The 144,179-nt window shown below is 42.6% G+C and overlaps 1 long non-coding RNA gene across 4 annotated transcripts; it reads left to right on the forward strand.

Annotated features, from left to right (window-relative positions):
• Window positions 1–5,422: 5,422 nt before the first annotated feature.
• LOC109285679 (uncharacterized) lies at window positions 5,423–74,948 on the forward strand. 4 transcript variants are annotated; one of them, XR_002093493.2, is made up of 7 exons: window positions 5,440–5,486; window positions 46,726–46,817; window positions 58,543–58,669; window positions 58,750–58,941; window positions 64,871–64,925; window positions 69,684–69,722; window positions 74,255–74,948. It is a non-coding gene; the product is annotated as an uncharacterized LOC109285679 (long non-coding RNA). The 4 variants fall into 4 exon arrangements; XR_009455253.1 differs by lacking the exons at window positions 69,684–69,722; window positions 74,255–74,948 and adding an exon at window positions 65,789–68,054; XR_009455252.1 differs by lacking the exons at window positions 69,684–69,722; window positions 74,255–74,948 and adding an exon at window positions 65,803–68,054.
• The last annotated feature ends 69,231 nt before the right edge of the window (window positions 74,949–144,179 follow it).

Below are 144,179 nucleotides of genomic sequence, written 5' to 3' on the forward strand. Positions count from 1 at the left end.
CACTGCCACAACAAGGATCAGGACTCTTGCAGCTCCCTCACCATCTGCCCCGGCACACCAACATATTGCAAGTCGAGGTTGAGTGTGTTTGTGGCACTCTGCCCAAAAATGTTGCCGACTCCTGATTGTATGCAATAATTTTCTGAGGCAAGCAGCCTTCACAAGGCTGGTAAAGAATGATTCTCTTCAATCAAATATAGTATGACATCTGAGTAAATAATAGCAGTAAGATTGGTGTCCCTTGACTACTGTGATTAGGGAGGCTTGCAATAATATCAACCTAATTAAACATGTAGAATAGTTGAAGATCTTTTATATATATATTAAAGCAGAAATCTATAAATGTGCTAAATTAGTTCCCAGACTAAATATTTAACATCCTTCTCTGAATTTAAATATGTATTTTTTTCTCGGTTGTGTAACTGATTCTCAGTGCTCCATTCATTACTAAGTGCATGGTTAACCTTCACTTATGTACAGGCAAATTCAATTTTGCTGCAGTAATTAATATGCATTTTGAGTAAAGAAAGAAGCAACTTTCATAGCAAAGGTTTGCTATTATCACATATATTATGCATGCATTGCAAAGAAGAAATCACAGACGTAAAATAGACCCTTTAGCGATCTACCCTTTTATTGACTTTATCTCTCAAAGTTCTTTAACTGCTACAGTGAAAGGGTTTGAACAGGAAAGAAAAAATACAGTTTAAGGAAGTGCAGGGAAAACACCAGTAGATCAGACAATGACAAGGATAAAAAAAGAATGGAAATCTTTCCATTAATGTTTCTTTAAAAGGCATTTTCCCTAAAAGGTATTAGTGAAACTCATTGCCAGAAGATCTTATGAAAATCAAGTGCTTATTAGGATTCAATGGGCATTTATGCTGTTAAGAAATATAGCTAGCTAGAATATGGTTTTTCCTCCAGAAAAATTCTATAAATCTGGATTAGTTTTTATCAGTTTTTGGTTGCTTTTATGTTCAAGATCTGGACTCTTTCTTTTCAGTCAAAAATGCTTAGTTAAATATTTACTTCTCATTACTAGATGCTGGAGTGTCCCCCTCCCCCTCACAAGTTTCTGGTTTTACTGCTGAAAATTTTGAAGAAATAGAAAACTTTTGGTGAAATTTCCTTTCTAATCCAAAAGTTGTGTTAAACATAACAAGGAATATAAATAAGTTTAGGGTAACGATAATGGCCAGAGCTTATAATAGTTAAGATTAAAAAAATAATAATAGCTTAGAGTTTTAGGATTCATGTACTCCGAGATGTCATGTTTAGGACATCAGCCAAACCTTTATTAGTAAAGGTATATAATGAATTTTCTTTGTGTGAAAGTTATTTCATAACTGCCTTTGACTAGGTATTATCCACCTTCTTCTGAAGTATCTGGTCATGGCCCCATGTTAGAGATGTGCTACATGTGTGGTGGATCTGGCCCATTGTAACAACTTCTAGGCTGTTGTGAGGAATTTTGGTAGCTTTTTGGACTATAGCAGGGATACTTGAGAAGGCCCCATGAGGTACGCGTGGGCAGGTGGGGACAGAGCGCTGCCATGCACCATCCTGTGCTGCCACGCAGGTGCTGCCTGCCTGGCGGGACAAGGCTGGTGGGGGAAGCTCGCACACGGCTTGGCTGCCTCCTCTACATGTTTGACCACATGCCACTTCCTCCCTCTTCCCTCCCCTCCCCCCTGTTCTGCATCGGGCCGCTGTAGGTACACTGCTGCATGTACAGCCGCCAGGGGTACACTGAAAACCCCTGGACTATAGTGTCACTAGGAACATTACACTTTCGCTGGTTGCTTTTCAGTCCCATGAGACATTCTGTAACTAGAGTAAATCATGTGTTCTCTGAATACCTTGCAATTGTTGTTCATACTCAAAAGGCAAAGAGTTATTGAATGGTTATTTGTATCTTAATAACACTATGATTAAGTAACCCATTAAGAATCTCTTCAGTTTACATGGATGCTTGTGACCTAAGAGCCATATAAAAGAGCATTTGTGCTTTTTCTAAATTTACAAAGGCCATAGATAGTAGTCCATCTTTCTTTCTTTATTTTTCTTCTTTCAAGTATGAACATAGGACCTATTTTTTCTTTCCTCTTCTAAACCAAACTAGTCAGCACTGGTCTCTGCACTTCTTATGAGTTTAGCTTCAATAACTGTTACATATATTTTCAAAGAGTGACTAAGTATTCCTCTGTAGTTGGAACATTTATGTTAATTAGCTCGCTGTTTAAAGATGGGTGATATTATACCTTACCATCATTCATCTAGAATCCTTTCCTATATAATTTTTTGAATTAAATGGAGAGAGCCACTGGTCACCTTAATCTCCTAATGCTTTGAAAACTTCTACTGGCATGGCCTCTAGCCCTGTTGCTTTCCCAGTTTTCAATTTACTTAGTGCTTTTGTGATTCATCTGCACTAACTGCTAGAATTTCATCTTCATTTGTGGTGTCAATGGATGTTATGGATTTCCCCTAGAAATTATTCATTCAATAAATTCTCAAAATACATCTTCCAGGCATGCAAGGTATCTTTTGGATAAGATGTTAATCCACCTTTCCTATTGCTGACAGCATTGAGGACAACATTATCAAGGTTCTTGGTTTTCACATATCTGTTTTTAGCCTGCTTATAGATCTTTTTTTTTTTTCACCCTCACTACTGTTCAGTTTCTCATACAAACAATTCCTTACTTTTCTTGCTTTTGTTAATGTCCTTTTCACAGCTCTTTTCTTCTCTGCATAAGGTACTTGGTCTACAATCATATTTCATTTTTGCCATCTCTTGAATGCTTTTTTTTCTTTTGTATTATGGTTGTTTGTTGGACCTCACTGTTCCACCAACTGGCTTCCTACCTTGTTTTCCTCATATTTCCTTACATTTCCTTAGAAGATGTAAGGATAAGCTTGTTCTCTGTATGGCAAAGCATATTTTCATCAAGCACTTTGTCATTAGAAGACTGCAGATTGACTTTGTTACCATCGTAGTCCAAATTCTACCATTAAACTTTTCTTTTTTATTATATCTTTGGTTAATAACCCTCATTTACCAACTGGGACATGATGTCAGGCTGCTATACTCTTAGTAGATATTTCTTTACCGTCTTTACCTTTGCTTCAGATCCATATAGATAATTTCTGTGTACTTTATTTGGTTTCTGTAGTATTTACCAACACATATGCATTTATATTCACTCCTATTATGATCCTTTCATTGAATGGAATAGCTGCTATAGTTAGTTTTATTATTCTTAAAATTCAGCTTTAATGGCTTGGTTACTGGCACACTTCTTGTATGAATTACTTTCTCTTCTACAGACAAGGTTCCTTAGGTGAATCTGATATCTTTTATTAGACCAACCCAAATAGTTGGAGAATAGTTATTAAGGAAGCTTTTGGGTTCAAAAACCCTTCATCAGGCTAAGGAAGTTTCAACAGTTGGTGTGTGCTCTTCCTGGATGGAATGAAAAGTAAAGAAGCCAGCAGCTGGGTTGGGGAGTCAGATGTCAGGCAGATTATAATGTGTCAAAAATCCAATGTCTATATTTAGTCCATGATTTTTAGTATCCAGGAGGTTGATGTAGTGGAGTTCATAGACTCGTCTCTGGGACGTGTTGTGTAAGTTTCCTTTGAGGATTAGGACTGAGAGATTGCAGGTCTCATGTGCCCCCTGGCCAGAACACAAGCTGCCTCTGCCTGCTGCACTGCTTGCCCAGCCCTAATATTCACACCAGGGCTGCTGGCTGGCTGTCTCTGGCAGCAGGGCCAGCACCTGCTCCCTGCTGTTGCTCATGTCCAGGAGTGTCTTGTGTCTTTGCAGGCACTGTGGTAAAGTGCCTCTGCCATGCAGCTCCCAGTCCCTGGCTGTGCCCCTGTGCTGGATGCTGCCAGAAGACATCTGGGGCTGGCATTACATGGACAGCCACATCAAGGCCCAGAGAGCCACCACGGGACATCATGTCTTCACCATCCTCTCCCTGTCAACCCTGGCCCCACTTGCATGTGCACACCCGTGTTGACTGATGAGGCATCCCAACAGGACCCGGATGGAGATTGGCAACCTAATAGCACCCTGGGGTGGTGCCAATGTGCTGAGGCAGTTTGTGTGGGGCCGGCACTTGAACACCCACATTTGAGGCCCTTTTGGATGGCATGCGGGAGTGAGGGCAGTCCCGGTCAGCCCTACATATTTTCCAATCCAATGGGCACATCCAGTCACCCTTACTGATGGGGAGGCCTGCACTGAGCCACCAGCCTCACCAGCCCTGGACACATAGTAGGTCCCACACTGTGGGGAGAGTGCCTTCCCAGTCCTCATCCATTCCCCTGTCCCCGGCCCCTGGCCCTGCAACCTGCCTGGTCTGCCTGCACTCCCTTGGCCCTGGGTCCACCCCTCCCCCTTACAGCATGCAGAAAGGTGGGACATAGTTCAGAACTTTATTCAGTAGCCCATGTCTCCACAGCTGGGTGGGCATGGGCCCCTCACACCCCAAGGAAGGTGTCAATACCGGTGGTGATGTCCTCCTTGATAGTGGGGGGCAAGGACATGTAGCATTGCCATAAGTAGCCCTCCAGGTGGCAGCAGAGGTTGTACGGCAGCCCAGGCTTGCCCCCCCCCCCCCTTGGCAACTTTGTAGCTCAGGGTCCCAAAACAGGAATGCAGGGACACAAGGAGAATCATCAGCAGCAAGGCATAGTGGCTTAGGCACCCCTGATCCTGCACAAATAGCTCATTGTGCACTGCCCAGGGCACACACAGTAGGGGTACACTTGCTGCACAGTGGCACCATGGCAGTGGGGCAACCCCAGGGCATATACCTGGAGAAGCCTCCAGTGGGGTGGGTGGGGGTGCAGCCAGGCCCTTACCCCAGTTGTTTGGGAGCCCTGCACATCCAGAGCCCAGGTGCTGTGGGATGGAAGGCAGCACAGTAAAGCATGTGGCCTGCAGGGGCAGAGGTGGGGAGTGGGATCTGGAGCCATGGAAGCAGGTGTTGCCAGCAACCAGGGCTATCCCACCCTGGGAAGGGGACAGAAGAGGCAGAATGCCTGTGACCAGCACCCAACAAACCCCAGGGGAGCACATGGGGATGGGGGTTTTAGCTGGTGGGTGCCTAGGTCTGGGCTTGCCCAGCCTGATTTACTGTGGTCCCTGGGGACCAATACATGACCTACCCCTGAGTGCATGGCCCCGGTGAAGAGCATATTATTCCTTAATTGTTGCAAACTCTCACAAACGGTTTCTGTCTCTTGCCTCTGCATGGCCAACAGCTGGACACAGGGAACAGCCTACCAGCCTGTGGCAGAGCATTGTTTATGCCTGCCACTTTAAGGAACTGGAGCTGGCAGCTGCCAGGTGCCTGATTAGGGCAGCCATTTTGAATCAGGTGCTGCCCATATAAACAGGGCAGTTCTGCTGCTGGAGGTCAAGCAACAACATTGTCTGGCTGCAGAGCTCCTGGTGTCATCTGGAGGTAAGGGAGGAGCTGTAGGGGATGGTAAGAAGGCTCCTGGTCCTGGGTATGACCTAAAACTGCACCCTGCCAGGAGTGGGTGGCCTAGTGGGGCTCCTGGTGGGGCTCCCAGTGGCACAGGAGCCCCCAGGAAATGCCAGGCCAGTTACCACCCTGGTGAAAGGCGGGTTGGGGTGCCTTATCCCCTAGCCCCCACAACCAGGTGGGTTACCCCTTGCTTGGAGGGCCTGGAGGGTGGACCCTTGGAGAGAGAGAGGGTGTCTACTTAGGCCTGTCTGAACTTCCCCTGACTGGTCAATGCTAGGGCCAGGATTGGCAGGGTCAAAGGGCCAGGGACCCACCACGAGGAACACTCAAGAGCTGAGGGCCTGGGGTTCTGACTGGCTTGGAGGTGGGCCAGGGCTGGTGAGCTAAAGGTCCCTTGGGGGGAACCACACCCAGAAGGGGAAGCGGTTCAGAGAGCTATGCTGCCTAGTATGAAGGTGGATGAGACTGCCTGAGGAGAGGAATCCAGGTGGGGTTCAATTAGGAGGATTCTGGGACCCAGTGTGAGGGCTGGTGATGAGGATAACATCAAGATGCCATCTGCGAGGCTTGGGCTGTGGTGTAAGGGAGGAATGGAGCTGCAGATAGTGCCCCCTGGCATTGGGACAGGACTGCTTATTGACATCTATTAATTAATTCCAATAAGGCATGGTGGGCAAGAAGGTGGGCGGTTAGCCCAGAAACAGGTGGGTGGGCTGCAGGGAAAGCAGCCCTGAGTAGGCCCCCTGTTACACAGCCCTAGCAGGGATGTGGACTTTGGGTCACTGCCACCCAGCACTGGAACCATACGGATGTGTCTGCACCAGTGGCACACCCTGGATAGTACCATCTTGCTGTAGTGGCTGGTGGTGGTGACAGAGGAGCAGGAGGCACAGGAGCAGGCCTGGTGGGTAGAGGACATTGCCTGGGAGACCACCTGGGAGGAGACATGGAACCAGGTGCAGCAGCACCACTGGATGCAGATGGAGGCCCTGCAGTGAGAGTGCCTTGAGCTTCTCTGGCAGCAGGTGGCCCTCCAGATCTGGGTAGTGGAGGCCAAGGACACCTACTGCCAGAAATCCTCCTGGGCCTGGTGGTCACATCCATGCCCCTCCACTTCTCGGCCCCACAGCAGGCCCCTGCTTGGGCCTGGGAAAAGTCCCTCTGGTGCCTCCTGCCAGCTGGACACCCTGGTCTGGCCCCTGTCCTGGACCTGCTGCCACCTGCCTGGGCCCAACCATGCTGCTCTCCCCCACACCACGCACCTGACGACCTGGACATGCCTCACAGGGATGCTGGGGCTTCACTGGGGCAGCCAGAGAGGGAGTCACCCACCCTCAGGCAGTGTTGTCCCAGGTGGCCACAGCAAAAGGTTGCTGCCTGGTGGGGTTGCCATGGCCCCCAGACCTGCAGGGGAACAGCCCAAGACCGGGGTGCTGGGCACCTGTCCCTGGGCTCTGCCTCATAGGCCCCCACACCATGGTGTCCCACTTTGGGACCAGAAAACAGAGACATTGTAAATCATTTTGATGTTGTTAAGTGGGTTTTTTATTGTTGGTGGGGGGGCTGATGGAGCGGGACCTGTTTGTTGGGGAGGGGGCTATATTTGTCGAGGAGAGGGAAGGATGGGTGTGAGTGTTGTTAGGGAAATAAAGTTGTGGGGGGGTTTGTTGTTGTTGTTTTATTTCAACCATGTGTCTGTCCTGAGGGTGGTGCTGGACATAGACAGAAGAGGGGTGTGTGGTCAGTGGGGCAGGTAGGCTGGAGTGGGGAGTGCAGGAGGAGGGGATCAGCCAGGGCCTCCTGTAGCCATTGGTGGGTGTGTGGTTCTCCCTGCTGCCTTGGGGGGGGGGGGGAGCTTCAAGGACCAACAGTGGGGGAGGGGCCCTCCAGGGGCCACGATGGCCAATAGGAGCATGAGGCACTGGTCATCACCAGGGATCCTGGTTTTCTATGATAAAAAAATCCCCAATTGCCCAGTTAAAGAAGTAAAAAAAGTAACCCCAAATCCACATTTTTCCATGATCAAAATGAAACACCACTGTGTGTGTATTTGTGCGCATGTACAGATAAATGTGTGTGTATTAGGGCTGTTCAAAATTTCACCGGATCTTTCATTTTGAAGCTGTTTCAAGCTTGAAACAGAACAATTGAAATGAAACAAAAGCCTTTGAAACAGCTTTGAAACAAAACAAGGGCACTTGAAATGTTTCAAAGCATTTTGAGTTTCGAAGCCAGGTTTCCTTGGCTTCAGCGCTGGTCCCAGCCAGCAGCAACAGCCTGCTGTCGTCCAAGAGGAAAATTGGGGGTCTGCCCAAACCCCCAGGGGGACTGCAGGGGCTGTACCGGACTCTTCCCAGGGGTGCAGGCTCTTCATCTGCCTGCTGGATGATAGGAGGCTGGTTCTGCTGCCTGGGGCCAGTGGCAGCACAAGTCTTCCTGGTGCTGGGTGTGTTGTGCCCAGCACTGGTCCCAGGTGGCAGAAAAAGCCTTCTGTGATTGGGGGCCTGCACCCAGCATTAGGAATATTGGTGCTGCCGCTGGCCCCAGCTGGCAGCAGCAGCCTCCTGTCATCTGATAGGCAGATTGGGGGCCTGCCTGCACCCCCATGAGGGCTGTGGGGATCTGCTGGACTCCTCCTAGGGGTGCAGGCCCCTAATCTGCCTTCTAAATCAAAGGAGGCTACTCCTACTCCCCGGCTCCTGCTTGTCAACACCTTGAGGTGCAGTTTCCCAGAAACCTCTGCGCTCTTCATGAAACTTGGCAGACTTCATGCCCTCAGAAGGGGCTACCATCCCTGCAAGTTTCATCTGAATCAGGTAAGAAATGATAAAGTTATAGACAGTTTTGTGCTTCCCCCTTATAGCCCATGAGTGAAATGTCGAAACAATTTCAACAAAACAAATTGGAAAAGTGCTTTCAAAACAAAATGAAACTTAAAATGAAACACTGTTCTGTTGAAATGGAAGTTGAAGCAGAATGGTGCTGTTTCGCACAGCCCTAGTGAATATGTGTGTGTGTGTGTGTGTGTGTATGTGGTGCTTCATTGTAATCAGGGAAAAATGTGGATTTTTAGTTACTTTTTTTAACCCCAAAATTGGGTATTTATTTTATCAGAGAAGACCAGGATCCCTGGTCATCCCTGGCAGGGGCAGGGCTGGAGCAATGGGGTGCTGAGTGGTGTAGGCAGGTGTTGGACCACTCATAGTGGGGGAGGTCAGCTGGGCTAGAAGAGAGCTGTTGCATGCTGCCCCTGTGCTGGGCACATGGCTTCTGGGCAGGTAAGGCACTGGCCAGGGATCAGAGGGTGGGGCTGTGTTTCCAAGATGGCTGCCAAGTGCTGGCAGTGGGCTCTGGCTTCAACATGGCTGCCAAGTGCTGGCAGCCATGTGGCCAGAGGCAGGAGCTCTTCCCGGTTGCCACAGGGGCACATGGCAATGCTGAAAGGACTTGGCACTAGATTTAGTGCCAAGTCTCTGCACGTGTAGACACCTGCCAAAAATTGCTTACTTAGCTTAATCTGCAGTAAAATTGGTCACAACTAATTGCACTTTTAGATGCGCCCATTTTCTACAACCATTCTTCTATTTATCCAGCTACTGAGCGCCATCATCTACTGAAGGTTTCTGACACTTGTGCCTTTTCTTTGAATCTAAATATGTGTACATGGTTGTACCATGTGCCCTTGATACTGTTAAGATAATTTCAACTTTTGCAGATAAATTAATTGAAGCAGAAAAAAAATAATGCTGGATGCTTTATTCACTATGGACAGTGGATATGGCCTTTGGTCACTCAAGAACTTGTTGCAAGACAGTGAGGCCTAAAGTGTAAGTTGGTCCAAGGCAGCTTATTCTGTATTAAGTACAACCATCCTATTAGTCGCCCATGGAGCACTTTTTTGCATTGGGACTAACTGGCACTGAATACCGCTTAATATTGCTGTTATACTACTCCTAAGATACCTTTGTTATTCATTTTCACTCTCTTCTGTATGCTATGGTCGGTCATTCCCTTTGTGCTTTCTGTTTCCTTCTACCCCTGTATCACTCCTATTGCTGGTTGTAGCATCTTATTGAGCCTACACAGGCTTTCTCAGCTGCATTCTTCAAATAAATTTGTTAAAACTAACCAGTATGTACTACATCTCAATAACGATAACCCCTATGATTCTTTCTCAAAATTACATTGTGTATTTTTTGGCCTGTTTTATATCAGCTTCTTTTCTCTTAAGTGCTTTGTAGATGCTTCTCAAGCATGTCTCATTTTGAAGTGTCAGTCATTTTATTCTCTAAATGTAGAGACTAAATTTTAATTATTGTTGAAAATTATTGTTCAAAACATTGAAAAGGAGAATAGTGTGTGTGTGTGTGTGTGTGTGTGGTGGGGGCAGTGGAAGGATGAAATGAGTAAATTAGCAGCTCTCAAATGAATGGACACAGGTTTTTAAGTCTTCTCCTCCCCCATGAATAATTGAATCTCACATGTTACATACTGCATATGGGCTTTCACAGGTTGAGGGGTAATTACTGGAATAATAACCTAACGTTTAAGGTTCTAGCCTTGACAAATCCAAGTTCATTCCTCTGCTGTACTACAGACTACCTGCATGGCTTTAGGAAGGTTGTTTTGTCTTTGTAAATAAGAATATTAGTCCTTCTCTTCCTTGGAGGCATGCTAGGAGGATACATACTGGTATATTAACTGTGAGGAGCTTAGATATTATAATAATAGGGTAGGGATTGAAGACAAGCATGGCACTGCTCTCCTTTAACTTTACACAAATAATATGGGAATAAGAGTTTACCTTATTCATCTTATTAAAAAATATTTATGTATGCGTATCCTAGTTTTGACCATATCAGAATATAAGTGTTCTTCCTTTAAAAAAAACAACCTGTGCTTGTAAAACTTCCAGAGCAAATGAGTTCCTAAAAGCTTCTCACAGGTGGTAGGATTTTATTTGGATGCTCATATAAGCTGTACAGGTTCACTCATCATAGGTATCTTGGCTATAGTAATATACTGCAGCACAAACAAAATATAGAGAATAAAATCCCAGCCTCACTGAAATCAATGGAACTTCTGCCATTGCTTCTGTGAAACCAGGTACTCACTCTATGCACATGTAGATGAAACAGGGGTTTACTTCACCCTAAATTGAAGTGGTGGGTTTTTAAAAACACTGCTTCAATTTAGGATGAAGTAAACACCCATGTTGTGTACACCAGTGTTGTGTATACCCATTTCTTACCTGCCTCTCTGGCAGTGGGGAGGGGAGGATGAGCTGCTGGCAGGCAGAACGGTCCTTGGGGAGGGGGGAGGTGAGGGCTGGTGCTTCCCTCTATGGCAGTGGTGCCTCCCCCACTCCAGGTGGTACCCACCCACAGGCACCTGGCTTGGGCAGTCCTGGAGGGCACCGCAGCCATGGACAGAAGGACTGGGTCCCCACGCAGCTCTCAGGAAGACAGGCTCTGGAACAGGGATGGGAATGGGAGTGGAGAGATCAGGCTTGCTGCTTTTTTTTAAGTTTTTTTTTCAGTGGAGCCTGCCTTCCCGCACAGCCTCTGAGCTCCACGGAGCACGGTGCTTCGCTCCAAGGCTGTAGGGCAGCAAACTCAAACTCCTCTGAGGTGTTTTGGTTTGCTGTGCCCTAAAGTCATTTAAGGCACATTATGCTGTCAAATGTGCTACAGTGGCTAGAATTAATGCGCAATACACCACTGATGCATGCAAACACCAACTTCATTAAAGTGGCGCAAAAGCATTTAATCCACTTTAAAGTGTTGTGCACACTTGCCCCTTGTTTTGTCGACACATGCCCTATGTGACTCAAATTTCAGAATGAATGTTATTCTTAAAGCTAAGGTATTTGTTTCCTTCCGAAATAGCTTGGATTTCCCTCCCAAAAGATCAGGCTTAAGTATTTACACTTTTTAATTACATAATGATATTTTTCTTTTATGTTCTGTGAAAGAGATCAGTAAGTAGCAGAGACCTAGCAGGAGAAAACCATCATGTGGTTTTCGAGTCAATTTAATAAAATGAATTTAATCCCATCCTGTGAATAAGGAAGGATTAAGTTTTATCTGAAGTCTGCAATTTCTGAAACAAAGACTCCATAATTCCAAATGCTATCAGTGATGCAGATTGTTGTCCAGTTCAAACATCTGCCTGATAAAATTACCCAAAAGGATAAAAATGTGATTGTTTAAATACCTGGAAAAATATTAATTGTAGATAAAACATATAGGTAATACATAATCCCATAATTTTACCAAAAGTATTATGAAATAAATGGTCTAAGGTGTACTAGTTTGACTAATTCCAGGCAATTAGTCCTGTGAGAGATACTGATGTGATCTTAGAGATGATCCCCTGCTTGTGATCTGGAGTAAAGTTGTTCCTAGTTTTTCAAGTTAAAAAAAAAAAAATCCCCATGGAAAATTTTAAAACATTTCATTGGGGAAAAAATGTTTAATCATCATTCTTACCAACTCCACTCAGTTAAATTAATAAAAATAAAGAACTGTCCCAGTTTTAGCTTTGTCATGGTGAGTCACAGAAGCAGAGCTTGTCAAATGATGGAAAACAGATTCTTGAACCAATTTGCAGAAAAAGACTCAAATTTGATTCATTACTCATTGTGAAGTTCTATTATTATTTGCTGTGAATTTTTGTATGACTACTGCTATTCATCAAAATATTGTGAAACTTTAATAAAAAAATTGAAACAGAAGAGCGTTGTCCACATTATTCATTGTTATGTTCCATTTCTGTTTAAACAAAAGAGCTCAGCCATCCAATCAGAAAGCTAAACATATACCCAGTAATCAATCACACAGCATTACCAGTGAAGGTTGGAAATGAAGAGTTCAAAAATAATTCATCTGATGAATGCTTTTCATGCAAACTAGTCATCTAATACTTAGGAACAAAGCCTCTACAAAAATTAGGAGCTGTTCCTAAATGATTTGCAAAGCAAGAACGAGGAGAAGACAAAATAGTTTTACACTTTACAAACTAATCAAAGTATATATAGCATAAGCTTTTGTGAGCTAAAGCTCACTTCATCGGATGCTGCGAAAGGACATGCCCAAAGCAGTGTATAAGAAGGAGAGACAAATTAGAGTACAAAAGACAAGGGAGGGAAGAGAAAGTGGCAGGGGCAGTTTTGGGGGAGTCAAACAAAACATCAGTAAACCTGTAAGAACAAAGAAGTCAAAATAGCTAATCCAGGTAATGAGATAAGAATCCATAATCCCTGTTTAAACTATAATTAACACAATCCTGTCTGTGAATTATATCTTGTTCCACAAAATCCCATTCAAGTTGTGTTTTTTGTTTGGTTTTTTTAATTTGCTGTCTAAGAGTAGCTACCCTCAGATCAGTGATGAAGTATCTAGATGGTTAAAGTGTTCTGACACAGGCCTGTATGTCTTTCTGCAGCTGATGTCAGAGTGGCATTCATTAATTCTTTCATATAGGGATCTCCCTATCTGTCTGATGTAGACAGTAGAGAGGCACTGTAAGCAGGTGATGATGCATCTTCAGCAACCCCTTACAGTCAAGGATAATTGCCTTCTATGATTGTCTTATCCCTGTGTCTGAAGACAGCTGATTAGGCTTATCTGGGATCTACAAACTCTACTGCAGTTCAGATATGTTTCTGTGTAGGATGGGAGGCACTGGATTATTGATTTGGTCAATAACACTGTTTGGTCAACACACTGTTTCTGCCACTCCCACCTTTCTATCCTCTGTGGTTGTTGTGAGGTTTCAGAGTTCTGAAACAGACTCTTCCTCTTTTTGGGGTGGTCCTAGGTGATGGTCTCCCACAAGTTGACAACAACGTTACATTTTTTTTTTTAATTGGCCTTGAGGACATCCCTGAAGCACTTTCTCTATCCTCCTCTTGAGTGTACACCTTGGCTAAGCTGGAAGAATAAGACTTGCTTCAGGAGCCTGGAGTCAGACATCCAGATGACATGGCCAGCCCAACGAAGTTGATGTTGGATGATCATTGCCACAGTACTTGGGGTGGTTACTTTCAGGAGGATGCTAACATTGATGTGTCTCTTCCCACTGGATTTGGAGGATCTTCAACAGGCAGTGTGCATGGTACTTCTCCAGCAACATTTGATGTCTCATTATGTTGTTTATGTCTCAGCTCTGTACAGCAAGGTAGAGATCATGACTGCTTGATAAACCATAAGCTTGGTTTCAAATTTGATGTTGTGATCTTTGAACACTGATTTCTTCAGGTGTCCAAAGGCTGCACTTGCACATTTGATGTAATATTGGATTTCTTCATCAATGTCAGCCTTCTGCAAGAGATGTCTTCCAAGGTATGAAAAATACTCAACGTTCTCCAGAGTCTCACCATGGATCTGGATTACTAGAGGTGGGGACTGTTCATTAGGAGCTTGTTGGTTGAGGACTTTAGTCTTCTGACTGTTAAGCGTCACTCCCATTTTCACCCAGGCATAAAAAAAAAAAAAAAAAAAAAAAAAAATGTTGACTGTTGTCTGAAGGTCTGCTACCAAGGGAGCGCACACCACAGCATCATCAGTGTATTGGAGCTCAATGACTGAGGTTGAGGCAGTCTTGGCTTTGACTTGGGGTCAGCTGAGGTTAAACAGCTTACCCTCCATTCAGTACTTTAGCTCCACTCCATCTGAAAGCTTGTTGGTGGTCAGATGTAGCATCACAGCAAGGAATATTGAGAACTCATCAAGTGATGATGCAGTCTTGCTTAAATCTCATTTTAATCTCAAAGGGCTCTACAAAGATTCATTACTGAGAGCCACCACTCACATACCATCATGGAATTAGGGAGATAATGGTAACAAATGTTGGTGGCATTTGTACTTCAGAAGGATCCTCCACAATACTTCCCAGCTGACAGAGTTGAAAACTTTTGTGTGGTCAAAGATGGCCATATAAAGAGGCTTGTCTTCTTCCCAACATTTATCTTACAGCTGGTGAGCTGTGAAGAACATGTCAGTTGTGCTTCTTGATACCCTAAACCCACATGGAGATTCTGGGAGGAGCTCTTCAGCAAGTGGAAGTAGACAGTTCAGGAGGGGTCTCTCAATGATCTTTCCTGTGGTGGGCAGCAAGGCAATCCCTCTGTAGTTCCCAGTCAGATTTATCTCCTTTCTTGAAGATTGTCACAATCATAGTATCCCTGAAGTTGCTTTAGATTTCCTCATTATTCCATACCCTTAAGATGAGGGTATGGAGCTGTGATGTGAGCTCTTCCCCTCCCTATTTGAAGATTTTAGCAGGGATTCTATCCAGTCCAGATGCCTTGTTGTTCTTCATCTGCTTGATGGTTTTCCTGCCCTTGTAAAGCATTGGAGGGATTCTGAGATCATCTCTGGCTGAGTGTTGTGGGATGAAGTGGAGAACACTCTCATGAGAGTCTAGATTGAGAAGGTCTTCAAAATATTCCTTCCAATGGGCATTGATGGCTCCCCTTTCCTTGATCAGGTCTCCTACATCCATAGGTCTGAAGGGGGTTGGTCCCTGAGAGCTCAGACCATAGAAGTTTTAAAGAAACCATGAATATTGTGGATGTCAGCAAGATGTTGACTCTCCTTTGACTTGTCTTCCCACCATTTTTTCTTCATATTGTGGGTCTTCCTTTGGACCTCTGCCTTGGCTTCATAGAAGTAGGGTCGGAAGGGACCTTGTAGATCTTCAAGTCTGACCCCCTGCCTGGGCAGGAGGAAAACTGGGCTCAAATGACCCCAGCCAGGTAGGCATCAAGCCGCTTCTTAAAGACCCTCAGAGTAGAAGCCAGCACCACTTCCCTTGGAAGCTGGTTCCAGATCCTAGCCGCCCTAACTGTGAAGTATTGCCTTTGGATGTCTAATCTAAACCTACTATCCAACAACTTTTGGCATTTATTCCTTGTTATCCCGGGGGGTGCTGGGGGAAACAAGGTCTCCCCCAAACCCTTCTGGTCCCCCCTAGTGAGTTTATAGATAGTCACCAGGTCCCCCCTCAGCCTTCTCTTGTGAAGGCTAAACAGGTTCAGGTCCCGTAGCCTCTCATTGTAGGCTCTGCCCTGCTGTCCCCGGATCATGTGGGTGGTCCTCCTCTGGACCCTCTCAATGTTGTCCACATCCCTCTTGAAGTGGGATGCCTAGAACTGGACACAATACTCCAGCTGTGGCCTGACCAGGGTCGTGTAGAGGGGGAGGATCACCTCCTTGGCCCTACTTGAGAGGTACCTGTGGATTCACGATAAGGTCTGGTTAGCCCTGCCAACTGTGACCTCGCATTGTCGGCCCATGTTCATCTTGGAGTCAATAATGACTCCAGGATCCCTTTCTGCCTCTGTGCTCTCAAGAAGGGAGTTTCCCATCTTATAAGTGTGCTGATGGTTACTACTGCCAAGTGCAGCACCCTGCACTTGTCAGTATTGAAACGCATCCTGTTTTTGTTAGCCCACCCCTGCAACCTATCTAGGACTTGCTGCAGTCTTTCCCTCCCTACCAGTGTGCCCACCTCACCCCCAATTTTGGTATCATTAGCAAACTTGAACAGGTTGCTTTTCACCCCACCGTCCAAATCACTGATAAAGAAATTGAACAGTGCAGGTCCAAGGACTGAACCTTGGGGGACTCCACTGCCCACTTCCCCCCAGGTCAAATATGACACATCCACTACCACCCTCTGAGTACAACCCTTCAGCCAATTTGCAATCCATCTGACCGTGTAGGCATCATGCCACAATCGCCTAGTTTTTTAATGAGGATGGGGTGGTCAACAGTGTCAAAGGCCTTGCTGAAGTCCAGAAAGACTACATCCATGGCGACACCTGCATTTGTGATCTGATCATAAAAGGCAATCAGGTTGGTCTGACATGACCTGCTCCTAATGAAACTGTGCTGGTTGCCCTTCAGCATCATCCCCGATGCCGGCCCATCACAGATGTGCTCCTTGATGATCTTCTCAAAGAGTTTCCCCAGGATTGAGGTAAGACTGACGGGCCTATAGTTGCCCAGGTCCTCCCTCCTCCCTTTTTTAAAGATGGGGACCACATTGGCTATCTTCCAATCATCTGACACCTGGCCCGAGCACCATGAGCACTCATAAAGCCATGCCAAGGGCCCTGCAATAACCCCTGCTAGCTCCCTCAACACCCTGGGGTGGAGAGCATCTGGACCTGCTGATTTGAACATGTCCAGCCCCTCCAGAAACACTCTAACCTGGTTCTCCTCAACCTTAGGTCTGGAGGCATTCCCCTTGAGTCTGTCTTGAATCACATTGGGGGAGTTCCGGTCCCTGTACAAGAAAACAGAGGTGAAGAATTTGTTAAAGAGGTCTGTTTTCTCCTCTGGTGCAACCACCAGATTGCCCAGTGTATCTTGCAGGGGCCCCACGTTTCCCGGTGCCTTCTTCATCCTCCCTATATATTTGAAAAAGGACTTTTTATTATCTTTGATCCTGGACACTAGTCCTAGCTCTGTGTCCGCCTTAGCTTTCCTAACAGCCCCGCTACAGGCTCGAGCAGTGGAGGTATACTCCTCTTTCGAGAGAGCCCCACCGGGTGTACGCTGCCTTTTTGGCAACCAGGCATTCCCGGATGTCCTTGGTGAGCCAGGGGGGCTTTTGGGCACTCTTGCCCCCCTTGTTTCTTGTTGGGATCGTCACCCCTTAGGCCCTGAGTATTGTCTCCTTAAGGAACGACCACTCATCTTGGGCACTGAGTTCCCCTGCCCTCAAGAACCCCAGCGCCTCTCCCACCAATCCCCTCAACTCGTTGAAGTTGGCCCTCTTGAAGTCTAGGGCTACCGCCTTGCTGCAGGCCCTTGTCATCCTGCGTTGGATGATGAATTCCAGCAAGTGATGATCGATATCACCCAGGTGGTCAAGGACCTGGAGCCCCCTTACCAGATCATCGCCTGTGGCCAGGACCAGGTCCAACAGGGCATTTCCTCTGATGGGACTGTGCACTTCCTGGGTTAAGTGGCAGTCCTGTATCTCAGCCAGGAACCTCCTGGAACGGTCCAACCTGGCTGACTGCTCCTCCCAGCAAATGTCCGAGTAATTTAGATCACCCATGACAACTATATCCCTTGCCTTAAGTGCCTCTGCAAGCTGGCCCGAAAATTCCCAGTCCAGCTCCTCCCCTTGGTTGGGGGGGGGGGTCTGTAGTAGACCCCCACTGTTAAATCCCTCTCTCCATGACCCCCTTGTATCTTGACCCAGAGCACTTCAGCTTGCCCCTCCTCCAACCCCATTTTGCTGCCAGAGGATGTTTATTGCTCTTTGACATAGAGTGCCACACCCCCTCCCTTTCTTCCTTCTCTATCCTGCCTGTAGAGCCTATAGCCCCTAATGCTACCTGCCCAGTCGTGGGATGAATCCCACCATGTTTCTGTAAGCCCTACTATGTCTGGGTTTGAACTGGCTATTCTGAGGGTGAGTTCTTCCTGTTTGTTCCCCATATTACGAGCATTGGTATACAGGCATTTAAGGCCTTGCATAGCTGTGTGTGCCACCCCATGATTAGGAAGACTATCTGGACCCCTGTTTCTTACCTGGAGACTCCTTGCATGTGTCACCTGTCTTGCTCAGGTGGTGTCTCCATGTTTTCCTGTGGCCCCCTCCCCCAGCAAGGCTAGTTTAAAGCTCACTGTGTGAGATCAGCCTACCTGGAAGAGAAGACACGCTTGCCTTTAGGAGAGAGGTGAAGCCCATCCCACCCCAGCAAGTCGGTGATGGTTGGTGATGGTAAATCCATGTTCCATGCATTTAATCAAGAGAAGGATGCCATTGGAGATGACTTTTCTTACTCCTTCTTTTCCAGTGGTTCCATTCCAGAGGTTAGAGTCCCTTCAACTCTGGCACTGAAATCACCGAGAAGAATAAGTCTGTCTCCCTCTGGAATGTAAGAAAGGACTTGGTCAAGACTGGTGTAGAATTCCTCCTTAGTTTCATTGGCAGCATCAAGAGTCAGGGCATACATGCTGATGACAGTGGCATATTGGCTCCCTACCAGTTTAAGACAGAGCCATGAGATGCTAATTAATTCTCACTGAGTTGGTTTATGAGTTCATTCTTAATGGCAAAACTAACTCTGTGAAGTTGGCATTCTCCTTCCTGTTTACCCTTCCAGAAGATGATATGGCTGCCTCCATGTTCTTTGAGCTGCCCATATTGCTCACTGCTGCTACCTCAATGTTGTGTCACCTGAGTTCTTGGGCCATTATTGCAGTGTGGTGCTCTGGGCATTCACAATTAGGGTGGTCCACGAGGGTCCTGATGTTCCAGTCCTTGAAAATTATGGTGCATCTTCGCTGGTATTTTCAACCACAGTAAAGGTGATTCCATTTCCAGTCAGGAAATAATACAGAATCCTGTATTAGACAGGCTATGTTTAGGGCACCTTTTCTAGCTCCCTCCCCATGTGGGGTGAACAGGGCAGATCTTGAAGAGGGCTACTCAGTCACAGTTACAGCTGCTAAATCACACTCCTGTCTCATTCAAGTGCTAAACAACCTTATTGTAATTGCCACCTGCATGCCAGTTCATGACTAGGAACTTGCAGAGCTCGCAATCCTGCTCTTGTCACCATTAGCTGATTGCCAGACAGTTTGAAGAATGTGTTTGGAAAAGCTGTTTTCATGGAAGATGCCTGTGCATGCCATCTTTTATTGTGGATTGCACATCAGCTTCCACACAGCTCTTCAGAAAAGGACCTTAATCCAATGGCAAGGAGACCAAGAAAACTAGGGATCTCATTCAATTGCAGCCTTCATCTGCCCTTGCAGCCATTGAGATTCTGACATTTTCTTCCACTCGTTTTATCACTGAGGACTTGTAGACCCATGGCTGGGGGTTGGGCAGGAGTATAGTGGTGTACTCTCCATGTCACCACACTGTCAAAGGATATAGGTGGCTTTCCAGGAGGGAAATCATTGCCATCTGTTGTTGTCACCACATCCTGGTAGTACTGCCACTGCTTGGTTCATGACTGCTTATTTGTCAGTTACCCCTACTTATTTCACAGATAACCTAACCTGAAGGTCAATCCACTATCTGACAGCTGTGGACATGCTGGGTAGCAGTACAGCTCTGCCCCACTGGATGGCATATATGACACTGGTGGATTTGCAAGTGAGTGAACCTCAGATTTTGTAATAGGTGTTATTTGGTCCATTGATTATGTGGTCTGTATTGATGTTAGGGCACAGAAAGCATCTGGGTCCATTGCAAGACCTGTTGCCTTGGCAACACTGGGCACTAAGGAGTCTGTTGCTTGAGAGATGCTATTTGAGGTTGGAGGGGGCTGCCTGTAATGCAGGACAGGTTTCTCCTCTGTAACTACTTTGAGATAGTCATCCTTTTCCAGGAGGGGTTGAAAATCATCAATTATATGTCTAAGGCTGTTGTTCTCAACACTTTTGGACTTGAGACACACCTCTTTAGATATAAGGCATCCCTTCTGTGAATTGAGTGGCCCCCAATTTCAAAAACTAATTTTTAGATTTACTAATTTACTAACTTACAGTGCTTGTTTCCTTGCTGAAATACCTGGCAATGATGATGGAGGATCATCCAGGCAGGAACAAGGGTGAGCTTGTGCTTATCTGCTTATCTTCTAACACCTCACTTATCTTCTCACACTTCAAGATACCCTTCAAAAGATCTGGTAGCACCCTACTGAAATCACTGGCCTAAGCTGTTCAACCTGGGGGCTGTAGGTGATAACCAGAGGAACTGGGTTGTTCTTATCCCAGGGTTGGTACTGTAGCAGGTCATAGTGGGGTCCAAGTCTAGTTATGTTATTTTAAGTGGCTACAGTTCGGGGTTGTAATATAATTATAGGAATCCCTGCTCCACATTCTTATGGTGTGTATCCCAAAGATCTTGTGCAGATGTGCCCTGTGGTTTGCAGCTATGGTAGAACTAACATTCAGCCCTAGTAAAATGGAGACAACTAAAAACTAAAGATTGAAATGCTAGAAAACAAAATCAAAATATGTGTTGGAAAAACATGCTGAAGCTATAAAATGCTGCATCTCAGTACACAGATATGCCTCACTAGCATGTGAGGACCACCATCAGGAGGCATTCCAATGAGCACAGTACTCTGGCAACAACCAAACAGCATTCCTGTGGCTGTATTTAAATTCTCATTTCAGTGCCAAAAAGAAAAACAAATAAACTGCCAATAGAGAGCCACTCAGGGTACTTGATGTACCCACCCAACCCATGACACTCATAATCTCTCAATTATAAAGAGAATACCATTTAAGGTGTTCAAGATATAGTATTTTAACTTTAGATACTATTTCTAGTTTTGCAAAAAGCCAGCAGTATGTGGTTCAAGATTCTGTTTACTGTGGTTTCATGTATTTATGAATGGGGAAGGTGGAAAGAAATAAGTTAGTAACATTTGCAGGTGACATAAAGCTATTTAGATTCATCCGGACACGGAAGCACTAGTAGTAACTCCATATAGACCTCAGCAAGATACAAGAAGGAACATTATGGGCATCTTTTATATGTGGTCCAAGGGGGTGGAGGTGCTTTAATTGGAGCAGCTCTCACCGCTCTAACTAAAGCACCTACAGTGGCTCATGTATTCAGCATTCCATGCTTCAAAATGGTGGTGGGGACACTTTAACAACAAGCAATGGTCTCAAGTTGCTGTGAGGGAAGTTTGGGTTAGATATTGGGAAGAATTTTCTCACTAGGAGGGACTAAAGCACTGGAACAGGTCACCCAGAGAAATGGTGGAATCTTCATCCTCGGAGGTTTTCAAGACCTGGTTAGACAGAGCCTTGGCTGGGATGATCTAGTTGGGGTGGGTTCTGCTTTGAGCAGGGGGTTGGACTAGATAATCTACTAAGGTCCCTTCCAACTCTAATTTTCTATGATTCCATGGATTTCCCTTGGTTTTTCTCTTACCTTCTCTCCTGTAACATCAGAAAACTTATTTTGGAAAGACAGAGAAAGAACAGTTGTCATAAAACCCTGCAAAACCTTCAGAAAGATTTAAAATAAACTTGTTTCATAATGATTTGCGTGAGGAAGTCACAGAAAGGAGCCACTCCCTCTGTGATATGACCTGAGGCAAAGGGAAGCCTTTATTACTTTAACTGACTTCTTCCAGGGCTATTTCACGTATATAATATGTGAAATCACCCCTGCCACCATTTTGAAGTGCAGGGACTGTGAATACACATGATAACAAGGCTGCTAATTAGCATCCTCCAGCTGACTTGATTAACTGAGTTTGCTCTGATGTGTTCTAATTAGAAAGTGTTGGAGCAGGCATTGGGGCAGGTGCCCCATGATGGCAAGTAAAATTCCATGTCAATAAATGTAGAGTAATGCACATTAGAAAAAAAAATAAGCTACTGTTATCTCCTACATAAAGTTCAAAAACTTCCCTGTCCCTGATAATACAAAAATGAAGGGAACAGTCAATGATACTGGAAGGCAGACAATTCACACCCTAGAAAATGTCACAAGTAAATTCCATGTGACAACTAAATAAGCAGTGGAAACCACGGGAAACCAGACACCCAAGACCTTAATAAGATTCTAAGAGGAACTGGACAATGGCGATCAGGAGTACCCAGCATTGTTAGTGATAACAAATTTTTGGAGAAGGGATATTGCATCTCAGGACTCAGGTCTTAAGTCAGTCTTGATATTCCACATATGCCTCCTTTGAGGTTCTTAACCTTTCTTCTTAAAGGTTAGAAGAATTGTGTATAAATGCAGGATTGTGCAAGAAGGTATTTTGTGCACAATACAGTCTGGCAATTCCTATACTAAATATGCCTACAGTAAAGTGATATTTTGTGTTTAGGATTCTGTTAATACATAAAGATGATATAACTGTGTTCTTTTAAGTTATTAAGGGCTGATTAGAGACCTCAATGCCATTTATTACCTGCAAACAGCCCCAATGATTTCAAAGCCAATAGGACTCTATGTAGGCCCAACTGTCTGCTTTTGTGCAATAAATTACAGGATCAGGGCCAAAATCTGTTCCTGGCTCTTGCAGAACTTGCATTCACTGTAAAATTGTCTAGGGAAGAACTGCTGTGGTTTAGAGGCCATCCGCTAAACTTCAGAGCATTGACAGCGTAAACCCTCAGATTTAAGATGGTCAGCTTTGTTTTAACTAAATTACAGGAAGACAATATATTTGACTGTATATATTTGTCAGGATGTGTTGCTTTGTTTCCCTAGCATGCTACCCCCTCAAGCATGTTGCAGGGGTGGGAAAAAAAGTTTATTGGAAATTATTATATTTGAAAAGGCCTTAGCTATTCCCCAGAAAGAGGAAAAGCGAACACAAGGTCAATTTACAATCTGACCTGAAAACACAAAGTTGATAATCGGCCGTCATTGCTTATTGTATCTATGTGGTGATTTGTTGAAATGCTCAATAAATCAGCTATTAGGTGAAAAAGTGCTTACATGCATTTTTCCCTTAAAAAAAAATTAAACAACAAAATAAAAGATTGATTGACAAGACATCAATAAAGCTTTGAGCATACACTGCTGACCTTTTTTTCTTTGCACTGCAATCTGTGTTTATTAGAATTCAGCTCCTATAAATAAGTTTCTGTGGATGAAAAAGTAAGTGGCTTCTTGTGGACTTTTGCCCAATAAACTTCTGTGAAAATTCTAACTATTTAATACATGGCTTTCAATTTAATTCATTCTGTCTTCCGTTCTTAAAAATAAGATATAACTTGGAATGAAATAGATTTAGCTGGTGGATTTTTTTTAAGGCTGCGTTTTTAAAACTCACCTTCCTTTTAAATGTCTACTACAGAAGTTTATCTAGAACAGACAGGATATATATCATTTCATGCCTGGTACTGTAGGCTATTTCTTCTTATTATATAAAAATGTATTATAAATCTGTGCTGTGTTTAGCATTATAAGAACTGAGGTCGTAGTTGATGACTTCAAAAGTACAGTGGAAATGAGACTTCAAATAGGACTAAATGCTACTGGCCAAGTTCTTATGTTCCCTCTTGTATTTGATGTCCCTGGAGCTTTCCAGAGACTGTTTTTTGTAAGGCCTTCACACAGCAATGATACCAGGGCTTATACTTCACAGCAAGCTTTGTGATATTTTGTGTGCTTTCTAAAAGTACCTGCTACTGGAGTCCTGTGATTTGGTGAAAATCCCTGTTTCTGTTTAAAAAAAAAAAAAAAAAGTAGTACAGTATGTCTAGCAGAAATGGTTGTAGAGGAAAACTTGAAAACACTGAGCCCTCAAGGCTCAAAATCTGGAGAATAATTAAAAAACCCAAGAATATTATATTTAAAACATTATATTATTATATTAATATTATTCAGCCCTATTTATTTAATCACAGAAATGCTAGTTAGGTTTTTAGCTAATTTCAGAATGTATCTCTGCATGACACATGCCTTTCTTGGTTGTTGGTGATGGATAACTCTGAATCTCAGCCACTTGTGCCCTCTTTTTTTCTTTCAAATACAGCAATGGTAAGGTTTTATCCCATTGCCTCCTTACTCTACAGAACCCTCTCCTGAAAACCAATTGTTCGTGCCTCTGTAGACTGACTGACTCTCTTAAGGCTTACATAAGTTTACAAAACAGCCAGTGAAAAGCGGCTGCGTAAGCACTTTATCTCCTGGCTTAGTTATAAGTGTGATACAGTCAACCTTTGAGAATATGGAGCAGACTTAAAGTACTCCTTTGCATTCTGGAAATGGTCCCACAGTACCCACTATCTCACTTAAGTTTGCAGACTCCAGACAGTTGTACAATGTCAGTTTGCCAGACACCAGCTTTGAAAATCACATGGAAGCCCTTCTCTTACCTTAAATAGGAGTCCAAATAGCTAGTTGCAATTGCCTAAGCTTTCAACATAGTGGCCCTAGCTGCTCTGTGCCTTAGTTTCCCTATTGCTAAAATTGAAGTAATACTACTAAATGGACTATGGAAAAGGCTCGTGGTCCTCAGGTGAAATGTACTATACAGAAGGGACATATGTATTATTATGTTATCCTCATTGCAGACATTTGGATTGGACAGACTTCTGATGCAGGTCACCTGTGACAGTGTATTTGCTCATTAAAGTCACAATTCTGGATATCCTACAGGATCATTAGGGAGAAGCCGAACCATAAAATAAGGTACATTATGTCTGTAACTAAAGTGCAAGAGAGTGCACAGAGCTGCATGAAGATGTCACTAAACATGGCAGCAGGCCAACATTCTTTCTGCTTTGATTCGTATAGAAAATAATGGCATGGTTGAAGTGACATAATAAAATGTGATTCTTCAGTAAAATGTCGAATAGCAAGAGAATGTGGTACAAAATGATCAGCCATTCTGAAAGGAGAATGCATTTATCATGCTCAGCTTGAAATACACTTTTCTTGTTTCCACAGTATACATCCAAAAGGTGGCAGCACTCAAGTCCAAATTCATCTATTGTGGGTAGACGTTAAAAGCAAACACAATACTTTAAAATACAAAAAAAAATTCTATATGGAGTTTGATTCTGCTTATTCAGTAATAATTAACTTTGCAAGCTTGGATCATTAAGATTACTATTAATTGCCCAACTGTTCAGCTGTGCTGACAAAAAAATTACTGAACACATTAAAAACATTGGGTAAAGGAATAGCTGTGCTACATCCAACTAATATAAAAGAAAATGGCTAGTAAAAACCTAAGCACAGATAAGGCAATTTGTTTTACTTACTTGCACTGCACATGGCTTGGAAAGTTTATATTATATAAGTGAAATAGCCCTGGAGGAGGTCAGTTAAAGTAATAAAGGCTTCCCTTTGCCTCAGGAGCCACTCCCTCTGTGATATGACCTTTCTGTGACTTCCTCACTCAAATCATTATGAAACAAGTCAAATGTTTATTTTAAATCTTTCTGAAGGTTTTGCACGGGACTGAGTTTTATAACAAGTGTTCTTTCTCTGTCTTTCCAAAATAAGTTTTCTGATGTTACAGGAGGGAAGGTAAGAGAAAAACCAAGGGAAATCCATGGAATCGTAGAAAATTAGAGTTGGAAGGGACTTTAGGAGATTATCTAGTCCAACCCCCTGCTCAAAGCAGGACCCGCCCTAACTAGATCATCCCAGCCAAGGCTCTGTCTAACCAGGTCTTGAAAACCTCCAAGGATGGAGATTCCACCATTTCTCTGGGTGACCTGTTCCAGTGCTTTAGTCCCTCCTAGTGAGAAAATTCTTCCTAATATCTAACCCAAACTTCCCTTGCTGCAACTTAAGACCACTGCTCTTTGTTCTGTCATCTGCCACCGCTAAGAAAAGTTTAGCTCCACCCTCTTTTGAACCCCTCCTTCAGGTAGTTGAAGGCTGCTATTAAATCCCCCCCCCCTCAATCTTCTTTCCTCTAGACTAAATAATCCCAGTTCCCTCAGCCTGTCCTTATAAGTCATGTGTCCCAGCCACCTCACCATTTTTGTTGTCCTCTGCTGAACTCTCTCCAATTTGTCCACATCCTTTCTGCAGTGGGGGGCCCAAAACTGAACACAATACTCCAGATGTGGCCTTACAAGTGCTGAATAGTGGGGAAAAATCACTTCCCTTGACTTACTGGAAATATACCTACCAATGCAGCCCAGTATGCCGTTAGCCTTCTTGACAACAAGGGCACACCACTGGCTCACATTCAGCTTATTGTCCATTATAACCCCCAGTTCTTTTTCTGCAGAGCTGCTGCCCAGCCAGTCAGCCTCCAGTTTGTACTGGTGCATAGAATTATTCCATCCTAAGTGCAGGACTTTGCACTTGTCCTTGTTGAACCTCATGAGATTTCTTTTGGCCCAATCCTCCAATTTGTCTAGGTCACTCTGAATCATAAATCTACCCTCCAGCACATTTACTACTCCCCCCAGCTTGGTGTCATCTGCAAACTTGCTGAGAATGTGCTCTATGCCATCTTCCAGGTCTTTGATGAAGACATTGAACAAAACTGGCCCTAGGATTGAACCCTGGGGCACTCTACTTGATACAGGCTGCCAACTAGACTTTGAGTCATTGATTACTACTCTCTGAGCGCAATGCTCCTGCCAGTTTTCTATTCACCTTACATTCCATTCATACAGCCCATACTTCCTTAGTTTGCCTGTGACAATGTTGTGGGAGACTGTATCAGAACCCTTGCTAAAATCAAATTATACCACATCCACCAGTCTCCCGGTATCCACAGAGCCAGTCACCTTTTCATAGAAAGCAATCAGGTTGGTCAGGCAGTATTTGCCTCTGTTGAATCCATGCTGACCTTTTTCTCCTCTGAGTGCTTAGAAATGGATTCTGTGAGGATCTTCTCCATGATTTTTCAAGGGACCGAAGTGAGGCTGACTGGTCTGTAGTTCCCTGGCTCCTCCTTTTTCCCTTTCTCAAATATGAGCACTGTTTGCTCTTTTCGAATCATCCAGGATCATCCTTTCCTGATCGCCATGAATTTTCAAAGATGATGACCAGTGGTTCTGCAATCATATCAGCCATCTCCCTCAGTACCCTCGGGTGCATCCCACCTTGCCCCATGGACTTGTACACGTCCAGATTTTCTAAATAGTCCCTAACCTGTTCTTTCACCACTGAGGGCTGCTAACCTCCTCCCCAAACTGTGCTGCCTGGTACAGTAGTCTGGGAGCTGACCTTGCCTGTGAAGACTGAGGCAAAAAAGACATTGAGTACTTCAGCCTTTTCTGCATCTTCTGTCACAAGGTTGCCTCCCCCATTCCGTAAGGGACCCACACTTTCCCTGATCCTCTTCTTGCTACCAGCATACTTGTAGAAACCCTTCTTGTAACCTTTATGTCCCTTGCTAGCTGTATCTCCAATTGTCCTTTGGCAATCTTAAATAATGTTGTTGTTTTATATCTGGAATTTTTGGGTTATTTACTAAGTGACTTCAAAATTATGATTACAGAGCCAGCAAAGTAATAGCTGTACAGGCCCCCTTAACTACATTCTACACAAACCAATGTCATTATGCCCCAATAGCAGTGTGGTGGGCACCTTTGGGTGCCTGCCAGTTTAAGGGTTGGAATCAGGCAGCCACAAGGTGCCTGATGAAGGTGGCCATTTTCAAACAAAGGCCAGCCAGGCAGAGAGAGCAGTGAGAGATCAGCCAGCAGGGAAGAAACATTTCCCTGCTGAGCTCCAGGAACTCACTGGAGGTAAGAGTAAGGCTATGGGGAAGGAGGAGGCCTCAGTGTCCTGGGAATTACAGAAAACTGCACCCTGCTGGGGAAGGAAGGCCTGGTGGGGCTAACTATGGCAGTGTAACCCCCTGGAAATGCCAGGCCAGGCACCTTCCACAGTAAAAGGTGAGTATGGTGGGCCACCTCCTAACCCCAGGCCCACATACCTCTTGGGTTAGAGATCATGCAAGGGGAGACAGGCTCATGGGAGCCCTGAGGCAGGGCCCAGGTTGGGGGAAGGGACCTGGAGCAGCGCCCAGGCTCATTGAGCAACCTGAGATCGCAGTAGGGAGCTGAGTGCAGCTCTAGTGAGAAGGCCTGATGTTTGGGTCCCCCACCCCCAGAAGGGAGGCCAGGTGCTAGGCTGAGTATAAGGCCTGGTGTGTGCCTCCAGGTGGGAAGCCCAGTGGGGGGCTGAGACTGAGAAGTGGCCTGGTGAGAGGGCATAAATACATAAGAATAAGCCGAGCATGAGGGTGCTGGGGCCATGAGTTCTGGTGGGGAATGATTTCAAATTTCATTTCATAGACATTAGGGCTGGAAGGGACCTTGGAAGATCATCGAGTCCAGCCCCCTGCCCAAGGGGCAGGAAGTCAGCAGGGGTCATAGGATCCCAGCAAGATAAACATCCAAATGTCTCTTGAAGGCATTCAAAGTAGGTGCTTGAACCACCTCTGGTGGCAGTCTATTCCAAACCTTGGGGGCTTGGACAGTGAAGAAGTTCTTCCTTATGTCCAGCCTGAAATGGAGGAGTTTGTGACCATTCGACCTTGTCATCCCTTGGGGCACTTTGGTGAACAGATGTTCCCCCAGAGCCCGATGAGCACCCCTGATAAACTTATAGGTGGCCACCAGATCACCCCTGAGCCTGCGCTTTTCCAGGCTGAAGAGTACCATGGCTCTCAGCCTCTCATCATATGGTCTGTTTTCTTGACCTCTGATCATGTGTGTGGCTTTCCTCTGGACTCTCTCAAGCTTCTCCACATCCGTTTGGAATTGTGGAACCCAAAACTGGATGCAGTACTCTAGCTGCGGCCTCACCAAGGCCGAGTACAAGGGGAGAATGACATCCTGGTATTTGCTTGAGAAGCATCTATGGATGCAAGCCAGCATTTTGCTCACTTTACTAGCTGCAGCATCACATTGAAGGCTCATGTTCATCTTGTGGTCAATCATGACCCCCAAGTCCCTTTCATCCATAGTGCCAGCCAGTGTAGCACTGCTGAGCCTATAAGCATGCTGTGGGTTTTTCCTCCCAAGGTGGAGAACCTTGCATTTTTCAGAGTTAAATGCCATCAGGCTCTCATCTGCCCATTTCCTGAGCCTGTCAAGGTCAGCCTTGATTGCGCTCCTGTCCTCAGGTGTGGATGCTTTACCCCAGAGTTTGGTGTCGTCGGTGAATTTGGCCAGTCTGCTTCTGATGCCAATGCCCACATCATTAATGAAGATGTTGAATAACATAGGCCCAAGGACAGAGCCTTGAGGGACCCCACTGGTCACAGCACACCACAACAATTGACTTTCATCAACCACCACCCTCTGGGTCCTACCACAGAGCCAATGAGGGGCCCACGTGATACACCAGAGCTCGAGTTCCAGCGCAAACTAGCTGAGAAACATCTGTGAGGCATGAGACACATGAAAGAGGAAGTTGGAGCAAGTTCAGAGACCCTTGACAACAGGGCAAACAAAGAGCAGCCTCTTGCCTTAATAAAAATAGAAAAGTTGTTACTATCAAGGCGAGTCAGGTGGGTTGTTTCCCCAGGGACAGGTGGGCAGCTGGCAGAGACCCGACCCGGAGAGGCCACCTTGTTACAAGCAGTTTAAAAAATCAGTGGTGATTCTGCAACACAAGATTCAGTAGTAAACTAAGGTCCCAATCCTGCAAAGCCCTTGAAGAAATAACACGATCTTAACACCATTCACATTGAGAAAAAGTAGTATATTCTTACATGTTGAATTGGGACCAGAAAGTGTACTTAATTTTGATTGTAGAGTTGTTGTCATTTCCTTGATATACCACCTGCAGGGTATGGAGTGAGCACCAGTAATATTGCCATAACTTGAATGAGTTCTTCTTAATCTACTCAGTAAATATTTGATGGGAGTTCTGAGAATTACACTGAGGTATATTAGGTATAATTCTCATGCCACTGACACTGTCAGCTATGAAAGACAACAACATCACATATTTCAAAGTAAATACTATGGTCAAAAAGTCTCTCTCTCATGGGTTTATTTTTCCCTGAAAAATGAAGAAATGAGGATGGAGAGCACATTATTTTGATTGCAAAGTCAAAACTAGAGTATACAAGAGGGGAAAGATATCATTGTTTGTCATTGCTGTACGGTTTGGCAATGTTTAAGAACATTTGTTATATAATGTAATTTCACTAACTTCTAATAGCACTGAGGGTAACATTGCAATGTCATAGGCACTATGTTATTAAGACTCTGACTGAGTCCATTCCAGTTAAGAACATGCCTCATTTTGAGTATAAACTAAAATTCCATTTACTTCAATGTGACTGAGTAATGTTTAAACATAAGCAGGTGCTTAAAGGATTTGCTGAACTAGGACCAAAACTTCAAAGGGAGAAACTGACCCTAGTACATACAGAAAGTTCTGTGCAGAGTTGTGTACCATTTCAAAAATTGGAAATACTTCTTGTGTAATGGGAAAAGTTTTATATTTTAAAGCTCAGTATTTTAGCATACAGTATGGCTATGTGAAACTTCGGTCACTGATTTGATTCGGCATAGATTCGGCTTGATTGGGCGGCTTAATCTCTGAATCTGAATCAAATCAAGAGGTGCTTTAATTTCTCTGAATCAAATTGGAACCCTCCAAGTGAACCTGAAGCCTCCTGGCTCAGCAACTGGTGCCTCCTGGATCTGGGGGGGGGTGGTCCCTGGGGTCCCAAGCCATGGTGGGGGAGGGTCCCTGCATGCTCAGCTGTGAACCCGGAAGTGGACCAGAAGTACTTCTGGTCCACTTCTGGCTTCGCCGCCAAGCACACCCTGCCTCCCCTGCACTCCTGTGGACACTCCATCTGCCCCACCATTGCAGCATTCATGAGCTGCACCTGGTACTTCAAGGTATGTAGAAAAAACATCTAATGCTGTGTCTATGGCTGAATTGCTGATTCTCCAAATTAGCATTGAATCTTCAGATTTGGATTTGGCTGAATCGAATTGGGACAGTGATCTGAATCAATGAATCGAATCACTGTCCCCGATTCAGGCCGAATCCAAATCGAATACGGCCCATTTCTCACAACCCTAGCATACAGCCCATGTAAGTAAGCTACTGTAGTAGTGTAGTAACTTTATTTACAGGCTAAGTACAGGTAGTCAAAAAGCCCAGAGCTGAATTGATTCAATCTTTGCAGGTTAGTCTAACTAAGCTGCATAGAGTGAACCAATAAGCCAGTGAACAGACATTCATTTTTGACTGTGGAAATGCAGCCACATGCCACAGTAGCTCAGGCCAGGGGGTACTAAAATACTTCTGCCTGCTTGGCCGAAGCTAACAGCTTGGGCCAAGCCTAGCCTGCCCACCCTGCAAAGGGGGCTCGGCGGGGGGAAGAGGGGAGATACAAATAATCCTGGGATGCTGGGGGATTGTGAGCTAACCTGAATCTGGAGGGGATCTGGGACAAACGTTCAGTAAACTGATTTAACTTAAATCAGTTAAGTTTGATACTACATTCATCCAAGTTTATCTTAAATCAGTTTTGGCCATTTTGAAGGCAGTTTATGTACACTGAACATCTGTTGTGTTACAGATTTGAACTGGCTGCTTATCATTTATACTGATATATGTGTAATCTCTTTCCATTGCCATAATGTCTAGACCAGATAGTCAAGGATTTCATTTGACCTCTTTTCCCATCATATGCTCTATACTACATACTTTGTCTTTTCAGGTTTTTATCATGTCATGTGTCTTGATGAAATTTCCCTCCCAACTCATTTGGTCCTTGCTAGCATGCAATAAATATAAGGCCTAAAATATCAATCATAATTAAAAAGCAAAGAAACTGAATGCACTCACTATTGGGGTTCCCAGCTCTTAGTCTTCATTGCTGCAGGTATTTAATCAATCCTATCCAAATGGTGGGTACATGCTGTGTTACTGGAATAATCTAAACTGAAGGTGAAATTCCCTACTGTAAAGCCAGCCTATGCCTCACTTAGGTTTTGATTTGAGAGTTTAAGAGGAATTAAGGGTTTGTGTTGACCCTCTACTCTGTGGGAAATTTTATCTTGAAAGACCACCAGAAAATGTACAAAGTTAACTCCAACAGTTTCTTAAAAATAATAGTTATGCTATCCAGTTCCTACTGAGATATCCATGTTGAAGATGCCTCTACCATCTTTCCTATGAAGACAGAGTACACAAAACATTTGTGTGGCAAAAACACTGGATGAGTAGCACTAATTTTCTATCTGGGTACTGCAGCCATATTCAGGAACCCTTCATAAATCAATAGTCAGGGCCTCAAAATCTTAAGATTTAAAGATAATCAATTTTGAGCTGTTTTTATTTGCCTTTTGATGTTGGAGCTTTTAGGATTGCTCTTGTAGAGCCTTAGTTTGCAAATGTGATGACTAGAGTGTTTTAAAAAATAAAAGCAGAGATTCTCACAGACTTATTCTCTAGCAAGCCAGGAGTTGACTCCTTACTTCACTCCCCACAGGTGTATATATAATAGTGTAACAAGGCTGGGCTTGGAGCTAAAGGCCCAATCATATTCTCAGAGTTCTGGGGAGGTCCTTAAAAGGAAATGATCAATGCTTATCTGTTGTAGGAATGAGGTGTATGATCAAGATATAAAGTATCTTAAGAAGCCTCTTTGGTTTTAGTCTTCTTTTGTAAGCAGTATAATTTAAAACTGCAGTTATAAAACCCTTGAAAAAGAAGACTTGCTGAAACAATTGGTGGTGGCTTTGCTGTTACCCAGTCTTGATTTGGTTCTCCAGATTACAAACTCACATATGACCAGTTAGGAAGGCAAGCACAGCACAGATAGCCAGTCTTTATCTTGAGTCCGTGTGGTCTTCTGGCTTGGAATAACTATAATGGACCAAAGTACAAATACTGAACAGTTGACAAAGTGCCCTGTGCCATTCCAGTATCATTATTCCCTACCCCAGAGTTCCAAAAATAAGAAATATCAGAATATGTTTAACTCTTTTTTGTTAGCTTTTGGTTTGGGAAACTTATTGTCCATATTGTAAATATTCAGTCTGCAGCCATCATGGCTTGAAAATCTTTTTAAAAACATGAAAGAAGAGATTTTTACCTGTTTAACTAGGGATCTGGAGTGCTAATTAAAAGCACGTATTTAAAAGAATGTGAAACCTATGATAATGTTACAAAAAACTCACCTCTGCGAGGCTTTTTTCCTACCATTTTGACAACAAGACAAGTGATCTTACTTGATAATTCTGTGTAGCTTCAGATTTACCATATTTACTTGAATGTAAGTCGATCCTGAATTTAAGATGCACACCCCAATAATTAGACTCTATGTAAGGAAAAATTATAAATTTGTTGTAATTTCCAAGGTATGGAATCTAATTATTGTAGCATTGTCTTACTGATACAGCAGGGAAAATAGGGTCTAGAGGAGTCAGGTAGCCCCCTGCCCCCTTCCTGCCCCCCCTCAACTGACATCTCCCCACACCCCACCACTAGCTCCCCACAGCCTCTGTCCCCCCTCCCCACAATCTCTGCCCCTCCCTCAGTCTCTGTCCCTCTCCCCCTGATCCCTGCAGTCTCTTTCCCCCCCCCCCCTTTCTGTTAGACACTGCTTCAGCTCTGTTCCTTCCTGGAGCACAGCATGTGGAAGATCAGTCCTTGCTGGGTCATGCAGCAGTGTCAGACCTAATGATTGGCCAGGCAGGCAAATCAGCAGTGTCAGTGCTGCTGATTGGCTGGGCAGGGGACAGAGTTTCCATGTGCTCCATGCCCAAGCTGGAGCTGAGCTGTGCCTGACAGGAAGGGGGTGGAGGTGAAGCTGCAGAGGTCAAGCAGTGTGAAGGGAGGAGGCACAGGAGGCTGCTGTGGGTCTGACTCTGGCCCTGACAAAGGCTTGGGGCCAGAGCCACAGCAGCTGCCTATTCCCACCACCCGTCCCACTCTTCTTTGTATGTGAATCTAAGACGAGGGCCTTTTTTCCTCGTACCAATTAGGTGGAAAAACATTTGTTAAAGATTTGAGTAAATATGGTACTATGAAGGCCCAAGTAGAAGTGAGTAGGTTTGATAAATATGTCATATTTGGGTGTGTTCATGAGTTTTCTATAAACACCTGATGATTTTCTTGAATTTATTTTTTGTTCCTAATAATTCAGCAGAAACAATCTTTAAGCGTTCTTGGGAATGCTTGGGAGTGATTTGTTGCGAGTAAAGCAACACTTGAATTAGATTTAAAGGTGGCTCACATGATACCTTTCTGTTCTGTGCCCGAGTCAGGATAACATTAAGGCCAGGTTTCTGGTAGGCTACTGATTTTTTTTTTTTTAATTATTATTATTATTATTATGTTTTTACAATTTATCATATCAAATTGTGCTTTATTTATTAGCTCCTAAAATGGTTCTTTCCATTAAGCTTCTTTCTGAGGATATTTACAGAAAGGAAATATTGGTCAAAGTACATTTTTTCCTTTGAACAAATGTTCATGGAAATCATACGTATGTGCATTTGTGTGCATTTTGCCTCACAAAATTTATGAGGGCACATTTGAGAGTATTTTACCCACCCATCTGAACATGAAGCATAGAACTAAGTATACTATTTCCATTTCAAAGGCTCACTTAATATCTTTTCTGCCAATTTTCTAATTTGTTTAATTAAAACTTAGCACTTCATTCCACTTCATTAGATCTATTTAATTTTCATATATCTAAGCATTTTTTCAAGTACATAATTAAAAGAATAGTTTTATAAAATCAGTACTTTTTACATTAACATGCTCAAGAACAGGAACTATATTTTCCTGTTGATTAGCATCTAATGATAAAAGGATTAGGGTAAAGTAGTAGGAAGGAAATAACCAAATGCAGTTTGAAAACTCAGGCTGAAGCTGGATGGTAAATGTACTTGAGAATGCATGACACAAATGCTTTGGTATAACTTTGCAGGAGATGTGAGATCAGCAATAACCTTGGGATTTATATTTTACAGGCCAGTGGAAAATGTCCCTTATAAATAAGTGGTGTGTAATATGTACTAATAATTACTATTTGTGTTCTGTTTGGCAGTCATAGATATCAAAATATCTTACAAGGTTGAGTCTTACTAGGTCAGTTTTTACAAGTGGAAAAAATAGGACACAGAAAAATTGGCTTATCCACAGGCAAAAATTAGGTCAGAGGTAACACTGGTATAGAACCCAGGTATTCTAACAGCTGCATACATTTTTAGAGAAGAGTGTTGGTCTTTCTGATAGTTGGTACCCTCTGCTTGAGGGCATTGAGAGCAAATATGAATGCACTACAAAGAGAAAGTAATCAAGCTGTTGCAACGAGATTAATTTTTTTTACAGTAGGTCTTGGAAATCTGATGTTTCCAAGCTGATTTGTGAATGCATAAATGAATGAAAATCCCTGAAACTTGTTCCACAGACAAAATATCTACAAATATTTTATGTGGAGTTTGGGGTTATTTTCTTCTGCATTCTTTCTCTGTCAACCAATGTAGATGTGCACGATCTATTTGTAACTACAGGAGAAAGATGCCCTTAAGCAACTGCAAATCTTGCTGTGGCAGAAGTAGAACCAAATGACAGGTGTTCCATTACACTTAGGGGACAGCAATAACTTGTGCTCTTTTATGGTGGTGCTAACCCAACAAAAGACAAAGATATCTAGGTTATGATCTAGTGTATGGACTATTGGTAAGTAGAACTAGGTGTTGTTGACTGGTAAAATATATTGTCATAGATATGGGATGATCATCAGTAGCTGGAGAACTTGAGGTTGAAAAAGACATTGTTCCTAGAAATTGTGCAGACTTAGCCCCAAAGCTGCAGGGGCAGATCATCAACATGGGTTTCTTTTGTACATGGTGTAGTATGAGGCAATAACTGGCAAACCCTGATTTTTAAGAAACTACTTGATGTACCCAAATTTACTGTTGGTGTTGCCGTGCATGAGGTACTGTCCTGTGCAAAATAAGTTGGTCCTTAGGTTCTTACTGACAAATTTTCACAAATAGGGTTCTCCTCCTGTATTGGAGCAGTAGATGAAACATGGATTCCCATTCATTGTCTCCCTATAGGCTCCAGTGTTCATGAATAAGAAAGGGAGACACTGTAGGGGTGATTTCAAGAAGTGTGTGACACTAACATTTTTAACAAGCTCTCATTGGCTTCACTGGGAGATTAACACAAGTGTTAGTGGCATAGAGATTAATGGTTCCCCCACTTCATACTTGACAACCCTACCTACTGGCTGCACCAGTGACTTGTGAAACCTTGCACCTTGATTCCAAAAAGGATCTTATCTATTGTATGAGGAACTGTAAACTACAGCTCAGTGTGAAGTGGTATGTGCTTAGTATTAGGTTGGAGGCAACTGAGCCATAACTGCTCAGGATTTTAATTGCCTATGGTGTCCTGCTCAACACCCTACTTTCTGGGGTGATGGTTTCAGGTGGTAGAGGCAGAGAGGATAGCAAAACAGTTTGAACAAACAGAAACCTGACTGATTGGAACTGACAACCACTGGGAACACCTCATTCATAAGTCTTTGCATGCTTCCTTTGAGAAACGTGTATTAACACGCCCATATGCTGCTGGGGCTCTGTGGTGGGGCCATTAACCTAGCTTGGCCTTCAGCCTAGTTTAGAGTTCTGCACACACAAAGACTGGTCACATTCTTTTTATTGTAGAGTTGTGTGCTGAGCAGGTTCCCTTACCAAATTTTTTTTTTCTCAACACATTGTGTGCCTTGGCTTGCCTGCTTGGGCAGAGGGGCCCCACACGCTCTGTTTGCTGGAAGGGGCTGTATCTTTTCTACTTCGCTTTAGAGAGATCACTTGTATACATTGATCCTTCTCTGTCTCATGACATTTGTTTCTGTTAATCAGGTGAGAACTTAGGTCAGTGGTTTTCAACCTGTAGCCCATGCAGACTGTCTAAGGGATCCGCGAAAGATAACTATGATCAATCAAAAGTATATGAATACTGACACTTACAATTCAAAGAGGTCTGCACCTCCATTTGAAAATTTTTAGGGGTCTGAAAATGAAAAAAGGTTGAAAACCACTGCCTTAGGTTATCAGCAGCATAGATGCTTTGGCCTATCTGTTCCATCTATACTGGGCTACTATCTGGGAATCCCATTCATTAATTGATGAACTTATCTATTTGCTACATGAAAATAGTTTTTGAACTATCAAAAAGTCTTTCATGTGAAAACATGTACAAAACTAAGCAGTGCAGGCTGCAAAGGGCTTAAAAATGTATATTTTTCACAACAAGGGGGATCTCATGTGAGTGGACAAAGAGCAAGGTCACTACATATAAGTTTAATAAAATTAATTATCAAAAATTTGGTGAGCCAGTTTACTCTTTCAGTATTTGTGCCACACTGAAGCTTAGAGTTGCAAAGAGGAACCTCTCTTCCTTGTACATTGCTGGGGTCCTGGGGGTTGGAGTGGGAAAGCATCAGGCTCCCAGAAGCCTGAGAGTAGTTGTAGCTCCATGTCATGACAAATCAGTGAAGTAACTTTTTTGCAAAAAAGCTAAGAAAAAGTCTGTTAGATATGCCTTAATGTTTTTTCACCAGAATTGTATCTAGGAAGGTCATGAAACAATGGAAAGGTAAGAGAATTAGGAACAAGCCAATCCTCCCTCAATCTTAGACTTGTCCTGTTGATTTTAGAATCCCTACTTATGGCTTGATCCAAAGTCATCTGAAATCACTATAGAATGTTTGGACTTTGGATCAGGCTTTGTAAGATTTTTTTTTTTCCTGAAAAAAGACCAGATTTTAGTAGTAGCATAACACTTAAAGATCTTGGATGGACTGGGTGCTTCCACAGATATTTTAGATAGAAATTCAGATTGTCCTTTATGTTAGCCTTAATGGCTGCATCCACACAAGCAAGCAACAACACAAATAGCTGTGGCACAAATTTGTGCCACTACTTTGTGCCGCAGGGCACACATGTACCCATACACTTTGCAGTGGGACACTGCTTCAAGTGCTGCAAGGGTGTCTGGGGCACATGGTGCCTAAGTGCAGGTCTAGCCAGCAGGCAGGTTCCTATGCTGAGGCCCCCTGTGCCCCAGCCAGCTGGGGAGTAGCACATGCCTTGAGACAGGGGCTTCACTGTAGAGCCCCCGTGCTGAGACAGATGGAGACAGGGAAGCAGCCAGCTTGGGGCTGCTTGCTCCCCCCATCCAGAGGCACGCTGTGCCCCAGCCAGCCACATAGTGCCTCAGTCCATCTCTGTATCTCTCTATTTGTCCTGGCACATGCCACTTTGGTATGCTTTGTGCTGCTTTTTTTTTGCTACCAGGAAATCCCCGTAGCAAATTTTGCCCCAGTGCTGTAAATTAGCAGCATGGTACATGTTTAACATGCAGCACATATGATTTGTAGCACCACAAAGAGGTTTGGGGTTCCACAAACCAGTTGTGCCTGCACATCTGGATCCGGTCAAGGAGATTTGCATAACCCCTGCCAGCCTTGCAGTATTAGCTGCACTTCTGGGTATTTCTCCCCAAATGTTATGCTTTATTTATACTGGAGCAGAACTCCACTCTTCCAGTTTTTTTACTCTTAGATTATATCCTGGGATATATAGTGCCCTGTGAATAAATGGTTCATACATAGTAGGTCCAAGTGAGTCCTAATGGCTGTAATCCTTTCTCTGGGAATCTGTAACTAGTGGTATGCACTAGTCAGGAAACCTTTTGAAAACAAATGTACTTCTTTATTTTGATGTAAGAATATAGAAAAAAATGGGCTTGAAGCAACAATCTACATTCATGTCTATCTTACCTGAAGACAGCCTCGGCAGACATAAGTTCTCAGCAGGCATGTCATTCCCCTAAATAATGCTATTCACATTTTTTTTAGATCTCTAGGATAGGCCACCTCCTGCCCTAGTATTGTCTCAACTACCCTCTAGGGTTGCGGAAGAAGTAAATGATTGTAAGCTATTCTTTTTCATTCCTAGTTGTTTTTCCTTACTTCTTCCAATTAAACTAAAACAGTATGTTCATATAGTAAGTATCCCAATCACCAGTTCAACATGCAGTATTCATAAAAGTATTACAGGGCAGGTCTATTTCTGTTACAATACCATTACAGAAATCTAGTCCTCAGCCCCCCTGCAGAGATGCAATATGCTCTTTGAACTACATACTGAAAAAGATCAGTGTGTTAAATATTTTAAACTTAAATAGAAATTAGCAGCATTATTCTATTTGAAAGTGATTCATTTTGAGTGTTTCCCTGGAAATCACTGTTAAGTCTCTATTTAATTTGCCGTATTGTAGTCAGGGTTTCCATCTTATGGCATTCCACAAACTCAGTATAGAAGAATTATAAAGAATTCAATTAGGCAGGTAACCTCCAAAGATTTACTAATGTCTGTGTAGAATAGAAATCTGCTCTTCAAACTTTTCTCTTTTTGACATGCTCATTAATTGTGAGAACTAAATAATGGTTAAGTAACGTGCAAAATTGATCCCCAGTGGAGTTACTCCCTTGGCGAGTCTAGTCATTTATCTATAGGAAGTGCACTATTTATTATTGGGCAGAGATTTTATATTTAAAAAAAAAAGTAGAGTTGGATGTTAGTTTTTACCAAAGGGTCTTGATATGTAAAATTGTGCAAGTGAAATTGGTATGTAAAGGGGCATTTGGGACCAATTTGCAGCGGCAGATAAAGATTATATTGTTTCTGATTCCAAAGATGGTAAGTAATGCCTGCCCTGAGGATCCTACTCTGGGTTTTTTTTCTTGTAATGAGATTTTAAAATGTATATCTTGGCGATGGTTTTTCTAGAGACACAGAGCAAATGTGCCTTCAGTCTGTATAAAGGGAAAGGAGTCCAGGAGAGCTGGCTGTATTTTAAAGAAGCCTTACTGAAGGTGCAGGAACAAACCATCCCAATGTGTAGGAAGAATAGCAAATGTGGCAAGCCTGGTTTAGCAGAGAGCTTTTCGATGAGCTTAAACACAAAAGGAAGCTTACAAGAAGTGGAAGCTTGGACAAACACCTTGGGAGGAGTATAAGAATATTGCTCAGGCATGCAGGGATGAAATCAGGAAGGACAAATCGCAACTGGAGTTGCAGCTAGCAAGGGATGTGAAGGGTAACAAGAAGAGTTTCTACAAGTATGTTATCAACAAGGGGAAGGTCAGGAAAAGTCTGGGTCCTTTACTGAATGGGGGAGGCAACCTAGCCACAGATGATGTGGAAATGGCTAAAGTACCTCAGTCTTCACAGGCAAGGTCAGCTCCCAGACTACTGAATCTGGCAACACAGTTTGGGGAAGAGGGGAGGAGCCAACAGTGGTGAAAAAACAGGTTAGAGACTATTTAGAAAAGCTGGATGTGTATAAGTCCGTGGGGCTAGACGCAGTGCACTGCAACGCGCTCTGATGTGACTGCAGAGCTCCTGGGCATTATCTTTGAAAACTTGAGGCAATTGGAAGAGGTCCCAAAAGATTGACAAAGGGAGGTTTAGGTTAGATCTTTGAAAAACTCTCACTAGGAGAGTGGTGAATCACTGGAACAGGTTACCTAGAGAGGTGGTGGAATCTCCATCATTGAGGTTTTTAAGGCGGGGCTTAACAAAGCCCTAGCTGGAATGATCTAGTTGCGGATGGTCCTGCTTTGAGCAGGGGGGGGTTGGACTACATGACTCCTTAGGGGCCCTTCCAATCCTAATTTTCTATGATTCTATGACTTCCATTTTAGATAGAAGGAACTGACAAAGAATTAAAAGAACAAAAAATTAAGCCTCCATGGGCAGGTCCCCACATGCAGGGGTGTGCAGTTTGTGGTGCCACAAATCATGTTGTTGAACCACAAACTGCACATGGGGAATGTGAAAATGTGTCTCTGGTAATTTTGTTAGCAAAAACGCCAAACAAACTCTGGGGAATAAAGCATCACACAGCACACAGCAGTAGTGTGCACTAGAACAAATGCAGGGCTGGCCATCCAAGAAATGCTCTGGCTGCTGGCCAAGCTCTGTGCTGCCGGGTCTGCACCCCTGTTGCAAGAGGACAACAGGTAAAACTGCTGGAGCCACCACAGGTGCTGGCCGCAGCCTCCTCTTCCCCTACCTCTTACAGGGACAATTTGTTGTGTGCTGAAGCGCACATGCAGGGCTGTGTGATAGGGCACAAGACAGCAGCACAAATTTCTACAAGTGTGTGCCCCTTCATGTGGGGACCCACCCCAAGAAAGAGCACTGCATGTGCAACTCCCTCAGTAACAGCAGTCACCAGCAATTCAGTTTACATTGGAAGAATCTATTTTACACTTCATGCTGCAAATATTGGAAATGGCCTTATAGACAAATCATCTAAGTTCTGTAATTTCTGATTCTACAGCATAACCATTGAATACCACATTGGGGTAACTTTAATCCATAGAGCATTTTTCAGTTGTTCACGATAGCATTTATGTCCCACCAACTAATAGAAGTTACTTAGTGGTTCATCTTTTCTTTCTCTAATTTGAACTGCTGAAAAGAAGTTAGCTGAAGATTCTAAATGCATTGTGGATGAACCTATGCCAGACTCTTAGCATCACTTAATTATTGACTTACTGAGTGGTTTGGAAATCTACAGTACTTTTCTGGGTTTCCTATGATAGTTTTATTACTGTCTAAATTCAGTATTCAGATGCACAACATGCTTAAATTGGTATGATCTATCTCTATGTGGGTATAAATATGGAGTGGATACATGGTATATAGTCCTACAATGGTGCAAGTCACCCCATTTGGAAGTAAAATTACTTCTTGCAAAGTGAAGAATAACTATGCACCTGTGAACCTAGGTCATGTGTTTACAGCTCTAGTCACTTTAATTTTAGTATTGTTGTTGGCTCAAAGAAAACAGGCTATTACCTGCTCCTTGCCACCTAGTGGCAAAAACCTGTAATAGTGTCTAAAGCAGGAGCTTCGTTTGGAAGGCTAGTTGTCTGTGTGCACCACTGTACTTTATATCAGTGTAGTGTGTACTATATTAATGTTTCATGACTGCACACCTTCAGGGAAAGGGTGTATTTCATGGTAAGATATTAGGTTAAATACAGATAGGTGATTTCTGAAAACAGCGAAGCAAAAGTAAAGGTATATTTCTGTAAAGTGTAAGGTGATAAAATCCAAATTAGATGTACATTTAACTTTTTTTCAAACAGAATATCAAGGGCAGTGGGTAACTTAAGAAAATCCATTGCACATTTTACCCTGCTTTTAAAAAGTTTGGCAAACCACCCTCTGGCCAGATCATTTCCCAACTGAAATAACTGTAGTAGTGGTCTTAATATAACAAAGGAAGGTCCATGGAGAAGACTCAGCACAGCCAGAGAGGTCCCTAAGGAATTCATGACTAGGTCTTGCAAGCTATTCATTGTTCAGTTTTCAGTGGTTTCCTCAAGCAAACATTTCAGGTTTGTCTCATTGGAGCGTAAAGCCTGTAATTTCACTTGGAAGGCAAATTTATAGAATTTGCCAAACTGCAACTTCCTCACTTCTTTTCTGCTCCAACTGCTGTTTTCCAAGGTCCATTGGAGTAAATGGAGGGGAAAAAAAGCCTTTCTTGCCTATACTTGAGTTGGACTTCCAGTCTAGGGGCTTGATCTATATTTGTTTTATTTTCTTCCATGCTGGGTCCTTGCAGATCATGGTGATTGGGGTATATTTGTGAGTTGAGATGCTTTCTGAGAATTTGCACTCAGAATTTGTACTCAATTTTATAACATATCCATCCCATGTGTATGAATCTTATCTGACTGCTGCCAGCAAATAGAAATGTTTTTTTACACAGCTCAGTTCTATGAGACTTTGGGAGCTTTCAAGCCTTGTCACTCATGTTGCTATTGTCATTATTATTTGTATTGGTGTAGAACCTAGATAATTTTATTATGCCACAGGGGCGCATCCCCACAAACGTGCACATGCAGTTCCTGGGGAACAAATAACAGTGGTATATATTTGTGCCACTGCTATTTGTGCATGTAGGGGCACACGCAGGGATGCTTTGGTATATGGCTAATTGACCCTGGTTGGCTGGGGGAGTCTGGGTTCAGCACCTGGCCTGGCCCAAGCAGCCTTACCTGGGGTCCTGGGGACCTCCTGGGGTAGGAGCAGCACAATCTGGGCATTTGGAGCCTGGCTGACAGCTAGAGCATGGCTCTAGTTGGCCAGGCTCCCTTTCTGATGGTGCACACTACTGCTCCATGCACCATCCTGCTTTTTTTTGCAACAATTTTTTTGACAGTGAGATCTCCCAGCATCAAAAACCTGCCATGCTTCCAATTAGCAGCACCATGAATGCGTGCACATGTGCTTTGTGTGGTTTGTGGTGCTGCAAATGGATTTCTGGCACCACAAACCACATGTGCATGCTCATGGGGATGTGCCCCAGGAGTCCATTGTGCCAGGTGCTGTACAGGCACAGAACAAAATACAGTCCCTGCCTCACAGAGTTTACAGTCTCTATATAAAAAATGGACAACAAATAGATATCAGCAGCTGTAGGGAACACAAGGAGAAAATGTCAGTCAGCACTGTAAATGCTCCTTTCAGTACATCAGCAGTCTGACCACTGTACAGCTGTTTTATAAGGCACTGTACTAAAGGGGAGTGTTGAAGGAGATTAAAGAAATAGCTTTTATACATGTGTTTGAGGAGATCATCCTATGTGTGGGGGCAACATGGGGGAAAGCACTAAGGTGCCTGTTTGAAAATGTAATGCATAGGCATTAAGGCTAGACTCATGGGCTAGGCAGAAGCAGGAGTTAACATCTCATACCAAACGAAAAACGAAAGGGTGGGAGGGAGGGAGGGAGGGATTGGCCCTGAATGGGCTTGAAAAGGAAGACAAGTAACCTTCTTTGACATGATAGAATTGAAGGAGACAATGGAAAGGTGCAAAGAGACAGGTGATGTTGTCTGAGCTGCAGCTTGGAAAATGATCTTTGTAGCAGAATTCTGGATACATTTGAGTAGCCAAATTCACGTGTCATGGATAGAAAATAAAACATTTCAGTAGCTGAAACGAGAGGATGGGGGCTTGGAATCCTAATAGCGTAGACTGAAGCAGGCAGTTAAAAATGACTAAATAGTTTTTCATCTTCTGATAGAGATGAACAATTTGGAATATGAAGGAAAACTTTCTATTAGTTCTTTTTGCACTGGTAACAGTAGGTGATCTCTCTGCATCATCTTCTCTATGAAGAAGTCCTAGAGGTCTTTGGCAAATGAAAGAGTGAAAGCACACATTTTACAGATACAGGGTCACATTCTACTTTAAGTTACTGCAGTGTAAATCCAGAGTGATTGCATTTGAGCTTGTTACACCACTGCTAAAAAAACAGAGCTTTGGATGCATCTACATGTACAGTTAACACAATGCAATAAACTCTGGAACAGTTTGAGCTGGAGTACACTGCTCCCGGGCACAGCATCTACATGTGTGCACAGGACACCAGCAATTTGCACTCAGCAGTCACCATCTACTAGGCCTATGCAAAGTGGCTAGTAGAATCACTGTCCCAAATTGATTCAGCCAAATCTGATTCAGCGATTCGGCTGCTTCCGAATCACACAGCCCCATCCACCACCCATTCTCCCAGCCCGGCCTGGCCCCAGCTCACAGCTCTTTGACCCACTCACGAGCTGCTGCTGGGCAGGGGGGTGATCCCTGCTGCCCCCCACTGCCCCACACTGCATGGGGCCTCTGCCATGAGCCCCCAGAATCCCCAATGGCCACTGCAGCAGCTGGTGAGTTTGTATTTTTTTTTAAGGGCCAGGAGCTGGGCTGGGCGGGGCAGCCATGGGAGGGGGACAGTGGGCAGGGGTCAGGGGACTCATGGCAGAGCCCCCCATGTGGTGTGGGGCAGTGGGGGGCAGCAGGGATCGCCCCCCTGCTGGGCAGGAGCCAGTGAGTGGGGGCTTTTTTTAAACAACTGGGAGCTGGGGTTGGGCAGAGCAGCCATGGGGGGCCCTGGGAGAGTGGGTGCAGGTTGGGGGGGGTGCTTAAGGGAGCTGTGGGAGCAGGCAGGGGATGGGGCCTGGCAGGGGTCCCCTAGGGTCCCCTCCCCCACCCCCTACTTACCAGCATGGAGTCTGGCTCCAGCTCCCTGCTGCAGTGAGTGGGGACAGCCTGAATTGCTGAAGCTCTCCAAATCTTTTCTGAATTGATTCGGAGAGCTTCGAATCTATTTGGACCTTTTAATTGGTCCTCTGATTCTATTCGGATTTGGAGATTCGGTCGCTGAATCTCCTCAAAATCGAATCAGCACTCAAAGCTTCGCAGTCATACTGTCTACACGTGCACTTGATCACACTTAATCACTCTGCTGTAAGTTCCTGACAGTATTATCCTCTGGTGGAGTTCATTAGTTTACTGTGCCCTAAGACTGGAGCATATGTAGACTGATTAGCTCTGCAGTAAAGCATCACAGTCTGCTCTGCAGTAAAGTGCACATGTAGATGCACCCTGAGTTACTTTGTCAGAACTGCTGGGCAGTCAGAATATTAATATAGTTTCACTTTCAGTTAATGGACTTCACAAAGTTACTAAAGGTGTTTTGCATATGTGTATGTAGCAGGTAGAATGGCATAGCAGTTGTTAGCATCAAAGGGCATTGCATACACTCATAGATGGGAGTGGACCCCACCAAATTATTTATACTCCATCATGCAACCATTTTAAGAAAGCTTGTAGAGAATCAGTTTTCCATAGAAGGAAACCACATAGGCTAAATTGTGCCTTAAAGTACATTAGGCATGCTTGGGGGCGGTGAGCAACGTAGCAATGAGTGGAGGTGGCTTGAGGCATTTTGACTATGAGTGCAGATAGAGGGAAAATGCCTCTGGGTGGCTGGGGGCAGCATAATCCTTTGCTTACTATGTCTTCCATACAAAAAAGAAAGCATGCATGCTTTCCACACCTGTTTTTACAGGCCAGTGCTGGCCACCTCCTTAGATGGACAGATCTCCTTTAGATGCTAGCTTTCCTAGTTAGTCTGTTTCCTGCAAGTGTTGTTTTTGTCCCTATTTGGGCAAAAGAGGGCAGAAGAAAAGACTCTCTGGGCTGTCTCCAGACTTACTGCCACCAGTACAGTAGGAACCAACAGTCTGACCCCAAGCATGTAAGACAATCTGTGTTTTAAGAAAGAAGAGAGAGTTATAGTTCAGCGTTCTTCTGACAATTACAGTAATCAAGTGAAATTATGCATAAACCAGAAAAAAGTATCAATTTATGTTTGAAGGAAAGTTTTTTATTAAAAAATAGTTTTGTTTAGTACTTTATGCCTTGGATATAACCACTTTAGCCACCCATAAACCAGACTGTGGTTTGGTTTTTCTTTATTATTACTTGGCAAAACTATCTAGGAAGAATGTCAGAATTGGAGGCCATTCCAAAAGAAGTGATCCCAGCCCTGACTCAGTAATTCTGTATTCAAGAATATATATCCCTTGTGTGTTTGTCGCCTCAGTTATTTGAGAGGTGAAATGTCTGTTTTAATCTTGTGAAGCCCTTTAAAAATGGAGGGAAACCTTTATATTTTAGATTTTGAAGGCCTGTTTTGTTTACAACTAAAAGAATGGATATTTATTTGAATCTGTAAACCGTTCAGTAGGGTCTAAGATATAACATCCAGCTTCTGAGGGGGAGAATAACCCCAAATGTCCTATCCAGTCATTGTCACCAAAAGGAACTTTATAGAGTTGTTTTCCATCAGGAGCACAGGCAATTGAATATATCTACTCCTTTTCAGGTTTGCTACCTGCCTGGATCTTCCACTATGTGCCTGGGTCTTATCTTGATCTGACTGGACTGGAGCTGACTTCTGTTCTTAAGCACTGGGAGGTATTAAGCCATCTGGTGGGGCCCACTGAATGGAGGTTTCAAAATTTCAGTATTGTAAAATCTTTAATTCCAGGGTGTATTAGTAGGGGTGTTGCCAGCAGATCGAGGGAAGTCATTATTCTCCTCTGTTCAGCACTGGTGAGGCCACACATCTGGAGTACTGTGCCCAGTTTTGTGCTCTTTGTTCGCCCCCGAAAGGATTTGGACAAACTGAAGAGAATCTAGTGGAGGGCAACAAAAATGGTTACGGGGCTGGGGAACATGACTTAATGAGGAGAGACTGGGGGAGCTGGGCTTATTTAGTCTGGAGTTGAAAAGATTGGAGAGTGTGTGTGTGTGTTTGTGTGTGTGTGTGTCGGTGGTGGGGGTTAATAAAAGCCTTTAACTACCTGAAGGGTGGTTACAAAGAGGATTGAGCTATGCTGTTCCCAGCTGTGGCAGATGACAGAACAAGGAGCAATGGTCTCAAGTTGCATCAAGGGAAGTTTAGGTTAGATAATAGGAAAAACTTTCTCATGAGGAGGGGAACTGGAACAGGTTACCCAGAGAGGTTGTGGAATCTCCATCCTCGGAGGATTTTAAAGCCCTAGCTAGACAAAGCCTTGAATGGGATGATGTAGTTGGGGATGGTTCCGCTTTGAGGAGAGGTTTGGACTAAATGACCTCCCAAGGTCCTTTCTAACCCTAATTTTCTATTATTTTCTATTAATAGAATCATAGAATCATAGAAGAAGGGTCAGAAGGGACCTTGTAGATCTTCAGGTCTGACCCCCTGCCTGGGCAGGAAGAAAACTGAGCTCAAATGACCCCAGCCAGGTAGGCATCAAGCCGCCTCTTAAAGACCCCCAGAATAGGAGCCAGCACCACTTCCCTTGGAAGTCGGTTCCAGATCCTAGCCACCTTAACTGTGAACTAGTTCCTATGGATGTCTAATCTAAACCTACTCTCCAGCAACTTGTGGCTGTTATTCCTTGTTATCCTGGGGGGCGCTAGGGGAAACAAGGTCTCCCCCAAACCCTTCTGGTCCCCCCAAGTGAGTTTGTAGATGGTCACCAGGTCCCCCCTCAGGCTAATAGAACAACTTAAAAGGGCAATTCAAATATAAAGAACAAAAACAACAACAACAAACAAACCTGGGAAAACACTATCTTGGCCTAGCTTTGTTTGCTGAATGCCTGCCCAAAAAGGAAGCTCTTGCACCACCTCTGAAAGATGTCCAGGCTCAGGCCCCAAGAGGGAAGGAGTTCCAGAGCTGAGGAGGGACTGCTGAGAAAGAGCTCCCATACATTTTTGGCAATCAGAGTTAGTGTGCTGATTGTACCTGCAGGATACTGATTTCAAGGATTACAATGGAGCACAATGAAGAAGGTGCTCCCTTACCTACATACAACCCAGGCCATTTAGAACGACGTAAGTCAAAGCCAGTGCCTTGAATTGTGCCCAGAAAGCTACTGGGTGCCAATGCAAGTGCTGGACTCCTGTCAGGAGGTAGACAATTGTGTTCTGCATCAGCTACAGTTTCTGGATCGTTTTCAAGGGCAGCCTGGCATACAGTGCCTTGCAGTAGTCTAGAGTTGGGGTTATGAAGGCATGGATGATAGTGGCTACATCTGAATCTGAAAGAAGGATATTTAACAATAGTCTTTGAATTAACAAATGAAATATTGGATGAATGACCCCTAAACTTCGGCTTGTTTGCATAGATCTGAAATTTGTATATTTTGCATATGAAAGCAACAATACTATTTTGTAGATGTTATTTCAGAGCTTCTATTTATAATTTGTACATTATTGCCCAATGATGCAATTTTGCTCAATTTGTACTCCTTCCATTAAAATTAAGATAAAGGAAAGAATCTGCACGACCTTTTGTTTATCTCTGCAGCAGAGTATGAAAGAAATGAGCATAGACTTAACTTTTAACCTTGTATGGAAAATATTAAAAGATCTCAGTTCCTTCTGGGCTATGCTGTGAATGATTCTGAACAAATTGCTTAACCTTGCTGTGCCCCAGTTTGTAAAATAAGGATCACACAAGATTGTCTGAAGCATCAATACTAAAATGCCATGAGATCTCTAAAGAGAGGTGGTGTAATAAGAGAAAATCAATATTATGATAGGTAGTTTTAAAGTGTGATCTATAGTCAAGTTATGTAATTTATATAGAGGATGTAGCATTTTTTCTTGTCTATGAATCATTTTGATTTCTACAGTTATATTCATGAGCATGTAAGTATTTGCTTTATAATTAGAGAACAAATTTGAGCCTTTGAGTTATTAATGAATGTCAGCAAATATTCTCTGGGTGTTTCACTTTAACCATTTGTTGGTTGGTCAAATAAAGCATGATGTTCTCTCTGCTCCCTGATTAAAGCCTTTAAAATTAGAGACTCATCATTATTAAATAAAAACACAGGTCCATTCAGTCATCTGAATACACACAAACAATTAATACTATAGTCCTTGTTTTATGTCTTATGAAACAACTTCTTGCAAAATGGTTGATTACTTGTATTATTTGACTCACTCTGGTCCATTTCAGACATGTTCTACAACAGAAGGAATCTGGAAAATGTGTTTGTTTGTTTGTTTATACAACAGTTTGCCTAAAAAAAAAAGCTACAATTATCCAACATTTCATCTTATACTAAAGAATCACTAAAGCAAAAGCCCAGTTATTTTATATAGGGTGACCATACATGCTGGTTGGCTGGGACAGTCCTGGATTTCATAGGCTGTTCCAGTGTCCCGGCTGGCTAGTGAAAATTCAAACAAAAGTTCCAGATTGGTGCCACCCTGCCCACACTGCCCAGCCTGCTTCTCCTGAGTGGGCTGCTCACATGTATTGCATCATCTGTTTGCAACCCAGTGAAGTTGGGACCAGGGAGTGGTTGTCACATCAGGGCTTTCCAGAGGGGTGGCTTGAACCCCTGCCCTGAGGGAAGCAGGGGCTCCTCCCTCCTTCTCTCCCACTCACCTAGCTGCCAGGAATCTGTATGTGGGGGGAGGGGTGCCTCTGGTCTCTGCCCTGGGACTGTGGCCTCACCTGGCTCCATCCCACATAAGCCCACCTGCCAGGGGCTGGAGCCCAGAGGTCAACTCAGCACTTTGCCTGCAGCCACCGAGTGTGTGTAAGTGTGTGTGTGCATGCATTGGTGGTGCGGGAGTGGAGACAATGTAGAGAAGGAGAGAGTGGGGGGAGGGGAGAGAGAGAGAAGAGTGAACAGAGGGTCACAAAGGCAGCAATGGGGGAGGAGTCTGGGGAGTTAGAAAGTGGCAAGGCAGAATGATGGGGAAAGAGTGGCAGTGGAGGAGGGAGGAGAGGGAGAAGGAGTGAGTGGGGGGGTGCAAGGAGATGGGTGTAGGAAAGGGAGGCGAAGGGAGAGGAAGCTGGTGGAAAGTGGAAGGGGGAGTGTAAAGAGGAGGTCTGATGGAGGCAAGAGGAGGCTGCCCAGGTACAGCCTCTCTGACATGATGGCCAAGCAACTGCACAAGGCTTAGCACATGCACATGTCTATACAGCAGCCTGGACACAGAGACACCGAGACAGACATACACGTGCTGCACTCACACTTCCCATGGAACAGGTCAGCTTTCTCTTTGCTGTGCAGCAGCCTCCAGCTCAGCCCTCTTCCTCCTCCAGTAGAGCCCCAGCCACCCACCGTCCTAGCCCTCCTTCACCCAATTTCCCCTTCGGCAATCCCAGCCACCTCCTCCCTCCCTCCCTCCCTGCTGCTGGCTGGTGGGGAGGTGGAGTGGCATGGTGCATAGGGGAGGGAAGGGGCAGTGTCTCAGTTTTCCTTAGAAATAATATGGTCACCATTTTAAAGCAAGTAGCACCCTGGCCTGTTCACTTGTCACTGTACGTTCTCTACTTCTTTTGTGACTAGTGCCGCTTTATTTCCAGTAGAATATCACAGCTATTTTTTGCAGACTCCAACACTACAGATGACAATGGTGGGTTTATCCTAGCCTTATTTCACAATTGTTTTTGAGAATTGTAGTATAATTTATTAAAGCAAGTCTTGTTCACAAAAAATATAATAGTGCCGTGTTTCTAGAGAAACTCTGTAGCCATCCAAGAATAAGCGTAGAAAGTTTGAGATGTTTTGTTAGCTTTTTTTAACAGTCAGGGTATTTAGTTTTCATTTGTATATTTAACAAGTGTGATTTTCCCCACCCCCAGGAAATTGATATGTGTAAGCTCATAGTCTCTCTCTCCCTCTCCCTTGCTCTTCCAAGAAAACCTATGCCTGCCCCATTTCTGAATAGCATCTTCTACCTATTTGTATACACTTCATTTAAGTAGTGCTTCCATTGTTTCCTTGGGTTTCTATGGTCCTTCAAAACCATTCTAAAATACTCAGTCTAATAAAAGCACATTTGCAGTACTTGTTAAGCCATGTGTAGATGAAACCAACCTCTGTACAAGGATAGGACTAGATGAAGTTTGAGATTCCTTCCAGCCCTACATCTCTGTGTTTCTGACAGTAATTCTCAACCAAGATTGTTGAGGTACCCAAAAACCTTTGAGGGGTGCAACAGGAAATGTGAGGAGATAAGCAGATAAGGGCAGGCTCAGGGTTGTTCCTGCTTCACCATTCTCCTGTTCCCACTGCATGGCCCTTCTGCAGGGAGGTAAGCACTGTAATAAATAAATTAGCTTTTGAAATGAAGTGTCACTCAACTCACAAAAGTTATAGAGACATGCCTGGCATCTAAAAAGGTTGAGAGCCATTGGTCTATGTGTTAACGATATCTTTATATGCTAAATTCATCTCTCATATTAATTTCTCCTATGGATCTTAGGTATTGATATGACCCATATTACTTTAATAGCAGAAGTTTCACATTCTTTAATGTCTTTATTCTATCCCCTTCATCCAATACTACGCTCATTTTATACCTGCAGCTGAAGCACAGAGAGGCTAGGTGACTTGCCCAAGATATCAAGGAAGGTATGTGTCACAGCAGGCTCTGGAACCCTATTCTTCCTCTTTTCAGGACAGGAGACTAGTATGCTTTAGACTAAAAGGTTTCCGGGACTGAGGCTCTTGCTGTGTGTTGGGGGAACACTTTGCATGGGGGGGGGAGTCCTGATTTGATAGGAGATACTCACACTCTGTCAATCCTCTTATCCCAAGACAAGTAATGCACACATCTACTCTAGGCTGGTCTTGGCATTATTTAATAACCAATACATAGACTTACAGGACAGTTCTGTCTAGGGCCCATCCAGGCCTCCCTGTACTGACAGGCTAGGGGCAGAAATTATACATAAACCAGTAAAGTGCAATTCTGGGCGCCACACTTCAAGAAGGATGCGGAAAACCTGGAGAGGGTCCAGAGAAGGGCAACTCATATGGTCAAGGGCCTGCAGACCAAGCCCTATGAGGAGAGACTAGAGAAACTGGACCTTTTCAGCCTCCGCAAGAGAAGGTTGAGAGGCGACCTTGTGGCTGCCTTTAAGTTCATCACGGGGGCACAGAAGGGAATTGGTGAGGTTTTACTCACCAAGGCACCCCTGGGGGTTACAAGAAATAATGGCCACAAGCTAGCAGAGAGCAGATTTAGACTAGACATTAGGAAGAACTTCTTCACAGTTCGAGTGGCCAAGGTCTGGAACGGGCTCCCAAGGGAGGTGGTGCTCTCCCCTACCCTGGGGGTCTTCAAGAGGAGGTTAGATGAGTATCTAGCTGGGGTCATCTAGACCCAGCACTCTTTCCTGCTTATGCAGGGGGTCGGACTCGATGATCTATTGAGGTCCCTTCCGACCCTAACATCTTTGAATCTATGAAAGTGATTAGAAACCAGTTCAAATTTGTAACACAACAGGCGTTTGGTGCACATAAACTGCTTTCAAAATGGTGAAATCAATTTAAGATAAACCTGAATAAATCATGTTATCAGACTTAACTGGTTTAAGTTATATTGATTTATTGAACTTCTGTCCTGAACCCCTTCCAGTTTCAGGTTAACTCATGGTCCCCCACCATTCCAGGATGCTTTCCATCTCTCCTGCAACTTGCCCTCTTCACAGAGTGGGCAAGCTAGCCTTGGCCCAAGCTCTCTGTTACAGCTGAGCAGAGAGGCATGCTCTAGTGCACCTGGCTTCTGGCCTTGGCCACTGCAGGCATGTGGCTTCATTTTCAGAATCAGAAGTGAATGTCTGTTTACTTGTTCATCAGTTCAATCTGCACAGCTTAAACTAAACTGTGAAGATTGAATTGATTCAGCTGTGGGCTTCTTGTCTACCTGTACTTAGCAAAGATGGCCAATGGAAATTCAGTTTCAAAAGCTGGCAATTGAAAGCATTGTGTTCAGTCTTGCAGTTCTTCATTAGTTTTTAGTATGGACTGTATTCAGGTGATACTCTTACAAAAGCCAGGATTTGGTATGAATAAGGATTTCAATATCTGATCCAGAGCAAATAACACTTCTGCTTATGTATTGTGCAGTTCCAGAGGGAAAAAATTATGTCAGCACAAGAATCCCAAGGCAGATCCTGGCAGATAACTCACTTTTACTTTGATTCTCTGTTCTAGCCTATTTTTAGATTCATAGACATTAGGGGCTGGAAGGGACATTGTGAAATCAAGTCCAGCCCCCCTGCCTTAGACAGGAAGTCTGCTGGGGTCAAATGATCCCAACAAGATATGCATCCAACTGCTTTTTGAATGAGTCCAGAGTAAGTGCTTGCACCACCTCTGGGGGCAGTTTGTTCCAGACCCTGGACATGGACTGTAAAGAAGCTTTTTCTTATGTCCAGTCTAAATTGGCCTCCCAGAAGTTTGTGGCCATTAGACCTTGTTATCCCTTGGGGAACCCTGATGAACAACTGTTCTTCCAGGTCCTGATGCACCCCCTTTATATACTTACAGGCTACTACCAAGTCCCCCCTGAGCCTTCTCTTCTCCATGATGAAGAGTCCCATGTCCCTCAGCCTCTCTTCGCAAGGCTTGTTCTCTTGGCCCTTGATCATGCAGGTGGCTCTCCTCTGGACTCTCTCGAGCTTATCCACATCCCTCGTGAAGTGGGGGGCCCAAATGCGTCCATGCTACGCCACTCACTTTGGAATTATGAAGCACTTCAGATTCTTAGAACCAAATAGGTAACACGTTTCTCTCACTTTATGCTGTACATGGAAAATGGTGCATAACTTGAATTTGCATAAAGGGAATCCACTTTGCAATGTAACAACTAGGGACACATTCCAAGGCCTCAACTGTACTGACTCCCAGACCCATTTCTACCACCTTTACAAGACAATTTTGGTACTTACCAACAGCAGACAGTACACACAAGCACAGGGTGGTGGTGAATGTTACCATAATGGGGATGGCAATGACAGAAACATGTGTTGAAGGCAATGAGTGAGGAGCACAGATCCACACAGGAGACTATACTTTGGTGCACGTCACTCCCACACTGCACTACACAAAGCAGCTAACTGACAGCTTCCACCACATTGATCACATAAGAATGCATTTACCTCACATATAACAAAATTTGGTGTAAAAAGGGTCATCGCATAAGAGTGAAATTCGCACATACAGAACCCACATAAAGCAAGGGAAACCTATATTAATCTTACATAATATGTTAATATAGCTTCAGGAACAAGAGATCCCATTATAGTGGGATAGCAAAGGACCTTATTTTTTATGCCTTTGAGGTGGTAGACCTGGATAAGCTTTCCAAAACTTTCTTCATTAAAAATTGTAGAGGTTAAAAATAAAAAATGCACTAGTTGCAGCATAGAGAAGTTATAATTGCGCCTGTGTTTTCTCCCTTTCAGGGAATATACCAAAAAAGGAGGGTAGTTTGGATAGCTTTATGCCCTTACCATCCAAGATGCCAATTCACTGTGTAAGATACCAGAGGAAGTTGGCACAACATTGAAATTTTTTACATAGTAGAATGGGGTAAAAGCAAAAACAGTTTGTAGACCAGTTCTGCAAGGTGAAGGCATGCTTTCTGAATATTGCTTTTGACTCAGGTTGTTGCTGTGCTGTTCAAAATGCCTTGGGATGTTAGCGTACAAAGTCAGTATAGCTTTGTACAACTCTAATTATCCAAGCCTTGTGTGGGGGAGTGGGGAGTGCTATTTTGACTTATTTTTGCAATTTTAATGAACAACAGTGGAAAAGAGATTGCATGATTTGTGTAACATTTATTTTCTTTCATTCTTTGTGATCTGCCTTGTTATAATTTACGAATTGTTTAAGTGCTTTTCTGCTTTGAACTAGCAGGAGATTGACAGCATCTCTTTGTTTGTTTGTTTTTTTCTAAATGAATTTAAAGAACATGGTAGGTGCACTATTCGCAGACCTAGAGAATAAAGTCCTTAGTCATGGAATCAGGCTCTGCATTGCTATCCCTTCATATCGCTGTTGAGAGTCCCAACCAGAAGTAAGATTTTTGTTGTGTTGGCACCCACTAACAACTGAACTGAGAGTACCAGCACATCTCATGGGTACAAAAAGAAGGAATTAACTCAGGCATATTGTCCTGTTTGAAGAAAAGTCTGCTGAACTTTCTAAATACTTGCATAACACATTCCGCACCCTGCTCCCCGCCCTCCCCCCCCCCCCCCCCCCGGCCTTACACCAAAAATTGAGAAAGATTTAGATAGTTTAATAGCAAGTCAATTTAATCTTTGTATTGGTATACAGTATTAAAAAATCCACACAGAGAGAGAAATGTATCACTTTTCCCACCACTAATTTGAACCCTAACAAGTTGCTAGTTTGTTGCCATTGCTTCAATCATTTCATTCACATTTAAAGAATCCCAGCCAAATGGATTAACACAACCTTGTGAAATAATTTCATTTATTTATTTATTTTGTATAAGTGACTATGGTTCATTTAACAAAGTAAGTAAATGTGTTATTGAAAGGTGTTTCCAAAAATTTGAGATGTTCCAGGTCTGGGAAATATCTAATGCTTTTGAGCAGCTTTTGAAATTGCTTAGTATGCCAAATATCAAAGGCTTTTCAAGGAAGCCTGGAGGAAATTAATTTTTACACTTATACCTTTGTTTTTTAAGGATTTGCTATTGAAGCTTTACAGCAGAGCCACCTCTTTTAAAAAAGTTCTTTTTCCTTTTTCACCGTCCCATTCCAACAATACCTGAATCTGCAGGCAGCTCCTTGATGTGTCTGCCTGCAAATTCACTGGCTAGTAAGGCTCATCACCATTATCTTCCCAAGATAAATGAAATTAGTGCGCCTAACCCAAGGTATCCAGAATGCTAGTGTTTGCAGTAGTTAGTTTAGTTGGCAAATGAAAGAAGAAAAAAATCATAATGAAGTTCTATAGAGAGGGACAGGTTTAAGTGGCTAAAATATTACAGAAGTTGCAAAGAAGAAATGAGCTGATTTCAGATGTATCGCTGTTCCAAAGGCCAATGAATTTCATATTAATTTGTTAACATTTAATCTACACAAGAATCACTTCACTGTGACACCAAGATGTACATGTTTTGCTTGATATGTCAGGCTAATGTGTCTAAGCAGGAGCCACAGGGAAAAAAAACTCTCCATCAGGCTGAGAAAGCACCTGCAGTTGGTGTGTATGTGTGTGCTGTTCCTGAATGGAAGGAATAGTAAAGAAGCCAGAGGCTGGCATACAATGCAGGCAAGAAAGCCCGTCAGTGAAAATGGAAATGGAGGAGGCAGGGAGTGCAAGACAGGCTGGGGTGGAGGTGGGGGGAAGGGGGATGTAGCATGTAAAAGCAGAGAGGTACCTGGGGAGTCAGGTGTTTGGCAGGTTGTAGTATGTCAGAATTCCAATGTCTATATTGAGTCCATGAGTTGTTGTATCTAGGATGCTGATGAAGTGAAGTTCATAGACCCATCTGTGAAAAGTGGTTTGTAAATTCAAACAAGCACCGAACCTCACTAAAATCATCACCAGTAGCCAACTTCCTACAGCCCAAGTGCTTCCTGCAGGTACTTCCTCAGCCTGATGAAAGGTTTTTCAGCCTGCAAGCTTGCTAAGATATATTTCTGTAATTATTCAGTTGGTCTACTAAAAGACACTAGATTGATCCAAAGAACGTTGTCTGCCAGTGCCATGTCCTTAGACCAAACCCCCCTAGCACCTGTCCCTGGTTAGCTGACCAGAAAGAGGCAGGGCCCTGGGCACATCTAAGCACCAGGACCCTGGGCTGGCAGGGAGAGTACTCTGGCAGCTGCTGGAGAAGAAGCTCCTGCAGGAGAGGACAGAAAGGCTCTGTGACAGTTTGGCTGCCTGAGATACTGCTAGTGCTACTGTGCTGCTTACTTGTTGTTATTTAAAGTGGTGAACCTGACGGAGGCTGTCCAGGCTACCATTTCTGCTGTTTTCATCCAAATCAGACAGAAAATGACCGTGTTATAGTTATTTCAGTGATTCCCCATTATAGTATATGGCCAAATCTCCAAATCTCTCCAAATCAGCACCGAATTTTCTGAAGCCAATTCGGCCGAATCCATTTGGGACAGTGATCCAAATCTCCAAATTGAATCACTGTCCTCTGAATCAGCAGAATCCAAATCCAAATTGAATACTTCCCTATTCTAAGTATCTCTTCTTTCATAAGAGGCAACTAAAGCACATAGAGTAAAACTGATATGCTCAAATATATCTATATTGTGAGTCACTGGCAGAGCTGGGAAAAGCAGCAATTTTGATTCTTTAAAGTCCTATGTTCTTGCAATTAGATCAGGCTGCACAAAAAGTATATGTAAATCAGCATTCAGTTACATCTCTATCAGGCATCTAGTTCAATGTACTTATTACAGAAATATTATTAGGTATGAGTGAAAGTGTAGACTCTGTCTCACCATTTGTCAGAAAAGTGAAATAGAAATTAATTTTTCCATAACTGTTATTAAAACATTAGTGTTATCCAAATACTTAAATGTAAGGTGTTAGTTTATATTGGTGTATGCATAATATGTGTGGAACATTGTTACATACATAGCTCTTTTATTCTACTAGTGTATGTGTATACATCTGAAAAGTTGCAACTGGCATTTAACAAACTTTATAAAGTAGGAAAGTGTGAAACCTCATGACGACAACAACTGGAGATGAAAAAGTGGTAGTGGCAGAAACAGTGTGTCGCAAACCAAACAAAAAATCCAGTGCCACCCACCCCACATGTAAACACATGTCCAAGCTACAGTGGTCTGCCAAAAGCAGATAGGCCTCAGCAGCCATCTTCGGACACACAGATAAGACAATTACCCTCAACTGCGAGGAATGCCGAAGAAGGGATTGTGTCACAACCATTATGAAAATATGTTAACTTCGTATACCATTTCAGGTACCAGATTCACCAATGTAATACTACTAGCTCAAATTGATTATATTTTGAAGAACAACAATTATCTCTAAGCACTAAACCCTATTTCTGACACTTTACATTAAAAAAAATTATGATTTTAGTGAGTGGAAAGAGAAACCCAAACACAATCAAAGTACTCTTCTTCCTTTTGGGGTGGTCCTAGGCAATAGTCTCCCATAAGTTGACATAAATGTTGCATTGTTTTAAGCTGATCTTGAGGGTATCTCTGAAGAGGTTTCTCTGCCCTCCTCTTGAGTGTACACCCTGGTTGAGCTGGGAGAATAAAACTTGCTTCAGGAATCTGGAGTCAGACATCCAGATAACATAACTGGCCCAATGAAGTTGATGCTGCATGATCATTGCCTCAAAACTCATGGTGTTTTTTTAGCAGGAGGATGCTAATGTTGGCGCATCTTTCTTTTGACTGGATTTGGAGGATCTTCTACAGGCAGAACTGATGGTACTTCAACAAGTTTAGATGTCTTCTGAATGTTGTCTCAGCTCTGTACAGCCAGGTAGGGATCATAACTGCTTGATAAACCATGAACTTGGTTTTGGATCTCATGTCATGATTTTTGAACACTCATTTCTTCAGGCATCCAAATGCTGCACTTGCACATTTGAGGCAATGTTGGATTCCTTCATCAACATAAACCTTCTGTGAGAGATGGCTTCTGAGGTATGGGAAATACTCATAGTTCTCCAGAGTCTCACCATGGATCGGGATTACCAGAGCTGGGACTGTTTATTAGGAGCCTCTTGGTGGAGGACCTAGGTCTTCTGAATGGTAAGTGTGAGTTCCATTTTCTTGTATGCCTCAGTGTTGCAGGGCATTAAAGTGCCTGCTCCTTTTAGAGCAGAAACTGCCTAGGGAGAAAGCCCTAGGAGTCAGGCAGAAACCCCACAGGTGTAGGTTACTGTGGCAGCAGGCTAACAACGGAATTAGCCTGCACTTGTACCTGGTCAGCTGACTGAAAGAAGGCAGGGCCCTGGGCACATATAAACTCCAGGGCTGAGGCCAGCAGGGGTTAGTTCTCTGGCAGCAGCCAGGAGAAGGAGCCTGCAGAGAAGAATTGCCCAGAGATGATGTGGCTGCCTGATATGTTGCCTATAGGAGTAATGGGGCTCCAGGAGCTGACCAGGTACCCTGGGCTACAAGACACTTAATGCTTGTGGGGAAGTTTGGCTCTTTTAAAAGGACAGAGCGCACCCTGAACTGGTTGTATTATGTTATAGCACAGGGGCTCATATTTTGGTTGTTGTTTATAAACCAGTGGACCAGGCCAAAGCTAGTGGGGAGGAGGAGGCCTCAGTAGGGCACACTAAAGTGTGGAGACCCCAGTGCCAGTGTGGGTGCAGAGGCAGGGCTGCAGAGAGCCCCAGCATCAGTGTGGGTGCAGAGACAGGGCTGCAAAGAGCCCAGCGATGAAGGAGAGGCTGAGCAAGGCCTCAGAGGGACAATGTTTGAATACCATCTGTGCAGCATGGGGTATGGTAAAGGGGAAGTTTTGGAGCCACACATCTAGCCCATAGGACTAAGGGTGTCCCGTGAGGCATCAATTTTGAGTGGAACCCAAAAAGGGGTCCAGGAACCCACAGGGTTCAGTGGTGTCCACCAGGATCATATCCAAACAAACTTAAGGGCAGCCTACCTATTTATTATAATTACTAGCGAGACATAGCAGGCGAGGAAAAGGGTTCCCGTTGGGCAAGATTAGCACAGTCATGGATCCCTAGGGGCATCACAGCCATCCCTGGGGAACCCATGCTGTGACATTCAGCAAAGACATTGACAATTGTCTGGAGGTCTGCTTCTGAGTGAGTGCATAGTACAGCATCATCAGCATACCAGAGCTCAATGATTGTGGTTGGTGTGGTCTTGGTTTTGGCTTGGAGCTGGCTGAGGCTAAACAGCTTACTATCCATTCTGTAGTTTAGCTGTACTCTAGCTGGAAGCTTGTTGGTGGTCAGATGTCACATTGCAGCAAGGAATATTGAGAAGAGTGTTGGAGCAATGACACAGCCTTGCTTAAACTCCTGTTTTAACCTCAAAGGGATCTGTGATAGTTCCATTACTGAGAAATACAGCTTGCATAGCACAATGGAGCCAGCAGAAAATGGTGACAAATTTTGGTGGGTATCCATACTTCCTGAAGGATCCTCCACAATACTTCTTGGCTGACAGTGAAAAGCTTTAGTGAGGTCAAAGAAGGCCACATAGAGAGGCTTATGTTGTTCCTGACATTTCTTCTGTAGCTGGTGAGCTGTGAAAATCATGTCAGTTCATGCCCTAAACCCACACTGACACAATAATACAATGCTGAAGGTTATCTTGCTTTCCAACTGAGTTTATAATGGGATCTTGTAAGATCATCCGTAATAATGTGTATTTCTAAGATCAAGGGATGTAAACGTTGCTGACCAATTGCCTCCACTTGAGATCAATGAGTCAGGGGTACTGAGAAGGTATATTTAAAATCCTGTAGGATCAAGTCTCTAATAGATACTTTAAAATATATGTATATGAGGAAATACTAGAAGGTCAAAGTAGGAATGTCATTATGAACCATATTAATTTATATGCAGGGATCTGGGTTTTCCATTTCCCATGGAAAAACAGAGAAAACCATGGATTTCCCAACTATCAGAGAAAAAAAAGATTTTCCCTTTTAGCAGACATACCCACGAATTTCCCAATTTTTGCAAAGAGCTCTGCAGATTTCCAGCCTGCCAGAGCTAATTGCAAAAACGATGGGAAACCCGCAACCCTGTCCAGAAAGGGAAGAGAGGTGGGGAAAGGGCAGGGCCTGAGTCTCTCAGTCAGCCAAAGCCTGGCTCAGGCTCACTGTTAGTTTGTGGAGTGTAAGTTAACTGGGGTTTGCAGGGGGCTGGGGGTTGTGGATCATGGCTGGGGGACACCAGCAGGGCTGGGGGCAGGCCCTGGGTGGCAGGTGTGGGTGGCTGCCAGGGAAGAGCCAGCCTGGCAGGTAGGGGGAAGAGTGTAGGTGTGTGATTGGAGACTGAGGGAAGGGGAAGGTGTTGGGGGAAGCCCCACATGCAGAACCCTCCTGGCCTGTGACACATGGACCGGGAGTGGTGTGCTATTGGCTCGAGCAGGCTCTGTGCTTCCCTGTGCATCTTTGCTGTCGGACCAATAGCATGCCACTCCAAGTCTACATGCTGCCAGCCGGGCATGTATTCTATGTCTCTCCCCAACACCTCCCCACTCCCTTAGCCCCCAGCCAGCTTCCTGCAGGAATGCCCGCCCAGCTGGTGCATAGACCTGGAGCAGCGTGCTATCGGCCCTTCAAGGAAGCTGCACAGGGAAGCGCGGAGCCCACTCGGGCCAATAGCATGCAGCTCCCGCTCCGTGTGCCACAGGGCAGGCAGGACCAGGCCAGGAGGGCTTCATACCACCATGTGTGGCTTCTCTCAGGAGTGCAGAAAGCTGCACAAGGAGGTGCGGAGCCTGCTCGGCTGATAGCATGCAGCTCCTGGTCCACACACTGCAGGCCGGGCTTGTCCACAGGCAGGGGGCAGGAGGTGCCAGCTCTCCACCACAGCGTATACTTCTGGGGGGGACAAGGGAGACCTGTGCCCCCCAGATCTGTGTGCATGGCAGGGTCAGGGTGAGTGCTCACTGTGGGCTCATGCTCCCAGCCCTGCTGCCCTCCCCCTGGGGCCTCCGTAGCACAGTGTGCGTAACCCAGCGCAACAGGTTATTGTGGGCCCGTGCAGGAAAGCTGCTTGCCTCCGCAAGCTTCATACTGCCCTGGCCACACCTCCCCTGCAGGCCATGGTAGCAGTGAGGAGCACAAACCTGTGCTGTTGCCTGCACTACCCCTGTGTACACAGGGGAAGTATGGCTAGGGTAGTGCAGAGCTTGCAGAGGCAAGCAGCTTTCCTGCACAGCCCCAGTATGCCCTGCCACACTGGGTCACACATGCTGAGCTGCAGTGGCCCCAGGAGAGGGCAGCAGGGCCGGGAGTATGAGCCCAGATCTGGGGCGCACGGGTCCCCCCCTGCCCACTGAGAGTGCCTGCTGCAGCCAAAAGCCAGCCGCACCCCCGCCCAAGTCTGAAGCAGACAGATAGCTGTGTGGGAGCTGGCTACAAGCGTTGGTCTGCTGCAGCAGCTTCTACTTTCTGTTGGGGACTGGGAGCTGTGGACCTGGGTCCCTGACCCCATAGCCCTGGAAGCTGGGGACCCCCTCTGGCAAGGCTGGGGGGCAGGGGCTGTTGTGGGGCTGAGGGGCATGAGCAGGGCTTGGGCAGCTGTGGTGGGGAGAGTGAGGGGCACCAGTAGGACTGCAAGGCTGTTGTGGGGGGAGTGAGGGGCACAAGTAGGGAGTGAGGGGCACCCAGGAAGACTGGGCGGGGGGGGAGCTTTAATTTTAATCACGGATTTAGGGAGTTTTATCAGAGAATCTGCAATTTTTTATTACGGAAAACCAGGATCCCTGCTTGTATGTGGTGTTAAGCAGTAAAGTTTAATGTTTTCTATTGTGATAGTTCTGGCTGAATGATGCTGTAGATCGCTTAACAGTTAAGAGTCTTGGTAGTGATAGGTAGTGATCCACATGCTTGCTATCTAGAGCAGGGGTTTCCAAAGTTTTTGTTGCAGCCTGGAAAACTGCGGGCCAGCAGTCACAGCCAAATGTGGCCAGAATTTCCGGCCAGAAGACAGGTAAAGATATCCCCACCCGTCAGTGGAGGGGATGGGCCAAACCCTGTGCTGCTATAGACCCTGCAAAAAGAGCCATGGCTTCTCTGCCCAGCTCTGGGGGGCTGTGGTTTGCCAATCTGTGGCCACTTCTGGTGCGGCAGCCAACCCACCAAGGCTTGGCATCAGGCCGCAGCCCAGGGATTGAGAACCCCTGATCTAGAGGAATAGAAGATACCAATCTGGAGCAATGATTCTCAACTAGGGTGCTGTGGCACGTTGGAAGCTTTACTGAAAAGCTAGGGGCCCAGGCTATATTATTCAGTTTAAGACTAAAGCAAAAACAAACATAACTTTATTGGAATGTGCATTATTTTACTGTATTCATATGTTATGTATAAAAACACAAAGAACTAAGAAAAAAGAATGAAAAAATGTTGTTTCATTGTCTTGTATTCATTAGAATTATATGTACATCTCTTTTTCAGATTCATGAAACAAAATATAACCTTTCTAATCATCTTGACAATACATACAATGTTCAGCTGAGCTGATGCTTCCACACTTCAGTTAAAGTCTTTAGCTAGAATTAATAACAGTCTGCAGGGCTGTAAAATAGGAGCTACATTACAAGAAACAGCTGCAGACAACAATATTGCAGAAGAAAGTGTAGCTTGATCAGTGGAACACAAACACCATTAAGAAGAAGAGAGGCTCATTAACTCCTATGGAATCAAGAGTGTAGAAGGAATATGGTAGATTATAATGAGCCATGAAGTTAATTGACTCCTTCACTGCATAGGAATGTTGATGCCACTGCCAGGCAGTTGGTTTTAAATTTTGGGTGGACCAGAAATGAAAAAGAGGTATAACTGTACCACTGCACCCCCTTCCCCTCTCCGAATCTGCCCCTGAATCCTTTCAAGGTGCCACAGGGGGATACACAGTGTTGGCACTGGTAGGAGTGCAAACATGATTCATAACATAAACTGCGGATTTTAAATAGGAATCCATAGTGTAGTTAAAAACATTCTGCCCAGTAGTGATATTTCTGAGGTCTTAGCAACAGAGGAATTGCTCTGTTATTTTTCTGTAGTCAAAAACAGAGTAAATAGTAGGAGCTGACATTTTCTGAGGTATAGCTTGAGCCCCAAAAGATTGAGAACCAGGATTATGTAGTGACTTTTAAAGCACATTTGTGCGAATGTAGTTAAGCCTCACTGTTTTTAAGGTAGTTAACAGAAGTGATAAGGTGTTAGGGAAGAACACATTAAAATGACAATGGATTTCTGTAAAATGGGGTGGGTAATCTCTCCCAGCGCTGGCCTACAGCTGGTAGTGGGCAGAGGTGGGCATGGAACCATGTCAGTAACCTCTCCATGAATATATCTGCTTTGGGCTGGCAAAGTACTTCTTTGTACAGAGGAATTGCAGAGTCCTCCCTACATTGCACAGTGTACATCTTAATCTATGCCCAGTTCCACTGCCCTTTTCTGTGGAAGCAGGCCAAAAGCACTGTTACTTAGCCTGGGTCATGCAGTGGCAGAAGTGTGAATAAAAGCCAAATAGCTGGTCACAAATGGATCTAGGATTTTGCAAAGGAAGCACGGATGTGGAGCTCACCTCTTTCTTAGTAGCAGAGAGCCCATTTTATGTGTGCCATGAAGTCAGAGGCGGGGTAGGACTGCACCATCATAGATCTGGCCTTGGACAGCCTAAACCTTTGCTTTGACCACTAGATTTATATTCTATCTAACTATCAACACACTCTTGAGCTACAGGTAGAAGAGGCACCATTTCTGCTGAAAATTCCAGAGAGGTTTTAAAAATGAAACTCCAAGCTAATACCCCTGTCCATGTTTAGATCAAGGAGAATATAGGGTTGCTCTTCTTAGATGTTTAGCAGGTCTTCTATCTGGCCATCTCATAACCTGTAGAACAGTCTAAAAAATGTAAATGCTTATCTAAACTATCTAATATAACACATTGTGCTTTGTTTTAAATAGAGCACAGTCCTGGATTTTTATGTTTTTAATTTTTTTTTCTGTTTACAGAAAGGAAAAAAAAAAACAACCACAGGTTCCACCTCCTCATAATTTCCCTCAGAAGGTAAGTACTGCTTTGTTCAAAGGTATCTGAATGATATTTGTCAGTTCAATATAAGTCTGGTTGTAAAAAGGGTAACAATGATACATAAAAACAAATGGTAATGAAAAGAACTCGCATCCTATGTGAATTTCATGAATCATGTAAAGGTGTGCATAAAAAATTGAATATGTACACTTTAGATCTCAGATATGATAAATATTTTATTAGATTAAGAAATGCACTCTTGAAGCTTACCTGTGTATAAAACATAAGAATGCATTATGGAGGTAACTAAGGTACTCTGTCAATTAACACACTTTTGTGTGTCTATCTGTCACTAACAAAACCTTTGAATTTATTAGATTTATGGTGGCTATCTCTCTACATTTAAAAATATAAGCCTTTGAAAGTAAGGGAACTAACTGTTGAGGTCACTAACTACATGGATAAAATATACATGATAGAAGAGAAATATATAGCTGTGGTGACTGTTAATAGGTACACTTAAATTACAGTCCTAATGTAATGTTCTAACCTGTTATTATAAATGAATGTTTTTTTGAAGGTTTAGGGCTTGCTCCTAATACCATTGAAGTCAGTGAAAGTTTTATCATCAACTTCACTAACAGCAGAGTTAGCCCAATGCCTTAATGTTTTTGACAGTCCTACCTTCCAGCCTGAATTTACTTAAGAAAGAGAGCTTTTAAATACCTCACCATTTTGTATAATAGTTGGATATGATCTTTCTGGCATAACCTTGCACTAGAGTGGGCAACATATAATTTAAGTAAGGTGGTTTCTCAGAAGGGTTAGCTGGCTTCAGTCCCCACTCCCACTCCAGGGTAACAAGTGTGTACAAGTGAAGGCCTCCCATGTGGTAATAGGTTTCTGTGACCAGGTGGTTGAAACACCCTGCCACAAGAACGTGAAGAAGGTTAGAAGAAGAGACTTACCAGGAGACAACGAAGAAACCACGCCGAGCCAAGGTGGGGAAAATGCTGCACTCCAACTGATTAAGAAAAGCAGCTGGGGCCATGCCAGTTCAAAGGCTGCCACAGCAAGCCCAGTTGCCAGAGTTCAAGACTAGGACAGGGAGAGTGGCACAGCTGGAGAAACGGAAAAGCTGCACTGAAAAAGAAAAAAGAGAATAGCTGAGTCAGGGAGGCAGTGAATCACATGCTGCCATGGGGAACACAGTTGAGAAGACGGAGAATTTAAATGGACACTGAGGAAGCGTCCAATTTAATTTAGTCTGCATTGAACATTTCTGAACTTAACATTTAATGCGGCTGTCTTGGGACTCATGCAGGGAAAAATGGGGCAAGCAGCCAGCCTAGAGGAGAATCCCTCAAACAAGGAATCCAATAGACTAGGACTGGACCTTTAGTTCAGTAGGCAAGTAACATCAAGCCTGGAATATCTGGTGTGGTTAGGGCAGGGTATGGGAATGATGGAGCCCTGAGAGGATAAGCTGTCCTCCTGAGCCTTAATTGATCCTTCTGTCTCCCCAAAAGAGTTTGGTACCTCTCTCATTAACACCAAGATGTGACAGGTGATTTTTTTGGAAGAACATAATACTACAGTTCCAGTGGGAAGACAGCCCAGTACCAAGAGACACGTCACCAACCACTTACAGTTTCCCTATGGTAAAATTTGGTCTACTTGCTTTCTTTCAGTCTTCTTATTTGCTTCACAATGCATAGAAAGATACTTTGCTGGGAAGTATCAATAGCATATTGGACTGTTTGTGTGGACTGGATTTTAAAAGACTAAACCTAAATGATCATAACTGCTTCTTCAGAGTTTATTGACTATGTAGTATCTGACGGGCCTTTCTCTTGTTATATTCAATATCCTAGTATGTGAAAATGTTAGAAAATCAATAAATGGTGGGGAAAACGATTGTTTCTTCAAGAATGAAAAAACAGTGTTCAGTTAAACTGAGTAATAAACTAACAGTTTGATGAATCATGCAACCATGGCATTAAGAATTCTGTAATAATTCTTCAAAAGTGATGAGACATGGTAAAGAAATGAAATATGACTCTAGAGCGACCCCAGAGAGACTGTTCAGTTCATTTTAAAATAGCTGTTCTTTTTAACTCTTCCCTCACCTCTGTAGTGAGGGAAGTTATAATTCAGAGATGCTCCCTAAGAAGAAACTGAGGGAAATGATTCCTCAGTTAGGGAGAAGATAAGTAGATAGAGAAAGACAAAAGGTCTTCAGAAGTTGCCTACAGCTCTACAATCAATGTTTGTTGTTTAATTCTTCTCACACCTGTATTTATTGAACCCAGTGATCACTACAACCTCCTCTTTGTCTATCTGAACTGGTCATTTTATGTTCTCTTATCCCACTGGTGGCTCTGCATGAAGGGATGTTTTTTGTAATATGATCATGGTGTGGTATTCTCTAGGAAAGAGATCCTGGTTTCTAAGGCACTCTGAGATGTACAAATGTAGATTAATAGATGGTACAAGGAGATCCCTTTACAAGTTGTATAGCTATGAGTTCAAGCAGATGCATAATTTCAGGTTTATACCATGGTACCTAATATAAAAATCTTGCCCAGAGATCCTTTGTGACCATTGCTCTTTTCAGGAAAGGTGATGCAGTTATGCTGGATTTAATCCCATATCATTGAGATCAGAATGTAGTCTAATGAATTTTAAATTATAAATAGCAATTTGGAAATGTAAGAAAGCTAAGCATTCATCCAGCATCTTATATACTTGTCATATGCAAACCTTCATGCCTGCTGTTCAAGGGAGCTCAAAATCCCTTTCCAGGCTTTGACATTGTTACAACCACATGCCACGTGTTATCAGTGGTAGAAAGTGAGATCCTAGCCTCAAAAGTGCATGCCATTTCCACTTCACCAAATGGAGTTAGTCAGATAGCATGAATGTTCTTGCCACAAGAGAAATATTCAACACATTTAGCCGATGTGTTGTATAAATCCCATGCTTTTCTTTGCTACTGTACAATTTTTTTTCAGTTTCAAATAAAAGCATTTAACATGGACCGTATTGGCTATATATAGTATCTATAAAAAGTTAGATCACTTCTCTTATACATAGTGGAGCATCTAATACTTTTGTATATTCTGAGTTCTGAAGATGAAAGAAACATTCTGTAAGTTATGAAGTTAGAGGACAATATAAACAAAATGACCTTTGCTATCATACTTGCCATATTCTGATGATTAAATTAGATTCATGTTTAACATCCAGATAATATTCCTGGCAAAGCAAAGCAATTGCCACATTAAATGTTAAGTTCAGAAATGTTCAATGCAGGCTAAATTAAATTGTATAATAAGACAGCAACCTTAAAATCAATAACATGTGGCAATATTTGATTCAACAAAGAAATGTTTCTTTTTCCTCTTTTTTACTGTAAGTTTAAAAGTATAAGGATACACATGTCACAGTCCAGTGCCAGGAATACTAACTTCTTTTGATCTCTTTCCTTAGATATTAATGTTCCCCCCATCAACCTCTTGTTGGCGTCCTAAGGGTTTTCATATCAATAAAGAGGCTAAAAACTGCAGTCTTTCCTTCTGCTTCTTAAATTTGTTTTCTTTATGTTGTATGATCCATGATCCAGAGAGGTCAATTTTAATCAGACCCAAGGCACTAGTTAACATCTAGTGCCAGATTTTTCAAAGAAGGCCTCACTTACTAAGTCCATGTTCATTATGGTTTCTCACACTATTGTGGTTCATAAATGCATGTATGCTTTTGTATGTCAGTGTACACCACCGAGCTCTTCAAAGTTAAGTGTTTGTTGTCCATACTACTGCCATAAATCCAAATCTTCCTTTAGAAAATTAAATAATTGGGCATCTTTTTATGCCTTCAGTTATTGGCCCTGTATAACTTTACCTTAAACTGGCTGCAAATGAAAAATTGCACGTAAAAAAAAAAATTAAAAAATTAAAACCCATTTTTGGTAACATGGTGCTATTAAACTGTAACTTTATTGTAGCTTACAAATGGCTTCTACTTTAATATTTTTGCAGCCCAATGTTCTGTGGGGATTCTCTCCACCTACAGGATATTCTGATATTGTGTACAAAATGTAGTTTTGTTCCAGTTCTTTAATCAGAGGTGTTAAAATGTCCAAAAAGGATTGGGGCCCAATTGACTTGTATAGCATTTGGTGTAAAAACAGAATTGGTCTCTTCCCTAAGGAATTTCCAGTATAACAAACGGGCAAAGTGGGTGTGTGGTTTATATTGTCCAGATAAGTTAGGAGTATGAGTTCTTACCATTGTCCTAACTCTGATTATATTCACCTTCAGGAGCAAATGATAGGCTAATGGTAGGGGGTGTTAGTTATTCTTGCACTAAGTAGAAAGCTGAGTACATGGACTTTGTAAATGACCAAACAATCAAATCCATAAGGATGCATGGAATCCATAATAGAAATTGGAAGTATATAGGCATGTACTTCTTCAAGAAGAAGCCAGATTGATTCACTCTTGTAGACTTCTACTCTATATTTGTGTTATACCTACAGGAGACTCCAATCCTGCTTCCATTGCAGCCAACTGGATTGCTGCCATTGGCTTCACTGAGAACAAACAGGCTGATTTTTAAAATGGGCAGGCTTGAAGAAGCACTCCACTAATAAAAGTTCATAACCATGCAATTATGGCATACTGACTGTTCAAGTAGAAATTCACTGGTCATATGAGGCTCACTACATTGCATACAAGTCTCTTAAAATGTTTGTATTTCTTTTAATTCATTTCATTCCCATTGAAATTACAGTTCTTGTATCTATGAAGCACAGAGTTCTAAAGTCCACAGGTAAGTCTGCCAGCTATATTATTGTATTCCTTAAGATTTCATACAGATTTGTGCAAACTTTCAGGTCTATCTCAAGGCTCTAAACAACTACTGTACACTGAAAAGCCTTTGAAATCTACTTATTGTAACCAAAATAATGGTGGTTTGCCTGCACAGGCATACTACACACTGCTAGAAGGAAATATGTTGTGTAAAGTCATGAGCAGACACCCAGTGGACTGACCTTCTCCAGTGTGCCATGGAATTGTTCTACAAACGTTAATCATTATTTGTCGACAGAGAAGAGTTCTTGTTTCATAAAAACATGCAACTAAGATTAAAGTATGAGTTCATGTCACATTGACCATGCTTACTAGAAGATTTCTTGCAGTTTGGCACTATTAAGTCTCTTTTAGCAGATAGACTCACCCCCAAGAATCCTGAATTTTCTTTTAGACAGATACTGGCAGGCCCATGTGTTTTGTCTTTTTTAAAAAGTTTAAAAATATTGTATCATTAACCAATAGTAGGGATGATAAATTGTTGTTATTCTTTAACACCACTTACTCTGTGCAACCCAGAGTATTGTGTTACCAGTAATGGGAGAAACAAAGGAGATAGCTAAATGGCGTTAGTTTCTACTTTTTTCAGATGAGCACCATGCTTTTCAAATTGTACCTGATTCACTGACTGCCACTGTATGTGGAAGTGCCTGTCATCTAGATTTACTGTTACATTCACATTCGTAGAAAGAAAATAGAAAGGTTGAAACATTTCTGTCATGTCGTTGATGTTCGGTACCAAAACACTGCTCACCCACAACAAAAACATATTGGTTATGAATAATGCCTACTGAACAACAAAAGGAAATTGTGCTTATTTTATAGGCCTTAAAGTTATTCTTCGTTCCAAGAACAAGATGCTCCATAGTTCTCAGTAATTTTTTTCCTCAGCATTTGTGCTGACTCTTGAGTTCTAGCTTTTGTATTTATGAGACCAGGCATCAGTCTTTTGCTCAAATATTTGGAATATATGTACTGTTCTTCTGATATGGAGGTAATGAAAAGTCTCCTAATAGAGAAATAGAAATCTGATACTAGCAATAGTGATGACTTGTCAAACTGGAAAGTGGGATAGGTTTCAGAGATGAGAAGGAAAGAACACCAAGTAAACTGAAAAATGCAAGCCTTCAGTAGCTTGAATCTGGAAAAAAATGTATTTGGTTGTTTGGTTTTGGCTGTGTTACTTCATGTGACATCATGAGGGTTCAGTTCAGATGGCCATGAATTTTGTGTGTTGAAACAAACTAAATTACCAGCTGAAAGATAAATAAACATCTATAAACAGGATGACAGTTTGGCAGAAAAACAATTTTCCATTTCCTGTGTAACTGATGAAATATTCTGTCACTTAGTACACCTATTGACATGGATACTGTCACAGAAAACTGCCTTCCTATTTCTTCATTACCAAAACAGGACTTTTTCTTGTACCAATTTACCTGTTTAGCTATACATACACACTGATATATTTAAGAGAAGGCTATAAGATATGTGGCAACAGGTTAGGAGGGGGAAAATATATTTAGTTAATAGATTTATTTTGAATACTGGGATCATTCAGCATTGAAAACAGGATGGACTGATGTAATAGATCCGATCATTTCAAAAAATGGAGACAGATGGATATGGCACAAATGCAGTCAGAAATGAGCACCCATGTTTGTGGTGTCAGATGCCAGAACAGTACCTGTTGACTTAGGTAAACATCTAAATGGCTGTGTGGGACTCTACTTTTTGAAAAAATTGTCCCACTACGTAATTTCCTCCATCTCTTATTTCTTTAATTCTAGAATTAGTAGGGCTGTGTGAAGCTTCAGTCGCTGATTCGATTCGATGGAGATCCAACCCAATTCAGCAGCTGAATCTCCAAATCCGAATCAGGAGACACTTTAATCTCTCCTATTTGATTCAGAGAGTCCCAATTCAATTTGGAGAGATTTGACAATCCAGACCTAGACACAACTTTAAATGTTCTTTCAGGCAGCTCATGAATGTTGAGATGGTGGGGCAGATGGAGCGTCCCATGGGAGCGTGGGGGATGGGGTCCCCAGTGGCAATAGACCAGTCTACTTCTGGGTCCGCCGCACCTGTCTGAATGCACAGGTGACCCTCCCCCCACCCCCCGGCTCAGCAACTGGTGCCTCCTGAGTTTGGGGAGGCACACAGGGTCCCCCTGTGGCCAATCACTGAGCCAGGGAAGCACAGGGAGGGGGTTTCCTGTGCACTGTGCACCCGGAAGCAGACCAGAAGTACTTCTGGGTTCACCGCCAAGCACACGCCCCCCCACCTCCCGCGCTCCTGTGGGACGCTCCATCTGCCCCATCATCTCAGCGTTCACAAGCTGAATCTAGTACATCAAACTGTAGAAAAAACATTTAAAGCTGTGTCTATGGCTGAATCGCTGATTCTCTGAATCGGCATCAAATCTTCAGATTCAAATTCGGCCGAATTGAATTGGGACAATGATCTGAATCAATTAATTGAATCACTGTCCCCAGAATTGGGCCAAATCCAAATCTAAATTGAATACGGCCTGCTTTGCACATCCTTGATAATTAGGTCTTAATAGGTGTTGAGCAAAACCATCCAAAGACTGGACTCTTTGAATGGGGACTAATAAAAGCTTTAATGGGTTCTAGTCATAGCACTAATGTCAATCTTGGGGTTTCCTCCTCCCATTTGTGCCTGACCCTGTCCTGTACTCAGTGAAGTATCAGATCTGTGAGCCAGTGGCCCCTTAATCCTCTAGCCTTTGTAATAATGCTGTCAAAATTTACAAGAAACTTAGACTTTCTACAAGTAAACTTCAAGAGCTGTCATCAGAGAGACACTTTTGGTTCTGTAAGTCACATTCTATAACATTCAGTTCACTGAACGACATGTTAGCATTCTGCTTTCTAACTGTTGTTTTGACATTTAAATGTTCAAAAAACATCTTGAGTTAATTAAATGTAGAGGCTTCTAAGTGAAGTGAGAATGCTGGGAACTCATCATCTAATTACCTATAATTAACAATAAAACAACATTAGTTAATAGAAATAACAGTTAATATTCATGACAGGGAAGAACATTCAAATATACTGTCCAGCAGTATGATAACATTTCCTCCAAGCAGAGTTCATACGTGAAAGCATTGGGCGTTGTTTTATTTAGTGAGATATTGTATACTTACTGGTATTCACTCATGGTACGTTTCAGGTTAATATGTACTGGACTGAGAACAGAAATACTACATAATAGAAATGTTGATTAATGCCAAATGATCATGAGAAGTTTGTGGGATCAAAAAAATAAAGAAGGAAAAAAAAATCAGCAGAGGGTTATAGAGACAAAGAATGAGCTATGTTTTGTAATTTTTATTATTTTTTTCAATATCACTGAAAAAGAGAAAAATCAAAGGAACTAAGAAGTCAGTTTGGGTTAATTTGAATCTATGTTCCATGATAGTTAACAGAATTGAGTGTTTTAAACATATAGAAATCAAGCATGGACAAGTTTGATAATTCATTTATTTCTAAGATAGTTGCGGTTTGTTTTTAAGTAATATTGCCTGCATATTTCTCACTGGGCATGTCTACATGTCAGTCCATACACACAGTGTTCCTATGCTGTAAGGTGTCTACACATGTGTTACTGTGACATAAATAATTGGGCATAAATTTGATACCTGCATGGTGCAGGTATCAAATTTACACTTAAGTCAGCATAAGTCACCATATTCACTGTGCAGTGTGGGTGTGCACATGTAGATGCACACCCATACTGTGCAGTAATTTCAGTTACTGCTCAATTAATGTGCACATGTAGAAGTGCCCACCCAGAGAAATTTTATTTAGTCCTAAAAGTATTAAATGGAAAGCATCTACTTTATGGGTGAAACTATGATGCTTTTGCTGCAATTTAACCCTATGTTCTTTTTGTGGATTAAACTAGGAAAGTTTGAAGCTTTCCATGTTTTTTGAACCTGCAGTTTGGGTAACATAATTTGTTTTAACAAAAACATGTGAAAGTAGAGAATTATGCTAGGAATAAACAACTTTGAGTCACCATTGCTGATCTCCTTTTTCATTACTTTCAGTGTTCTTAGGGAATAAAGGATCTACCAGTTTTATGACAACATTCTACAATTATTATTATTTTTATATGTAACATCTACCGAAGCACTTTGTGTTTTACAGCAACAACAAAAAATGTACAATGTGATAGGTTTTTAAATGAGAGTAAAACATACCATGTGCACAATGTCTGTGCAATATCTATAGTATGTTCAGTTACAATAATCAATTGCATGATCTGGTTAATTATATATGTGCTTTAAATGTTTTTGAGATTTCAAAATTTTCCATCTTCCAAATTTGACTAAATCAGTCTTGAATTTTTGAATCACTAAAATTCCTCTTGATTTTGATATTTCAAAATATTTCATTTGTTTTGGTATAAATGAACAACTCTCAAAATGATAAGACTGACAAATGAAACTCTTCATTTCAGAAATGTTTAAACCGGGGTATGTTGGAGTGATGTTGTAGCCATGACAGTCTAGGAAATACGCAAGAGGCAAAAATTTCTGAGAGTTATATCATTTATTGGATCAGCTCTATGGTGAGATAAACTTAGATGAGCTTTCAAATGCCAGTCATTCAGTTTTTCCAACAAAAGATATCACCCACAAAATTCCTTGCATTCCTTTTTAAATAAGACATTGTTGGATATTTCATGAAAAAATAAAATCCTTGGGAAGATTCATCATAATCAACTCTTTTCCAAGAACCATTTTGCCTTAAGTAAACTAGCATGTTCAATAAAAGCAGTCTAATTGAAAATTCCCTGACAAGATCTAGAACTCAGTGTAATATTATGTTGTTATTGCATGCCCACAGTTTAATGATTATTGCCTTATTTCCCAAATACCTGATGCAGTGGCCAGAAAAGTGAAGCCACAGGTATATAATTTGAACTGCCCAGGTACCATTTTAAGCAGAACTCTCCAGCTTCTAAGTGTCCAGGGGCCACAGTCTTTCCACTGCATGTGCCATATCAGCACAAGCAACAGGCCTTACCCACTCCCTAAGCTATACTACGCTGCTGGTGCCTCACCCTCAGCACCCTGGCCACAAGATCCCCAATGCTAGAACACTGGAAACTTTTTTTGATTTCCCACAAATGTTTGTAATGTTCTTAATACAAAATTAAATAAAAGATGTTCAGGTTTCCAAAAAGTAATTTGTGGTTAAAAAAATTAAGATTTACCAACAAGTCCTTGGTTTTGTTTTTTTGTTTTCAGAGAAAAAGTGGTATTTCCATTGAAATGTTATCTGTTATAGCTTTTGTTTAGATAGAAAACCAGGGTATCCTTATGGAACATTTTAAATAAGCATTGTTTTGATCATCTCTAATTACTTGTTAGGCCCTTATTCAGCACTCAAATCAGTGGCATTTATAAAGTACTTCAAGTTATCCACATGCTTAAATAGCTTGCTGAATTGGAATGACATGTAAACCATGACTGTCTGGAACTTGTGGAGAAATCATTTGGAAGGATATGAAAAGAAAGCAGGTAGAGTATTTAAACTTTTTTTTAGAATAGAAATATCTACATTTGGGGAATACCCTTTTTTTGTGTTCCAAGTTATTTCAATATTTTTCTTTCGGGGGGAAAAATATTGTAATCCTGTTGCTTTTAAAATATTCCAGTTCAAGGAACTAAAGAGATTTTTGCATAATTAGGTTTCTGTTTCCTTTAAAATTTTTCATTTTCCAAGATTAATACTTGCTTCAAAAAGTGATCCACAGATATTACCATGAATATTTACATTTAGTGAATGAAGGAAGAGCATTTGTAAATCCTTAGCTTTTTTAATTAATGCCAGTCTTCAAGGTTTTATTTCCTAGTGATTGATAATAAAAAGGATTCTGTGTGGCATGGTATCCTTTGCAGCATGAATTGTACATGACCATAAAATTGTAAGCTGCATCATTATAGTTGAATGTATTGCACTAAATGAGCAGATATGAGGAGACAAAATGAATGTTTTATATGTTCTCCCAGGTTCAGATGGTACCATTTTGTGCACTTCCCTGTACAAAGCATATACTCTACTATACTTTTTAAAGGTTCTATAGCTAACCTGACTATATTTAACTTAAAAGATTTAACTAAGTGAAACTTTAGCTATGCAGCACATACTAAGGTCCCAATTTGATTCATGAAGTAACTTGTACTTCTGTCTCTGATTTCACTTGGACTCTGTGTAGATATGAGGAACTGCCTGCATTAGAGCTCAGCAAAATGCTTTCATCCAGGCTATTCTTGATGGATAACATATGTTTTCAACAAAAGATTCTTTTGGAAAAATTTAGTATTTTTCACAAAAAGAAGAAACAATTTTTATTTAGAAATGCTGCCATGGTACTGAGGCCCACATTTCTCAAATGTTCTCCTGCCTTACCTAGATATTGCCCATGTGGTACCATTTTTCCTTTCCAAGAAGATCATAGTTCATACCAGCCAATTTAGTCCAACCAAGGAAACTTACCCATCAAGGAGTACATCCCAAATGCCAAACAGCAAAGCAGACAGTAAAGGCATTTTTTTAGGGGGAAAAGATGACAGTGCAAGACTACTCAACCCCCTTTAAAGGACTAAGCAGTAGGGCTGTGTGAAGATTCAGTAGCTGATTAGATTCAAAGGAGATTTGGCCCAATTTGGGGACTGAATCAGTGAATCCAAATTGAATCAGGGGAGCAATTAAAAGCTCCAAATCAATTCAAATCATTCAAATTGATTTGGAAAAGATTCAGCCACTTTGGAGATTTGGCCATAGATTGAACAGCCAGATGACAGCTGCCTCCAGCTGGTAAGTCTGTTGGGTTTGGGGGAAAGGGGAGGGAAGAGGTATGGGGGAGGGAGGGATTGGGGCTGGGACAAGCTGCCCAGCTGGGGCAGGGGCGTGTTACGCAGGGAGGAAGATTGGGGGCTTTGCCCTGCTGCCACTTGCCCAGCCGAGGTGGAACGGGTGGGATTTGGGCGCGGCTCGCTCTGGGCAGAAGGGGGCAAGAGGCAGCAGGGCATAGCCCCTGCTCCCAGCACTGCTGGGCCTGCATTCTATGCCAGCTAATAAGTGCCAACATGGAAGAGCCCCCGCTCCCAGTCCTGATGCAGGCATGGCAGTACTAGGAGTGGCAGCTATGCCCTGCTGCCACCCGGAGCAAGCAGCACCTACACCTACACCTGCGCCCCCACCAGGGGGGATGGGACTGGGCAGGGCAGCCATGGGGGCTTCTCCCATGGCTCCCCCCACTGGGGCAAAGGCAGGGACAGCCAAAGGAGCCATGGGAGAAGCCCCCACAGATATCCTGGCTGGCCCCAGCCTCTTGGCACTTTAAAAAAATTAAAATCCCCACACTTTCCAGCTTCAGCAGCAGTGATTGGGACCTCTGGGCACTCATGGCAGAGCCCCCCATGCAGCATGGGGCAGTGGGGGACAGTGGGGATAGTCCCCTTACCTGGTACTCACGTGGCAGCTGTCACATCATGCAGGTGCAATATGTCTTGGCAGGACACCGCACGCTGTCTGGGATCTGGGGCAGCTTGAGCAGTCAGCCAGAGCCCAGCACCATTCAGCCCCAGTGGCCCCAGGTCCCAGGCAGTGCACAGTACCCTGCCAGGCAAGAGGGCTGATTCCCACTGCCCCTCACTACCCTGCACTGCATGTGGTGGCTCTGCCATGAGCACCCAGAGGCCCCAATCACCACTCCTGCAGCCGGTGTGTGTGGGGCTTTTTTTTTTTTAACTGCTGGAACTAGGCTGGGGCCAGGCAGGGCATGGAGCCAGATAAGGCAGCCATGGGGGCTGCTCCCATGGCTCCCTCTACCCAGGGAGAAGTAGACATAGCCACCTGGCTGTGCCTGCCTCTCCCCGGCCAATTCGAATCACCAAATCTCTCCAAATCAGCGCCAAATCTTCTGAAGCTGATTTGGCTGAATTGATTCAGGACAGTGATCCAAATCTCCAAATTGAATCACTGTCCTCCAAATCCAAACCGAATACTTCCCTATTCGCACAGGCCTACTAAGCAGTCTCTCTGTCCCTAGTCCAGGCCACATGGTCCTGGGCACCTGAAAATTATCTCAGCTGATCTCTCATCCTCACAACAACAAGCTCCAAAGCTCCTCAGCTATTTGCTTTCCTTGCTTACCAGCCAACATCCTCCTTTTTCCAGCTTCTCTGTCCATTGTGATACTTATCTCCATCAGCTTCCCTGGATGCTTCTTGGGAGTCGCTGCCAGTCCCACATTCTTGAAGCTATTTGGAGCCTTGTACATTGGCCAGGCATCTCTGCCTTCCATGTCCCTTAGCCCCTTCTTTTACCCTTGTACTAGTCTATCAGAAAATGAGGTGCAGAACATTATTACAGCCTGTGGCGGGCCAGTAGGGGGCGCTTCTGAGTTGAGCCGCCCACCTCCCTGAGCCCGCCCACCTTCCAGGCTCCAAGTGCCTCCCTTGGGGTGCCTCCCGTCTGGCCCACCCCTTCCCTGGAACACACCCGCTAGCCTGGGGTTCCCGCTGCCACCATCCAAGGCTCTGGACTCAATTCTGGCTCTGCGCACCTTGGAGAACACAGGCCTGATTGTCCAATGGGTACTAGACCCAATACAAGCACTTGGGGCACTTTCCCAAGTCAGGGGCTTATTAGGAAAGTCTCCCTTAGTCCGCAGACCTAAGGGGCCTCCTCAGCATAATTTAGACCCACCCCTCAATAAGTCTCCCACACCAGTCACAAAGGAGCACTTTATTGATTACAGGGGGTAGGGTGAAAACAGGGTAAAAAGTAGAGCAGTATCATAGAAATATCAGAGGAATCCCATACAGCAAACCAGCATGGCTGACGTAGCCATTTAAACATGCATCTGAGTTACTGTAAGTTAAATATCTAGTCTGATCTCAAGTAGCTTACTCGCACACATTGTCCAGAGGAGGTTGGAGTTTTCCTCTGGAGGCAGGTCACTCTTGGAGCATGCGGTGATGAGGAGAGATCCAGTTTCAGATTCACCTGGATGACCACATGGCTAATGGCTGCCCTTCTTCCTGGCCCGGGCCTTTTTATCACCTCTCTGACCTCAGCAGCCCGGTCCAATCGAAGCTGCCAGTACTGGCCACAAGCCAACCAATCTACAAAGCATCCCTGGCTACCTGGGCCCGTGCGCAGGGCCGGGCTTTTCCCCCCTGCCCAGGTGACCAGAGCACTCAGGCACCAGGCTTTTGTCATGCAGACCAGGGAGGGAGATCCCCGCCCTGAGGGATTCAACACCAGCCTCTCAAGCTGGCACAGACAGGTCTCTGGAGACGGGCACCGACGGTGGCATTTCTGCCACACAGCCTGCATGCATTTAAAACAGAAATATTACAATAAAAACCATAGTCCATCACAGACTGATTTGTGCTGTCCTTGCAGCATCCAGAACTACAGTTGGGTATAAGAATTAGAAATTATTATTCTATTATCTATCTAAATATTAGTTCCTTGCAATTTGTGGCTTATGTTAAGTTCACACAAATAAGAGACCCTGTGGGAGAGAGGGAAGCCTGAAATATTGATGGATTAAGGATCTGCCTTGTCCACTGTATCCTCTTTGTGGACAAGAGGAGGAAGGACTTGACTACAGAGAAAACTTAGATCTGGTTGAAACTAGTCCCTGTAGATACATTTAAATACCTGGTATGTGAAGTTAATAAAATTGTTGACTGCCACATAAATCTATCCCTGTATTATCTGCCTCATGTATGTCTGACCTATGTTACCTTTTCCTTTCTTATCTTTATATATACGAATATTACTATACTCAGTGACTAAACAGAGCAAATGATGCAAAATGGAGAGAGAATAGTTGCATTTACAGTAAAAACAGAAAATTATTGGCTCCCTAATCTGCCATAATTGGCCTGTAGTCAATCTGGGTGCTGTGTAGAATGTAGCTATTAATATTCCCTGGGAGCACATGGAAACAGATGCTACAAAAATCCCTCAGATTACTTGCTTGACCTGTTAATTAAGTTTCACTGTTTACCTCTGGAAAATGCTGGGGTTTGCCCAGGATCAAAAGTACCCACAGTTTTCTTTTCTCTTTTCAAATTACCATGATTTAAACCTTCCTAATCCTGAAAGGATTGATGGATGAATAATTGAAGAATTATATTGGAGATTTTATTTTTGCAGTGTAATCCCATCCACTATAACAGAATCCTCTGGATAGAAATTGTTAACTTTCAGTTACTGTAAGTGGTTTTTAATAACATCTTGTGTATCTTTGTTCTTTGTTTTCATTTGGTAGCCAGCAATTTATAATTAGAACATTAACAAAAAAAAAAACAAACTATATTATTTCCTTGTACTTTTTCTTGAATTTTCAATGAGCAGATCAGCACAGAAATACAGTATGTCTTGTCCCTTTAAAGAAGGGAGGGAGAACTTAATTAACATATCTTTTTCTTTCTTGAGTTTTTTGTTTTGCCAAGCAGAGAGGGGCTAAGAGCTATACAAGCTTTGAAAAACAACTCCTTCAGATTATTACACACTTTAGTACATGTTGCAGTAAAAATAGGAATAAACCAGGCAGGACTAAATGATGTAAATAGAACCCCCCCCCCCCCAAACCTTTTTGCCCATTGAAAAAAATGCAAATTGTCATTAACTAAAACATTTTATAGATTCATGATGATTTTGCCAAATTGTTTCCATTAAAAATTAAAGAAACAACAAAGCAATACACATTGATTTCTTCTTCATTTGAAATAACATTTTGCTTTGAAACATTTCAATTTTCTTAGACATATTCTATTTTTAAAAATTTTAATAAATGAAATTCTTTGTTTTGAATTAAATGAAACATTTTGACTTCAATAAAATTTTTTATTCTATTTTGGAAATTGAAGTAAACTGAAAAATCAGGTATTTAGAGCTTAGAACCAGAGGTGCATATACGTGGAATGATCATAAGAAAGAGGCATGTCACTTGGCTTGACCCATAAGAGAACAAAAATACTTCAGCACTTCCACTTTGGATACTCCTGTGCTTGCCTATTTCCATAAGACCAAATTGTACTACCTGTATATAACTGAAACAATTAATCAGGGCTACAAGGAGCGGTGAGTAGAGAGCATTCTTTCTCTAGACTTGGGAACTCGGGGTGTCCTCTGTCAAGGTTGGATCTGTATAATTGTAGGTTTACTGCTCATGCCCTCTGTTCAGCTGCCAAAGCCACTATGGAAGAATCTACCAGATGGATAGATTATTTGAGGCCCCCTAAATAGCAACACCGTGTCTGTGTATTAGGGCTATGTGAAGCTTTGGTAGTTTATTTGATTCGGAGGAGATTCAGGGACTGAATCTCCGAATCTGAATCGAATTGGGAGAACAGGTAAAAGCTCCAAATTGATTTGAAGCATCTGAATCGATTTTGGAAAAGCTTCAAAAAAGATTTTGCTGCTTTGGAGATTCACCTGTAGACTAAACAGGCAGCTGACACAGCTGTCTCCAGCTGGTATGTCTGGGATTGGGGAAAGGAAGGGGCATTGGGAAGGGAGGGATTGGAGTTGGGGCATGGGACAAACTGCTCAGTCAGGGCAAGGGGACACTTTACTTGGGGAGAGGGGCGGAGGGGCTTGGGATGCTGGCATGGCAGCCCTGGGAGTAAGGACTCTGCCCTGCTGCTGCTTGCCCGGCCAGGGCGGGGGAGGGGCAGGATGTGGGCGCAGCTCGCTCCAGGCAGAAGGGGGCAAGCGGCAGCAGGGTATAGCCCCTGCTCCCAGCACTAATGTGGGTGTGTCAGTGCTGGGAGTGGGGGCTCTTCCCTGCTGCCACCTGGAGCAAGCCGTGCCTGCATCACACCTCCCTTCCCCACTGGCTGGGCAAGCAGCAGCAGGGCAGAGTTCCCATGACTCCCCCCACTGGGGCAGAGGCAGGCACAGTTGGAGGAACTGTGGGAGAAGCCCCTGTGGCTGCCCTCCCTGGCCCCATCCCCCACCCAGCCCAGCCTCCTGGCACTTAAAAAAAGCCCCGTACTCACCAGCTCTGGCAGCGGTGATTGAGGCCTCTGAGCACAGCGGGGGACAGTGTGGGGACTGGAGGTGTGTGTGTATGGGGAGGGGGAGAGATGTATGTATGTAACATGTTGCTATTTAGGGGGCCTCAAGTTGTCCAACTCTCACTAATCTGGCTAGGGGTTTGATGGAGTGCTGGACTGTATAAGGACAGTTATTATACAGAATGGCAAGCAAAGGTCAGAGCAAATGAGCTCAAAACCTGTAACAGACACAGGATGTCACCTGAAGGAAAGAGCTGTTCTTCCAAGTCCATCTTTCAGGGACTTCTCCCTCCTTTATTTTAGGGTGAGCAGTTGCTGTCACATTATCCTTGGGAAGGAAGAATCTAACAGCTTTTATAGATACCTCAGAGGTAGAACAAATAAGAGTAGCAATATCTGCACTGGTGAAAATATTGCTTCTACCCAAGCACTTGAGAGTAGTACTACAGTGCTTGGCTGGAAAACAGAGATCCCTTCCCAGGCAAAAATGCACATTTTTGAAAAATTTCCAGTCCAAAAAAGGGTTAAGTGTCAATTTCTTGTGATAAGGGATTTCAAGAATAATTCAGGTTTGGGGAGCTCCTAAACAGAATTGTTTGGCTTCCAGCTGGGAGAAAGTGAAGCTGACAAGTGTTTAAGGCCACCTCAAGGAGAAGCAATTCAGTCTCCTTACTTTGTCCTCAGCACTCCTCACCCTAAAATGAAGGAGACAGAAGGTGATGGAGTTGGAAGTGCAGCTCTTTCCAATACTCGACCTCCTTGCTTTCTCCCCTTAGATCTTGGAGGAGGAATGGTGGGTGGGGGCAGAGGGGAAAGTGGAGGGAAGAAAAATGAGAGGCTGAGTGAGTCCCCTGGCTTTTTTCTTTTCTGTCTTTGAGGCCTGGAAGAGGTTGAGAGTCAGTTTATACTCAGGCTCATAGCCCTCTGGGAAGGCAATTCTCCTGATAGAAAATAGAATCTGGGAAGTTTTCTTACTTCAGTTTAGTGAGAAAAGGCATTTTTCACTGACTAGCTGGTCTGGTTTAGAATAGGTATATCTTTACCTCAGAAAAGCTGCCCTTGGCTTTACATGGAATATGAAATTCTATATCCCAGTTTCAGCATTGGAGATGATAATCTCTCAGTGTTTTGTTTTTGTTTTAATTAAAGTAATATAGAACTTGGTAGCAATCTGTCTTGCTCCTTCCATGCTATATTTCTTGAATATTATTGTTTTACCCTAAACTTGTTATTTAGTGCTTTAAAAAGAGAAAGAAAGGAAGAAGCCTTCTTTTAGTTGTTGTACAGAAGTGTCTTTTACAAAGTGACTTGTGTCCTATGAGGGACCTTCTCAGGGAGCCAAATTGAATTAGGAGGAAAAGATGTTCAAATTTACTGCAGATAGGGTTGTAATTTGAGAATTACAAGGTTTATTCTTTGCTCAGTAAGTGAACAGAACTCCCATCAGCAGAAATGGAGCTGGTGTGATCCAAAAAAACAAATTAGAGCACTAATAAGGTTTTATATTTTCATAGTAGTTAGGGGTCAGAAGGGACCTGAATAGATCATCAAGTCTAACCCCCCGCCACTGGTTGGAGCACACGCTGAGATCACATGACCCCAGACAGGTGTTCATCCAACCTCTTTTCGAATTTACCCAAGGTAGGAGCGGGGACCACTTCCCTAGGAAGTTGGTTCCAGATCCTAGCTACCCTGACAGTGAAATAGTGCCTCCTAATATCTAACCTGAACCTATTTTCCAGCAGCTTCTGCCCATTGTTCCTCATCACCCCAGGTGCTGCTGGGGGGAACAGGACCCTTCCTATTTGCTGCTGATCTCCCATAATGAGTTTGTAGGCAGCCACCAAATTCCCCCTCAGCCTTTGCTTGCTGAGGCTGAACAGGTTCAGGTCCCTCAGCCTCTCCTCATAGGGCCTGCCCTGTTGCCCTCCAACCAAGTGGGTGGCCCTCCTCTGCACCCTCTCAAGGCAGGCCACATCCTTCTTAAAGTGTGGTGCCCAGAACTGGATGCAGTACTCCAACTGAGGCTGGACCAATGTCGCGTAGAGGGGAGTATCACATAATGACTCCAAGATCCCTTTCCGCCTCTGTGCTCACAAGGCGGGAGCTCCCCAGCTTGTATGTATGCTGTGGATTCCTTCTCCTCAGATGCAGCACTCTGCATTTATCTACATTGAAGCCCATCCTATTACCATCCACCCACTTCTGTAGTCTGTCTAAGTCTAATTGCAGCCTCTCTCTCCCTTCGAGCGTGCCTACCTCTCCTCACATCTTGGTGTCATCTGCAAACTCGGACAACATGTTTTCCACCCCCTTGTCCAAGTCGCTGATGAAGATGTTGAACAGTGTAGGCCCCAGGACCGAGCTCACATCTTGCCAGGTTGAGTACAACCCATCCACCACTACTCTCTGGGTGCGCTGCATCAGCCAATTTTTTACCCATCCAACTGTGTAGGCATCAATGTCACAGTTGCTCATTTTATTAATGAGAATGGGGTGAGAGACAGTGTCGAAGGCCTTCTTAAAGTCCAGAAAGACTATGTCCATGGCGACACCATCATCCAGGGATTTAGTTACCTGGTCATAAAAGGCCATCAGGTTGGTCTGGCAGGACCTGCCTTTGAACCCATGTTGATTTCCCCTGGGCGTTATCTGCCCTGCTGGGGATCCTCACAGATACGTTCCTTGATAATTTTCCCCAAGACCGATGTGAAGCTTATGGGCCTATAGTTTCCTGGGTCCTCCTTTCTTATAGATGGGGACCACATTAGCTTGTTTCCAATCTCCAGGCACCTGGCCTGTGGACCACGATTGCTTGTACAGCTGGGCCAAGGGCACAGCAATGACCCCCGCCAGCTCTCTCAACACCCGTGGGTGGAGGGCATCAGGGCCCGCAGATTTTAAAACATCCAGCCCTTCCAGAAGATCCCTAACTACTTCTGCAAAGACCCAAGGCCTGGCAGTGCTATCCTCAAGATTGCCCCTACCAGTGGTGGGAGACCTGTCCTGTTCCCTGTCCAAGAAAACAGAGGCAAAGAATTTGTTAAAGATTTCAGCTTTCTCATCTGGTGTAGCCACAAGATTACCATTTGTGTCTAACAGGGGCCCTATTTTACCCAGTGCCCGCTTACTCTCAATGTATTTGAAGAAGGACTTTTTTTATCCTTAATCCTGGTCGCTAGCCTGAGCTCCACCCCTGCCTTGGCCTTCCTAATGGCCCTCCTACACTCAAGGGCCAAGGAGGAGTATTCTTCCTTGGTGATAGCCCCTCTCTTCCAGCAGGAGTACGCCTCCCTTTTGGCCCTCAGGCATTCTCAAATGCCTTTGCTGAACCATGGGGGTTTCAGAGCACTCTTACCCCGCTTCTTTCTCTCAGGAACTGTCGCACTCTGAGCCTGGAGGTTCGTCCCCTTAAGGTACGACCATCCCTCATGGATTCCTATATCCTCTACCTTTTGGGCCCTCAATGCCTCCCCCACTAATTTCCTAAGTTTGTTGAAGTTGGCCCTTCTGAAGTCAGGGGCTTTAGTCTTGGTATAAGCCCTCAATACCCTGCAATGGATGGTGAATTCCAGCAGGCGATGATTACTGTCACCCAGGTAGTCAAGGACCCGCAGTCCCCTCACCAGGTCATCCCCAGTGGTCAAGACTAGGTTCAGCAAGGCATCTCCCCTAGTGGGGCTGTGCATCTTCTGGATAAGGTGGATGTCCTGTATTTCAGCTAGGAACCTACGCGAGCAGTCAGACCTGGCTGACTGCTCCTCCCAGCAGATATCTGTGTTGTTTAGGTCCTCCATGATGACAACATCCCTAGACCCAACTGCCTCCATAAGCTGTACTGAGAAATCCTGGTCCAACTCAAACCCTTGGCAGGGTGGTCCACAGTTGACACCCACTATAAGATCCCTTTTGCCTTGCTCCCCTTGAAGTTTGACCCATAGTGCCTCTTCCTGACCTTCCTCCTCCCCAAAGCTAATTCTTGATGATGTGAGTTGCTCTTTGACATAGAGGGCGACCCCCACCACCTTTTCTCCCAGTCCTGTCCCTTCTATATAGTGTGTATCCCTAAACGCCCACTGCACAGTCATGGGTAGGATCCCACCAGGTTTCTGTGAGCCCCACTAAGTCTGGATTTTTCCCTGCTATTAGAAGGCAAAGTTCCTCCTGCTTGCCCCCCATACTACATGCATTGGTGTACAGACATGTGAGGTCTCCTGAGAGTGCACGTACCTCCCCCCTGCTCTCAGGACTGCTGTGCCCATTGTTGCTTACCTGGGTTTCTGTTTCTCTTGTTGCCTTGCTAGTTGGTGAAACATCCCTTTCTCCTTGTGCAGCTCTTTCCCCCGATGAAGGTTGCATATCTGTATGCATGTATGTGTGTAGATTATATTGCATACAAACTCTTTGCTTGGTATGTTTTCTATATATTTGATATTGTAATTTACAACAAAAGTTGCATAGATGCCATCTCAGTGATTTGAATTAAGGGTGATATAACTTTTAAGATGGTTTATCCTGCTGTAAAACTACTTTGTTCTTTCAACTTCCCTATAGCTCACATGTATTACAGCATAGCAGCTTTTCTCTGACTCACTTACTAGGCCTGAGCAAAGTATTCGTTTCGGATTCAGCCAATTCAGGGGACAGTGATTTGATTTGGTGATTCGAATCGCTGTCCCAAATTGATTCAGCCAAATCTGATTTAGAGATTTAGCTGCTACCAAATCTCTGAATCAGCCAGGCCGATCTCCTGCCCGCTCTCCCAGCCCGGCAATGGCTGTCCTGCCTGTCCCAGCTCTTGTTTAAAAAAAAAAAAAGCCTTGGCTCAGCGAGTGCTGCCAGGTGCAGGGGGTGATCTCCGCTGCCCTACGCGGCATGGGGGGCTCTGCACAAGCCCCTGACCTCCCCTTGAATCCCCAGCCCCCCTACCCCCTACAGGTGCCCTGCCCAGGCTAGCTCTGGCCCTTTAAGAAAAAAAACAAACAAAAACCCTGGGACTCACTGCCCTACACCACATGGGGAGCTTTTTCATAGTCCCCGCAAAGCTCTGAGGCTGTTGCAGGGGCAGTGAGTCCTGGGGCTTTTCTAGTTTTGTTTTGTTTTTTTCTTAAAGGATCAGAGCTGGCCCAGGCGGGGCACCCATTTGGGGCTGGGGGAGCAGGGGGGGGTCAGGGGGCTCATGCAGAGCCCCCCATGAAGTGTGGCATCAGGCAGCAGGCATCACCCCCCTGCCCGGCAGCACCCAGTGAGCACCAGGGCTTTATTTAAAGTACAAAGCTGTGTCCAGCGGGGGCAGCTATGTGGGGAGTGGGGAGGTGAGGGGGCTGACAGGGGTCCCCCATGGTCTCCTCCCCCAGCCCTTCCCACCCCTAGTATTTGCCAGCTCAGAGTGGCTGCAGCTCCCTGATGCAGCCACCGGAGACCGCCCAAATCATCAAAGCTCTCTGAATCTTTTCCAAACAGTTGGAGAGCTTTGTATGGATTCAGACCTTTAAATTGATTCCCTGATTCAATTCGGATTTGGAGATTCAGCCACCAAATCGGGCCAAATCTCCTCTGAATCGAATCACCACCTGAAGCTTCGCACAGCCCTATCACTAACCTCATGAAAACCTATATTTCATGCATTATAGGTCATGTAGGTATTTTACCATTAAGTTTAATATATTTTCAACACAACTGTGGATTGTCAATTTTTGTAAAATTCTGAAGTGTTTGCCATTAAATTAACACTTCAGATTCATATTAGAGTGATCACAATTCCGTTATACCTGGACAGGACACTGTACAAATATATAACAGGCAGTTTTCACCCCCAGTAAGTTTTACATGTAGTGCTTGTTCCCTATTAGTCCAGATAATTTTTCATTGATCCTGCAGTGAAATTATAATGCTTGTTATCTGCCATAGAACACCTTATTCTAACAAATTCCTTGGCAATAGCTGACTTTAAAAAAGGATTATGAGCTTCTCTCATGATGAAATAAGACTGTTTCTCTAAAAAGTGGGAGGTGAAGGCTGTAGACTCAAAATCAACAAGGAACTACTGGAGAAAGTAGCAGTCATTTTTAAGAATGAAATAAAGGTTTACCTAAAGCATCTATGTGTAAATGATCTATATCCTTAAAGTGCTACTCTCAAAATTGAGTTAAAATAATTGCCACCAATTCTTAGTCTTACTCTAAATGTAGGACGGTTACTCCTAGAAATTTCAGCTGAGGTCTCATGAGCACTGAGTTCTATTTTAACTGAGCTATAAACACCTAAAAGCACAATCTTTATAGCTACTAGGGGCACATCCAGACAAGTATGCAGTATGGTTTGCAGTGCTCCGAGTTGTTTGAGATGCTGCAAACTGCCTGCAGCACACATCCACCCAATTGCCATGCTGCTAATTAGCAGCGCAGTGCCAAAATTTGACATGAAAAGATGCTGGTGTCAAAAAAGCACTGCAAAAACAGTGGCATGGTGTACATGGCAGCAGTGTGCACTGCCAGAAACAGCCTAGTCATCCAGAGCCATGCTTTGGCTGCCATCCAGGCTTCACTGCTGCCCTGGGAGGCCTCCAGGACCCCAGGTAAGGCTGCTGGGGCCAGCCTCCCATACCTCACCTAGGACAATTTGCTGCACACTGGACCATATGTGCAGGGGTATGCCCTGGGGCACAGAGCTGAGGCACAAATATGGAGGGCCACGCCCTGGAGGGCTGCAGCCAATTAGTCTCTCCATATTGCTATGCTGTTCACTTTTGAATTTGTGCTTTATTTAACAATACAATTAATTTTCCATCTTTGCTGTGTTTCGTCTGAACAGAAGGAAAAAAAATAACCATCAGCCTCATAATCCAAAGCAAAATCAAACTGGAATGAATGAATAAACACCCAGTCCCCAGTCGTCTGTCATATAACAAGTGTTTGTCCCCACATTATTATATCCTTCTCCCTCATGGCAACAGATTATAGTAAGGGGAAACATAGGAATTACTACAATGAGAATACGTTGTTGTTTGTAGGAACATATAAGATTTTCAGCTTAGATCAGTGTGAAAGAGTTATAAGAATGACCATATTTTTTAAGACTTATCCTTTGTCATTTTGTTCACTGTTACCAACTGAGTGAATACCATTACTGTACTTTCTTAACAAAAGCACTCCATGCCAAAGGTTTTAAAGTGCTTTATTTTAATGTCACAGATGATTAAATGCTTTAGTGTGACTGACAAGCTTTAGTGAATTCTTACAAATTAGATATACTAGCTCTCAGTAAAATAGATTTTCTAAACCTGTTTTGTGTGAGAGGAGAACAAGTAGCTAATGATGGTTTAATACATTAAGAGGCTGGCAAATAAAAAATACACTTAAGGCTGAACAAAGGCTTTGAGCCAGAGCCCCTTATGGGGGTGAAGTTGGAGACACACCATTCCAACAAAAAATCCTAGAAAGTGTGCAATGGATGGGGACAAAATCTCTCATCCTACCCTAGCTTCTATAGGGTTCAGGAAACACTACATATGTCTAGCCAACTTTGCAGGCTGAGGCAAAAAGGTAGAGCCACAAATAAACAATTCTTCTGCTACTTTGCCCCTTTATGGTTGGGTGTCACTACTAGAGAAACAAGGTTCCTACAGTTCTTGTAGTCAAATTGGTAAGGACACTGGCTTACCACAGAAAGCTCGTGAGAAGTTAGGACTGGCAAAAAAGGAAATTTGCCAGTGAAGGCATCCTCTGTCATAATGCCCTTGATCTTTCAAGTAAACTTCAAGCTCATGATAAATGACTAACATGTGCCCAAAAGCTGGGACATTTACCAGCTGCATTTCTGCAGAAAAACAAGCTTTTGTCCTTTTTTAAAAGGCTTCCACTCAAGATTCTTTAAGCTTGCTTGTACCTATTATTAGTGGAGAATGCAGTATTCTGAAATGTATGCTTATAAAGATATATTTGCATTCTACGATGGGGAAGTCATAGAATCATAGAAAATTAGGATTGGAAGGAACCTCAGGAGGTCATGTAGTCTAAACCCCATTTTTCAAAGCAGGACCATCCTCAACTAAATCATCTCAGCCAAGGCTTTGTATACCCAGATCTTAAAAACCAGAGATGGAGATTCCACAACTTCTGTGGGTAATCTGTTCCAGTTTTATTACCCACCTGGGCTAGGGACAGAAGTTACACAAAAACTGGTTTAAGTGATCAGAAACTGGTTTAAACCTGTAACAGAACAGATGTTCAGTGCACATAAGCCAGTTTGAAAATGGCTTAAACAGGTTTGAGATAAACCTAGTTAAATGTAGTATCAAACTTAACTGATTTAGGTCAAACCAGTTTATGCAATGTCTGTCCCAGCCCTTTTGCTGATTTAAGTTAAATCAAAAACCCCTAACATCCAGGCATGTTCTTTCAGCTAGGTAGAGCTCTCTGCTACACAGCAGAGCTGACCCCTCCTCTCTGCTCCCTGGCTGCAGATCAGCACAGACTGCAGGTGTCCCTGCTCCCCACCTCTCCTCTCCCCATCCCCTTTGCCTTACAGACACCTCTCAACATTAGCTAGCAGACCACATGCTGGCTACTGTCCATGCCATGGCAGACAGGACAAAGGTGTAGTCAACTGGTAGCTGGTAATGTCCCTCTGTTGTTGTTTTTTTTAATAAGGTGATGAACACTGAGTTAGGGCTGATAAACACTGTTATCAGTTTCCTGCTGGGCTGCGTAGAAGTGGGAAGAACCTCTCCCTAATCAAAGTGTCCTGCTGGGGCCTGGCCCCACCATGCCCCCTCAGCTCAGTGCTGTAGAAGGAAAGGAGAGCTGCTCTAGCACAACCCGGCTTCTAGGCTGAGCCACTGCAGGCATGTGCCTGCATGTCTGGGATGTCTGTGCAGTTACAAAGTGATTTAGTCTAGCCAGGTTAGACTAACCTGCAAAGATTGAATCAATTCAGGCTCAGGCTTTTTTAATGTCTTTCCCTAGCCCTAATGGGAAAATTTTTGCTAATTGTAACAGAGGATCAGTCAGGAGCCCTGTTACTTAGGTAAAATCAGGCAGGGTTGACCTGAAGATGGACCCTGCCAGGTGGAGGCACTTACACACCTGAGAGAGGATTGGGTGATTAGCCTGCCAAAACCAGCATAAAAGCTGGCAACAGGAAAACACTGATTGCTTTTGGGCACAGGAAGATGGAGGAACAGTTTCTGAGACTCCAGGGAGAAAACCACAGGACCAACCTCTAGCTAGAGAAGATGCCAGGAGTGTGAGCCCCAGGAAACTCGGCAGGTCCACTACGAAAAGGGTATCACCTCCGAATTGGTGATGGTGTTGGTGAGTGTGGGAAATACAAAGGCGTTGGGAGGAGGATCAGCCGGGAGGCTGTGAAGAGAGGAATAGGATCCCTCGGTGTATATAGAGGGACGGGAATCGATATCAACCCCCAGAACCAGTCCTGAATGTGGTGCTGCCGAAGGTGGTGAAACAGACTGAGAGGGAGCAGCAAGGGGCTGCTCACAGCAGGAGACAAGTGTAAAGAATAAAAGATGCTGCAGACGCGTCCCACTAATGAGGCAATTAGTGGCAACTGTGCAGGCCGGGAGTGATCCAGGGCCCTTTTTTTTGCACCGCGGGCAGTGGCCAGCAGCCCGGACACGCTGGGTCGGAGAAAGCAAGCGACACACTAGAATTAGGCAGGGACGCGTAATGGTTGATTCAAGATTGTTTACTTACACCGTAGATGGTCGTGGTGTAGGCTGGACAGTTTCCCAGGTAAAGCTCCGCTTAAATCCCTATGTTAAGGACTCGGACAAAACTCTGACTCACACGAAGTTGTCGAGGCTCCGTGGAACTTTTTGCGCGCAGGGAAGAGGGATATGTCGAGGATTGCGCTCGGCGACGGGGAGAAGAATCGATAGGTGATCAGTCTATCGATCAGCCAGCCGCAGGTCAAATCTCCGTAGAGGCACTCTGCAGCGTGCTCGAAGTTCTCCAACTTGGGCGGAAACCATTCAAGCCTCTTATATGGCCAGAAAGCCAATTGCTAGCCGCCACGTGGGAATAATTTAGAAACAACCAATAGTGGGGGGTCGAATTTAAATACAAATGGTGGGAACTCCTTGCAACGTGCATTTCTATGCTGCAAAGAAGAAATGCACCCTGCAAAGAAAGCTTCAAACGGCGGGAAAATAATTCAGCAGTGCCAAAGCGCACACAAACAAAAATCACACCCTTGGGTTGTGACAGCAACAAACAGTTACAAAGTATCTGTGTGTTCTGAAGTGGAAACTTCAAATCTACAGTCCAGATTGCCCTCATCAATGAAGTAATTGATGTGACTAGGGTTACTGTATCTCTTTAATTGATAAAATAAATTAACGCTTTGAGCATATAACATTGGGGCGGCAGTTATTCATGTCCAACTTCAAAAGGCAAAAATTCCCTTCCTTTTTCTTCTTCATCCAAGTCGTGGTAGGCGTGTACAGAAGGGGAGACATACCTAAGATTGCCCAACCCATCCACACTAATATCTAAACTAAACTTCCCTTGCTGCAACTTGAGACTGTTGCTCTTTGTTCTGTCACCTGCCACCACTGAGAACAGTCTAGTTCCTCTTTGTAATCACTCTTCAGGTAGTTGAAGGCTGTTATTAAATCCCCTGTCAGTCTTCTCTTCTCCAGACTAAATAAGCCCAGTTTCCTCAGTCTCTCCTCTGAAGTCATTGTTCCCCAGGCCCTGAACCATTTTTGTTGCCCTCTGCTGGACTCTGTCCAATTTGTCTACATCCTTTCTGTAGTGGGGCCCCAAAAACTAAGCCAAGCACTGAGCCCATCCCTGTCCCTGTCCCCTGTGAGTGGTGCTGAGCCCAGTGCTGCTCACAGAGGATGGGGACAGGGTTGGGTTCGACACTTGGCTGGTGCATCCCCATCCCCTGTGAGTGGTGCTGCCTGAGCCACACCAGTACAGCTCACAGGGGATGGGGCTGCTCCAGGTCAGCGCTAAGCCTGACTGCATTCCTGTCCCCTATGAGCAGCGTTGGGCTTGCAGAGGATGCCACCTGAGCACCAAGCCTGGCCCTGTTTGCTGTGAGCAGTGCTGCTGAACACCAAGACTGGTGCTGCTTGCAGCTAGGCCCTATCCCCTATGAGCCCAGAGTTACTCACAGGGGATGACAATGGGGAAAGGCCTGGGCTCAGTGCTTGGCTGCCACTGCTTCATCCCTTGTGAGTGACATTGGGCTTAGTGCTCAGCTGGTGTGGCCCCATCCCCAGCCAGTGTGGCCTGCTCACAGAAGATGGGCTGCACCAGCTGAGCAGTGAGCCCAGCCCCATGCTCAATTTTTTGATGTGGCACAGCATGTAAGTGGAATTTGATTTTTAAGACCCAAAAAATTTGGCTTAAAAACCTAACTTATACACTTTGAAATACGGCAGTCATCCCATTATAGCAGTAAATCAGGTTAGTCAGTCAGAACTTGTGCTTGGTGAATCAGTGTCAACTGTCCCTAATCACCTTCTCCTCCAAGTGCTTAGAAATGGATATGTTGAGAACCTGCTCCATGATTTTTCCCAGGTACTGAGGTAAGACCGACAAGTCTATAGTTTTCCAGATCCTCTTCCTTCCCTTTCTTAAATATGGGAATTATATTTTTCCTTTTTCATTCATCCAGGACCTCTCTCAATTGCCATGAGTTTTCAAAGATAATGCTGAGCGGCTTTGCAGTCACATCAGAGTGCATTGCATCTGGCCCCATGGACCATACACATTTAGCTTTTCTAAATAGTCTCTAACCTGTTTTTTTTTCATCACTGTTGGATGCTCACCTCCTCCCCAAACTGTGCTGCTAGGTGTAGTAGTCTGGGAGATGACCTTGCCTGTGAAGACTGAGGTACTTTAGCTTTTTTTGCATCATCTATGGCTAGGTTGCCTCTCCTATTCAGTAAGGGACCTACGCTTTCCCTGACCATCCTCTTGTTGATGACATACATGTAGAAACCCTTCTTGTTACCCTTCACATCCCTTGCTAGCTGCAATTCCAGTTGCACTTGGGTCTTCCTGATTTCAACTCAGCCAGATCTGACTGGTTGCATAGATGCCTGACTTGTATTAATGAGCTCTACCTGTCTCAGGAAGTATATAGGCCCACCAGAGGAAATGCCCTCCTAGATTTAGTTTTGGCCAAGGGGGATGACCTGGTGAGTGATCTGAAGATAGAGGGTAACCTAGGTGACAGTGACCACAACACTATCACTTTCACTCTCCATTGTAGGGCTGGGAAATCTGTCAGTAAGGTACATATTCTTGACTTTAAGAAAGCTGACTTCAATAAGCTAAGGGCTTTAGTGAGTAGTGCCCTATGGGATCATGGACCTCAGGAAAAAGTGTGGACAAAGAGTGGCCATTCCTTAATGATATGCTCCCTGGTGCACAGAAGTTGTCCATACCTGTATGCAGAAAAAGGTGGCACAAAGGCCAGGAGGCCATCTTGGCTCAATAGGGAAGTCACAGATCTTCTGGGAAAAAAAAAGGATGCCTTACCAACAATGGAAGTTAGGAATAGGCCTAGAGGAGAACTGCGTAAGTTTCATAGATTCATAGATTATATGGCCAGAAGGGACCTTGGAAGATCATCGGGTCCAGACCCCTGCACCAAGTAGGAAAGATAACTGGGGGTCAAGTGATTCCCAGCAAAATGGCTGTCTAGTCCCCTCTTGAAGATTTCCAGGGTAGGTGATTGCATCACCTCTGGAGGGAGCTTATTCCACAGTCTGGGCACCCTGACTGTGAAGAAGTTTTTCCTCATATTGAGCCTGAATTGATCTTCCAGGAGTTTGTGGCCATTACTTCTGTTTTTCCCCTTGGGTGCCCTGGTGAACAGTTGCTCACTGAGCCCTTGATGTACTCCCTTACTGTAATGGTAAGCCACTACCAGGTCCCCTCTCCGCTTTCTTTTACTCAGACTGAAGAGTCCCAGATCCCTCAGCCTTTCCTCGTATAGCTTGCTGTCTAAGACTCTGATAGAGTGACTCTTCTTTGGACTCTCAAGCTTGTCCATGTCCTTGTTAAAGTGTGGTGTGCGGAACTGGACACAGTACTCCAGCTGTGGTTTCACCAGTGCTAAGTAAAGTGGAAGAATCACCTCCTTGGTTTTGCTGGAGATGCATTGGTTGATGCATGCCAGAGTAGTATTTGCCCTACGGACTACAACACACACTGCCGGCTCATATTCAGATTGGCCTATACCTGTAGGGGGCAGATTAGAAAAGCAAAGACAGCGATTGAATTCAGGTTAGCAACCAAAATCAAGGACAATAAGAAGTCCTTCTATTGGTACATAGGTAACAGGAGGAAAACCAGTGGAAACATGGGACCACTGCTCAATGCATCTGGACATCTGATCATTGAAATGAAGGAGAAAACTGAACTCCTGAATGAGTATTTCACAACTGTATTCTATGAGTCTAAGAGTAATAGCTTGCCAAATGCAAATATGATGCAGAATAGTCACAGTAGGGATGATCAGTGATCACCTACCAACAGTCAATGTCGAGCTGGTGAAAGAACAGCTAGAGAGGCTGGATACCTATAAGTCAGCGGGACTGGATGAACTCCCTCCAAGAGTGCTGAACAAACTAGCTGAAGTAATCACAGGACTGCTAGGGAACCTCTTTGAGAATTCACGGTGCTCAGGAGAGGTCCCAGAAGACTGGAAGAGGGCAAATGTTGTGCTCATCATCAAGAAGGGGAGGAGAGACAACCCAGGGAACTACAGGCTGATGAGCCTGACCTCAATCCCAGGAAAAATCCTCAAAAAATTTCTCAAGGAGTCCATATGCAATAAGCTAGTAGAAGGCAAAATTCTGGACAACAGCCAGCATTGTTTTGTTGTGGGTAGGTCATGTCTGACTAACCTTGTTTTCTTCTATGACCAGGTTACTCACCACCTGGATAAGGGAGATGAGGTTGACATCATTTACTTGGACTTTAGGAAGGCCTTTGACTTGGTGTCCCATGAGGCTCACAAGGTAAACTAGGGGAACTATGAGCTCAGCAATTCACTGGTCAGATGGATTGGAAACTGGGTGTGGGTTTGGACCCAGAGAGTATTAATAGGCGGATCTGTGTCGACCTGGCAGAAGGTAGCCAGTGGGGTCCCCCAGGGTTTGGTACTTGGACCAGTGCTTTTCAACATCCACATCAATGGTCTGGATGTGGAGTTCAAAAGCACACTGGGAAAGTTCACCAATTACACTAAGCTGTGGGGAAGTGTGGCCACACATCAGGTAGGCTGACAATCCAGGAAGACCTAGACAGATTAGTTAAATGGGCTGACCAGAATCAGATGCTGTTCACTAAGAAGTGTAACGTGCTCCATCTGGGGAGGAAAAATCCACAACAAACTTACAGGTTTGGTGGTGCTACACTAGCTGGTACCACATCCAAAAGGGACCTGGAGGGTCATAATTGACCATAAAATATGAGTGTGGCAGAATATGAGCTGCCAGTGTGATGCTACACTTAGCAGAATAAACAAACTGCTGGCATGCCTCAACTGACACATCTCAAGCAAAACTAAGGAAGTTACTCTCCTACTCTACTCGGCATTGGTGAGGCCTCAGCTGGAGTACTATGTCCAATTATGGGCACCACACTTCAAGAAGGATGTGGAGAAGCTTGAGAGAGTCCAGAGAAGAGCCACTCATATAATTAGAGGCCTGAAGAGCAATCCATATGAGGAAAGGTTGACAGATACAGAACTGTTCAGCCTAGAAAAGAGAAGACTTTGGGGGCAATTTGGTGGCAGCTTACAAATATATCAGAGCATCAGGGGATAGGCAAACAACTATTCACTAAAGCACCTCAAGGGAAAACCAGGAGCAACCATCACAAACTCCTAGAAGAAGGTTTCAGACTGGATATAAGGAAAAACTTATTCACGGTTCATGTGACCAGACTCTGGAATACACTGCCAGTGGGGGTGGTGCAGGCACCTACCCTGGAAATTTTTAAAAAGAGACTGCGGACACACTTTGGAGTTATTTGACCCCAGAAATTTTTCCTGCCCAGAGCAAGGGGGCTGGACTCGATGATCTCACAAGGATCCTTCCAGCTCTAAATTTCTGTTAAGCTGTGAAACTTTGCACGCCCAAATAATATTCTTACACTCCTCCCTAGTACTTTGTCCAAGTTTCCATTGCTTGTAAACTTCTTTTTTGTGTTTCAGCTCACTGAAGAGTTCCCTGCTAAGTCAAGCTGGTCTTCTGCCATACTTGCTAGTCTTCCTGTTCATGAGAATGGTTTATTCATGTATGCTCAGTAAGGTTTCTTTAAATATAGCCAGCTCTCCTGGACTCCTTTCCCCCTCAGACTGGCCTCCCAAGGGATCCTGCTGATCAGTTCCCTGCGTGGGTCAAAGTCTGCTTTTTTCCCCAGAGTCCTTACTCTGCTGCTCTCCTTCTTTCCTTTCCTCAGGATCTTGAACTTAATCAGCTCATGGTTGCTGCTGCCCAAGTTGCCATCCACATCTATGGGCACTTGTACGTGTGACAATATTGCCTTGTTTAGTCATTTAATTGAGCCACACTGTACACGTGTGGCAGCGTATTGCACTTTAATTTTGTCACACTGTACATGTGCGGCAGTATATTGTGAATTAAATGACTTTTTTACTTAGCAAGCTAAAACACATCCCAATGTATTTTAGTTTGCCACATAACAAATTGCAATGATACATCCATCCCCAGGTCTCCCACAGCTCAGAAGCTGCTTGGTCCACCAGGAGCTCACCCCCTGGCCACAGGCAGGCTCCACAGGAAAAAAAAAAAAAGTGGCAACAGGCTTAGCAGGCTTCCAGCACCCTGTGCACTGTCCCTGCCACCATCCCACCACCTGGGGCTGCCCGGGAACAGGCTGGCTTGCCCCTGGGTCAGTGTAGGAAGACAGCAGGATGGTGGCTGGGTGTGCTGGCACCCAGAGAAGGTGGCAAGGAAGTTGCACAGGGCACTGGAAGCTCACCAAGCCTGAGCTTCCCTGAACACACCTGGGCTTCCAGTGCCCAATGCACCATTGGATTGAATCAGGTGCTGCCTGCAAGCTGGGGCAGCACCCCTGCAGCTAGGACCCCACCTGGGCAGCCCTGGGGGGCACCACTGCCACAGAGAGAAGCACTATGCCCCCTCACAACTCAGGGGTTGCGTGACTCAGTGGCAGCTAGTGCAGGCAGGCTCCACCAAGAAATGCCCCCCAAAAAGCGGTGAGGGGCCTGCTTTTTTTTCTTTCCAGCAGAGCCTGCCTGCTTCTCCCATAGTTGGGGCAAGCTGCTGATGGCTCCTGAGCACCAGGGGACCCAGTCCTTCCCTTCACAATGGAGGCACCCCCTAGGGCCACCCAGGTGGAGTGCTAATGGGCTGGACACTACCTCAGCTTGGAGCCAGCACACGGCTTGCTAGCAGCCTGCCTGACCAGCCCCGGTGCATGCCACCATTGTGGTGGGAAGAACGAAGCCCCCTCCCAGCTTAGAGGCTGCTCAGCCTGCTGGCAGCTCACCCCTGGCTGCAGGCTGGCTCTGCCGGGGTGGGGAAGCGAGGGTCCTGATTCTTTTTATTTATTTATTTTTTTACCCCCAGTGGTGGAGCCTACCCATGGCCAGGGGGGTGAGCTATCAGTGGCATGTGAGCTGGGTGGGGGAGGGGCTGGTCCTTCCCTCCACAGCAACAGTGTCCCCCAGGGCCACCCAGGCAGGATACTAGTGGGCCGGTGCTAGCTCTGAGCAGCTCAGGGCCTGCTGGCAGCTCACCCCCTGGCTGAGAGCAGTCTCCACGGGGGGAAGGGTGGGGAAGGATCAGGCCCCTCGCTATAACAGTGATGGAGCCCCTAAATTGAAGTGGTGGGTTTTTAATTGTTGCAATTAAAAACCCACCAATTAAAAACCCACCGTTTCAATTTATGGAGAACTAACCCCCCGTCACATGTATAAGCAGCCAGTGTCCCCTACCAGGGCTTCCCTGTTTGTGAGCAACAGGTCAAGAAGGACATAGCTCCTAGTTAGCCTCTTCAACTCTTGTACCAGGGAGTTGTCCCCAACAATCATCAAAAACTTCCTGGATTGCCTGTGCACTGCTGTATTGCCCTCCCGCCAGATGTCAGGGTGACTGAAGTCCCCCATGAGAACCAAGGTCTGTGATCAGGAAACTTCCACTAGCTGATTGAAGAAAGCCTCATCTACCTCTTCCTCCTGGTCTGGTGGTATATAGCAGACACCCACCACAACATCACCCTTGTTGCCTCTGACCCTAACCCAGAGACTTTCAACAGCCCTATCTTGAATTTCATACTAGAGTTCTAAGCAATCGTACAGCTGTTTTACATAAAGTACAACTCTTTACCTTCTCCCCTGTCTGTCCTCCCTGAACAGTTTGTACCCATCCATGACAGTACTCCAGTCATGCAAGCTACCCCAGCAAGTCTCTGTTATTCTAATCATGTCTTGGTTCTGTGTCTATGTAAAGATTTTCAATTCTTCCTGCTCTGCTCGTTTCCCAGGCTCCATGCGTTCATGTACAGATACCTGAGGTAATTAGCAGACTTCCCCAGGAAGAATAAGAAGGCTTCCCCTGTTGCCTCTCCTGCTTGTGTTTCCTTCAGGTCACCCACTTCCCATTTACCTCAAGGCTTTGGTCTTCATCCCCCAGTAAACCTAGTTTAAAGGCCTCCTCACTAGGATACTAAGCCTGACTGTGAAGATGCCTTTCTTCATCAGATAAATTCCATCTCTTCCTAGCAATCCTTCTTCATCCTGTAGTCAAAGAAGCCAAAGCCCTGCTGGCAACGCTGTCTGCACAACCATGTATTGATATGCAGGATGTGTCTGCTCCTGCCTGGGCCTTTTCCTTTGATGGGAAGGATTGCGGAGAATACCATCTGATTCCCTGTACCCTTCACTCTTGTACCCAGAGCCCTGTAGTCATTTTCTATCTGCTCAGGGTCATCTCTGCCGACATGGATGAGCAGCATGGGGTAGTAGTCAGAAGAGCAAATGAGTCTCAGTAATCCTTCCATGACATCTAAAATCCAGGCTTTGGGCAAGCAACAGATCTCCCAAGACAACAGGTCAGCCCGGCAGATGGATGCCTCCATCCCCTGCAAAAGGGAGTCTCCAACCACCACCACGTCCTGTACAAATCAAGTTTCAGAGAGTGTTGATTTGAAAGATACCATTCCATGAGCTCGTCCTTCATCTTACACTCAATTAGTTTTGAACTCTTCTTTTTTAATGAAGCACAGATTTATTTGAAGGGTTAGAGAGTGCCCCTGCACAGACTAGTTATTAGCTCCATTGTTAGAGTCCTCCCCTAGGAGGTACAAGCTGAAGAGGACATGAAACCCAAATCTCCCACATCCTGAGTGTGTGTTCTAACCACAGAGTTACTGCATAACAAGGGCAATATCACCTTCCCATATAACCTCATTTGTTTGCATGAAAATGGTCAGGACACCCAAAACCTTGTGCAGAGCTCACTCCTGTCAGTGTGTGTATTAGGTGAGCGCAGAGACAAGTGAAAGAACATCTAGGCTAAGATTCTCAGTTGGACTTGGGCATAAGAGGCATGCAACTGTATAACCTTGCTTAAGACTGCGTCAGTTCAAGGCTGTGGAAAAGCAGAATTTTAGACAGATGTGAAAATTTACTGGTGAAAATCTATGTACCTATGGGGTTAGGCATAGGCTGAGATTTACTTTTTGATTTAGGTTCCTAAATTTGCACTTGAATCTCACTTTGGGCATTTAAATCTTTCTGTGGGACTCTGCCCATGGTGCTCTACTGGGATTAGGATTTGAGGCCCTTTCCTGTCCTCACACTACCCTCCTCCATAACCCAGGTCAAATTACCACTGGTTTACCTCCGACTCTTTGTCTGTCTTTTCTAAAATATACCAAATGTGTTTGTCAAATTAGAAACTCTTCAGGGCAGAGACTCTTTCTAATTTGGGGTTGTATATTATGTAGCCTAACATTGCCTCTTTATAGACACCACTCTAACACCAGTAATAACAAACTACTCAAATATTTAAACGTTAAGCATGAATAAAGAAAGATGTGCCTTTTCATGCTCTGCATATTTAAATTCTGTTATTCATAATTGCTTTTGAAGATGCAGTTTCTCTAAAATATGTTTAAACATATTTTAAACAGCTATTTTTAAAACTTATATTTTAAAAATTATCTAAATCTCCCTTTGGGATTCCAAACAAGGGAGTAAGTTTTTTGTTAAAATATGAACAAATCACAAAAATAGAAGATCTTTAAGGAAAAAGGTGATATTAACAACATTATCCTTTTGATCTATATAAAGATAAGTGTCCTTTAGTGGAGGCACTATCCTACTGTTCTTCTTTTATAAACCTTTGTTCTCTTCTGATGCATATTAAGCACCAGATGAAAAATTCTGTTTGTCTGTGGTCTAACAATGAAATACCTTGTAGGAAATGAAAAGGTCAAGCTTTCCCTGTCAGTGATTTATTATAAACAGTGCCTCCTTCTTTTATTTCCTGATACTTTGCATTTGGATTAGTGATGATACATCACCAGCTGCTAGATAAAATATGAAGTTGGGAAACTATGGTCAAACATTTCTGCTGAGGAATGACCCTGTAATCAGCTCCCAGCACACGCAGGTCTCACTTGATTTATCAACCCAAACCTGTGGTTCTAAAAAGGGATGAATTAGTTTAACGATATCTAAAGGATAATAGCTAAAGCCAAAAGCGCTGTAGGAGAACCGTTTGTCACTGCCCTGCCCTGCCCTCTTTAATTGCAAAAAAATTGAGAGTGGATACCTTAGGCACCTGACATATAAATCACTGGTCAAACAACAAGCAATGTATCAAGTGGTGAGCTGCAGGCCTTATTTTTTTGCTCTTTGTGGGCAAAACAAACTCCATTTTAACACAAAGTGCTGGTTGGGGTGACACAAGATAATATATATTTGTTTTCTTGCTTATTTCATCTTGGCCTCTTTGCGTGATTTCATGCATTTTCTTGCTTTTTTTAGCTTCCCATTCCCACTGCATTTTACATGTGTCACCTTCCACAGATGGTATTTGTGGGAAGCCCTTTTCCTGGTTTTGTAGTTCAAAAGTTCAGAAAGCAAAGGAAGTGGGTAATTGTCCTTCACGTTTTGTTTTGTAAGTATCCATGCATTGTAGGCACATTGGAAAATTGTTTGCCCACCAAAGCAAAAATAATAAATGAAATGAAGATCTGTGTACCATATTGATTCCTTGAATTCTTCAGTCATTCACACCAGTTAACTGTATTTACCATCCCAATCCTATGTAAATATATGCACTTGCGTAACTTCGTAAGATGTGAATAGTCCCACTGATTTCACCTCTGCTTAGATGGATTGTCAAAACACATTGTTATCAATGTCCCTTTGACTATGTGTAATGTATGAAATTGTTAGAATCTGCAGCATCGGGACCTTACAATGAGATCAGAATCTTATCTTATAGTACACATCAGGAAACAATTAGGACTAAATCAGTGTAAGCAAAAAACTTGAAAAAAGATGCAGAAGCAAATAAAAAACATTAGAATCTCCCTCTCCCACCTTGAATCCCCCCCCCCCCCCCCCCCATATCCAGACACAACACAAAGCTTTGTGGAAATGTGATCCAAGAAAAATAATGCATATTTGTATTTTTCCTATATCATCATTATTTGTCTTCATCAATTACAATCACCTCTACTTCTGCTCCCATTTTATCCTATATAGTGTTATATGATATTATATAGATATTATATGAGGTTTCCAAATTAATTTTCAAAATTTGCAAGCTGGGATGAAAATCCTGCTTGCCTTCCTCCTCCCTCACTTATTACTGATTGTCCTGCTAATTTGGTATGGTATAAAAACATCACCTATGATCCTGCAAATTTCACTCAAATTAGCAGGCCCACTGATGCAGGACAGCATAAACTAAAAGTTTAGCTTCTCTTGCCTTCAGCTAGGATTTCCAAAGAACCAATGGAGCTAGGTATTCAACTTTTATTGCATTTCTGCAGCACTTAGATACTTACTCTTCTAAAATATCTTTTGAAAACTTCAATATTCCTAAAAAGTGACAGCTATAATCATGCTTTCTTCCATATTGGTCCAACATTTGTAGGACAAAGGCATGAGGTAGAAGATCTTTAGAAATATAATTTGTCTAAGTGAAGTAGAACTTTGTCTGAATTATTTTATTGTTATGTTATCAATAACTTGGATTATAATTAAGTAAACCAAAAAAAACATGTCAAAACCAAAGTGGATTGAGCTAAGGATTTGGCTGGGTCCCTTAGAAATGTTCATTTAGCAGCTATAAAGTGAGAAAGGGAAGTCAGTTCAGAATATGCCAATCAACAACATTAACTCTGTCAGTCAGCATATGCATAATTTACAAGCAATGTGATAGTGTCCTCAGTGGCCATCTGCAATATCTGTAGTCCGCTGCTGAAACTAGTCAGCAGGCAGTCATCAACAATATGCAACAAGGTGTGTGTTTTGCTACAGCTACAGTCTAGATTGTCACAAAGCCCCCAGCTGTGGAGGCTGGCCATGCACAGGCCTTGCCCTGTCTGGAACCTATTCAGCAAGACCCACTGATGATGTGGCTGGTTGAAGCCAGGTGGGAAGACTGTAGGATCTGTCATAAAGCACTTATTTGGTGGTGATGTTGACCTCCATTCCTTACACCAGAGGGTCTCTGCTATGTGGTCTTGGTGAGGCAGTCTGGATCAGAGTGAGTGGTGTTCTGATAAATATGCAGCAGGTGGATATAAGAGATCGTCATACAGCAGCAGGCTTGGATTGGTGTAAATTATCACCAGTAGCTTGCTAGTTTCAACTTCCATCGAATATGAGGGGGAACAATGTGCTCAGGGCTAGGAGACATGATAGAGGGGTTGGTCAAAGAGTTTCCAGGCAAGATGATGTGCATCATCAAATGTAGCTGCACATCAATGAGTTTGGTGTGTGATGATCAATTCCAGACTGCTGCATGGTACTCTGCCACAGAGTACCAAATGGCAAGAGCTTACATATTTAGGGCTGAGGCTCTTGCACCCCACAATGACCCAGCCAGTTTATTAAGGAGGTTGTTGTGTATCTTAACTTTCATTTCTGTCTTTTTCAAGTGTTCATAATAGTTCAATGCCCAGTCTAGCATCATGCCCAGGTAGACAGGCTATGCTTTGTGCCTTAGCCTCTGGCCATTCATGTAGATGTTTAGCTCCCAGACAGCATTGGTATTGTGTAGGTGGAAAATGCTGGGAATCATTTTACTGATGTTTGGCTGGAGATGTCATGTCTTGTAGTAGTGAGCCAGCTTTGTGACTTCACTGTTCAGAATGTGTTCTGGCTCTGAGAAACTCCGGGCCTGGAATACACAGTAGATGACGTCAGCATAGATGAATTTCTGTGACTGGGTTTGTAGCAGGTCATTGGTATAGAGGTTTTACAAGGTTGGAGCAAGCACAGATCCCTGAGGCAGTCTGTCAGTCTGTCTTTTCCAAGTATGTGTCTTCTCACCCATGTGCACCCTGAACCATCTGTTGCAGAGGAGTAGTTTGACGTCAATCACCCATGCAGGTAGGACTCTTATAAGCAGACCGGTGTGCCAAACAGTATCATATGCTACTGTGAGGTCAAGGAAAACAGTGCCTATCTTGAGGTTCCTTTGAAAACCATTTTCAATTAATGTTCTTAGTGCTAGTACTTGGTTGCACATTCTTTAACTCTGAAGAGAAAAGACACAAGAGTTGGCAAACAGGGAAGATGTGATCTTGTTTTGTAACTTCCACCCAGCATTCTTGGTGTGTGCTCAGAGTTTAAGTTTCTTTCACTGCAATGGAGATGAAAGCAAGTCACATAGATTGTTATGCCAAGATGAATCACAGGTACACTGCAATTTTTGGTGAGGAATATCTGCCCAGATTCTGCAAACGATAATAGAATCTGATTTTGCATCACATTTTTCATACTCAGGATATCCCAAACCACTCTACAGATGAATGAGTTAAATGCTGTGACTGTGTAGGTAAATGTGGTGCCTATTATGTACTCAGTGATAGCTTACACACAGCTGTGGACAATGGAAACAGTTTTTGCTTTTATTATTGTGGGTCACTTAGGTTAGCCCTTGTTCTTTTTGAAAAGCACTCTGGGATTTCTAATTTCCACCTGGATGATCAGCAGAGACAGACAGACAGGGCCACAGTTTAATGCTTCATTTAAAGGATGCATGAATGATTGTTGGATGATTAATGACTGGTCTGTGCTGAAAAACGACAGCCCGTTATATGGAGATAGCTAACATGTAATTTTCTGCATATTGCAGTTTCACAACCTCAGCTCTCATGTACTGGGCATTTCACATGGGTAAAAGATGCTAAAATACAGGCATGGTATTTGGTTAGTGTGTGTCCCCTCCTTACTGGAGAGAAATGGCTTTGGTTAATACACCACTCTGTTTATGCCAGTTTTGTCATAGAAACTGCTGTTTGGAGGAACTCGTTAGACTATTAGACAATGCTAAGCTATTTGACCTAAAAGTAAATATAACATCTAGAAGAAAGACTGATGAGTAGGCCTATGAAAGAACTGTTTGTATGCTCTTCTAATGAGGGCACAGAAACATAGGATATGGCTTATCTGACCAGTTACTGCTTAGTAAACTGACTTTTTAATAGGGCTGATTTTTTGTTGTTGTTGGAAAACAGGGTTTTTAATAAACTAATATTTGTAGGGAGTATCTACTTTGCTTTAATATTCTTTTTTTTTTGTTTAGTTTTCATTTTTGTTTTCTTTTCTAACACAACATTTTCCAGTTACTGGGACATTAAAAGGTTCAGGTTTATTTTTGCCATTAAAAGCCAAGTTTTTCTACTGAAAATAGACAGAACAATAAACATTCATTCAATCATTTCAGTCAATTCTCTGTGAATAATAAACATTTTTATCAGTTTTAATTTTGAAAATTAAATATTTAACACTGAAAACTACTTATAATCAGCTTACGGAAAAGAAATTTTAAATTTGTTGAGTAAACTTGATTAGCCAAGTAATGAAGGAGAATTGCAACTGCTCGCAGATATCCTATGAGAAGAAAAGGGCAGTAAGTTCATCCAGTAATTTGTGTACAAATTATTCATTAACTAGTTAACATTTAAATTGTAGTGCCTACAATTATAAAATATTATGATAGGGTCAGTTCCTACCAAACGTCATGAATTTATTAGAACTAAGGTGTATCCCAGGTGGGTAAAGAAATATTTGTAGATAAAATCCAGCATTGTAAACATTTTAACAATCGCATATGTATGTACTCAAACATTAGATGTATGCATTGTCGTTTTGATTTGGTTTTTAATTAGAAAGTAACTGATGACATGGTCATTGTGGTTTGGGTTTTTTTATTGTTTTTCAGTATTTAAATACAAAATCAAGCATTACAGATATATTACTAGAAATATTAGATTGTATACTGTTTAAATGTCTATGGGATCTGATTCTGTGTTCACTCAGGCCTACTGGTATAAGGGATCAGAAACCAGTCTATACCCACTACAGAATAGTAGTTCAGCACTTGTAGACTGGTTTAAAAATGTTGGAACCTGGTCTAAGATTTGCCTGCTCCCCTTTCCCCACCACCAACGGGCAAATATTTGTTCTGTGCACTACTGATCTACTTACAGAAAACTGTGTAACTTAGATTGATTGCACTTTGGGCTTTTTGAATGTCTGTACCTAGCCTCAAAGTTCAGTTATATTTGGGGAGCAATTGTCACAAATCAGTTTCACAGGGTTTGATCCTACAAATGCTTATATTTGCATATATAAGTGTTTACAGGATCAGAGACATAGTTTATAAAATGCTTATCTTTGCAATGATGTTATATGGTACAGGGTCTTTGGAATGATATGGTTTCACTCTAAACCGGGATTTTTTTTTAATTAATAGACTGTGTAGATATGAACCATTGATCACATTCCTTCTGTGAAAACAACAGAGCTCAGTACTGATGGTTTATACATAATCATATTAGCTTCCCACAACTTTGCAGTGGCTTGAAAGGCTATTAGGTAAGGTTCAAACGAGGCATCAGTTGTGCCCTTTCTGTACACATGGTACGGTAACTTTAATATAATAGATAAAATTGCAATTTAAGAGATTTTTTCTGCTTGTTTTTCTTTCATATCTAATTAGTTCTATTTAAGTATCTGTGTTGACTAATAATATCTGACATATATTTCCACATATCCCAAAGGATTGCAAAGTGCTTTATAAGCTTAATGATATACAAAGTATGCACTTGAATCACTCCATCCTGTAATTAAATATCTGAGCTGTTTGATACAGCAACACGAGCTTAGGACAAGAAACAAAGAGTACCTTATCCAATCGAAACCAAAGCAGTAATTTAGGTTAGTAGAATACAGAGTTGGAATTTGGCCAAGACTGCAGGGTTAATATCCCAAATGCTCCAAAAACTCCAAGAAGCACATTATATCTTAAACACAGCCACACACTGCCACCTAACCTCTGAGAATGCTTTGATGCAGTACAGACTCAGGGCACGTCCTAATGGTGCAGTTAACCAGGACTCTAACCCAAATTTTAGTCCAATACTCCAATCCCTTCCCTCCTCCTCCAACCTTCCACAAACAAAGAACCCTTTTACCTGAGTTTGGTGATGCATTAAATCAGGGCTTACCTGACTGAGGGGCATAGGTTAGAGGCCAAATTCCACTTAAACCTTCGCTTGAACCACTTAGCTATGAGAATTCTCAGGGAAAATCATTCCAATGCCAGTAATCCTGCAATGCCTTCCCTTGAAGGGGAGAAAACTTTTCTTGCAATTGATACAGTTGACTCAGAAAGAATTGTAACACATCTCACCATAAAGTACAATGGGCTTCTTTGCCCCAAGGTTCACACAGGCAAGTACAGAAACAGAGAGGAGAGTAACATGGACTGGACTTTCCTGGACTGATGCTTGCAGCTAGGATAAGATCATGTGAATGACCAAATCTACATGCCCACCACAGAAGTGAGCAGTGCAGTGAAATAAAACCTTCAGAGCTAAGTATAGCCAGTCCAAAAGCCGAAGACTGAACTAATCCAATCTCCGCAGGTTCGTCTAAGCTGTGTAGATTGAACTGATTAGCAAGTGAACAGACATTCACTTTTGATTTTGGAAATGCAGCCACATGACTGCAGTGGCTCAGGCCAGAAGTTGGGCAGTACTAGAAGATGCCTTCCTGCAGACAGCTTTAGCCAAAGTTAGCCTGCCCATCCTGTGACAGGGAATATGTGGGGGATGTGCAAAGCATCCTGGGATGCATGGGGACTGTGAGTTAACTTGAATCTGGAAGAAAATACAAACAATAAGGTTACCAACTGCTATTTCTGAAGCACTTGCTGCTGGTTTAGATGTCTCCCATCCAGGAACTGACATATCCTGACACTGTTTACATGTAGGATATGCCAGGATCACAGCACTAATGCGACAGGCTGCAATATGTTGGTATAGAAATAGATTCATATTTCTTCTACAGTGCCGAGGTCAATAGGATTGCATCAGATTTACACTGGTGCTGCTGAGAGCAGAATTTGGCCAATTGCCCAGCCTCTCCAGCACATTAAATTTAAAAATAATTTAACTAGCAGTTGTGAATACCCATTTCCTGCCAATAACCTTAGAATGCCTGCTTGCCAGTAGATATTTTGACCTCACTCTGAGAATCACTTCATAGCAGTGCCAGCCAAATAGGCCTTTCAGACATTTCAATGTCATTCCTGAAAGAATCACTGGTAGTGAAAACAGGAAGATCGCATACACGTAATGGTAGTAGGATGCACAATAAAATATTTTCTTTGAAATGTTCCCCCTGTACACTTTTGGTGAATTTATTTATATAATCAAAGTTTGTCTAAGTTAAATTGGACTAATGATAGCTTCGCAAGTACTTTGTAAAATCTGTTTTCTCTATATGAAAAAGATGTTTTGAATCTTAAAGGGAAGTCAGAAAAATTGGATCACATTAACAGAGGAATCTAGCTTATTTTACAGAGTACTCAACAACATAATCTTTTATAGATAACAATTTTTCCCCTAATTTGTTTGTTCTGTTCAAACAAATTAACCAACCTTAAATTCTTACTCTGTTTTAATTTTTGTTACATTCCATTAAGATCAGTGGGAGTTTGCCTCAATAAAAACCTACCCTAGCCATCATAAAGTAATTGGGAACGTATTGTCTTCTGAAGTCAGTAAAGAAAAAAAAAAGGGAAAATAAAAAACTCTTACTTAAGTGAGATAAGATTAGGAAGGACCCACCATGAAGCTGGGTCTAGGAATATTTGAAATCTTCTAAAAAAAATTAACTTGACTACTAAAACAAAATTTGGACATTCATTTACATTTTATTGAAAACAATTCTGAAGTCCCCAACTTCAAAATCTATAATTGTTTTTGCTTCTTGAAAACAAAAACTTTCAGGCTTAAGGTTCTTTCAGAGAGAGGGCAGTCAAAAAGTAATATTTCTGAAGGAAATGAAACAAAATATCCTAGGAAAATATGGTATTTTTCTACCTGCTTGAAAGAACTTGCCTCTTAACTTACATATTAATACCAACAAGATTTTCATGCATGGGAAGATTTGGATCCTAATTCAGGATTGTTAGTAGAGAAAATAATTATTTGTATACTTAATATGAGCCTCCTGGTGTTACTTTTAAATGTCCTATTAGAATAAATATTTCTGTAAACTGGGTTTACTGTGCTTCCATAGTTTGCTTCATTCACAGGAGAGTAATCTTGTTGCTTTTAGAAATTCAGTTTTCCATTCTTATGCATTTTATACAGGACTGTGCAAGGACTCATCTCACAGTAGTTATGTGGCCCTCTTTCACATCCTTAAAATACCCTCCTATGTACTTCTTTCCCTTGCTCTCCCAGTAGAATCTCCTTCCACCGTCATTAATGCCAACCTTCAAATCAGAGGCAAGGATGCTAATCCAATAGCTTCAGTTTTCTGGCCCGTAATAAATAGAGCCCCCTAATTCCTTAAATAGTTAAATGCGTGCACTCTGTTAAGAATTTAACTTTACTGAATTAAAACCGACTGCAAAACTATGCCTCAGAGCCTAACCTCAATGCTCTCCTATGAAGGTAGCCCACTTAATAACAATACAACTAACTGAGCATCTGAAATAATAGGAGGAATTGGTTGAACAGCATCCCTAAATTGATCACTAGGTTGTCTGAGAAACAGCAATTATCACAGTCAAATACTTCATTCCATAGATACAGAGCAGCTGAAACAGCAAAAAAAAAAATCATCTACAGTATTGGCAAGAAATGCTAATGTTAGATGTAATAGGTTTGGCATTTTTTCAACTACCTCTAGTTAGTAGGATTTTTTTTCCTTGACTGCTAACTCTGTACATATCACAGCGTAGTACATTCTAGCTAAAATAGGTGATATGTAAATATTGGCCACTTTGGCAGTCTCTATACTTACAAAGAATCAGATAATTTCTTAATTAATTCTCCTTGTTTTATGTTTTTTTCTTTAAAGAGTTATAGTGTCCTTTAGAGGTGGAGGTTAATCTAAGTGCCTCTGCCATTCAAACCTTGGCTTTTTTGAGAATGCCAATATTAATAGAGAAAGATTCCATGCCTCAATATCTGAGTGTGTGTCAGAATCTGGACTATATTATTTAAGCATCTATTATCTGAAGTAAAAAAATAATGAAAGATAAATGGCTGGGTTGTGGAAATCTCTCTTCACAGTAATCAACTTGTTTTTACCTAGGCTGATAGCTGGTAACCTCTGCAAATGACATAATGATATCAGTCCAATTCATAGAATCTAGGTGCTCATTTGCTAATTTAAATGTTCTCAGCACCTTATTGCTGTATTGATTAATATTAATTTTGCTACATTATTTATCCTTGATTTATTTTACACTCATAATTGTAGATTATCTAATGCTACAGTTGCAATGTCTCCAACTCTAGGACATCTCCCATATTTTCACAATACATTTCCCATGTAATTAAAATTAAAATCAAAGTCATATGTAATAGGATCAATTTGGGGGTCATATATTCAGTAGCAATATGTTTACAGTCTATTTGGACACTGCTTTCAAGCAAATGTTTAATCAAATATTTAATGTAAATGCTTTAAATGTTTTCATCATATTAGTAATGATTTGCAAGCTCATTATTTAAAAACATGTGAAACAAAGATGGTTTATAAATTGACTTGGCATAACCTTGCTTTTTCTATTTAATGGTAAGACTGCACATTTCAGAATTTCAATCAACTTTTCAAGGCAACACCATTTCCTTTGAAGTCTGCTTTCCTAAAGTCAAAGCTGTTTCCTCAGCTACAAACTTCCTTGAGAATTTCAAATCTAGCCATCAAGAGGATCAACTGCTACAAATGGCTGCAGTAGATAAGATGGAAAACTGACTGTCACCCACATCTCCAGTTCAACTAAACATGACTCCACTCTCAGTTCATACTAGGCATCCTCCATTCTAGCTCATATAACCTGGATTAACCTGGCCTCTATTTTCAAATTTTTGAGACTAGAACATCAAAAATACAATGGTATGTTCTCTATTAATTCTGTTTAGGTAAGGCATGCACTATACAATATTTGATTATGAGCAGCCTGTAAGAGCCCAACAAGAAATGTGTTTCTACTCTCCAGGTTGCAGCTGTATTGGTCTAGAGGAAAAGGCAATCAGGACTTGTAGTACAGATGATATCTTTTATTACACCAACAAGATTTTTGCCAAAAAAAAATCTTTAATTCTTTCATTTCTACCCAGGAGAACTTTTACAAACTCTTCTCCAATGTCTGATTACAGGTGTTTGAGACCGAAAGTTTGCAATTAAAGAGGTTTTTTTGCAAAAATATTGTTGATCTAATAAAATATATCATCTCTGCTATGAGTCCTGATTGCCTTTTCTCCTTTCCATAATGTAACATTGCAAAAGCTAAGGCTCCTCCTTATCTTTGGGTAGAAGTAACTTAGAAGTATAAGGTGGTTGGGAGGTATAAACTGTAGTTGAAACCAGAGAAGAGTAGGTGTATAGATTGTGAGGAGTGGGTCTGAAGGAAAAGTTGGAAATGGCTAGATTGAATTAAATAAAAGGCATGAAACATGAAGAATGAGAACAAAAGGGAAAGAAGTAAAAAAAAGTTAGCAGAAATAACAAAAATTTATGAAGATGAAGAAAGTCATATAAACCAAAGCAAAACTTTCTGAAGCATACATATGAGTAATCAGTGCTTCTTAGGTGCTCCCCAAATTCAACCTCATTTATCATGCTTGGCTTACTTCCTGGGACTGCATTAAGGATCGTCTGTGACTGTTCAGAAAATTTAATTGGAAAGCAATTTCAAATTTTGAAGCATGTTTCTCCCTCTCCTCAGGTTTAACTTAACTGTTATCACATTGGGTTGCTGAGTAATTAAAATTATATTCTGTAATCAGTATTTCTCCTTCTGAAACCTGCTTACATGTTAAAATATTTTCTAGCTAATATCCCAACTAAAGAACTAAAGCATCTACAGCTGAACTAGTTGGTACAAACTGCTTATGTATATCTAGGTTATTTCCAAAAGCAAGTAGCTATCTACATGCTGCCATTGGTGATAACTTAAAGGGGAGTTTTCAAACATGGTTGATCTTAGGAGACAAGTACGTGGAAAAAAAGGTTAGATAGACTTTCACATCCGCAGTGTTGAAATGGGATGCCATTATGTACTTCATGTTTATGGTAGTGCTTGTGTTTTGCTAGACCCTTTCTAAACATTTAGGAAGAGATAATCCTACTCAAGTATCTTGCAATCTAAGGAGAAACAAACAAGGCGGCCAAGGTTAAGAGAAAAATAACAAAGAAAATTACATATTATTTCCTTCCTTTCTTCAAAATTATAGTTACATCATGAATTACTAAATGAATGTGTGTGTATGTGTGTGTGTATACATGTGGTTAAAGTTTGTGCAGTCTCCAATTTCTATAGGATTCAGGTTCATTGTAAGGTTTTGCAGAATTTCTCTGCAGTTACCCAAATGCTTTGCAAGGCTTACAGTGTGTACAAGTGGGCTATGAATAATAGATCCCTAATGTTTGGGACATGTCCCCTGAAGCCAGTTAGAAGGCACAAATTTCCAGAGTACTGCACTGCCCCCTAGTGAGGTCGAGGTCCTGATCTCCTTCCAAGACCTCCAGAGAACTAACTAGTGAGCCTGGTCACTCTGGGGCATAGAAGAGACCTTCTGATTTTGTTTGGTTTGGTTTTAAAGTCTACCCTCCCCTGGTTAAAGAGGGTCACAACAACCTGTATGTAGGATGGAATATAGTGCAAAACAAAATCGAGGTGGAGGAGTGCTACATGGACTCTTCCCATATAAGGATGAACTTATTCCCACTCTATCATACCATATAATATTATTAAATACATATTTCATTCTGAGAAGGAAGTGTTCTCAATAAAGCTAGCTTTTCTCATACAAATAGTATAACTGGAAATCTAGTGTAATGTTTATGGTCAATATTCCCCAACGGTATGCTATAAATATTTATTTAGATTCTGTTTTTATACTGGAAATAGAATAGCTCATTGTGGTTGAATACACAAAAGTTAGCCCTACCCTCCTATTGCCTTCATAATGTGGATACACTGAGCAAACAAAGCTGGAGACACTGGTGATGATCAACAGTCATGTAAGTGTCTGTTGCACCTCTATGAATAAAGTGTCTCTATTTTTTTAGTTACATGCAGTAACATTCTCAGCAGATCATCTTTCTAAAGTGAAAAGGTTAGAAACCCAGTAAAATAGTTTGACTTTTTCCAAAGGTACATTACAGAGCCTCCAAAGCTATAATAATAGGAATCCAAAAACATGGGAGGGTGACCAATTATACTTAAATCTGGTCAATGTTTTATTTTATGTGGTTGTACTCTGGCTATTTTTTGACTTGTTTGGATCATACTGGCTAAGTGTTCCTGTCCAATAATACTCATTTTACCTCAACCAGCTATTTAAACCAAGTAATATGCTGTTTTTGCTATTGAATAGAAGGGCAAGCTATTCCATTATGGTTAGTTGTTTTGTGGGTTTTGGTACCCACCCATACATTTTGGTTTGTCCTAATCTATATTTATCTACGGATGACAAGATGAACTTGAAAAAAGAACATGTTTAAAGTTGCATACCAACTCCCAGGATATAAATCATACTGGGCTTTCAGTTCTTTCAAGCTTTCATAAACAGTACTTGCTGAAAGACTGGATCATATTTTTCTATGACTCTAGTTCATGTCAAACATTTAACTTTTAACTAAGGTGGTCAGTTTCCTGATGTGAACACATGACACTCCCCCAGGGATTTCAGCTTTCTTTAGCCATCATCATAACAATTTTTCTTTTTAAAGACATGCACACAGTAAAATTAGAACAGGGTTAAGAGCTATGAAAGTAATTCAGTCCTCAGTGGACTTAGGGCAGCAGTCAGCTTGCCAAGGGAGTGGAAGTGTGGACTAAGCCTGTTCTTCTTGCTTTTTTTTTTTAATTAACTCTTTCACATTAATCAAGGAATATAATTTATTCACATATTTGGTCTCAAGGCAAATAGAGGGTTGGGTTACTTTCATATGTTTTAGGATTCAAACCAGCAGGAGGGGTCAGAGGGCACTCAATTAAACTGGTGAGGAACACAGAATAAGAAGCTACACAGAACAGAGGGATGATGAGAAATATGCTGAAATCTAGTTATGGAAATCTACTCCCTTCCTTTTTCGAGATTTTTCTAAAGGGAGTGATCTATTTCAAGCAGGAATTAGCTTAGGGAAGTCCTAAAGGTTGAGTTATACAGAATGACAGACTAAAGGATCACAGTGGTCCCTCCTAGTCTTATCTATGAAAGGGAGGTGGGCCAGGGCATTGTCCATGGCCCACCAACTTCCTTAAGTAGTTCTGGAGCTTCAGCATAGCCTGGTAGCTTGACTTTAGGAATCCCAAGTAAAGGAGACCATGGCAAGGATTTGCAGAACAGGTGATATAGTCCAATGCCTTTGCTGACTAATCCGTGTAGGGTTTGTGAGGAAAGAGTATGTCCCCTTGGTTCTGCTTCCATTCATCAAATGTTTTCACAAGCCACTTTAGTCTGTGCAGGTCCCTGGCCCTCCCATCCCTTTTCCAGACATAGGAATAGTGGTGACCATGCACAGAAGATTTTCTCTCTGTGAAGATAATGGGGCTTGATCACGTCTTAAGTTGTCCAGGTTCATCAAAGCTACTTTTCAAAACTTCAGGAAGAATGAAAAGAAAATAGTAGCCCTTCTTCAGTGATGAAAGTAGATTGAACCAGGAAAGGGAGCTATCAACACTGCAGCCAGAGAGAGCACCACTAACTGAAACGAGGAAGAAGAGAATTTCACTTTCAAGGCAGAAGAAAGGGCATGCATTGCATTCTCAATAATGCATATTCTTCTTTACTTCATTCTTCATAATGTTTTCTGATCTACCTCACCAAGGGGTAGATTTATTCTAAGCAGGTGAAAGGATGCCAGTACACCAAACAGCTCACTGCTACTATAACCTCTACCTTTCTCTCCTTGCAAGAAAGGTCTTTCCAGTTATTTGCAACCGTTTTAGTTGCCAGTAAAGCAAAGACCTATTTGTTTTATATTGAACTGCTGGTAGGATGAGAAATCATCCTCCTTACTGGTGTTCTTTAAGGAAACATCATCTGAGAATTGTGAATCAACATATTTATATAGAATTTCATGACATAAGAATAGGGTTACTGTTGGATACTCATGCGTTCTGTATCCTTTTGGGTGAATAGTTAGCAAAGATCTAATGTTCTGAGGCACATTCTATTAAGTTTCATGGATTTCTAGAATGTGTTAATGCAAAAACATGTCAAATCTTTTGTATCCCTATTAATAACATTCCTCATGAAGTAACTTTCAAGAGCAGTGGCTCCATATGTTTTCAAATGTTATGAAAAGGTGATGAACAGACCTTTGTTATCTTATGTTATACATGGGTTTGTTAAAGTATTTTTAAAGGATTTTCTCAGATTAAGGTAAAATAATTAGAAATGGATCTTAGATTAGGATTATTTTGGAAGATTTAATATATAAACACTTTGACCTCTTTCCATTAGGCCAAAAAGATGGTGAATAATAGGCTTTTATCTATAAGGGTACAAAAGCCACTAGTGACAGTCAAAAGATCTCCATTGACTCCAGTGGATTTTTAGACCAGACTGGGCAGATCTACATGTGAAATTAATTCAACTGAATAAACTCCAGCTTTGTTTGCTCTGGAGTTTATTGCTCCCAGGCAACCTGTTTACACATGTGCCCAGGACCTCAGCACATTAAGCCAAGTCAGAGCAGTCCCAGCTGACAAGTGGCCTGGGGGGTCAGCATGTTAGCCCAGGGCTACTCCAGCCCAGCTCAGTGTGCTGTGGAGGGGCTGGCTGGAGCATAGGGGTGCCTCCAGTGTGGGGCTAACCAGCAGACAGCCCCAACACTGAGGCAACCTTGTGCTGCAGCCAACCCTATCAGCCTCTAAACACTTATTGCAGCTCACTAAATAACGCCACCATAAGACAGTACTTGTGTTGATAAGTACTAACCTATGACAGCATTTATTAGTTTACTATGGCCTAATAGGGCTGCATATGTAGACATGAAGACTGTATTGCAGAGCTAATTAGGTAACTGCAGTAAACATCTCATGTAGACATGCCCACTGTAACTGATTGTAAACCAGGAATCATATAACTTATCTCCAAAGTAAGACCAAATTAATGCTGCAAGTCTGAGTTTAAGAGGTCTTTCTTCCTTGCTTTCTGTCAGTTGTCATCGTGTCCCAATGCAAAGTTATCAAAAACATTTTGAATTGTTTCTTCTAGATGATAAACCTTATCTTTAAAAGCTAAGGTTTGTGCTACCAACTTGAATCTTGAAAGAATAATTCCACTGTCTTTTTGCTGGGAGGTCAGGGACTCTTTATGTTCATGTTTACTCCTGATAATACCTTTGCAAGATGGGGAAATGTAGTCCTCCCATATGTTTACATAATTCCAACTTCTCTTACTTATCATTGGACTTCTAACATTCCATATTTTGCCAGCAGGAAGACATTACTATAAGGCTAGGGACAGACATTACACATAAACCAGTTTAAATTATCAGAAACTGGTTTAAACCTGGAACAGAACAGATGTTCAGTGCCCATAAACCACTTTGAAAATGACTGAAACCGGTTTGAGATAAACCTGGTTGAATGTAGTATCAAACTTAACTGATTTGGGTTAAACCAGTTTATGCAATTTCTGTCCCAGACCCCCTTGCTGGTTTCAGTTAGATCAGGGTCCACCAGTATCCTGGCATGCTCTCTGGACTGGGCAGAGCTCTCTGCTCCACAGCAGAGCTGGCTCCTCCCTTCTGCTCCATGGCCAGAGCTCTGGCAGAGACTTGCAGGCACAGCAGGGTCTGCTGGCTTCCCAGTGCCCCCCTCCTCCTACCCCCTCACCACTCACTGCTTAGGCAGGGATCCCTTCCTCCTCTCTGCCACAGCACAGACCATAGTCAGCATGTAGTATGCTAGCTAATGCTGTGCAAGGCTCTGGCAGAGACTGCAGACACAACAGGGTCTTCCTGTCTTCCCCCTGCCCAACCCCCACCTCCTTGCTGCTCAAGCAGGAAATCCCCCCCCTCACTCCCTCCCATCTCCCACCACATGGACCCCAGCCCCATGAACCCTAGGCATGTGGTATGCTAGCTAATGCTGAGAGGTGTCTGTGTGTGTGTGTCTCCTATTTCATTGGGGCAGACAGACAGAACAGTGACTGCTTAGGACTGTTTGGAGCTAATCAACAGGTCAGCCAGTAACCAGTTTAAGAAGTTTTGAAGTAATGGAAAGAGGCCATTATTTTGCCAATTGGGTGATAAAGACTGTTATCACTATCAGCCCTCAGCTGCCTTGCTCACCTGTCAGTTTGCTGCAGACAGTATGATGAAGCAGGGAGGGAGATTGATAAGTTCCATAACATCAACAGATGCATGTACTGCATCACCCCCACCCCTTGCCTCAGAGTGCTATCCTGGGGCTAGGGGCTGGCAGCACTCCCACCCCTTGAACAGCCACCGAGGAAAAGCCTGGGACTATGCAGGCAGACTTCCCTAATGACAGAGTCTTGCTGGGGCCTGGAACATGCTCAGCTCAGCTCCCTGCAGAAGGGAAAGGAGGTCTGCTCAAGTGTTCCCCCCCGGCTTCTAGCCTGAGCCACTGCAGGCATGTGCCTGAATTTCCTCACCCCAGAGAGAATGTCTGTCTGTTTCCTAACCAGTTCAGCCTAGCCAGGTTAAACTAACCTACAAAGATTGAATCAATTCAGGCTCAGGTCCCTACCCTAAAAGTTATCCAGTCAGATTTTTACTCTTTCATTACAGACTGACTTCAGTAAACCACTGGCGTTACGCTGGTGTGCAAGTGGGAACAAAACCTTACTTGTAATGTACAGTTTTTAATTTTGGATCTATCATAATGATTTCTAATATATCTCATGAAGAGGTAACTTTGTTCTAAGCAGGTAAAAGGGCACCAGTACAGAAAAAGCTCACTGCCAGTATATAAATAGATCTAGCTGACAACATAACTATACCTCTGCCTTTGCTTTTGCAAAGTAGAGCCAATAACACAAGAAACAGAAGGGGTTTTTTTCGAGTATACTCATTTAATAATCACACATACATTTAAGGTGGTAGAGGGCATCTCATTATATTTGGGAGTCAAATTTTCATACCAGTTCTTCCTGTCTTTTCTTTGTCTCTTTGGATACATCTACATGTTCATTTATATGCCTTAGATATTGTGCATTTAGTTTAGTACTTGCTTAATAAAGTACTAACTGAATGCGTAGTAACTAGAGTTACTGCGCAATAGCGTTGGCACATGGTTATTTTGTGACATTTACTGTGCAGTAGTCTAATAACACTGCACAGTAGGCTATTACCACTGTTTTTGACTACCAACACTACTACACAGTGCTATTAGGCTAATGAGAAATAAACGTCTCATGTAGACACACCCTCTCTTTAACGTTTTACTTAGAAGCACTTTTCTTACTGCCTTATTTTGAGTCTGAGGATTTCCCTAGATGCTGTCAGACACAATGAAAGGTTCAAATATTAAGTTCACCTTCAAGATACTAGTAAATTTCAAAACAATTACTTGGCAACATTTGACAACAAACACATCTTTGAAACCTTTTGTCACTGAGTAGGTTTGTCAGACAGTCAGTTCCACACTTAACTTGTATGCTATATTTGGTTAAGTGTTTTCCTTCTATGAAACTACACTAGAGACATGAATGTGGCATTTAGATTTTTAAGACCTGTTTTTCAGTATGGTAAATACATAGCAATAATTTTCAAATGAGGGTTTTGGAGGGTTTACTTTTTTTACTATTTATTTCCATTAAAAGAAAAGAAGAAAAAAGCAAAGAAACAAAGTACTTGGAAAACTGTTTTAGTGACTTTTCTGACCAGCAAGAGGAAATATGAACTGTGAACAACTGATCATCAATATTGTTTTTCCTTGTGAATAGTGACTACACAGTGAAGTTTTCTAAAAGCAATAGTCTCTAGTCCTTTGGCAAGACAAACACAAATGTTTTAACTGCTTGGCTAAGTACCTTCAGTGTATATGCAGAAAAAAAAAACCCTATGGAAATGGTGACAAATATAGCTAACTTCAATATGTCCTCTTGCCTCCAGCAAAAAATCTGTAGCCGATACACATGATGAAAAAATAGATATGAAGGAAGGGTGGTCCAGTGTTTAGAGACTGGGATTCAAGAAAGATTTAGGTTAATTTTCCCCTACCTTCCTTGCTATGAATTGTTACATAACCATAGACATGTTACTTAGTCTCTATGTTTAGTGCTTTACCCATAAAGTGAGGAGAACAGAACTTCTCTATCACATAAAAGTGTTGGTAAGGAGAAAACTTTTTTTAAGGATTGTGAGGTGCTTAAGATAACTGTAATTATGGCCATATATGTAAAGGCCCCTGGCAGATGTTACACTTAAGACATGATTTACTAGTTTAACCCAGAAGACCAGATTAATGCAGCTGGGAGCACACCAGAGTCGTTCAAGGGCTGACCAGCATTTCCTGCCATGGAAGTGCACCAGAGCCTTGAATAGGTCCATTGTGCTCCCATAGCTGAGAGTGCCAATCGGCCCTTGAAGAGCTCTGGTGCACCCCCAGGTTGTGAGTGCCAGTCAGCTGACTGGTGCTCAACACCACAGGAAATCCAGGCACCCAGCTTGCTACTTGTCAGTGCAGCGGAAGCCTGGGATCATAATCGTGTTTTTGGAGTGTTGATTATGATCCCGGCCTCCCACTGGACTAACAATAGGGTGAGATTGGGATTTGATCCCTGATCCCTCAATCATACCTTCTGCTGTGCACATGTGGCATAGCAGGTGGCATAATCATTGGGATCATGGATAGATCCCATTGTACCTTTAGTTTAACATCTGTCACCACCCTAACAAATTAAAAACTGCCATTTGAAAATCAGGCCACCTATTTAGGTGCCTAATCAAGGATTTTAGGGGTCTTAGGGTCAGCTCTCTGTGACCCCTACCGGAATCAGAGAGTGCACATGCTTCTCAACAGACAGCTCAACGTGACTGACCCCATAACTTTTGCTCAGGGTCTAAAAAAGGCCATATGGCTTTCTCTCAGCACAAGTGACCTGATAATTGTATTGCACAGGTATGTGGTCCTTGCAGATCTAATAAACATAAAAGCCTGCTTGATAAGCAGTTTGCAATAAGCATGTTAGACGTGCTCCAGGATGTGTAGTAATGGCATTTAAGGTGTTGACTGTGGTTATAAGTGGCCATGGAAAGTGTTCCATGTGAATCCCTGAAATAAAAATAAATAAAAACTTGCTTCAAAATATCCTTAGAAAGAAAGTTCCAAAATTTCCCATGGACTGTAAATTAAAAATAACTTTTTAAGAAAAAAATCAAAGTGACATGTTATCTTGATCTTTTCCAAATATTTATAAGGGTCTCCAGGCCCTAGAGCACTGGCTGCCTGTCAGGTGAGGGATACGGTTGATCAAACAGGCTGAGAGCCAGGCAGTTTGGGGAACTCTGAGTGAGGAAAGTCTACCCAGTGGACCACCTTGGTGCCTGGAGTTTGGTAGTCTTGGCTTCTGAGAAGCTATAGATCCTGGAAATCTGGAAGTCTAGACTGCCATGGAGTCTGACAGCCACAAGTCTTGGAGCAAGTCCAAAGGATTCAATCAGAAACCTGCCTGGTTTCCACTGGAATTTCATCTAAATCAGTAAGTATTCCTACAGGACATTTTAGTTTTGGTGAACTGGCTTTTTCTGACGGAAGAATGTTCTTTAAAAAAAAGTCACAATGAAAAATGGTCACATATAATACTTTCAGACATGCCTACCTAAGAAACTAGCTTTATCCTTATAATACAGGTAAGATCAATGAAAGCAACTTATAAAGAAACCCCTTTTTACAAGACTAATAGCAGTCTACAATATTATCTATGACGTTCCCTTATAAAATCATTATCCTTTTCTCTACCATCATCATGCCTCAACCCAAATTGCCAGTCTCTTGGCCTTCCGAGCACATTGAGTCTTTTCAAGTGAACATTGGTGAGAGGATCAGATTTCTGTCTCTCTGGGAGTGCTAGTTTATTGGGGTGGGGGTTGAGCCATATTGGTCTGCCTACTTGTGATTAAATGAGATATGCAAGGGAAAGCAGAAGTGTTTTGTTTTATATTATTTCTGTTTAACTTCTGTAGTGTTGTTTTTTAAATGTGAGCCAAAAGTAGCCAGAGCTTCAATGGAGTTTTCCTAATATGTTTCCTAATATATCTTAATAAGTTTGGTGGAAGTTTAAATGTTTTTTTCTCTATAAAAAGTCCTTGGATATTAAAATTCCCTTGATCCACATCCATGTCTGACCACTCGCGTAGGTTCCTGGCTGTATTACAGGACCTTCACCTTATCCAGAAAGTGCACAGCCCCACTAGGGATAATGCTTTGCTGGACCTGGTCCTGGCCATGGGGGATGACCTGGTGAGGGGACTGCAGGTCCTTGACCACCTGGGCAGTACCGATCATCACCTGCTGGATTTCACTATTCAATGCAGGGTGTCAAGGACTTACACCAAGGCTAAAGCCCTTGACTTCAGAAGGGACAACTTCAATGAGCTTAGGAGACTAGTGGGGGAGGCACTGAGGGCCCAGAAGGTAGAGGAGATGGGTGTCCACGAGGGATGGTCGTACCTTAAGGGGGCAATCCTCCAGGCCCAAATGATAACAGTCCCTGAGAGAAGCAAGTGGGGCAGGAGTGCTCAGAAACCCCCTTGGCTCAGCAAGGGCATACAGGAATGCCTGAGGACTAAAAGAGGGGCGTACAACCAGTGGAAGGGAGGAGCTATCACCAAGGAGGACTACTCCTCCTCGGCCTGGGAGTGTAGGACAGCTATTAGGAAGGCCAAGGTAGAAATGGAACTCAGGCTAGCGGTCAGGATTAAGGACAACAAAAAGTCCTTTTTCAAGTACATTGGGAGCAAGAAGAGGGCACCAGGCAATGTAAGGCCCCTGCAAGATGCAAACAGTAATCTTGTGGCCACACCAGACAAGAAAGCTGATATTTTTAACAGTTTCTTTGCCTCTGTTTCTTGAACAGGGACCGAAATATCCCACCTACCAGAGGTAGGGACAATCTTGCAAATAGCTCTGTCAGGCCTTCAGTCAGTGCAGATGTAGTTAGGGATCTTCTGGAAGGGCTAGACATTTTTAAATCTGCAGGTCCAGATGCCCTCCACCCAAGGGTGTTGAGGGAGCTGGCAGGGGTCATCGCGGAGCTCTTGGCCTGGCTGTATGAGCGTTCGTGGTCATCTGGCCAGGTGAAGGGGGATTGGAAACTAGCTAATGTGGTCCCAATTTTCAAGAAAAGGAGGAAGGAGGACCCAGGTAACTATAGGCCCATAAACCCCACCTCGGTGCTTGGGAAGATCTTGGAGAGAATCATCAAGGAGCACATCTGCTGGGGGCCTGCAGGGGAGATCATGCTCAGGGGCAACTAGCATGGGTTCATCAAAGGCAGGTCTTGCCTGACCAACCTAATTGCCTTTTATGACCGGGTAACTAAATCCTTGAATGATGGTGTTGCTGTGGATGTAGTCTTTCTAGACTTTAAGAAGGCCTTTGACATTGTCTCTCACCCCATCCTCATCAATAAATTAAGTGACTGTGGCATTGATGCCTGCACAGTGGGATGGGTAAAAAATTGGCTGGTGGGGCACACCCAGAGAGTAGTGGTGGACGGGTTGTACTCAACCTGGCAAGATGTGAGCAGTGGGGTACCCCAGGGCTCGGTCCTCGGGCCTGCACTGTTTAACATTTTCATCAGTGACTTCAACGAGGGGGTGGAAAGCACACTGTCCAAGTTTGCTGATGACACTAAGATGTGGGGTGAGGTGGACGCACTTGAAGGGAGAGAGAGGCTGCAAATAGATTTAGACAGACTACAAAAGTAGGCAGATGAGAATAGGATTGGGTTCAACATAGATAAATGCAGGGTGCTGCACCTTGGGAGAAGGAATCCACAGCATACATACAAGCTGGGGAGTTCTCCTCTTGAAAGCACAGAGGTGGAACGGGATCTTGGAGTCATTATTGACTCCAAGATGAACATGAGCTGCCAATGCCAAACCACAGTCAGCAAGGCCAGCCATACCTTGTCATGCATCCAAAGGTGCATCTCAAGCCAGTCCAGAGAGGTGATACTTCCCCTCTATGTGACTTTGGTCAGACAGCAGTTGGAGTACTGCATCCAGTACTGGGCGCCGCACTTCAAAAGGGATATGGTCAGCCTGGAGAGGGTTCAGAGGAGGGCTACCCGCTTGGTGAGAGGGCAGCAGGACAGGCCCTATGAGGAGAGACTGAGGGACCTGAACCTGTTCAGCCTCAGCAAGAGGAGGCTGAGGGGGCACCTGGTGGCTGCCTACAAACTCATCAGGGGAGATCAACAGCAAATAGGTAGAGCGCTTTTCTCCCCAGCACCACCTGGGGTGACAAGGAACAGTGGTAATAGGCTGATGGAGAATAGGTTTAGGTTAGAGATCAGAAGGCAATATTTTACAGTTAGGGTGGCCAAAATCTGGAACCAACTTCCCAGGGAAGTGGTCCTCGCCCCTACCTTGGGCAAATTCAAGAGGAGGTTGGATGATCACCTGTCTGGGGTCTTGTGAACCCAGCATTCATTTCTGCCTGTGGCAGGGGTCAGGCTAAATGATCTGTTCCGGTCCCTCCTGACCCTAGCTACTATGAAAATACTATAAAACTATGAGCCCAGTATACACAGAATTCCACTGACATTGGTGGGAAGGGCACATGCAGGATCAGGCCCAGAAGCAGACCCAGTGAGTAAATGTGTCTTTTTTCTGCAACTGGCTTTCTTCCCACAATAGTGGGTAAGCAGATACCGCAAGTCAACAGATTTGTCTTTCTCACTTAAAGTTTATTGATTCAGTGTCGTGGGCAAAAGCCAGGCTTCCCTTACCTTCTCGGCCAGCCAGTTTCCTATTGTTTTCATCAATCTTTGGTTATGATATGGAAAAGTCATCCTTCTACTGACAACATCATTCCATATAGATACACAAGCAATGCTGGTCATATTGGGAAGATTAACCCATCACTCAAGTGCAGCCACATCTGGGGTACTACTGGGCAGTTATTCTGTCCTAGTAATACTACACAAATTATTGTTAGCCAGGCCCACTAAAAACATTTGACCAGGAATATATTTATGACCTTGAAAATATTTTAAATTCACTTTGTGAAGAATTCCACAGACTTTTTAATGACAGGAGGTAGGAAGCATCCTGGTTTTATTTCTTATCCAAAAAGTCCCTCTAATTACATAGTGCCCCCTGTTGAGGCATTAGCTCAGTATTAACTCAGAGCAGAGAGTGCCATCTACTGCTCCTTATAAAAATAGGGTTCTACACTAATGGTTGAAATACTTCAGTGCTGTTAATGCAAAGTTTCTAGACAGTTGCTGAAATCTGTTCATATAAAGGGTGGTAGGGACATCTGCCTCATCTTCTGCAGCATTTAGACTGTACTACAGCTAAAGTGAGATGCCCATGTTAAGCTGAGGGGAAGAGTTTGAGTAGATACCCTGTAACAATACTTTGTGGGTACCAGAAAACTGATGGTTCACAGAAAACAGTGCTTCATATTTCAAAACCATTTCTATGGAATGTAAGTGGCTCCTGCAGCATTGTATTTGTAATTTTAATCCTGGTAAGTAGTATATTTGTGAGAAGGACCTGCTAAAATCAAAGATAAGCAGACTCATTGTCACTGGGTCATATAGATCATCAGGGCTTCTGTAATAATTATTGCTGAAACTTCATTAGCATAATGCAGAACAAGCCACAATATAGCTGGAGCATCTCAGGAAGCCAAAATGCATCTCCTTCTATTGTAGTTCTTACAGGGACACTTCATGGGTTCTCCCATCTTCTTGTCACATAAGACAGTTTGATCAAAGATTTGCTAACTCCTTATTCCCTTCTTCCTGCCGCCTACCATTACAACAGCATCCCTTCTTCCCGTGATCCCCATGAACCCTAGTGCTGACTACATGGCATTCCATAGGAGTCCCTTTCTTGCCCCAGGTTGGGCTTTTTCTGGATTGCACCCATTCAAATTGAGACCTGTGTTTCGTGAACAGCTCTGCTTGGAATAGCATAACACCATCCACACATATACAATGGGCTTTAGCACAAGGGAAATTTTAGTGGCTCTTTCACCAATGGGAACACTAAGTCGGTTAACCTAGGATAACCCATTAGGTTATCTTGTCATCAGTTACCCAGTGAAAGTTTATTTCTTATTAAGACTATTCAGTGTTCTGTATGATCCAGGGATATAGAGCAATGGAGTTTACACCTCTTCTACAAGTTGAATAAATATAACAGATAAGGGATTTTTTCCCAATATACAGATTAGCGTTTTCTTTCTTTACTCCATTACTCCTAGGTATGTCCCTCTTGTGCAACAATATATCCATCTTTATGGCACATAGATGATGATGTTACCTTATACAATGTCTTTTCTCAGCTAAAATGAGAATGAGAACAGGAATGGTGTAAACTGTACTAAGTACTTTCCCACCATATATCAAACAACAAAGTGAGTTTTTGGCTTGAAAACCCACAAGGAATGAAGCATTCACATTCCTGAAAGGCATTGCAGAAGGGCTCCAACAAAGTGGATACTTGTCGTTTGAGCAGACAGGAGGAGGGAAAAGAGTGGAGGTCTCCATTAGGGAAAAACAGGAAGCATCCAACATTCATACATTAAATGCCACTAAGGCATGTCAGTGATTGAATAATATAGGGTAGAATTTGTGCAGCAAAATAACAGTAGAAGAAAACACTGATAATGACAGCCATTTGTACTCAGTTGGAGCCAAATGACAACTATGTTACAGAATTTGCCAATCAGTTAATTCAGGAAAATAGCAACGTGCTTCTTGCATAAGTAACTGCTGGAGTTAGACATATAGTAATGACAGGCAGTGAGAAATACAGCACTGACAGGGGTTGAGATGACACAGGCACAGCTTTCAAAGCAGAACACGGGCAAATTCAGATCATAAGCTAAAAGAGTGTTATGATTGCCCTTCCACTCTATGGCCTGATGAGGGAGAGACTTTTGACTACATTGGTCAGGGGACTCACTTTTGAGCACGCAAACATGCTTTGAGTCGTGTCAATGGAAGCAGCCAATGTTTTAATGGAACCTTTAATTCAGTTTCACAGGTATTAAAAACAGACACGCTAGACTATCATGAAAAATGAAAGTAAATAGCTTTGTTATATATCCTTTAATATGAATAAGTTCCAGGTAAATTTTGATTGGTTTGTGAAAAATTTAATTTTTTATACAATTAGCACAGAAGATTTGAGATGCATCTCACTGCCAGAGAGCCTTACCTCTCCAGATGTGTAAACTGCATATGATTTAAGGAAGACAGGACAGATATTAGGATCCTACATGTCTTTAGTCTTGGTTTACAGCATTTTGTTGCATAAATGGAGACTTGCTAAAGGTATACCTAAAGGTTAAAATTTTCTCCTGCCTTATAATAAAGGATCCAAATAGACTTAATAAACTGCCATTAAGAATATATGATGACTGTGATATAAATTTCAGTGTTTCTTTGGTTTATTTAGCCACACAACAATTATGTTCTCTAAGTATCTAGGAAATTAAAAGTTATTTATAAAGCTATTAGTGCAGGGCTGGCCAATGAGCAGCCCATGGGCCACATGCAGCCCTAAATGGTTAGCATGTGGCCCATGACCATCCTCCCAGTTGCCACTGTCTGCCTTCCAGCTTTTGCTACTGCCACAGCAGATGGATTCTTCAGGCTCCCCCACCCTCCTTTGGTTTCTACTTCCTCACGCACTGCTGAGCAGTGCAAAAATGGTGAGGAGAGGAGGATGGGGGCTGGGTGCCCAAGCTGCAAGTGAAGCTGGAGAGGGTACTGGGCTATATATTCTGTGTGTGAGAGACTGTGCCAAGCTGCCTGCACTTCAGGTGGGTGCGTGGCTGGGAGGAGGCAGAGGTGTTCCTCATGTTGCAGGATGGAGCCACATTGCCCACACGTGGAAAGGGAGGGAGGAGCTGGGCTGCCCATGTAGCCAGGAGGCAATGAGGGAACTGGGCTGCCTCTGGTATATGCACAGCAGAAGAGAGGGGTACGCTAGAAAGCCTGCACAGTAGGGGAGAATCGGGAGCGGGGGGGGGGGGCACTTGGTGAGCGCCCCTTAGTCCATGACCTGTGGCTTATGCTGCCACCAGGACTGCAGCATATGGTCCCCAGCTCCCTGGAAGTGAGACAGCCCCATATTAGTGTTACAATATTGCCCCATCCACCTTGTAATAATGTTGTGTGTACTTTATCAGCTGCATTAGTTCATTCCTAAAACCTATGGCAGATATTACCAAATAATGGGTGCTCAATCCTAGTCTCCAGAATTCTTGCATGGTATAAGCCCTAAGAGGTAAGGCCTGGTTTTTAAATGTCTAATGAAGGACTGCAGGGTTGTTGGTTGTAGCTGTGCTGCTCTAAGGACATAAGCAGGCAAGGTTCTTTGGGTAGATGTGATATCTTTTATTAGACCAACTAAATAGTTGGGGAAAAGTTCTTTGCAAGCTTTTGAAGAACGGTGTCCAAAAGCTTGCAAAGAACTTTTTTCCAACTATTTAAGTGGTCTAATAAATTATATCACATCTACCCAAAGAACCTTGTCTGCCTAACAAAGGATTGAGGACTTTAATGTTAATCATTTAAAAAAATTAAATCTTGCATATTTTGCTTTTATTTGCAAGTATCCCCGTCAAACTCTCAGTTTCTTTTTTAAAAAGCTGCTTTTTTATTAAAAATACTATGAATATACCTTAGCAGACAAGGTTCTTTGGGTAAATGTGATATCTTTTATTAAACCAACTAAATAGTCCTTAGGCATCAACATGGCTACAGCTGACAACCCATGAACACACCTTTTCTTTCTTTATGAGTCCATTGTATATAGGGATATCCAGAAATCTTCTCATTTCCCGGAAAAAAAATTGAGGTTTCAAGATTTGTTTGCATCCTGCTGAGAAACAAAAACAAAAGAGCAGTGCATGCACAGTATATCTATGCTGGTGGAGCACTTTAATTTTGTATAAATGACTGGATATCCTGATGGTTAGGGCATTCATCAGCAAGGTAGGAGGTCCAGTTTCAATTCTCATCTCTATATCAGAGATGTCAGCACTCTGCCCTTCTGGGCAAGTGCCCTAGCCATGAGGCTATTGGCTAGTCTAGTAAGTCTGTGTATCTTGTGTTTGGAGAAAACTTTGATAAAATAATAATCAATACAAATACTTTTTCTTTTCAGAAAATGGCATTTTTCAGTGGGAAAAAAGCCTTTCTCCAGGTTTTAAATCACATTTAATAATATATAGTATGTATATAACATGTAATGGGTTATACATCACCACTCCTTGTGCTAGATATATGAGTTAGTCAAGTTTAAAATAGATACAAAGAAATGTCTTCTTTTTATAAAGGATCTAGAACCTGAGAATTTAATTTGCTAGAGCAGAATATAACATGTTCTATTTCCTACAGCTGCTTAGTTTCTAAATTTATATCTTAGAACTGTTGGAGTTGCTATAATTTCAGATAAAATGTCTTCCCACAGGCTAAAGATAATTTTTCATAAGCTTTTAAAAAACTAATAAGGTAATAATCTACAGTATTTTATTATTTAGAACCCCAGCCTTGGGGATATGATTTGTAAGGATTTTTTATATCTCAATTCAGAACATGCTTGTGAACAGCCTGTGTGCACATGTGTTTCACTCTCGTGTGTGTGTGTGTGTGTGTGTGTGTATCTCAGTCTATGTTCCATAGTTCCTTTTTCTTTCCACCAAATGCTGTCTACTTTCAGTCCATAGAAACACTACCACCTCTTTAAGTGGTAATGCTCCCTGCAGAGTTTTTAGCCTGTAGGAGATATGATTAGGGGGTGATAGTGTTAAGCACTCCTCCTGTATCTGCTGGCCCACTATGATAACCTCAGGGTTACAATGCATGTCTGACAAATACAATTCCATTGTGACTAGCGCCTTATGGCAATTTAGGAGGCTTATTCATCATTTTACAACAGACTTCTGTCAGGGATTTTGCTTATTTGCCCTTCACTGGTGTACAGTAGTTGTAGGTTTATCTCTAGGAGTCCAGCCCTAATAACCAATAACAAAGTGCTTAAGCTCTAAGCTTGTGAGAAATGGACTTGTATTATACTCCAACTGCACCTTAGCTCTCTACTGATAAGACAATGTGTCTTTGAGGGAAAGAAGGATTTATATGAACTGATCCTTTTACAGTATACTATATGCATCAGTGTGAGATATAGTGGGCTGTATTGTACTGTAACCATACAGATTCTACTTTTAACATTTAAAATACATTCTTGCCATTATTCCAAATATTTTCTTTATAATCTGAAAGTGCAGAGATATCTTGCCTTGGAAATTGCACTACAAAGTTGTTTGTATCGGTGAAGTGGGATTTGGAAGAACCAAGTTACTTTTGATGAAATCCCCCTGATTATGGTTTAAATTACAGAGATTTATTCAAAGAACAACAAAAGTGTTTTTTTTTCTTTTTCTTTTCTTTTTTTTATTATTCAGATTCCTGCTGAGTTCTGGATATTAATTAGGTAGTGGTTCCAGATGAAATCCAGGAGAGAGAAAAAACGCTGTTCACATTTTAATAAGCCAGAGAATTTTAAGTGGCTAACCATATTGTTTACGATATATCAGTCTGAAGAATAAAGAATAAAAGCACATGAATAGGCAGAGACACAGCATGGAAGACTAGCACCATACACCCCAGCTAAAGTGCATTGTATATTCAAGGTTTAGATCTTCAACCCAGAAGATTTGGAGCATGAGGGGGCAACATTTGAGAAGTGTGTACTGAACAAACACAAACATGAGGATTGCTTCTTTTCAGTTTTAAGTGTGAAAACATTAGCTCTCCCCCTAAGCCTTTGAAGTCTCCTCTTTCTGGCAAAGCTCTGGCAGGAGGGAGGTCTTTCAATTAGTTTCTCACCAATAACGATTTCTTTGAGAAATTTTAATCGGGTTTTTGATCACAGAGTGCATTTGTTGCTGGCACTTGATCTCTTGGCCAAATGAAGCTCCTGTGTCCCTTTGTCTCCTGAGCAGTTGGATCTTTTATAAACTTTTGAGAGTATTTATTAATCACAAAACTTTTCTACCTTTTTTACTCACAAAGCTCTACAAGGAGTAAAAGAGTAGTATAGTGACAGGAGCTTATTATCTGTGGAGTTATCAAGATAAGTGGTAATATGTTAGCAGTAATGCATGCAACAGTACATTATCTCCCTTTATTTCCATTGTTTTAGTAACCACATTGTACCAGATGTACCATCATTGTACCACCATTGTACCAGAACCTTTCTGCTCCTTATGGCTACCTGTCCTATTAGCCACAAAAAAGTTTCAGTAAAGTTTTGAAACCTTTATGCTTGCACTGTGCAAGGAGGTAATTAATTGTGCAGGAGCTATGCAACAAGCAACTTCTACAACAGTGGAAGGGGAGGAGACCAGAGACTCACAAGCTTGCAGGAGCCTGATGATTCCAAGATCCCCAGAGATAAGGGGTGAAGCCACAGCTAATAGGAAAAATGCCTGGTAAAGTGGTAACCCCCTGAGCTATGGTTTAGTCTAGATAGATTACACATCTACGAAATCTCTCCAACCTCATTTACAATGAAGAATTTTTCATGGCTTAAATATTTTTGTTTCTTCTTAATTGATCTGACACTGTTAGTTTCAAAGAAGGCACCTTCGCTTGAAGCAAAACTGGAGCAAGAAAGAAAGTAGGCATCCTCCCTAAGCTTAGAGTGCTACCAGAAATGGTGTCTGGGTGCATAGAAATGATGTCTGAGTGCATGGATAGGCATTCATTGGGTGGGACATTATTCAAAAGGGAGTTAGCTTCTCCATCCCTATTCCCCCTCCCCCCCCAAATTAATCTTCTATTTCAAGCATGTTCACTACTGCTATTATTTTTCTGTTCTATACAAGTCTCTATCACTGGTTGCAAGTTGTAGTCTAATAAACCACAAGTGAGTAGTCAGGCCAGGAGCTAGAGCTGGCAAGTTGACTGTGGTTCACTGGAAAAGAAAATCAGATGGAGCTGGCGTCAAAGAAAATGATGATGTGGACAGTGGGCAGAGCCAAGAAGTTATCAAAGCAATGGATTAGGTCCCTAAAGAACTGTGCAGTATGCACCTAAAGGTCATTGGAACTCAAACAGTCCTGGTCGATGCCAGTGTGGACAAGAAACAAAACAACCAAATTCAGCATGATTAGTGGGGATGAGCCCCGAATCATTTGTGCGTCATGTACTCCACAGCTTCATTAGCTCTTGTGGAAATGACTGAAGTCTCTAATATGAACTATATTTCAGGCAAATAAATAGAAATATGTGAATAGTGTAGTATGTGGGGAATAGAGAAGCAATCTTGATAAATTTAGCAATTCAGTACAAATCCTCTAAATTTTATGGGTGAAGAATATGTTTCCACCACCACTCCCTCCCCCTTACTTCCAAGTCTGTCATCAGTTAATTATAGATTTTACTTTTCCAGGTAATACTGCATAGAAAACAACAAAAGGACAGTAAAAAAGTGTTTAATAAATTCAGTTTTTGACATTTGATACAGCTTCCAAGTACCTCTTTATTTATTTGAAAAAAGAATCCTCTTGAAATGTATTCTTTCTTCTTCCCCTCACTGGCCTTGGAGCTAGTCCCTCAGAGCATTGCTTGTACATTAATTATTATGGTAAGCAGGGAAGATCAGCTGATAACATGAATACTCATAAAGCACACCACCAAGACTTTAAGTTACACAGCAGAGCTACATGATTCTAAGCTACATGGCTTCTGATTTATTAATTGTTAAAATGCATCGGTAAAAACAAAGCTTTCTTTAGCTCATAATCTGATTTTCCTTTTGTTCCCCTATCCCTGTTGAAACCTCTCTCTCCACACTGCCATCATTTTTTGTTTGTGTTCAGTGAACTTGCCTGTTGTATGCAGAGTTAACAAGATTATGGCATCATAAAAAGCCTTGCACCCCTTGATACTTGGGGCAAATCCATTTCTGGTGAAACTCCATTGAAGTCAGTAACATTGCACTGTAATTTTTGGCCCTGAAAAGCCTGTCTTACTTTCTGGTTTGTAAAGAGCCTAGCCTGGATTTCCATGCATCTAGAATCCCATTTAAGTTTAAGTGAGAGTTCTACATGTGCAAAGAATATAGAAGTACCAGCAAGCAGTTGTCATGCCCTTCCTTTCCTACTTTCAGATTATAGTAATGCTGCCTACTTTAATAAACAGAGGGATACAAATGCTAGTACCAACAAACTGTAAGACACTAATTCTAGATACAAGCCACTCTGACTTCAATTCAAGTGGGGCAAAGATTGACTAAATTAAATCCAAAAGGCAAGATGATTAATATTCTATACATTTTAAGATGCATTGGAATTTCTTTTAGTTAAAAAAATTTCCTTTAGATTTATTTTGTTAATAGAATAAGGGTGTTGATCATCAATGGCTTGAAAATATTCAAACTGCTTTAATTCAGCTTCCCTATCCAAAAGTCCTGTTCTTATGCCTGCTGATCATTTGGGCTAAGTACAGAGGGTCAGAGGCTGAATTGATTCAATCTTTGCAGGGTAGTCTAAGCTGCATAGATTGGACTGATAAGCAAGTGAACAGACATTCACTTTTGATTCTGGGCTGGAAGCTGGATGGGTACTAGAACACGCCTCCCTGCTTGGCCTGAACAGACAGCTTGCAAATCATTTCTGACTATATGAAGTTGCTCATTGAATTATTGGCATAAAAACACATGTAGCTACATAAAATATGTCATCTATCTGATCATGTTCCACACTTTTTAGTTTGTTGCATTTATCTAACCAACAGTGCAGCTCCGCACCCCGGGCAGTGGCTTCACACCACCAGCTCTGGTGGCAGATATTTTCCATCTCTGCCCCAAAAGTGGTCCTAGATCAGTCCCTCTCCCTCTCTGACTTCCCCAGTTACACTACTGCCAACCACTTTGTTTTCTTCAATAAAAATGGATAAGCTATTCAATAATTATTTTTTCAACCCTTTCCCTGTTACTCTATCTTTATAGCACCTAGTGGCCATGTCTACACAAGATGCTGAATGCTCAGTAGCCCAAGACTACTACACAGTAGTGTGGTGTGGCAGCAGCCATCACACAATGCTGTTGTGCAGTAGTCTTGGGCTACTATGCAGTAGCATCACAAAAAAGCCATTCATCAGCTCTACTGAACAGTAACTCAGGTTACTGCGCAGTCAGCGTCTCGTGTCATTGTAGCCAGTATGAACAAACTGGGTGTACCAGACACTATTATAATGAAAATAAATACTGTGGAGCCACAGTATTGTCACTGATGCTACTGTTTCAAGTGCAAGATGGATAGATATTTTATGGAATTATTACCTATTCTAGATGTAATGAAATGGATTGCTTTATTAAAGCTCATTTTTGTTTTAGGGAGGAAAATATTGATTATATGCCCAATGTTGTTTAAATCAGGGGTTTCAAACTTAACTCCCCGCTGGGGCAGATCTGGACCCGGTGGCAGGGCAAGTGAAGGTGGGTTCAGTGGCACTGGCAGCATGTGGGCTAAACACAGTTGTTGCTTGCCCTGCCACTATCACTACGTGTAGCTAGTGGGGCTCTGTACCCATGAACTTAGCAGTAGACTTTGCCTCCAAATTCCTGGACCCTCCAGGAGCCCCATGGACAAGTGAAATGGCTCCACAGGCAGGCCATATCTTTGACATCCCTACCTTAGAGGAACAAAATGGCATTCATGTTTAGTAAGTACAACACAAAGAGAGGCATTGCATTAGCCAAAATTGTCATAATAAAAAAAAAGGCCAAAACAACAAATAGAAGACATCTTGAATGCATCCCTGCTTAAACCAGGAAGAGCACACACCAACTGCAGAGACTTCCTCAGACTGGCGAAGGGTTTTTAAACCCGGAAGCTTGCTAAAAATTTTTTTCCAACTATTTAAGTTAGTCTAATAAAATATATCAGATTCACCCAAAGAACCTTGTCTGCCTATGTCCTTAGACCAACACGGCTACAACCTGCACCCCTGTTCAAACCACTGGCACCTGATTGACTGTTTCATAGTGTGTGCCTGGAATCATTGTGACATCCATATTACCAGAGCTATGACCACTGCAGATAACTACTGGGCAGATCACCATTTGCTATGTTCTGTCACGTCCATTTATATTACCCTAAAATGATGTAAACAAAAGAAGCAATTAAAAAGAGGTTTAATATCCAGTGCTTGAAAGAACCTGCTGAAAGTGATCAGCTCCAGGAATGCCTCAGTGAGAAACTCTCTGACCTCGCTGATGAAATTGACAAGATTGATCCCTGAGAGAGCCACAAGAAAGCCATCCATGAGGTGTGAGAAGAGTCTCTAGGCTTTCCACGAAGAAATATCAAGATTGGTTTAATGAGAATGGTAAGGAAATTCAAGCTCACATTGACAAACAAAGGAGAGCCTCCAAATCTTGGCAGGTTGGCATCAACCCCAAGCAGAAGCAAGATGTTTATCACCACATTAAAGCCAAGACCCAGCAGAAAATTCACGAATCAAATAACAAGTGATGGGAGGACAAGAAAATGTGATTCAAAAGTTTGCTGACAGCTATGAGAGGCATAGGTTCTTCAGCACAACCAAGAAATCTATGGGCCAAGCACACACAAGACCATCCCTCTGAGGTCCAAAGATAGAACAGCACTCTTTAAAGGCAGTTCTAACATCAGTGCATGGTGGAAGGAGCATTTTCAAGAGCTCTTGACCTGAGGCTTTAATTTTGAAGACAATACCATTGAAAGCATTCCACAACACCCTGTTGAGGACTATCTTGCAGCTCCCCCAATTTATCAAGAGACTTTGAAAGCCAGTAAGTAGTTAAAGAACAGCAAAGCATGTAGACTTGATGGAATGCCAGCTAAAATTCATAAGAAAGGTAGAAAATAGCTCTCTCACCAACTAAATGTTGTTATAAAAATATGATAACACAAACAGATTCTCAGTGACTTGAAGGTCAGAGTTGCTAACATATTCAAGAAAGGAGATAGATCACATTGCACAGTCATTGTGGTATTGCACTTTTGTTCATAGCTGGGAAGATCCTCTTCTGCATTTTCCTCAATAGATTCACTTGCTTCACTGAGAAGAGTCTACCCAAGTCCAAGTGTGGTTTCAGACTACTCAGAGGTACAACAGATATGATCATTTTGCTAAACAGTTGTAAGAGAAGTTTCATAAACAACATCAAGATCTTTACATGGCCTTCACTGACCTGACTATGGCCTTTTGTTTGATCAAGACAAAAGCACTATCAAAGTTCCTGATGAGATTTGGATATCTGCCAAAATTTTTAGTGTTATCAGTCTTCTTTACAACGTGACAGTAACTATCCTAAGCAATGGCCCAGAAACAAACCCCTTCACTATTAGAACCGGAGTCCAGGAAGGATGTGTGATGCACTCACATTCTTTTCCATCTGTTTCTCAACTATTCTGCATCTCATTGCTGATAGACTTCTATCTGGAGTTAGCACGAGGTATTGTATGGCTAGGAATCTCTTTAACATCAACCAATTACATTCCAAATCCAAGAAAACTAAGACCTCCATTACTGATTTTCAATATACTGACAATTGTGTCATAGATGCCTGCTCAGTTGAAGAGCTCCATGTCACTAGATTGCTTCTATAAATTACATTGCCAACTTCACAAAAAACAAATCTGGTTGTTTTAGGGTGGGTTCATAACCTACTTTATGAACCCATCCCAAAACAACCAGATGCTTTTCCATATATTCTATTTAGAGGGCAATCTTTGGAGAATGTTGATCATTTCCCCTGCCTGGGTTGTCAGCTTTCCAAAAAGTAAGCATTGACAATGATATTCAACACCAGATAAAATTTCCCAGTGATGCCTTTGGATATCTCCAAAATCATGTCTTTAATGATCATGATATCAGAACCCAAAGCAAACTTCTCACCTATCAGGCTGTTGTCATCCCCACCCTTTTGTATGGGTGTGAAACTTGGATAATATATTGGCAACACCTGAAAGCAAGCTTTGGAAAATTACAACAGTGATGTTTGGGAAAAATCCTCCATATCAGTTGGAAGGAAAAGAATGGATGTTAGCATTCTGGCTCAAGCAGACATTACCAGCATTGAAGCCATGTTTATATGGCACCAACTCCATTAGAGAGGACAAATCATAAGGATGTCTGACAACAGGCTCCCAGAACAGTTCTTATATTCCCAACTCACTGATGGTTATTGCTTTAGAGGTGGGCAACAGAAGGAATTCATGGACACCTTGAAGGCCAATCTGTAGAAATATGATATTAACATCAATAACTGGGAGACTCAAGCACTGAATCATTCCCAGTGGTGCTGTGATATACAACAGGGCATCGTTTTTTTTGAGCAAACTTACCTCACTGCGGGGACAAATAGACAAAGAGAAAGTGCTATGACCCAACAGCACTAGCATTTAGTCCTTCTTCCTGGAACTATTCCACTGTAGTTGAACATGCAGATCTTGGACTGGCCTTGTCAGTCATCTGCAGACTCACCAGTGACATGTATTTATTAGGAGACCGTCATCCTTCTATCAAGGGACTGCTAATGGCAGCAATGATGATTTTCTTGGGAGGCTTTAAGGTATTATAGTAATGAGTGTTTTTAAAATCTTCCAGGTTTTTAAATATTAAAATGTTTTGCTTACAGGCAAACACCTATTGTTTCTATAGAGTTTAAGACTAGCATTTTGATACAGTGGCAATGAGAGATTAAGATTCATTTCAATGGGCATTTTTACAGGGTAGTTTAATTGTAAAGTGGACCCTTTTATTACAAGTGAGCTCCAAAAAACAAGGTACTTATTGGTAGTCTGTGTTGGCAGTTCTCCTGCAGCGGCAATTACAATACACTGCATCACAGACACTAAGCTAATCTATGTTTTTAATTCTTGTTTTTAAAAAGTACACATTTGGTTCCGGAACATTTGTCAGTGTGACTCCTAAACTATAGGTTGGCAGAAAGTGTCTGGCACCATTGCAGTGCTCTCTAATTACTTGGCTCTATAAGAGACAAAGACTACAGCAGCCCATATGACCTTGATGCTCCCTCCCCCTCTCTCAAGCAATTCAAGCACCACTAACCACCTCAGAGGAGGAGGTTTGCAGTCTACAGCAGTTATAGTGCTGAGCAGCAGAGGAAAATATGTTCCATTTTATGGGCCACTAAACCTCCCACCCAAAGTTTTCTTATAGTCTTGGTGATCTGCAGTAGCATGTCTGTAGCAACAATAAGAGGAGTGGGCCATTATGAATGTCTGCCATGAAGCTGAGTCCAAAGCTCTCATATTTGCCGAAATAGTGGCTGAAGTTTGCAGTCTAGGTGTTTCTGGATTCTCCATAGTGCCATATGGTATTGGTAGCCTAAGTGTCATTTTCTAGCTGCATCTCACAAGACAGTTTTGAGCAGAAGCATAACTGGTCAGTTCTGTGCACTGAGCCAGGGAAGTGCACAGTATAGGAGCAGTGACTGGAGGTTTGCTGCTGCAGGGGTAAATGTCACTTGCAACAACTATTTCTGCACCATGCACCACCACCACTTAAGGTACCATGAGTCACCACTGCTGCACTGCCCTGCTGCTGAAGCCAGGGCCACTGCATGGAAGGTGCAAGGTCTGGGATGAGGAAATAAAGGGACTGAGGGGTGAGCTACTCCCCCCCCCCCCAACTCCATTCTAGTGCCCCAGAACTTATGCCCCTCTCACCCATTGATTGTTACACTGCTGGTTATGAACATGTCTCTTAAACAACTTAGACAACTTGGAAATTTTGGCTGGTTTTGAATGCAGTGTCCTGACTGCCATGTGTGACTGCCTTTAGTGAATATATTACATGGCACCATGCTTGTTCAGTTGTGATTCAACGCATTTTATAGCTCTGTAGAGTAACCACGGAAATCTCAAATTCACTATGGTGGAAATTGTGCTAAAAATCTAACATCTGGGGAAACATTTTTCCTGTTAACCTGAATCTCTGAAGTGATGGTTGATCTCAAACAGACAGAACTGCTCACTATAATGTGGGCCCAATACTGCTCCCAGTGAAATCTGTCTGTGCAGAGGGTGAAAAAGAGAGAACCATTGACTTCAACAGTAGCAAGATTAGGTCTATTACTATGACTAAAGTCACTTGTCACTTGCCAGAATTTTCTCATTTGCATGTGTAAAGTTAGGCACTTAAATGCATGACTTGATTTTGTAAGAGGTACAATGAAGTGAATGGAAGATGGAGATGGTCAATACCTCCAAATTATGGGTCTGTTTCTCAAGAACAAATATATATATTTAGGTGTTCAACTTTAGTCCACAGCTTTCTTATTAAAACCTGATGTACTCTTTAGCAGTTGAAAAAAAATTCCAGAAAGGAATCCTAGTAAGGAAGCCTGTTAAGTTTTTTGTCTTGTTTTATGGCATTTTTGTTGGTCTTGTGGGGATTTTTTATTTCTGTTTATTATTGTTTTTGGAGGGCTGTTTTATTTTGTTGTTAAACTAGGTTGAGGGGGTAGGGAGTCACTGGGAAGGGATACAAAAGTATTAGGAATCCAAAAGAACTGAAATACAGGGTTCTTTCCTCCCCCTTCTTTCCCCACCCTTCTGGCAGATGGCATTATTTGTTATTTAAAAAAAGCTCACAGCCGACTCTTTCATCAGTGGGAATCCCTCCCATATGAGAACAGTCTTGAAATACAAATCAGGTAAAAGAGAACTAGTTTGATTAATGGAACACATCCTTTATAGTTCTTCTGCAGTGTGTAAGGCTGTGTATGTGTGCGTGCGCACACGCCTGTGTTTCAGCAGCAGCGTAAGCATGCTGGCAAAAGCCACTGTCAAGACTCATTAATTGCAACTCCCGCAGACTTACGCAGCCATAGAACTCTTATTTGTGGTGTAGTTTTACATTAATTTGGGACTTGGGTTTCCTCTAGATTTCCAACTGCATAGAGCAAAGTGCATCTCACTTATAAAAAGCAAATCACAGAAAGGGTAGATTGCAGAAGCCAAGCAGGATGATTTAGCTCTTAAATTCATCAGCATTGTTAAACATGATCATTTCTGTTAACAAGTGGAGTCCAAACCCCCAATACGTGAGACATTTCCTCTCCAACATACTGTTTCAGCCAAAGCTGTGTAATTACCCAAATATCATAGGCATAAACTGCAGGAGGGCATAGGACTTCAGTCAAGACCCCCCATTGTTTATGTTTGGTATGAAACACTCCATGCAAAAATAATGATTTTGGCTCTTTGGAACTCCCTCCTAGTATTTTCAAAAACTTTGCCAGTTGCTGTTGTACTTTGTTCTACAGAAGTACACTGTAAAAATGCAGCACCATTAAAGAATCGTTAAAGGTTATTCTGTAATGGGGAAATTAGGAGTTTAATTTTCTAATCAAAGATTTGTGCAAATAAATTAATTTATTTTGGAGAATTTTTTTGTTTATTGCTATCATGGCTGAGCTGGCTACCAGTTCTCAAACTAGTTCAATAACAGTCCAGCTTGAATTTTTGCGGCCCTTCTGTGAATAACAGTGACTCTTTAAGACATTTGTTAAAAATTGGCAATGTTAATTTTATGTCAGAAAAAAAATCTAATACACGTCTTTCAGATTCCCCCCATTAAATTAACATTATGGACTCTTAACAGATGTTTTAATTAGGCATCCCTATTAATGGGACCTCTTCTCAAATTAAAAACAGGTCCTCAGCAGCCAATATTCCTATTTGTAGTTTTAAATTAAAAACTTGCAAATATCAACCAATGATGCACCAGTCATAACTTGAGACATCTTTACCTCTTATTGTGACTGTGATACCACAGGGAGAAAGAGTTATAGGAATCGGAGGAAAGGGCTCGAAAGTAAGGGATTTAAGTGGACAGAATAGGCACACTTCTTCTGCCAGATATGTATGTTAAGTACCAAATTAGCAGTCTTGTAGGCATTTACATAATCTGAATCTGGACTTAAAATTTTTAAAAATTCCTGGATATATTTCATGTCTATAGTTCTGTAATATATGGTCAAAATGCAATTGAAAGCTATCAAAGTACTTTAAAGATATAATCATTTCATTATTAAATGACCAAACTTACTCTTCATCTGTATGTTGTACATGAGGAAATTAAAGCAGAGTTCTGTTAAGTGTCTTATCTATAAAGCTGGGAACAGAACGTGACTCAGTTCCTGGAGATGACCACCAGAAATACACACTTCCTACGAAAACTAAAGAAAAAAGCTATACAAACAAGTGAGAGAAAAAACATAGAGACAGAAGCTAAGTCATGACTTTGAACTTTAGAATTTCCCAAACTGCAGCCAAGCCTGTTGTCAAAAAAAGACTTTGTGAAGCTAGTTGAAAATTCAATGAACGGGTTTGGGTTTTCAGAGCTGCATCTATCACTTCCAAGGTCCACTTTTGAATGTGTTAATATGATTAGCAAAATAGGAACTGTCACATTGAGTCAGACTGATGGCCTGCATAGCTGGATATCCTGTTTCAAATAATGACTATTATCAGATAACTCAGAGGAAGGTATATGCCCCACATCATGGAAAATGATGTAATCACAACTTATGCAGGAAGTTTTTCTAACCCCATGCAGATAGTCATTGGCTTAAGTCCTATAGTATGTGGGTTGTTATCCTTTCCTCATTTTTTTCTTGCCTAGAGTTACTGAGCACTTTCAAAGGAGACAAAAAAGATCTGGGGCCACATTTATCCTTGCTATGACTCCGCTAGAGTGCAGGAGGTTTCACTGGAGACTGATGTGACCACGTAAGTCAATAGGTGATATGATTGCTTATGTGCTGCCCAGTACACAGCATATACCCCTGGTAGAGGCTGTAGCAGCACTTGTATAGCTTGCCAAGTCTGTAAAAAGTCTGTGAATTCAGTGTGTGAAGTTCTACAAAGTATAGGACAGAAGTTCCTAATGCAGGCTTTGAATTGTAACCAAAAGCAGGCAATGCCTAGATGCTGGTGTTTCATTTCCAATGACATCCCATTTATTAACAACGTTCCAACAAGCTCAGGCTTTGTCCCCATTGTGAAGCAACAATGATAGTGAACACTTTAATGTCTTATAGGTCTCGTTTGAAATCTATGGAAGTCTCAGGAGTAGAGCTGCTACAGATCTGATTCCTATATGAGTCAAATATATATGTAACTAATTAATTGTGTCCTGTTAACCATTTTTTAAATTGTGAACTTGAAGGTTCCTTCTCAAGAAGCCTAGGTGAAGACGGAAAGATGCTACTAGTTCTTTGCTCAATAATGAAATGCTGTGGACCAAATTCATGCTGCCATGGAAGTAATGAGGATAAATCTTGACTTACATTTTTTAGCATGGTAGATTAAAAATGGCTGGGTAACTTTAAAGAAATGGGGCTTAATACAAAGATTACTTGGCAAAATTGTGTAGGAGAACAGACTAGATGACTGCAGGAATCTTTCAAGCCTTAAAATCCATAAATATTTTGCTCTTAATGTTTAGATGGTGATAAATGAATGACTATTTCCAATCATTACTGTACTACAGAAGCATAATGAATACGAACTTTGTTTTTAAAGGAGCTACCTTGAAAACAGAAATGAAAGCTAAATCCTTGTTTCTCTCCTCTCTGTTTGTTTCATGCTACATCCCAGTTCAAGTGAGTGACATCTTTGTGGCTGCAAAACCCTCAAGGACCTCCCTGTGTACACTCAGAAATACAATTGTAGAAAGCTCATTCCTTTATACAGCAGATTACTTTTAGATTTACTTCGATTTGATCTGTACAGATTCCCTTCATCTAAGGGGAGGTCTGATTCTCTTAACTGATTTACCCAGCCACACACCAGGAGAGCCTCATTTTGTTGAAGCCAAATCTCATTAATGGCAATCTGCTGCCCATCTTTTAATTAGCCAAAGAATCGCTGGCATTTCACAACCACAGCAGTTGTCGTAAGTAGCATTGTAATATAAAATAATAGGAAGAATCCACTGAAATACAAAGAAGCCCTTATTATCTACAGTAATCTGCAGATAGGATTATCATTTTATCTCAGTAGTTCTGTCATACACAATGTAGATATGTTTAATATCCTACAAACAAATACAATTTTCACTTCCTACTTATGAAATACTTGGAATAGCATATGAAAAAATTAGAAATAGCCAATATTTCAAAATAAATGGGAGACTTCATTCAATGGTTTGAAATCTTCACATACCATGAAAATATTAACTGGTGCTCTAAGCAAGGAAGATACCTTAACAAACTTTATCAAAATATTTATAATGTCTTATATTTGAAGCTTCTTACTGAGAAAACAACAGAGTATTCTGGGACCTGGCACAACAGATAGATTAACTTTATTATATATTATTTTTCCTGTTTTGTGTTTGAATTTTATCAAGTCAGCAGCATGATTAATTATTATTTAGATTAAAAATTCTTTGGGCTAAAGAATGCATTTTGTATGGTATTAAACTCACCAGGAAAACACAAACAAAACTTTCTGTAATTAAATAGAGCTGTTTTCATATTTATTGTTTTAATTATTTAATAGAACTTACTTGATTCTACAGTTTCAAGAAGTGAATTCCATCAGTGTGTTTAGACACTTTTATTAACCAGAAAATTCATAGCAATTGTTTGTTGCGATACCAACAATTGGAGTAGTATTAAAATTATCTGAATTTTGATATTTGGGAGTACTATGCTAACTGCACATCATATCTGCCATGGTTCTCCTATGGTTACAGAAGCTGAAAATACCAAAGATCTCTCTAAAAACAAAACAAAAAAACCCCCCAAAACACCATTCTTGCTGAGTTTTGGTTTACTCCAGAAACAGAAGATAATGGAAAGATCTTAAGAGAACTTGTTTCTGGAATATTGCCAAGTTAATTCCTAAACTAAAGAGATAGAGGTGTTTGTAGACAATTTTGGACAATGAAAGCCCAGAACCTGTTAGGTGTCATTCCTGATGCACATTCCCTATCTACTGCACATCTACTGCAGTAGCAGCTCCTAATTATTCTAAAATGTAACTCCATGATGGCAGTTTCACATGATCCTATTTGAACCTTCCTTCGTTTCATATGTAATGAAAGCTGTAACAGGTCAGATGACAAAGTTATACAGTACAAAGCAAATAAAATAAAATAAAATATGCTGGGACAAATTACAAAAACCTTTGCATTTTGAAAGTGTTTGTGATGCTGGGCTAGCGGCCATGGTTTGTATTGGCTGCATCACAGCACTTTACTTGTAACCAAATCATTTTTCGTTTGTTTGTCTTATTGGAAATAAAAGGGAACTGGGGCTACTTATAAATGGTTCCATAAACAGTGGGAACAGCTGAAG

The sequence above is a fragment of the Alligator mississippiensis genome, chromosome 10 (genome assembly GCF_030867095.1).
Source record: "Alligator mississippiensis isolate rAllMis1 chromosome 10, rAllMis1, whole genome shotgun sequence".
NCBI lineage: Eukaryota > Metazoa > Chordata > Crocodylia > Alligatoridae > Alligator > Alligator mississippiensis.